Here is a 144,179-nt window from a genome sequence, read left to right on the forward strand (position 1 = left end):
TCGAAGCATGGCAGGCTGGTCAGACGTGCCATCGACTCACCCATCATGTCTATGTAGTGCTAGCAGCTCCCCCACACACCGACGAACATGGGCACGCTCACGCTCTCATGTTCAAAGATGAGACCACTACCCGTTGGAGCTAGCCGTTTGGAATCCGAATGTTGGGGCTCATGATTAGACCGTTTGGAAATCTTCTATTTATACCGCACTAGAATAGCATCGGTCGTGTCCATTTTAGCACACCCCAAGCCTTCTTCCTCCTTGGCTCCCCACAAATAGATTACCAAAGCACAGAAGTGTGGTCACAACCCCACAGATGAGGCCACTATGTAACAAAGGGTCACCTAGACAAATACATACCATCAAGAAACAACACTAAATTTTTGAATTTTCATACATTGGGCGGGTTGCTACATGTGTTCTTCATGTGTCCTCTTAACCCGTATTTTGAGCAGCGAGGAGATTTCTTGGGTGCGTTTGGCACATCCCCTCTGGTAGTGCATGTTGTGCTCTTGTGTCCCTTAACTATGCATATAGGACAAAATCTACTCCTCTTTGAAGGTTGTTGTTAGGGAATATTTCTCCCTAAGTGGTTTTGGTAATTGATGACAATGCTTGTGCGTACTAACACTACAAAAAAACACTTCCATGATGATACATGTTGTTACAGTACGTAGGTTGCTTTTTTGTCATGCATCCGTGATGGTTTTATGACAGAATCAATATAGTCATACATGTTGTAAGTGCATCTAGTGCCACCCCTAGTTGGTTTTGGAGTATTGACGACAAACGTGGTTGAAGGACTAATGTGTTTGTGAGAATTGCAGGATAACACATGTAGTAGTCCCTCATTGATTCGGTTTACCTACCAAAGATGACCCCTAAAAATGTATGAAGACATTGAATACGATGGTGGTTCATGAAGACATTCATGTTGAAGATAATGACTCATGAAGACATTCATTTAAAGACAATGGGAGTGCGAAGACATAGTATCTTTCGTATTTTCATTTCTCCTTTTCTTGAGTCATAGGAACCACCGAACTGTTAAGTGGGGTCCAAGTGAACAAAGTCAGAGAAACTGATGTGATGCTCAATCCATGTGACGCCCCCGATTCGACCATACACTAATCATACACGCAAATGTGTACGATCAAGATCAAGGACTCACGGGAAGATATCACAACACAACTCTAGACATAAAATGAAATAATACAAGCTTCATATTACAAGCCAAGGCCTCGAGGGCTCGAATACAAGCTCGATACACAAGAGTCAGCGGAAGCAACAATACCTGAGTACAGACATTAGTTAAACAACACTGCCTTAAGAAGGCAAACACAAAAGCAACAACGATCGAAGAGGCAAGGCCTCCTGCCTGGGACCTCCTAACTACTCTTGGTCGTCGGTGGTCTTCACATAGTAGTATCCGTCGGCGGTGGCATCTAGCTCAATGGATCCACCATCTGGTTGCATCAACCGGAAAGAAGAAAGAAGGGGGGAAAGGGGTAGCAAAGCAACCGTGAGTACTCATCCAAAGTACTCGCAAGCATCTGATCTATACTAAGTATGCACTGGTATCAAATGGAAGGTTTGTATCTGTGGACTGAACTGCGGAATGCCAGAATATAGGGGAAGGCCTAGCCTATCGAAGAATAGCACCTTCAAGCAGCTCCAAGCATCTTGCAGCATGTAGAAGAGTAAAGAATAGTAGTTTATATTTAACAAGCATATTGTAACATTAATGCCCAGAGATCCTTCCTCGACTCCCTGCGAGAAAGCAATCCCGGAGCCACATATCTCAAGTATCCATTTGTAGTTGTATAAGATCAGGATATAAGTCTGAACGTCCGTTACCATGGACACAACTATTAATAGATAATCTTGCCTGCAGGGGTGCACCACGTTTTCCAACACGCACGATCACTCTGGCCGGACACACCTTTCTGGGGTCAATGCCCGGCCTCGGAAGATCAACACGTCGCAGCCCTACCTAGGCTCAGCAGAGAGGTCCCCGCCGATCTACCTCCTAAGCACTCCGAGGTCTGGACCCATCGCCCGTTGCACTCCGTGTCGTTGCGAGCAGGGCGGACCAGGCTCCACCACTACAGGATGGTACCGGCCCAGCCGTGCCGCACTGCTGAACTGGACGTCTGACAAAGCTTCGGCTGATAATGCGACGTCGAGGCCCATAACTATTCTCACGTGGTGGTTGGTGCGTAAAGGCCAGAGGCCAACTCAGAACAAATACCCAAACCATAGTGTATTATTAGCTTGCGGAGACGAGCGGAGACTCACGATCGAAAGTGACCCTGTCGCCCCGTCTCATGGACTTACGGCAAGGGCCTAGAATGCCCGACCGTGCCACGTCATGTTCTTGCGGGTGCTCTCCGAGCCCGCCCGACTTTCACCAAGGTCTCAAGTAAAGTCAAGGTAACCGTGTGTCCAAACATCAAGAGGAAAACCCGAGGAATCTCCCCTGGTGGATTCCACTCAATGTAATCATCAAGGTGAATGTAAGAGGGACCACCCTCGAGGTTCACACTTGAGGTGTTGAACGACATAGCCGTATCGGGAATGGTGAAAGAGGAAATCATCCTCAATGACCACGACCGAATAGCTACACTACAGAATTATCATCAGGAGTGCATTATGAGGAATCACCCTCGACGCTCGATAGTAGCTCTGCAGAGTCGAGCAACTAAAGGGGCGTGATGTGATGTGAGGAGTCGGGCTCTGGTCGATCAAGGCGTCGATCGTCAATGATGAAGCAGGGGCAACAAGGACAAGGTGGGGGTCACTGATGGATCACTAACCAACCTATACTAAGCAGTTTAGGATAAGCAGGTAAGGTACAACAGCAGGTTATAAAAGCAGGCTATGCATCAGAATAGGAGCAATCAATAACAGTAGCAAAATCTAATGCAAGCATGAGAGTATAGAATGAGCGGTATCAGGATGATCAAACGGGGGGCTTGCCTGGTTGCTCAGGCGAGAAGGAGGGGTCGTCGTCGACGTAGTTGATCACAGGGGCATCAGCAGTGGTCTCGAGGTCTACCGGAGAAGAAGAGGGGGAAGAAACAGTAAATACACGCAAACATAAGCATAACAAGACAATAAGAGGTGCTAGAGGTGTTCTAACGCAGCGCTAGGTGATACTGGCGAAGGAGGATAACATCCGGGAAAGTTTTCCCCGTTCCGAACGTCTGTCAAACAAATGAACCGAAGGAAAAAAATCAATGTTTGCTATGCTAGAGACGCGTGGCAGACGAACGGACTATGTATTCAGATTCGTCTCGTCGTTCTAAGCAACTTTCATGTACAAAATTTTTCAATCTGAGTTACAGATTATTTTTTATGATTTTTCGAAGTTTAAATGATATTCTGAAATTATTATTAATTCGAAAATAATAATTAAAACACTATGGGTACCCCGCCCTGTGTACACAGATTGTACATAGAGGCTGAAAGTGGGTTCGGGGGTCCTAGTTGACCCAGTCAATAGTCCAATCAACAGTCAACTGTTTGATTGTTGACTGGTCAAACTACAGTTGGGGCCCAGGTGTCATTGGCACACACTTTTAATTAGCATATTATTTATTTTAACCTGCTGGTTTAATCTAACATTGGGTCCCACATGTAATAGACTGTCATTTTATTTTAGACGATTATTTTAGCACTTGAGGGCCACATGTAATAGACTCAAAGTGTGTGTGTGTGTGGGGGGGTGGCTAGTACTAAAGAGGGATTAGTCCCTAATTGATTTTGGGCCGGCCACAACCAGCCGTGAGGTTGTGCACACACACGCACATAGCATGGCCATGGCCATGGCCATTTGTAGCGGCTAGAGCAGCAGCTAAGGGCATCTCTAGCCGCGCCCCCAAGAAGGCCTCCCCAGGCGATTTTTTTGCGCCGGCGCCGAAAAAACGTCCCAGTCGCGCCCCCAGGACGCCGAAAATCGCCGGTTCGGGCCTTTTTTCCGGCCGGCGGTCACAGGCCGAACCCGGCGCGCTGGGGAGCCGTTGGGGGCTCCGGCGCTAGTGAAAAGCGCACCTGGCCCACACCGACAGGGGAAAAGTCAAGTTTTTCTTCCCCGACTCGCCTCGCACCCCCCGCGCCCTCGGCCACCACTAGCTGTATCCCGGCGACGGTCGCCGGCCTACTCCGCCTAGATAGCCATTCCCCGCCTGAAAATAGCAGCGCTTTGCCGCGGCAACCCCTCTCCGCAGCACTAGGCGGTGCCGGCCGCCGTTTCCGGCCGCGGAGGAGCGGTTTAACGGCGGGTACACGCCCACGAGCGCAAGGTGTTCGGCGTTTTGGCTGACTCGTCGATGGACTCCGATGAGGAGGAAGAGCTCGCCGCGCTGCTGGAGGAGGAAGCTGCGGCCGACGTCCAGGAAGAAGAGCATCTGATGGTGCTCGCCGCCCTCGCCCAGCTGCTGGCGAGCAATGAAAAGCCGCGTCGAGGTGGCTCGATGCCGGGGCGGGTGAAAGCAAAGAAGCGGCATCGTCTGCAAGGCTACTGCATGCTCTACTCCGACTACTTCGCCGATGCTCCACTTCATGGCGAGAGAACATTTCGGCGCCGTTATCGGATGAGCCGAAAGCTCTTCCTCAGGATTGTGAATTCCATCCGGGAGTTCGACAACTACTTCAAGTGCAAGATGGATTGCACTGGCGCTCTTGGATTCACCTCCATCCAGAAGTGCACGACAGCGATGAGGATGCTTGCATATGGAGCTCCCAGTGATTCACTCGACGACTATGGGCGCATGGCCGAGTCCACCAGCATAGAGTGTTTCTACAAGTTCTGTCGGGCAGTGGTGGCAGTGTTTGGGCCACAATACTTGAGAGCACCCAATGCGGAAGACACTGCTCAGATCCTAGCCCAGAATGTAGCAAGAGGATTTCCTCGGATGCTTGGAAGCATCGACTGCATGCATTGGAAATGGAAGAACTGCCCATTTGGTTGGCAGGGGATATACAAAGGTGCCAAAGGCGGTTGCAGTGTGGTGCTTGAGGCGGTAGCCACACAGGACCTTTGGATTTGGCACTCCTTCTTTGGTATGCCAGGAACTCACAATGACATCAACGTGTTGCAGTGCTCTCCTGTTTTTGCCAAGCTCGTTGAGGGCCATTCTCCTCCGGTGAACTTCGAGATCAATGGGACCAATACAACAAGGGGTACTATCTAGCTGACGGCATCTATCCGAGATGGTCGACATTTGTGAAGACGATCTCAAACCCTGTGCCAGGAGGCAAGAACGCCTGGTTTGCGAAGGTTCAGGAGGCTTGCAGGAAGGATGTCGAGCGGGCATTTGGTGTGCTCCAATCTCGATTCGCTGTTGTTCGGTACCCCGCTCAGACATGGTCGAAAGATCAAATGTGGGAGATCATGACTTGCTGTGTCATCTTGCACAACATGATCATCGAGAGCGAGCAAGAAGACCCAGTGTTTGACACTGAACCATACTACAGGCAGGGTCCTCTAGCCAAAGTTGATCACCAGCTACCGGCAACTTGGACTGCCTATCTCAGTATGCGTCAAGAGATCCGAGACCCACAGGTGCATCATCAACTGCAGAAAGATCTGATTGAGCACCTATGGAGGCTCAAGGGGGACGCCGCGTGATGAAATACGAGTTTTTATTTGTTGAACTATATAATTTGTATTGAACTATTTGTTGTTGTACTATTTTGTTAAAGTATTTGATTTTTCTGTGATGAAATATGTGATAAGGAATAATTATGTTGATAAATGAACGCCGAGACAGGGCGAAACCACGCCGAATATGGGCCTATTCTCGCCCATATGGGCCGTTTATTCGCCGAAATTGGGCTGCAAAGTGGGCCAATTTCGGCGCCTGGGGGCGAGCTGGGGGTGGCGACTGGGCGAAAAACCGCCCCCAGCACCGAGTGTCTCGCCGGCTTGCCCCCAGCGTTCGATTTTTGTGCGTACTGGGGGGGGCAACGGCTGGAGATGCCCTAAGTAGCGGCAGCAGGAGGTAGTAGCAGCGGCAAGCAAGCAGTTCCAGCAGCAGCAAGCAGGCGAGGGGAGGCAGCAACAACAAGAGCAATACACGGAACAGTGCAGCCGGCAGAGTAGTGGCGAGCAGAGCGGGGAGCAGCGGCAGCAGGAGCCATAGTAGCTAGGCGCGGCACGGCGCCAGCAACAGGCGACGGAGGCGGGCACGGCCAGGCTATGGGCGGGCGCGCTCGAGCGGGCAAAGGGGCACGGTGGCGCGAGCAGCGGCAAGTAGTAGTAGGTAGAAAGCAGCAACAACGCACATCAGTAATAGAGGAGCAGCAGCGTGTACATACGCGGACACTGAGCTTCTGCCATGGCGGACGAAGCTCACGGGACGGCCGCAAATGGAACGGATCGAGTCGGGGAAGAGGGGGAATCAAACAAGAAGCTCACTGTGATGCTCGTTGACGTGGTTAGAGAGCGTGGGGGTGGCCGGACGCGTCGCGCTCGTCGACAAGATGCGGCGGCCGTGGCGAAGACCACACGATGGCGAGGCAGCAGTCCATCCGAGCTCCAACCGATAGGCGAGGGCGACGAAGACAACGATGACGGAGCTCCTCGACGTCTTGGCGCGATGAATGGAGGCCGGTGGCCGCGGGATCGACGATGATGATGATGACCGTGAGCTCATCCTCTTCCAGGTCGTCGGATACGAGCGAGGGGGGGGGGATTTGGGGACTCGGGTTACCAGGGAGAGACGGGGGCTCGGGGAGGCTCTTATCCTCGTGTGGTGGCCGGGGATGGCCGCCACGACAACTGCCCAGCCGGTGGATGGCCGCCACGCCCTCCCCTGCCTCCTGTAGCGTGAGGTGGGGGATGGTGGAGGTGGGATGGGCTGTGGTGCACTGTAGCTAGCAGGCCGAAGTGCACAGTGCACTTCGGCCTTTTCCTTTTCGTTCCTTTTCTGTTTTTCATTAATTCTTTCTGCATTCTTTTATTTTCACTAGCAACTGACTTTTATTGAACATGAAACTTGGCCAAATAAATATCATGCAATATTTGGCACTGTTATAAAATGGTTGAGGGAATATTAGAATTCATTTGATTTTTGCATAAATGCAAATGGATTTAAAATGGTTGTTTTGGGCACTGTAAATAGGTTAGGGGCAATTTAATATGTCAAATAATATTGGTTCCTTCAAGAAAATTAGTTGGCGAATTTCTGTAACCTAGCGAACATTTTTGTTTTGTCGTTTGAAGAAATAATTATTTGACTTTATTTTAATTTGAATTTGAACTGAGATTTGGATCAAGCGAGGATTAGCAACAATAATAGTGGTGACGTGATACGTCTCCGTCGTATCTATAATTTTTGATTGTTCCATGCCAATATTCTACAACTTTCATATATACTTTTGGCAACTTTTTATACTATTTTTTGGGACTAACATATTGATCCAGTGCCCAGTGCTAGTTCTTGTCTGTTGCATGTTTTATGTTTCATAGAAACCCCATATCAAACGGAGTCCAAATGGGATAAAAACGGACGGAGAATTATTTTGGAATATTGGTGATTTTTGGGAGGAAGAATCAACGCAAAATGGTGCCCGAGGTGGCCACGAGAGTGGCCCACGCCACCACTCCAGGTGGGCGCGCCCCCCCACTCTCGTGGGCCACCCGTAAGGCGGTTGATGCCCTTCTTTGGCCGCAAGAAAGCTAATTTTTGGAAAACGATTTGGGCAAAGGTTTCAATCCAATTGGAGTTACGGATCTCCAGATATAAAGGAAACGGTGCCAGGGCAGAATTCCAGAACGCAAAAACAAAGAGATAGTGTCAGGACCAGATTTTCGAGATATCAATTTCCCAGAAAATGGTTCTTGTGCTCACCAGCCCCAGGATTACTGTTAGCTGATGAGGCACCAACTTGATACAGAAATTCGAAGCAAAATACAAAATATGTAGTACAAGACCATTCTGGCCTATGAGTACAAGAAATGGTTTCTAGTGGTTGATGGCGGAAGCGGTTTGTGGTTCATCAGTGTCTATGGGACTCCATTTCCCACAGGAACAACTAACCTGGATAACTCCTATCTTCGCGAGGCGGCTATCACCATTGCTTAGGTTCCGGGGCTGTCATCGCAACGCTCCTCTTCAAGCAAGAAATCTGGCCAAGACAATAGCCAGGGACAAGCCAGTGAGTACTTTGAATGTACTCGCAAACATTATGAACAAGGGTAATATAACAAATGATAATCATCTTCCGAATTATTCTATGATCACAACGTCAGTTACAAAATATAATCCATGATGCACGTAAGCAAGTTATTCATATACAACATGAATAGGCAATGTTGGAGTAGAAATAGAATGCACCGATCGGGTGTCTGAAGCAAAGCCTCGAAAGGACAGTAACATAAAGCATGCCTTAGTCGGGCGTCTGAGCGACACCACATAAATGGCTGATAAGTGAAATAAGTAACAAACATGCCACAGTCGGGCGTCTGTGCGACACCACATAAAGGGCTTATAAAGTAAATAAATAACAAGCATGCCACAGTCGGGTGTCTGAGCGACACCACATAAAGGGCTTATAAGTGAAATAAGTAATGAACATGCCATAGTCGGGCGTCTGTGCGACACCACATAAAGGGCTTATAAAGTGAAATAACAAGTATGCCACAGTCGGGCGTCTCAGCGACACCACATAAAGGGCTTATAAGAGGATAGTCACTGTGAATATCCAGGAGGTAGAACCGTCCCAGGGATACTCAATAATTCAAATAATGTAAATGGTCAGTCCATAATAATAGTAATCATAATCATCAAGAGTCACAAGTCATGATCCATGTTCTGGTTTAGCAGTTTTTCCTCTAAAGACCGACACTAAGACTGACACTTGACCCATCCCAGACTGTAGTCCTTAACCATGGACACGGCTATTCGAATAGGTATAACCTCTGTAGAGGGTGTACTCTTTACCCACGAGTAATGGATTCCTTTAGTCCATCGGGACTAATTCCATTTACGGTCTTTTAATTGAAAACACACCTGACCCGCACACACCATCTTAACATACCGGTGTCTGGAATCACCCATGACACCTGTTAAGTAAAACTCTAAGTGGTGCCCCCCTCGATTAGCATGGGATCAAATTTATACCGCGTGCTACTAAGGGTTGCCCCCCTCTTGGTCCCAACCGGAAACACCCATGCCCCCAGACCAAGTGGCATGCCTACCGGATGCAGCTGGTATCTTCCACCTTGGCCTCTATGTACGGTGTGTGCCAAGAAAGGGGTTGACAACTTAGTGAACTGTACCCTACCTGCGGCAGGGACAAGTGGTAGTACGAAACAAGTATGGGGGTTACTGGAACAAGACTCGATCTATGGTCGACTCAGGAGGTGTAAGTATTCCCTGCATGATTAGCATAGCAAATATATTTCAACCAACAGATAGAATCACCACTCATCATACCTCATCATGCCATACCGGACACAATCGCCTCGACGAGGAACTAGAGACAAGCTCATGTCTACCCAAGACAGAGACTTTCCCGGCTTCCTTCCGGTAGGCATGAAAGGCATACGAGGATGATTACTATCACAAGCATATCCATTTCCAACAGCAAAGAATCTTCATTATGCACTCATGCGTATGATCGTATCATCACATAAAATAACGAATGCTCCATGTCAAGGTGCTATTGTAAACGTATCAAACAACACACACAAATATTATGCCAGGGTTCAGAATGCTTGCCTTCAAGTTGTGGAGAGGTAGGGTGCATTCCAAAACTTTTGAAAGTTTTCTTCTCTCTCCAACAATCCTATTTTGAGAAAATTCAAATTAACACATAGTTTCAAAACAGTACAAAAAGTTGTCTGAATTTTTTTCAAATAAATATGTAAATAAACTAGAGAAAATTTGAGAAACAACAGAAAAAGAATCAAATCATTTGGACTTATATTTAAAAAGTTATAGCTAGTCAAAGTTTAGTCAAAATCCTGTTTTTAAAATAAACTGAAAAAGAAAAAACGTTTCGAATAAAAATACGGAGGCGGCGCACTTCTGGGTTTACGCTTTCACTTAATCCAGCATGGACCGGCTCGTGAGTCACTGACAGTGGGTCCCTTGGGCCCACTGGTCAGGTTTGCCCAGTCGCCCGCCTCCTTTCTCTTCTTCCCGAGCAGAGGCGGGGCTCCGGCGATCAACGCCGGCGAACGGCGGCTCCCCACTGGGTTCCGAGGGCAGGGATGGATCCGCGAGTCCAGGGCGGTCCTCTCAGTGGTCGAACGGCTGGCGGGGACGAAGGGAGTCGCTGGCGGCGAGCTCCGCGGAGGAGGTGGCTTCGGGAGGATTTGGGGGTTTGGGCTACGGTGGTTCCCGGTCGAGGCTGAGGCATTGGGTGGCTCCGCATGGTCGAGGGGAGTCGGACGGTGGCGTTGGAAGGGCAGGGGAGGCTCTACTTGCAACGCACGGCACCGAAGGGCGGCGGCGGCCGAACTGGCCGGAGACGGGGAAGACGGCCTCCCTCCGCCGACTACTGGCTATGGGGGGTACTAGGGGGGTGGTAGGAGGTCGCCTGAGGGCCTGGACGAGCTCGGGGGCTCCTCTTATAGGCGGCCGAGGTCGGTTCCCGCGGCCGTGGAGTAGAACGCCGGGGAACCGCCGTTCTGTATCCAGGGGGTGTGTGGCGTTGGCTAGCGGAGTCTGGCAGGGAGAAGGGATGAGCTTGAGCTGTTCCAGGGACAGCTGGCGCCCTGCTGTGGCTCGGGCGGCGCCATCCATGGCAAAGGCTGTCGGAGCGGCGGTGGCGGCTTGTGGTGGTGGCGCTGTAGGGCGTCAGGAGGGGGCCAGGGCGGCTCTGCGACGAGGGAGGGGTCGGGTGCGTTGGCTGCGAGCGGAAAGGGATCAGAATGGGCGCGGGGAGGCGGCAAGAAGACACAGCGATTCGGGCGCACGCACGTGCAAAACGCGCGCTCTGGCCGCGCCCAGAGTACACACGCTAGGTGCTCGACAAAATGCCAGTGCGTGCTAGAGGGCTTGGATGAGGCTGGGGGTTAACAGGTCTAGGTTAGAGTTTGCAAGGAGATTAGTGGACATGGTGGTTTGGTCAAGGGATCAAGTCCACAATGCAAATTAAAAACCAAGCCAAAACTGGCCATGCACACAAGGTGTTTGACAGAATGCTATGGTCATCTAGGCATCTCTTGGGGTGGCCAAAAACTCCAGATCATAGTCTCTTTGGATGATAAAGAGGGTGGCAAGGTTATCTTGGCAAAACCAGAAACTTGTTAGTGCAAAATTTTGAGAAAACCAAAACTGGACAGAAAATAAAGGCTATCATTGCATGGACCAAAAATACTCCAATGGGTCCACTCTCCTGGACTTAATGGTTTGGTAGAGTGGTCTATAAGCAGGAAAAGGAATCATGGGTAAAAGGGCAAGTTAAAATATGTATGCAGTAGAAAATGCCAAACTGGACCAGAGAGCAAAAGAGGATGATTTGCTCAAATTTTTCAAAGAACACCAGTGTGTTTTTGCATAAAGTTGAATTGTATACTCCAACTGCCATCCCCTAATTTTTGTGGAAGTTTTAAAGGAATATTTAAATAGGTTGTAATGCAAAAGTGCAAACTGGACCAGATTTGAAAACTTGGGGTAGAGCTCAAAATCTCCAAATGACTAAAAGATATTTTTGCATAAAAGTGATTTAGGAACATCAAATGTCATCCCCAAATTTTGGTGTTATTTTAAAGAAGAATTTGAAATGGTTGCAGTGCAAAAGAGGCTCCAAAACTTATGAGAAATCATTTTTAAAAGAATAAAGCTCAGGAAAAACAATTATGCAAATAAATCCACTGATAAAAGAAATGTTTTCTTGAGGGGGTATACAAGTCCAACAACATTTGAAGAGTTTTTACTTGGGGTGGAAACTCCACAATACAGGAGAAAAGAGTGGTTCTGAATCAAAGAAAAAAAATCCAGAAAATAAAAATTTAATTTACCAAGGCAAAATTTTAATCCATAAATCATGGTTAAATTTTTTGGGTGTTACAACACTACCCCCCTTAAGAAAAATCTCGTCCTCGAGATTTCTAAGGGTTGTTTAGAAAATATTACTCCTATTAGCTGAAACCAAACAGTTTACTCATAGCACAAACTTAGGGTACAACGCATGAGTTGCAACACATAAAAAAATGCTGGGACAATAAACATAGTAGTGATGTCTATAATGAAAATGGTAAATGGACAGGGTCCTGAGAAAACGTCTCTGGTACTGGGGCACACTCCTCTTCTATCGGGGGAAGCGGATTGACTAGTCGGTGAATGTGTGTCTCCTGGTTGGGCCTCAGTGGTCTACCGATGGCGATCTGAGGATTTAAATCAGCGAGGCTCTGGAGATAACCCATTACTTGCTGGGTTAAACACTCTTGAGAGATAACATACTGGGCAAGGTTGGCCAGTACTGGGTCTCTCTCAATTCGTCCACCGGGAAAAGATGCTACTTCTCCGGGTGCTGCACGACTCGGGAAGTAATAATACCCTCGTTCGCTGGCATAGGGCACCGCAAATCAAAGGCGAGCAAGCGCTTCATACGCAGCAGCTTCTATGCCCATATGCGGAGTCGGCATAGATTTCCCCACGAAGGAGGCTTCCGTTGGGTCTTGGTTTGGGTTTGCGTGAGGGATGTGCACCACTGCCCAATATTTCGAGGTGGATGGAGTGATCCTCGATTCGAGCAACTCGTACTGGGGTGGTTGGATAGAACTCATGGTACTGCAGGTAAAGCCCCACAATATTTTAACAAAACTACCTGGGGTGGCATCTGGGGTTCTCAGATAAATACTAGGGCTCGTCATGGCAAAGGAATGGCTGTGAGAGTTGTGCACAAGGTGAGGGGTACTTGGCAAGGTCACGAGGCGGCCTTTTATATAGCATCTGGGCTGGGTCATTGATCGTGGTGAGGGGCAACTAGTTTGTCGGTTCTGCTATGTGGGATCGGGGTCAATGCCACCGATACACATATCTTGCAAAAGTGACGTATTACCGTGGGTGTCGTTGGGGTTGGTTTTTGGTAGCTACGCCCGGAATTAAAAATGCAATCGTACACCAACATACTTATGCATGGCTACTATTTAAAATAGGGGCGCACAAGCAAATAGCATTTAATTATGGCGATACAGGATCACACAATTACAGGGCGTGGACATACTAAGACTCGGTACTACTCGAGTGACTTAGTCTACCTCGTTTATATCTAAGCGGGCGTGCCTTGTGGACGTCGAGGCTTCTCCACGGGTTTCACCGTCAGGGTTAGCTGGAGGGGGTTGAGGAACTGCAGGGTCGGGGTAGCGATGATGACCATCGCGGGGGTTGTTGGCCACAATCTCGTTGGAGCGTGTTCCCAAAAGTCGACGAAGCACTTCTAGGGACACCGAAGTATTTTGGTCGATGGCTGGGGGAAACCTCAAGGACTCAATCGGTTGTCCGAGCAGCATGACTGGGTTGTCGGCTTTGGGCTCATCTTCTCCTCTTGCCAGGGCTCGGCGAACTAGTTCTCCACGAGCTGCAATCAGATCAAGGGTGATTTGATCGAACAGTCCCTCTAGTGCACTTACATAGCGCACCAGATGCAACAATTCAGGATCTGTCTCGTGATCTCCGTTGGCAACCTGGGTTGGCCTACCATACCCGTCACGGCTAGGGTAGTAATAGAACGAGCGACAGTTAACTCTGGGCGACAAGTGCCGGAGTTGAACTGTAGCCTCTCGAGTAGCTAGTTGGATGGCTTGTGGCTCAAAGGAAGTTTTCCTTCCAGTGAACCTGTAGGGGCATTCTGGCGATAGACCCCTACCATAGACGTGCACGGTGGCCCAGAATTGATGGCTCTCACCGCTCACGGGTCCTTGGTACATAACATATTCTGGGGGTTCTTCTAATGCAAAGGCACGGCGGGTGAGGTTTGCTAGCACGGTCACAAAACCTCCAAGGTTGGTTGCTGTGGTCTCATTGTGCACAATGGGACCAGGCATTATAGCTTGGTTTGGGGTAGAGGCTGTGTTGTGCTGTGTTGAGGCTAGCGCACCTTTTTATAGAAAAAGGGGACGGAGTCTTCCTTCGCACGCTTGCGAAAGATACTACTTAGGTGTCGGTCACTGATAAGTGATCGGCAGGCTAGGCTGATTGGTTAGGCACCGACTACCAAAAGGTGTCGGGTCACTGTGTGTCTATCTTACATGAGAAGCTTGGCTGGGGTTAGGTTAAGGTCTGGTAGGTTGGTTAGCCTAGGTTTTTCGACATGGCTAAGATAGGATTAGCCAATGGTCAGCCTGGATCTGATACCAAGGTTGTCAGCACCGAATTTTTGAGATATCAATTTCCCAGAAAATGGCCCTTGGGCTCACCACCCCCAGGATTAATGTTAGCTGATGAGGCACCAACTTGATACAGAAATTCCAAGCAAAATACAAAATATGTAGTACAAGACCATTCTGGCCTATGAGTACAACAAATGGTTTCTAGTGGTTGATGGCGGAATCGGTTTGTGGTTCATCAGTGTCTATGGGACTCCATTTCCCACAGGAACAGCTGACCTAGATAACTCCTATCTTCGCGAGGCGGCTATCACCATTGCTTAGGTTTCGGGGCTGTCATCGCAACGCTCCTCTCCAAGAAAGAAATCTAGCAAAGACAAAAGCCAGGGACAAGCCAGTGAGTACTTTGAATGTACTCGCAAACATTATGAACACGGGTATAATATAACAAATGATAATCATGCTCCGAATTATTCTATGATCACAACATCAGTCACAAAATATAATCCAAGTTGCACGTAAGCAAGTTATTCATATACAACAGGAATAGGCAATACTGGGGTAGAAATAGAATGCATCGATTGGGTGTCTAAAGCGACGCCTCGAAAGGACAATAACATAAAGCATGCCTCAGTCGGGCGTCCGAGCGACACCACATAAAGGGCTTACAAGTGAAATAAGTAACAAACATGCCACAGTCGGGCGTCTGTGCGACACCACATAAAGGGCTTATAAAGTAAATAAATAACAAGCATGCCACAGTCGGGTGTCTGAGCGACACCACATAAAGGGCTTATAAGTGAAATAAGTAACAAACATGCCACAGTCGGGCGTCTGTGCGACACCACATAAAGGGCTTATAAAGTAAATAAATAACAAGCATGCCACAGTTGGGTGTCTGAGCGAGACCACATAAAGGGCTTATAAGTGAAATAAGTAATGAACATGCCACAGTCGGGCGTCTGTGCGACACCACATAAAGGGCTTATAAAGTAAAATATAACAAGTATGCCACAGTCGGGCGTCTCAGCGACACCACATAAAGGGCTTATAAGAGGATAGTCACAGTGAATATCCAGGAGGTAGAACCGTCCCAGGGATACTCAATAACTCAAATAATGTAAATGGTCAGTCCATAATAATAGTAATCATAATCATCAAGAGTCACAAGTCATGATCCATGTTCTGGTTTAGCAGTTTTTCCTCCAAAGACCGACACTAAGACCGACACTTGACCAATCCCAGACTGTAGTCCTTAACCATGGACACGGCTATTCGAATAGGTATAACCTCTGCAGAGGGTGTACTCTTTTCCCACGAGTAATGGATTCCTTTAGTCCATCGGGACTAATTCCGTTTACGGTCTTTTAATTGAAAACACACCTGACCCGCACACACCAGCTTAACTTACCAGTGTCTGGAATCACCCACGACACCTGTTAAGCAAAACTCTAAGTGGGGAGGCTAGAACCTCGATTAGCATGGGATCAAATTCATACCGCGCGCTACTAAGGGGTGCCCCCCTCTCGGTCCCAACCGGAAACACCAATGCCCCCGGACCAAGTGGCATGCCTACCGGATGCAGCCGGTATCTTCCACCTTGGCCTCTCTGTATGGTGTGTGCCAAGAAAGGGGTTGAAAACTTACTGAACTATACCCTACCTGCGGTAGTGACAAATGGTAGTACGAAACAAGTATGGGGGTTACTGGAACAAGACTCGATCTATGGTCGACTCAGGAGGTTTAAGTATTCCCTGCATGATTAGCATAGTAAATATATTTCAACAAACAAACAGAATCACCACTCATCATACCTCATCATGCCATACCGGACACAATCATCTCGACGAGGAACTAGAGACAAGCTCGTGTCTACCCAAGACAGAGACTTTCCCGGCTTCCTTCCGGTAGGCATGAAAGGAATACGAGGATGATTACTATCACAAGCATATCCATTTCCAACAGCAAAGAATCTTCATTATGCACTCATGCGTATGATCGTATCATCACATAAAATAACGAATGCTCCATGTCAAGGTGGTGTTGTAACCGTATCAACCAACACACAAAAATATTATGCCAGGGTTCAAAATGCTTGCCTTCAAGTTGTGGAGAGGCAGGGTGCATTCCAAAACTTTTGAAAGTTTTCTTCTCTCTCCAACAATCCTATTTTGAGAAAATTCAAATTAACACATAGTTTCAAAACAGTACAAAAAAGTTGTCTGAATTTTTTTCAAATAAATATGAAAGTAAACTAGACAAAATTTGAGAAACAACAGAAAAAGAATCAAATCATTTGGACTTATATTTAAAAAGTTATAGCCAGTCAAAGTTTAGTCAAAATCCTGTTTTTGAAATAAACTGAAAAAGAAAAAAATGTTTCGAATAAAAATACGGAGGAGGCGTACTTCTGGGTTTACGCTTTCACTTAATCCAGCTTGGACCGGCTCGTGGGTCACTGACAGTGGGTCCCTTGGGCCCACTGGTAAGTTTGACCAGTCGCCCGCCTCCTTTCTCTTCTGCTCGAGCAGAGGCGGGGCTCCGGTGATCAACGCCGGCGAACGGCGGCTCCCCACTGGGTTCCGAGGGCAGGGATGGATCCGCCAGTCCAGGGCGGTCCTCCCAGTGGTCGAACGGCTGGCGGGGACGAAGGGAGTCGCCGGCGGCGAGCTCCTTGGCGGAGGTGGCTTCGGGAGGATTTGGGGGTTTGGGCTACAATGGTTCCCGGTCGAGGCTGAGGCGTTGGGTGGCCGCACGGTCGAGGGGAGTCGGATGGTGGCATTGGAAGGGCAGGGGAGGCTCTACTTGCGACGCACGGCACCAGAGGGCGGCGACGGCCGAACTGGCCGGAGACGGGGAAGACGGCCTCCCTCCGCCGACTACTAGCTGTGGGGGGTACTAGGGGGATGGTAGGAGGTCGCCTGAGGGCCTGGACGAGCTCGGGGGCTCCTTTTATAGGTGGCCAAGGTCGGTTCTCGCGGCCGTGGATAAGAACGCCGGCGAACCGCCGTTCTGTAGCCAGGGGGTGCGTGGCGTTGGCTGGCGGGGTTTGGCAGGCGAAGGGATGAGCTTGAGCTGTTCCAGGGGCAGCTGGCGCGCGGCTGTGGCTCGGGCGGCGCCGTCCATGGCAAAGGCTGTCGGAGCGTTGGTAGCAGCTTGCGGTGGTGGCGCTGTAGGGAGCCATGAGGGGGCCAGGGCGGCTCTACGACGAGGGAGGGGTTGGGCGCGTTGGCTGTGAGCGGAAAGGGATCAGAACGGGCGCGGGGAGGTGGAAACGAGACGCGGCGACTCGGGCGCACGCACGTGCAAAACGCGCGCTCTGGCCGCGCCCAGAGCACGCACGCTAGGTGCTCGACAAAATGCCAGCGCGTGCTAGAGGGCTTGGATGAGGCTGGGGGTCAACAGGTCTAGGTTAGAGTTTGTAAGGAGATTAGTGGACATGGTGGTTTGGTCAGGGGATCAAGTCCACAATGCAAACTAAAAACCAAGCCAAAACTGGCCATGCACACAAGGTGTTTGACAGAATGCTATGGTCATCTAGGCATCTCTTGGGGTGGCCAAAAACTCCAGATCATAGTCTCTTTGGATGATAAAGAGGGTGGCAAGGTTAGATTGGCAAAACCAGAAACTTGTTAGTGCAAAATTTTGAGAAAACCAAAACTGGACAGAAAATAAAGGCTATCATTGCATGGACCAAAAATACTCCAATGGGTCCACTCTCCTGGACTTAAGGGTTTGGTAGAGTGGTCTATAAGCAGGAAAAGGAATCATGGGTAAAAGGGCAAGTTAAAATATGGTTGCAGTAGAAAATGCCAAACTGGAGCAGAGAGCAAAAGAGGATGATTTCCTCAAATTTTTCAAAGAACACCAGTGGGTTTTTGCATAAAGTTGAATTGTACTCCTACTGACATCCCCTAATTGTGGTGGAAGTTTTAAAGGAATATTTAAATAGGTTGTAGTGCAAAAGTGCAAACTGGACCAGATTTGAAAACTTGGGGTAGAGCTCAAAATCTCCAAATGACTAAAAGATATTTTTGTACAAAAGTGATTTAGGAACATCGCATGTCATCCCCAAATTTTGGTGTGATTTTTAAAGAAGAATTTGAAATGGTTGCAGTGCAAAAGAGGCTCCAAAACTTATGAGAAATCATTTTTAAAAGAATAAAGCTCAGGAAAAACAATTATGCAAATAAATCCACTGATAAAAGAAATGTTTTCTTGAGGGGGTATACAAGCCCAACAACATTTGAATAGTTTTTACTTGGGGTGGAAACTACACAATACAGGAGAAAAGAGCAGTTCTGAATCAAAGAAAAAAAATCCAGAAAATAAAATTTTAATTTACCAAGGCAATATTTTAATCAATAAATCATGGTTAAATTTTTTTTGGTGTTACAGATAGATCCAATCTCGGAGGGGCTGTCTCCCCTCCCAAGCTATGCGAGCCAAGGACCAGAGGGGAAACCCTTCTCCCATCTAGGGAGGAGGTCAAGGAAGAAGAAGAAGGGGGGCTCTCTCCCCCTTGCTTCCGGTGGCACCAGAACGCCGCCGGGGGCCATCATCATCACCGCGATCTTCACCAACAACTTCACCGCCTTCATCACCAACTCTTCCCCCCTCTATGCAGCGGTGTAACCCTTCTCTTACCCGCTGTAATCTCTACTTAAACATGGTGCTCAACGCTATATATTATTTCCCAATGATGTATGGCTATCTTATGATGTTTGACTAGATCCGTTTTGTCCTATGGGTTAATTTATGATCGTGATTGGTTTGAGTTGCATGTTTTATTATTGGTGTTGTCCTATGGTGCCCTTCGTGTCACGCAAGCATGAGGGATTCCCGCTGTAGGGTGTTGCAATGCGTTCATGATTCGCTTATAGTGGGTTGCGTGAGTGACTGAAACACAAACCCAAGTAAGGGGATTGTTGCGTATGGGATAAAAAGGGGACTTGATACTTTAATGCTATGGTTGGGTTTTACCTTAATGAATCTTTAGAAGTTGCGGACGCTTGCTAGAGTTCCAATCATAAGTGCATATGATCCAAGTAGAGAAAGTATGTTAGCTTATGCCTCTCCCTCAAATAAAATTGCAATAGTGATTACCGGTCTAGTTATCGATTGCCTTGGACAAATAACTTTCTCGTAACAAAAAGCTCTCTACTAATATTTATTTTATTGCATCTTTATCTAAACAGCCCCTAGTTTTTATTTACGAGTTCTTTATTATCTTGCAAACCTATCCAACAACACCTACAAAGTACTTCTAGTTTTATACTTGTTCTAGGTAAAGCGAACGTCAAGCGTGCGTAGAGTCGTATCAGTGGCCAATAGGACTTGAGAGAGTATTTGTTCTACCTTTAGCTCCTCGTTGGGTTCGACACTCTTACTTATCGAAAGAGGCTACCACTATCCCCAACACTTGTGGGTTATCAAGACCTTTTTCTGGCGCCGTTGTCGGGGAGTCATAGCGTGGGGTGAATATTCTCGTGTGTGCTTGTTTGCTTTATCACTAAGTAAGTTTTATTTGTTGTTCTTAGTTGTTCTCTATCATTAGTTATGGAGATGGAACACGAAATACCAAAAAAATTAGGCTTGTTCGGTGTACTTGCTTCTCATGGAGATGGGGAACCTCCTAAAACCCTTGATGATCGTTATGTGAAAGATATTATGTACTACTTTAATAATACTGAGAAAACCCCATTCAACTATGTTATGGGAGTAACGTTGGATCAACGTGAATACTTTAGGGATTATCGCTTGACACAAAAAGGGAAATTATTATGGGATCAAATTTCCATGTTGCGTTGGTATGCTCGTAAACTATGCGTGATACATGATTATACTTGTTGCTAGGCTCCACACCTTCCCTTTTCATGCAAATTCAATGATAATGAAACCTTAGCTTCTTATGCTAATGATAGATATGATTACTATGATGTGGAACAAATAGAAGAATTTGTTGCTTTTATGGGTGCTTATGAGATTGAATCTATGTTTAAAGCGTTTGGCAATTTTGAGGATTCAGTTTATAGACCAGAAAATTTTGCTATACTTAGATATTGCTATGAAAATTATGAATACAATTACAATATTAATGCATTTATTGAGAAAGTCTCCGCTGTCCAAGAAAAGACTAATATTTTGCAGGAAGCTATGGAAGAAGAAATTGATGAAATTGTGAGCTCATTGGATGAAAAAGATGACGAGGAGAGCGAAGAACAAAAGGAGGAAGAACGGATTGATCACCCGTGCCCACCTTCTAATGAGAGTAACTCTTCAACTCATACATTGTTTAATTCCCCTTCGTGCTTATCGAAGGATGATTGCTATGATCCCTTGAATTTGTTTGAAATATCCCTTGTTGATGATGCTTGCTATGCTTGTGGCCAAGATGCCAATATAAATTATGCTTATGGAGATGAACTTGCTATAGTTCCTTATGTTAAACATGAAATTGTTGCTATTGCACCCACGCATGATAGTCCTATTATCTTTTTGAATTCTCCCGACTACACTATAGCGGAGAAGTTTGCGCTTAGTAAGGATTATAATTATGGGTTGCCTTTTACCATTGCATATGATGATTTTGATGAATGTAATATGCATGTGCTTGCTGCCCCTACTTGCAATTATTATGAGAGAGGAACTACATCTTCGCCTCTTTATGTTTCCAACATGATAGAATTGCAAGAAACTGCTTATACTATGCATTGGCCTTTACTATGTGTGCATGAATTGTTCTTTTATGACATGCCGATGCATAGGAAGAGGGTTAGACTTCGTCATTACATGATATATGTTACTTGGGTCTTTTACATTTGTGTCCCTAACTCGAACCCACTACTCAGATTTGCCCCTAATTTCAAAGTGTGCTCAAATTTGCCCCTCTGCCGTTAAGTGTCCTTATAGAAATACCCTTCCGTCCCGTTACCGTCCAGTCAAAGCCATTTGACCGCTATCTGACCGCTTCTTTGACATTTTTGTCCCTGTCTCCTTGTGTCACTTACGGGTGGGGCCCATTCTCAAAAAATAAAACAAAAAACCCTTTCTCTCACCCCTCTCTCACATACACACTTACCGGTGGACCCAACTAGAAAAAATAAAAAAATAAAAAGGGAAAAGGACAAGCTACTTCTCTCTCTCTCTGACGTCTCTCTCCCTTCCCAACGACAGGCCGATGGCCACTCTCTCTCCCTCAACTCCGGCGAGGGTGTTGAATGTCCGCCGCTGCCGTTGCTGGTCTTCCTTGACGCCACAACCCTCTTGCCCTCATTCTCTCTTTGTTGCTCGCCCATTTTCTCTCCCCCCTCCTCTAGCCCTCTCCCGCAAGCCCACCGGAGGCCGCTCTGTCGTCGTCGTCAGTCCAGCACATGGGCAACGGAAACCCCAGGAGTCGCTAGCTGGCCAGGATGCTCATATGGCATGACATCTCTGCCCCAGCCGACGAATTTGACCAGAGAAGTCCTGTACCGAGCGCCAGGACGCATCTGCCCCGCCTCCGGCCACAGATTGCCGCCGTCGATTTGATGCCGTTGAAGCACGCCGACGGATCCTAGCCGCTCCCTGGGCGTCATGGTGTACAGCAGAGGCCCGGGGCATCCTCCATAGCAATCCCCATAACCTGGGGTTGTCTTCCCCGCGAGCTCTGTGCTCTTCCATGGCCGCCATGGTTAAAGTCCTCGCTTCGGTCTTCCCCGAGCCATAGCAGTGTCGTCATCGTGCTCCTAGTGAGCTCGTTAATGTCATGGAGCTTCCCCTCTCCCCCTCGCATGGTAGCCCCCCCCCCCCACGTGCTCCATCCAAAGCCGCCGCGGGAATGGTCGCCGCCGTCCGCTCCGGCCACCATATGGTCCGAAGAAACCATCCCTGGATGCGGTAGATCCAGGGCTATCGCCTGCTTCCCTCGTCCAGCCTCCTCGCGGCCTCTCGGCGTGCCACCGCCGCAGCAAGTAGTCGCGGTCGGTCACTGTTGGCCTAATCAACAATTAATTGAAACAAAATATGCAGAAAATATTAATAATCCAATAAAAGTGGGCCTAATATCAAGTTTGAATAGTCCTTTTCTAGATTGGCCCCACATGTAAGTTATCAATGAGAGAGAGGGGGTGTGAGAAAGTGTTTTTTCATTTTATTTTTTGAGAGTGGGACCCACCAGTAAGTGGCACATGGACACAAGGGTAAAAATGTCAAAGAAACGGCTGGTTAGCGGTCAAACAACCTTGACTGGACGGTAACGGCTCGGAGGGGCATTTCTCTAAGGGCACATAATGGCGGAGGGGCATTTTTGAGCAGGCTTTCGAATTAGGGGTATATCTGATTAGGTGGTTCGAGTTAGGGACAGAAATGCAAATGGCCCATGTTAATTTGTGCTCACTACTAAATTACAAATTATTGTTAATTAAAATTGGCTTTGATATAGCTTGGGATCCGGGTGGATCCATTACTTTAGCACTAAATGCCTAGCTTAATGGCTTTAAAGAAAGCGCTGCCAGGGACACAACCCGGAAGTTTTAGAGAGTCATTTATTTCTGTTGAGTGCTTTCATATAGTTTAAAAACAAAAAAATAAAGAGGGGAACTCAAAACTTTTCAAAAAGGAAAGTGAAAGTGAGAAAGACAAGCATTGTTGAAGTGGGAGCTAGCCCTGAACTTTGTTCATGCTCACAGAAACTTTGTGAATCTTGATTACCGAAACTTTTCAACAAAAATAATTATCCCCTTGTATAATTCCATTGTATTATAAAAATAATGTGCCAATGTTTGCCTTTAGGATGTTTACAATGCTTGTTGGTTTGTACGGTGCAGGACAGAAACTTTGGCTGTAGTGCACGATTTTACATTTTTAGCTGTAACGTCAATTGGTTCTGATTCCTTTTGCACTGTCTTGCTATACAAATGTTTTATTTTTCCTAATTTTGGTAGAATTTGTGGGGTACCATAAGTATGGTGTATGTTTAGATTGCTACAGACTGTTCTGTTTTTGACAGATTCTGTTTTTGATGCATAGTTTACTTGTTTTAATGAATCTATCAATTTATATTAGTGGATTAAGCCATGGAAAAGTTATATTACAGTAGACACAATGCAAAAACAAAATTTGAATTGGTTTGCAACAATACTTAGAGTGGTGATTTGCTTTATTATACTAACGGATCTTACCGATTTTTCTGTTGAAGTTTTGTGTGGATGAAGTGTCTAAACGAGGAGGTCTCGATATGAGGAAAAGGAAGAGAGGCAAGAGCTCAAGCCTGGGGATGCCCGAGGCACCCCAAGTAAATATTCAAGGAGACTCAAGCGTCTAAGCTTGGGGATGCCCCGGAAGGCATCCCCCCTTTCTTCAACAAGTATCGGTATGTTTTCGTATTCGTTTCATTCGTGCATTATGTGCAAGTCTTGGAGCATCTTTTGCATTTAGTTTTCATTTTTATTTTATGCACCTTTCTGGTATGAGATAGTCCTTGGTTGATTTATAGAATGCTCATTGCACTTCACTTATATCTTTTGAGTATGGCTTTATAGAATGCTTCATGTGCTTCACTTATATTATTTGAAGTTTGGATTGCCTGTTTCCCTTTACATAGAAAACTGCCATTTGTAGAATGCTCTTTTGCTTCACTTATACTTGTTAGAGCGTGGGCATATCTTTTGTAGAAAGAATTAAACTCTCTTGCTTCACTTATATCTATCTAGAGAGATGACAGGAATTGGTCATTCACATGGTTAGTCATAAAATCCTACATAAACTTGTGGATCACTGAATATGATATGTTTGATTCCTTGCACTAGTTTTGCGATATAAAGATGGTGATATTAGAGTCATGCTAGTGGGTGGTTGTTGGATTAGTATAAATACTTGTGTTGAGGTTTGTGATTCCCATAGCATGCACGTATGGTGAACCGCTTTGTGATGAAGTTGGAGCACAATTTTATTTATTGATTGTCTTCCTTATGAGTGGCAGTCGGGGACGAGCGATGGTATTTTCCTACCAATCTATCCGCCTAGGAGCATGCGCGTAGTACTTTGTTTTCAATGGCTTGTAGATTTTTGCAATAAGTATATGAGTTCTTTATGACTAATGTTGAGTCCATGGATTATACACACTCTCACCCTTCCATCATTGCTAGCCTCTTCGGTACCGTGCATTGCCATTTCTCACCTCGAGAGTTGGTGCAAACTTCCCCGGTGCATCCAAACCCCATGATATGATACACTCTGTCACACATAAGCCTCCTTATATCTTCCTCAAAACAGCCACCATACCTACCTATCATGGCATTTCCATAGCCATTCCGAGATATATTGCCATGCAACTTCCATCATCATCATATACATGACTTGAGCATTCATTGTCATATTGCCTTGCATGATCGTAAGATAGCTAGCATGATGTTTTCATGGCTTGTCCGTTTTTTTGTCATTGCTACGCTAGATCATTGCACATCCCGGTACACCACCGGAGGCATTCATATAGAGTCATATCTTTGTTCTAGATATTGAGTTGTAAGTAAATAAAAGTGTGATGATTAACATTATTAGAGCTTGTCCCAGTGAGGAAAGGATGATGGAGACTATGATTCCCCCACAAGTCGGAATGAGACTCCGGACTTTATGAAAAATAAAAGAGGCCAAAGAAGCCGAAATAAAAAAAGAGGCCAAAAGAAGCCCACCAAGGAAAAGAGAAAAGAAAAAAAAGAAAAAAAAATGGAAAATAAAAAAATGAGAGAAAAAGAGAGAAGGGGCAATGCTACTATCCTTTTACCACACTTGTGCTTCAAAGTAGCACCATGTTTTTCATAGAGAGAGTCTCCTATGCTTTCACTTCCATATACTAGTGGGAAATTTCATTAAAGAACTTGGCTTGTATATTCCGATGATGGGCTTCCTCAAATGCCCGAGGTCTTCATGAGCAAGCAAGTTGGATGCACACCCACTTAGTTTTCAGTTTGAGCTTTCATACACTTATAGCTCTAGTGCATCCGTTGCATGGAAATCCCTACTCCTCGCATTTACATCAATTGATGGGCACCTCCATAGCTTGTTGATTAGCCGCGTCGATGTGAGACTTTCTCCCTTTTTGTCTTCTCCACATAAACCTCCACCATCATATTCTATTCCACCTATAGTGCTACATCCATGGCTCACGCTCATGTATTTTGTGAAAGTTGAAAAAGTTTGAGATTACTAAAGTATGAAACAATTGCTTGGCTTGTCATCGGGGTTGTGCATGATTAAATACTTTGTTTGATGAAGATAGAGCAACAGCCAGACTATATGATTTTGTAGGGATAACTTTCTTTGGCCATGTTGTTTTGAAAAGACATGATTGCTTTATTGGTACGCTCGAAGTATTATTGTTTTTATGTCAAATGATAGACTATTGCCTTGAATCACTCGTGTCTTAATATTCATGCCATGATTAGACATATGATCAAGATTATGCTAGGTAGCATTCCACATCAAAAATTATCTTTTTATCATTTACCTACTCGAGGACGAGAAGGAATTAAGCTTGGGGATGCTGAAACGTCTCTGTCGTATCTATAATTTTTGATTGTTCCATGCCAATATTCAACAACTTTCATATATACTTTTGGCAACTTTTTATACTATTTTTTGGGACTAACATTTTGATCCAGTGCCCAGTGCCAATTCCTGTCTGTTGCATGTTTTATGTTTCGCAGAAACCCCATATCAAACAGAGTCCAAACGGGATAAAAATGGATAGAGAATTATTTTGGAACATTTGTGATTTTTGGGAGGAAGGATCAACGCGAAATAGTGCCCGAGGTGGCCACGAGAGTGGCCCATGCCACCACTCCAGGTGGGCGCGCCCCCACTCTCGTGGGCCACCCGTAAGGCGGTTGATGCCCTTCTTTGGCCGTAAGAAAGCTGATTTTTGGAAAACAATCTGGGCAAAGGTTTCAATCCAATCGGAGTTATGGATCTCCAGATATAAAGGAAACAGTGCCAGGGCAGAATTCCAGAACGCAGAAACAGAGAGATAGATCCAATCTCGGAGGGGCTCTCGCCCCTCCCAAACCATGTGAGACAAGGACCAGGGCGCGCCCCCATGTCTCGTGGGCCCCTCGGGCGGCCACCGACCTACTTCTTCCTCCTATATATACCCATGTACCCCAAAAACATCCAGGGAGCCAACGAAAAACAATTTCCACCGCCGTAACCTTCTATATCTGCAAGATCCCATCTTGGAGCCTTCTCCGACGCTCTGCCGGAGGGGGAATCGACCACGGAGAGCTTCTACATAAACACCATAGCCCCTCCGATTAGTTGTGAGTAATTTACCACAGACCTTCGGGTCCATAGTTATTAGCTAGATGGCTTCTTCTCTCTTTTTTGGATCTCAATACCATGTTCTCCCCCTCTCTTGTGGAGATCTATTCAATGTAACTCTTTTTGCGGTGTGTTTGTCGAGATCCGATGAATTGTGGGTTTATGATCAAGTTTATCTATGAGAAATATTTGAATCTCCTCTGAATTATTTTATGTATGATTGAGTTATCTTTGCAAGTCTCTTTGAATTATCAGTTTGGTTTGACCTGCTAGATTGATCTTTCTTGCCATGGGAGAAGTACTTAGCTTTGGGTTCAATCTTGCGGTGTCCTTACCTAGTGACAGCAGAGGTTGCAAGGCACGTATTGTATTGTTGCCATCAAGGATAAAAAGATGGAGTTTATATCATATTGCTTGAGTTCATCCCTCCACATCATGTCATCTTTCTTAATGTGTTACTCTGCTCCTACGTACTTAATACTCTAGATGCATGCTGGATAGCGGTCGAAGTGTGGAGTAATAGTAGTAGATGCAGGCATGAGTCGGTCTACTTGTCGCGGACGTGATGCCTATATACATGATCGTGCCTAGATAATCTCATAATTATTCACTTTTCTATCAATTGCTCGACAGTAATTTGTTCACCCACCGTAATACTTATGCTATCTTGAGAGAAGCCACTAGTGAAACCTATGGCCCCCAGGTCTATCTTTTATCGTATAAGCTTTCAATCTACTTTTATTTGCATCTTTACTTTTCCAATCTATATTATAAAATACCAAAAATATATTTATCTTCTCATACTATCTCTATCAGATCTCACTTTCGCAGTGGCCGTGAAGGGATTGACAACCCCTTTATTGCGTTGGTTGTGAGTTCTTTGTTTGTTTGTGTAGGTGCGTGGGACTTTTGAGGAGCCTCCTACTGGATTGATACCTTGGTTCTCAAAAACTGAGGGAAATACTTACGCTACTATTGCTGCATCACCCTTTCCTCTTCAAGGAAAACCAACGCAAGCTCAAGACGTAGCAAGAAGGATTTCTGGCGCCGTTGCTGGGGAGGTCTTCGCTCAAGTCAAGATATACCAAGTACCCATCACAAACTCATCTCCCTCGCATTTACATTATTTGCCGTTTGCCTCTCGTTTTCCTCTCCCCCACTTCACCCTTGCCGTTTTATTTGCCCTCTCTTTCTCAATCTTCTTCTCTCTCTTTTCCATTTGCCTTCCTGTTGCAATGGGCGAATCAAAAAGAACTAAGGGTCCTTTCCAGGGTTCTAGTACCTTGGATAGCCCCTCTGAGGGAGTCCTGGACTAGGGGGTGTCCGGATAGCCGGACTATCATCATCGGCCGGACTCCAAGACTATGAAGATACAAGATTGAAGACTTCGTCCCGTGTCCGGATGGGACTTTCCTTGGCGTGGAAGGCAAGCTTGGCAATACGGATATGTAGATCTCCTACCATTGTAACCGACTCTGTGTAACCCTAGCCCTCTCCGGTGTCTATATAAACCGGAGGGTTTTAGTCCGTAGGACGAACAACCATTACAACAATCATACCATAGGCTCGCTTCTAGGGTTTAGCCTCCTTGATCTCGTGGTAGATCCACTCTTGTACTACCCATATCATCAATATTAATCAAGCAGGAGTAGGGTTTTACATCCATCGAGAGGGCCCGAACCTGGGTAAAAACATCGTGTCCCTTGTCTCCTGTTACCATCCGCCTAGATGCACAGTTCGGGACCCCCTACCCGAGATCCGCCGGTTTTGACACTGACATTGGTGCTTTCATTGAGAGTTCCTCTGTGTCGTCACCGATAGGCTCGATGGCTCCTTCGATCATCAACAACAACGACGCAGTCCAGGGTGAGACTTTTCTCCCCGGACAGATCTTCATATTTGGCGGCTTTGCACTGCGGGCCAATTCGCTTGGCCATCTGGAGCAGATCGAAAGCTACGCCCCTGGCCATCAGGTCAGATTTGGAAGCCTAAACTTCACGGCTGACATCCGCGGAGACTTGATCTTCGACGGATTCGAGCCACAGCCGAGCGCGCCGCACTGTAACGATGGGCATGATTTAGCTCTGCTACCGGACAGTGCCCTAGAGGCCGCACATGAGTCCGCTCCGACCCTTAGTTCGGAGCCGACCGTGCAGATCGAGGACGGGTGGCTAGACACCGCCTCGGGGGCTGCAACTTCTACGGCGATGGAGCCGAATACTGACCTTGTCCCTTGTAAAGCTCGTGACTCCGAGGTACCGGACTCCTTGCCGGACTCCGAACCTTCTGCGCCCCTGCCAATCGAACCCGATTGGGCGCCGATCATGGAGTTCACCGCCGCGGACATCTTTCAGCACTCACCCTTTGGCGACATCCTGAATTCGCTAAAGTATCTCTTGTTGTCAGGAGAGCCCTGGCCGAACTGCGGTCAGTACGGTTGGGATGCGGACGACGAAGAAATTCAAAGCCCACCCACCACCCACTTTGTAGCCACTATCGACGATCTAACCGACATGCTAGACCACGACTCCGAAGACATTGACGGTATGGACAACGATGCCGGAGACGACCAAGAACCAGTGCCTACCGGGCACTGGAAAGCCACCTCAACTCATGATATATATATATATATATATATGGTGGACACCCCAAAAGGGAGCGATAACGAGGAACAACGAGACGCGGCGAAGGATAATTCCCCCGAAAAACAACCAAAACGGCGACGCAAGCACCGCCCCAAGTCCTGCCTCGATAAAAACAACACCCATAATGACCCAGCTGTAGAGCAGGGCGAACCAGTGGACGACAAACATGCAACCAAGCAACCATCCGAACAGGATGAGTCGGACAATCAACCCATCCTCGGCGTAAACAATAGTCTAGACGATCTCACGCCGGACACACCACCGGAGCATAAGAGCCTTCACAAAAGGCTTGTCACCACTGCAAGAAGTTTGAAGAAGCAGAAACGGAAGCTCAAAATAGCGGAAGACATACTCAGAATGAGGTGGAGCAAAGTACTCAAGACCGCGGACAAATACGGCAATAGCCACCAAGCAAAGAGCTACCCGAAGCGCAAGCTGCTGCCCGAATTCGACGAGGAGGCCGTAGAGCCCCCACAATCAAAAAGCAAAGAGGCGGCCTGGCCGGATAGACGACCAGATGACAGGCCAAGAGCGGCAAGCGGCGCCGCACACAAACCGGCACATTACACACGTAAAGATCCTCGCAAAAAGGATGGCCCGGTCAGGTCCATTTATGGGCCAAAGAAGAGGGCCCCAGGAAGCAACACAACACGCCGAGTGTTCGAAGATAACGGCACACCTAAATACAGGGGCGCCGCACACCCACTGTGTTTCACCGACGAGGTGCTGGATCATGAATTTCCAGCGGGATTCAAGCCCGTAAACATAGAGGCATACGACGGAACAACAGACCCCGGAGTCTGGATTGAGGATTACATCCTACACATACACATGGCTAGAGGAGACGATCTCCACGCCATAAAATATCTACCCCTCAAGCTCAAAGGGCCAGCTCGGCATTGGCTCAAGAGCCTCCCAGAAAATACCATTGGAAGTTGGGAAGAGCTCGAGGACGTGTTTAGAGCAAATTTTCAGGGGACTTATGTCCGCCCTCCGGATGCAGATGATTTAAGTCACATAACTCAACAGCCCGGAGAGTCAGCGCGCAAATTCTGGAACAGGTTCCTCACCAAAAAGAACCAAATAGTCGACTGTCCGGACGCCGAAGCCCTAGCAGCTTTTAAACATAACGTCTGAGACGAATGGCTCGCCAGACACCTCGGCTAGGAAAAGCCAAGAACAATGGCCGCGCTAACGAGCCTCTTGACCCGCTTTTGCGCGGGGGAAGATAGCTGGCTGGCAAGATGCAGCACCAGCGACCCGAGTACATCCGAGATCAGAGATGGAAATGGAAAATCACGGCGCAGAAAGGATCAGCGCCAAAACAAAGAAAATGGCCCAAAGAACATGGCAGTCAGCGCCGGATTCAAAATCTCGCGGCCGAACAACAAAACACTGCCTCTTAAGGACAACAGTGACAAGCTATCCAACCTCAACAAAATTTTGGATCGAATATGTCAAATCAACAGTACCCCTAGGAAGCCTGCAAACCACACCCACCGAAATTGTTGGGTCTTCAAGCAGTCCGGCCGACTCAACGCCGAACACAAGGGGCTCGACATGCCAAGCGAGGACGATGACGAACCCCACCAGCAGAGCACCGGAACACAGAAGACTTTCCCGCAAGAAGTCAAAACAGTAAAATCACGCCATGTAACAACACGGAACAATAGTGCGGCACCCGCTAAAATACGCGTCGCACGGTCCACCCCAGCGGAATCCCGAGATTGGATGTCAAAACCAATTACTTTCGACCACCTGGATTATTCCAGAAGCATTGGAAACACAGGATGGACTGCTCTGATATTGGATCCTATAATCGACGGACTACAATTTACACAAGTCCTAATGGATGGCGGCAGCGATTTAAACCTGCTATATCCGGACACACTAAAATTCGCCATAGCCGCACTTCCTTCAAAGGAGTGACGCCAGACCCTTACGCCAAGTGCACGGGCTCCTTACTACTAGAAGTTGTGTTCGGATCACCCGACAACTTCCGTCGCGAAAAGCTAATCTTCCATGTCGCCCCATTCAAAAGTAGCCATCAAGCACTATTCGGACGTGAAGCTTTCGCCCGCTTTAATGCAATACCGCACTACGCGTCTCTTACACTTAAAATGCCCGGTCCGCGCGGCATCATCTCATTAAAAGGTCGTTCAAGACCCCGGACACGGCTAGGCGAGTCTGGCATGAATAAACTAGGGGCTCCCTAGCCGCATACCCCTTCACAAGGGGTTGTGCGTATGAATAGTAAAGAGCCAATAAAAGCTCAACTTTATTCATTCAGTCATACTTTGTTTTCATTACATTTTTTGCACGATTTCTTTTCAAACTAAGTTCCTCTCTTTTACAGATGAACAACGTGCTACACCCGTCCAGGATACAGCACAACGGAGACACAGGCGCAGACGTGCAGCAGGCACCCGTCGCGAGGATTCTTTTCAGATTAAGACCCTGCGTAAACCTTTCTTACTGTCTCTTGTTGATTCACATCCCCCGGTTTTCCACCATAACCGATGAGGAGGCTGGCATTTTGGCATCGGCCGCGTCAGAAATTTTCGCCCGTACCTGGACACTAGGGGCTTAGGGCATTGTTCTGCCCGTTATCATAAAGACCGAATACCTTAGGGAGTGTTCGGCGTCTCGAGTTAGGCCTTATATGCATCAGCTCCCAATCATGTCTTTGGTCAAATGTTGGGTTTGCCCGGTTCCTGTGTTTTGCTGCCTTACATTCCGTATCACCGGCTAACGCGGCACCAGGAGAACTACTGCGATTGTGCCCCGGTTCGGCCGGGCGAGCACCTCAGTAGAGAAAGCCGAAAACTGACTATCATGATACAGCGAGAGACTGGTCAACCACTCGATCGACTACCGGAATGTCCAGAATTCATCCGCTTTGACGAAGGACCGTTTCCCGGTCAGGCACATACGCGCCCCGAATTAGGAGAGCGCGGTGCCCCTAGGGGCTATATCGTAGCCCCACCTTCGAACTCCTATGGCTAAGTGAAAGTGATAAAGCATTACAGTCCGGTTGCCTTGTTTGCTATGCTACCACCTCCTTCACAGGACCAAGACGTTGGATTAAGTGTGAAAATGCGCTATTTTGCAAACCCCCCCGCACCATGTGCATGGGGGCTGAAGCCGAAGACTGGCATCTTTCAGGTTATACACAAGTATACATTAACGGCCGCACAAGAGATATTTCAATACTTGAACGCACAAGTATAAAAAGCACTTATATTATGAATATCGTTTTACAAATCATAAAGATCATTTGAACTTGACATTTTTTGAGCACTGCGACTCTATTGCACGAGCACCCCGAAGAACTTCCCCAAAATAGTGCTCGGCGGGTAATCGGCTCTCGTCCGAACCCCGGGTTGCAACATCGGTGGCATCCATCTCCGTCCAGTATGTCTTCACACGGGCGAGGGCCATCCGTGCACCCTCTATGCAGGCCGACCGCTTCATCGCCTTGATATGCGGCACCGCCCCAAGGAATTGCTGCAATAAGCCAAAATAACTCTTCAGCTTGGGCCTATCCGGCCAGATATGAGCCACTACATCCGTCATGGCAAATCCGGATAATCTATTCAGCTCAGCCCACTCAGCCAACCGATCGGTCAACGGAAGTGAACGCTCCGGACTATGGAAAGGAGACCAAAAAAGCTCTTCCGTCTCGTGATCCTTTTGACTTCGGAAGTGCACAACAACATCTGCCACACTCGCCGCTAAATCCATATAAGGATCCTCCAGACCCCACAGCTGGCCAAGCTGAGCATACTTCGGATCTGTGAACTTCCTGCGCAGCAGAAAGGGCTTGCCAGCCGCAATGTCTCCAACCTGACGCAGCTCCTCCTTTATAGCCCTCATTGCAGAACGGGCATCCCTGGCTTCGGCGGTGGCCTTCTTCAGGTTTTCTTGCTCCGCTCGGCGTTCTTTTTCAAGAACCTCATAGCGGTCGGTTACATCTTTCAGCTTCACGGCCATTTCGGCCATCTCCTCCCTGCTTCGGAAGTGAGCAGCCCTTTCGACTTCTAGCTCTTCGGCCGCCTTGGAGGCAGCCGCATTCTTCCTTCTGGACTGCTCCTTGGCTCGAGTAATCTCTGCTCGAAGGTCCTCCACAGCAGCGGCACCATCTGCATTAAGCATACATATTGTAAGGAGTGAGCATCAGCTCCCTAACTAGGTGACCACGGAGAAACAACCTACCTTGTGACTCGTCAAGTCATTTATTGACCAGTGCGATGTCCGCATCCGCAACGTCGAGTTGCCGCTTTAGTTCAGTAACTCCATCAGTCCGGCTGGCCACCGGACTATCCGCCACCTGCATAGGAAGGGCGAGAATTAATACATGAGATTATGATCCTCGGCACGCTGTCGCTTTCGACAACATACCGAGTCTCAGGGGCTACTATCTATACAGGGCGCGCTTTATGTGTAAAACTGTCAAAAGGTATGTCATTTTTACGTACCTCAAACCCCTCCAGCAAACTTCTGATAGCATCATGCAACCCGCCCTCTGCGGATGAAATTTCTTTCAATCACCGTACTCATCAATGTACGGTGATCTTCTGAGATAGACGCCTTCTCAAGCAGATCCTTCAACTCCCCCGGCCGTACACCAGTTGGCGCCGAACTCTCCGGCCCTGCCGGACTCGGGGATACCCTCCGTGACGACACCTCAGGGTCGTCCGCCCTGCCTGAAGGTGCGGCAGATGGAGGCATCTCTCTCTCCATCATCTCCGGACGAAGGTCCCCCGAAGACGAGCTCAGCTGAGAAGGACGGAGATCCGAACTACAAGGTAAAAACTTCGGTTATCCTCAGAAGCAAAAATAGGGATGTCCCTTATTACAAAACTCCCCTTTTCTACTTACGGCTCGCTGGAGGGCTGATCCCTTGGGGGAGATGGTGCGGCCGGGGCTTCCCCAGGCGCAGGACCCTCCGGTGAAGATCTCTTCCCCCGCTTTGAGGCCTTGGCCTCTGGGTTTTCGGAAGCGGTCCTCTTCTCCCCTTGGAAGGAGGGATTCTCGATCCCCCCTTTCTCGAAAGCCTCCTTGGTAGAGGCGGTAGTTTCTCTGTTTTCCCCTTCGCCTTCCCCTGAAGGCGCAACCTCCAGCATCTTGACCAACATGGGATCCGGCGCGGTCTCCGGGAGGGGGGCCGGACACCGTATCAGTTTTGCTTGCGCTATCCACTCCTGTTCAGAGGACAATTGGTTAAAAGGCAAATCCAAGATATGCAAACGAACGGTATGTCCAGACACAGAGCTACTTACTTGAGTATCTGGGCGATTGCATCTTAGGCTGGCGTCCTCGGTCAATTCCGGACACACCTCTCGTGATCCGAAGAACAATTTGTACATCTCCATGGGTGTCGTACCCATGAAGTGTTGGAGAGCTCGTGGTCCCTCCGGATTGAATTCCCACAGGCGGAGAGGGCGACGTTTGCAGGGCAGGAGACGCCTAATCAGCATAACCTGCGTCACCACGACCAGATCGATCTCCCTCTCCTGGAGGTCTCGAATCCAGCCCTGCAATAGGGTACGTCCTTTGATGGCCCCCAGTTGAGCCCTTGGTTGACCCATGACATCAGCCGTTGTGGAGGGCCCGAGCGAAAGATGGGCGATGGCTTCTGCCTGCTGCCCCTGGGAGCGGTAATATAGAACCACTCATGTTGCCACAAGCCGAGCTCCTCCTGGAAAGAGCCCTCGGGCCATGGAGCATCGGCCCTCTTGCTTACAACTGCCCCGCCGCACTCTGCTTGATGCCCCTCGATCATCTTCGGCTCCACATTGAAGGTTTTGAGCCACAAACCGAAGTGAGGGGTAGTGCGGAGGAAGGCTTCACAGACGACAATGAATGATGAGATGTGGAGGATGGAATCCGGAGCCAAGTCGTGGAATTCCAACCCGTAGTAAAACATGAGCCCTCTCACAAAAGGATCCATCGGGAAGCCTAAACCCCGACGGAGGTGGGACACAAACACGACGCTCTCGCCGGGCTCGGGAGTAGGAATGACTTGCCCTTTGGCAGGCAACCTATGCGAAGTCTGGTAGGTCAGGTACCTGGCTTCTCTCAGCTTTAGCACATCCTCTTCCGTGACGGAGCAGGGCATCCACCGGCCCTGTAGGTCGGAGCCGGACATTGTTGAAGGTCTGAGGCGCTCGAATCTGGGGCTCTGGGTGTTGGAACTCAGGGCGACGGGCAGATTCGATTGAGGATTGAAGAAAGGAAATGAGCCTTGGTCCCATTATAAAGAGGGAGAATACCAAGAGCCGTCCCCGTGACCGTTTGGGACTCACCTTCGATAGAGGAGGCGTGGCAACGAGCACGGTTGGGTTACCCACGTCCGTATTGATGGGAATCCCGGAATAAGGGGAACACGATCTCTGCTTCGACAAGACGTGCCAAGGAAACCGCTTCGCTAAACGCGCTGAGGTGGTATAATAAAAACGATTCAAGTAAAGGCTTGGTAGTGGCGTGACATCACGCCACAAAATACGTCAGCAGATTGAACTTGTGTACATATTATTCTCTCTATGGTGGTATGTGGAACTTATTTTACAGAGCCGGACACTATCCTGGTGTTCACAATCTTCTATGAATTATTCGGAGGAAGAACCCGCCTTGCAATGCCGAAGACAATATGCGCGCCGAACTCGTCGTCATTGAAGCCTGGTTCAGGGGCTACTGAGGGAGTCCTGGACTAGGGGGTGTCCGCATAGCCGTACTATCATCATCGGCCGGACTCCAAGACTATGAAGGCACAAGATTGAAGACTTCGTCCCGTGTCCGGATGGGACTTTCCTTGGTGTGGAAGGCAAGCTTGGCAATACGGATATGTAGATCTCCTACCATTGTAACCGACTCTGTGTAACCCTAACCCTCTCCGGTGTCTATATAAACCGGAGGGTTTTAGTCCGTAGGACGAACAACCATTACAACAATCATACCATAGGCTTGCTTCTAGGGTTTAGCCTCCTTGATCTCGTGGTAGATCCACTCTTGTACTACCCATATCATCAATATTAATCAAGCAGGAGTAGGGTTTTACCTCCATCGAGAGGGCCCGAACCTGGGTAAAAACATCGTGTCCCTTGTCTCCTGTTACCATCCGCCTAGACGCATAGTTCGGGACCCCCTACCCGAGATCCACCGGTTTTGACACCGACACCCTCTATCCTCTCTAAGCTCATAAATAAAGATGCTATGGAAAGACCCACCAGGGTCACCAATGAGAGCTTAAACAATTTTGATGAAGATGACTCCGGAATTTTTCGTTATTTACTTGATGAGTCTTTAAAAGATGCTTGGGATAGGTTATTAAGGATTCGGGCTAGCTATGTACCACAATATCAAATTGAGGTTTACTTAAAAAGTTTCTATGTTCGCTTACCCGCTTCTTTCAGGCAAGTTCTAGATTCTATTTTTGAAGAAGGTTTTCTTGAAGGGGATGCTATAGATACCAATGAAAGAATGAAAACTATATTTGGGTACCCCATGAATGATAAGGTTGAATCTACCACCCTCTTATGCTTTTATCAAAATGAAATTATCAAAGAGATGAAGTCTAGTTTAGATGCAAATTTCCGTAACGTGCTTAATATTACTTCCTCCATTAATGGCAATGTGCTTTCCCAAAATAGAAGGATGAATGCCATAGAAAGGAAATTTGCTCTTTTCTTTCCAAGTGCCAAGGATGGCACTACTTAGATCTATCTTCGCTTTTATGCCTAGCTAGGGGCGTTAAATGATAGCGCTAGTTGGGAGGCAATTTTATTTGTGTTTTTTGTTTTTGTTTCTGTTTAGTAATAAATTTTGCTTCTACCTCCTGTTTAGATGTGTTTTCATGTTTTAATTAGTGTTTGTGCCAAGTAGAACCTATAGGATAACCTATGGTGATAGTTGATTTGATTCTGCTGAAAAACAGAGACTTTGCACGCACGAAATTAGTTTTGTTAAATCACAGAAACGTTCTTTTGCGTTGATTCTTTTTGCTGCTGATCAATAGACAAATTTCCCAGGACTTCCTCATTTGGTAGGATTTTTAGAGTTCCAGAAGTTTGCATTAGTTACAGATTGCTACAGACTTTTCTGTTTTTGACAGATTCTGTTTTTCGTGTGTTGTTTTCTTATTTTGATGCATCTATGGCTAGTATTGAGTGGTATGAACCATAGAGAACTTTTAATACAGTAGGTTTAAAACCAATACAAATAAAGAATGAGTTCATTACAGTACCTTATGTGGTGGTTTTGCTTTCTTTCACTAACGGAGCTTATAAAATTCCCTGTTGAGTTTTGTGTTGTGAAGTTTTCAAGTTTTGGGTAAAGATTTGATGGACTATGGAATAAGGAGTGGCAAGAGCCTAAGCTTGGTGATGCCCAAGGAACCCCAAGATATTCAAGAATAGCCAAAAGCCTAAGCTTGGGGATGCCCCCGGAAGGCATCCCCTCTTTCGTCTTCGTTCATTGGTAACTTTACTTGGAGCTATATTTTTATTCGCCACATGATATGTGTTTTGCTTGGAGCGTCGTGTATGATATTAGTTTTTGCTTTTTAGTTTTCCACAATCATCCTTGCTGTACACACCTTTTGGGAGAAGCCCACTTGATTAGAATTTATTAGAATACTCTATGTGCTTCACTTATATCTTTTGAGCTAGATAGTTTTTGCTCTAGTGCTTCACTTATATCTTTTAGAGCACGGCGGTGGCTTAATTTTGTAGAAATTGCTAGTCTCTCATTTTTCACTTATATTATTTTGAGAGTCTTTTAAAACAGCATGGTATTTTCTATGGTTATACAATTGGTCCTAGAATGGTAGGCATCCAAGTTGGGTATAATAAAAACTATCATAGGAAGTGAATTGGATGCTATGTCCAATTTGATACTTGATAATTGTTTTGAGATATGGAGGTAGTGATATTAAAGTCATGCTAGTTGGGTGATTATGAATTTAAAGAATGCTTTTGTTGAAGTTAGCAAGTCCTGTAGCATGCACGTATGGTTAAAGTTGTGTAACAAATTTGAAACATGAAGTGTACTTGGATTGTGCATCCTTATGAGTGGCGGTCGGGGACGAGCGATGGTCTTTTCCTACCAATCTATCCCTCTAGGAGCATGCGCGTAGTACTTGGTTTTTGATGACTTCTAAATTTTTGCAATAAGTATATGAGTTCTTTTGAGTAATGTTGAGTCCATGGATTATACGCACTTTTATCTTTCCACCATTGCTAGCCTCTTCGATACCGAGCATTGCCCTTTCTCACCTTGAGAGTTGGTGTAGACTTCGCCGGTGCATCCAAACCCCGTGATACGATATGCTCTATCACACATAAACCTCCTTATATCTTCCTCAAAACAGCCACCATACCTACCTATTATGGCATTTCCATAGCCATTCCGAGATATATTGCCATGCAACTTTCACCGTTTCGTTTATCATCATGACATGCGTTACTTTTGTCATATTGCCATTGCATGATCATGTAGTTGACATCGTATTTGTGGCAAAGCCACCATGCATAATTTTTCATACATGTCACTCTTGATTCATTGCACCATCCCGGCGGAGGCATTCATATAGAGTCATATCTTGTTCTAGTTTCGAGTTGTAATTCATGTGTTGTAATCAATAAAAGTGTGATGATCATCATTATTAGAGCATTGCCCCCCAAAAAAAAGGAAAAAAGAAAAAAAGAATAAAGACCAAAGGAAAAAAAAGAAAGGCCAGAGGGAAAAAAGAAAAAAAGAAAAAAGAAGAAAAAGAGAGAAAAAAAGAAAATAAATAAATAAGGGCAATGTTACTATCTCTTTTTGCACACTTGTGCTTCAAAGTAGCACCATGTCCTTCATGTAGTGAGTCTCATATATTGTGCTTCAAAGTAGCACCATGTTCTTCATATAGTGAGTCTCATATGTTGTCACTTTCATATACTAGTGGGAATTTTTCATTATAGAACTTGGCTTGTATATTCCTACAATGGGCTTCCTCAAATGCCCTAGGTATTCGTGAGCAAGCAAGTTGGATGCACACCCACTAGTTTTCTTTTGTTGAGCTTTCATTCAATTATAGCTCTAGTGCATTTGTTGCATGGCAATCCCTACTCCTCACGTTGACATCAATTGATGGGCATCTCCATAGCCCGTTGATTATCCTCATCAATGTGAGACTTTCTCCTTTTTTGTCCTCCACACAATCCCCATCATCATATTCTATTCCACCCATAGTGCTATATCCATGGCTCACGCTCATGTATTGCATGAAGGTTGAAAAAGTTTGAGATTATTTAAGTACGAAACAATTGATTAGCTTGTCATCAGGAGTGTAGATTTTGGGAACATCTTTGTGTGACGAAAAATGAAGCATAGCCTAACTATATGATTTTGTAGGGATACACTTTATTTATCCATGTTATTTTGAGAATACATGATTGCTTTGATTAGTATGTTTGAAGTGTTACTATTTCTTATGTCAATATGAACTTTTATTTTAAATCATTTGGATCTGAACATTCATGCCACAATAAATAAAATTACATTGAAAATTATGCTAGGCAACATTCCACATCAAAAATTCTGTTTTTATCATTTACCTACTCGAGGAAGAGCAGGAATTAAGCTTGGGGATGCTTGATACTTATCCAACGTATCTATAATTTTTTTTGTTCCATGCTATTATATTACCCCTTTTGGATGTTTATGGGCTTTATTTTACACATTTATATCATTTTTGGGACTAACCTACTAACCGGAGGCCCAACCCGTATTGCTGTTTTTTTTGCCTATTTCAGTATTTCGAAGAAAAAGGAATATCAAACGGAGTCCAAACGGAATGAAACCTTCGGGAGCGTGATTTTTGGAACAAACGTGATCCAGAGGACTTGGAGTGCAAGCCAAGAAGCAGCCGAGGCGGCCACGAGATAGGAGGGCGCGCCCACCCCTACAGGGCGCGTCCCCTGTCTCGTGGGCCCCTCGGGCGGCCACCGACCTACTTCTTCCTCCTATATATACCCACGTACCCCAAAAACATCCAGGGAGCCAACGAAAAACAATTTCCACCGCCGTAACCTTCTGTATCCGCGAGATCCCATCTTGGAGCCTTCTCCGGCGCTTCGCTGGAGGGGGAATCGACCACGGAGGGCTTCTACATCAATACCATAGCCCCTCCGATGAGTTGTGAGTAGCTTACCATAGACCTTCGGGTCCATAGTTATTAGCTAGATGGCTTCTTCTCTCTTTTTGGATCTCAATACCATGTTCTCCCCCTCTCTTGTGGAGATCTATTCGATGTAACTCTTTTTGCGGTGTGTTTGTCGAGACCCGATGAATTATGGGTTTATGATCAAGTTTATCTATGAGAAATATTTGAATCTCCTCTGAATTATTTTATGTATGATTGAGTTATCTTTGCAAGTCTCTTCGAATTATCAGTTTGGTTTGGCCTACTAGATTGATCTTTCTGCCATGGGAGAAGTGCTTAGCTTTGGGTTCAATCTCGCAGTGTCCTTACTCAGTGACTGCAGGGGTTGCAAGGCATGTATTGTATTGTTGCCATCGAGGATAAAAAGATGGGGTTTATATCATATTGCTTGAGTTTATCCCTCTACATCATGTCATCTTTCTTAATGCGTTACTCTGTTCTTATGAACTTAATACTGTAGATGCATGCTGGATAGCGGTCGATGTGTGGAGTAATAGTAGTATATGCAGGTAGGAGTCGGTCTACTTGTCGCGGACGTGATGCCTATATACATGATCATGCCTAGATAATCTCATAATTATTCGCTTTTCTATCAATTGCTCGACAGTAATTTGTTCACCCACCGTAATACTTATGCTATCTTGAGAGAAGCCACTAGTGAAACCTATGGCCCCCGGGTCTATCTTTTATCATATAAGCTTTCAATCTACTTTTATTTGCATCTTTACTTTTCCAATCTATATTATAAAATACCAAAAATATATTTATCTTATCATACTATCTCTATCAGATCTCACTTTCGCAGTGGTCGTGAAGGGATTGACAACCCCTTTATTGCGTTGGTTGCGAGTTCTTTGTTTGTTTGTGTAGGTGCGTGGGACTTTTGAGGAGCCTCCTACTGTATTGATACCTTGGTTCTCAAAAACTGAGGGAAATACTTACGCTACTATTGCTGCATCACCCTTTCCTCTTCAAGGAAAACCAACGCAAGCTCAAGATGTAGCACCTGCTACCTATAAATAGCGCACCCCCTCCACCATAAATTGGTGGCTCCTCAGAGTTAGTACACGACCTCTGTCGTTTGAGAGTAACCCACCTCCGAAGCTTTTGAGAGAGAATCCTTACAAGGACAAAATCCAAAACACCCAAGCCCAAAAAGTGTTGGCATCACTGAAGTCTTTCTGTCTGCGTGATCTAAAGACTTATCACACTTGAGGATGTGTATCCTCCAGCCGGTTAGGCGTCGCATTCTGAGGATCCAAGAGTCATTGTGGATCGCCAGTGAACGAAGTCTGTGAAGGTTTGGAAGTCTACCTTGAAGACCTACCAGGGTGATTGGGCGAGGACTAAGTGTCCTTAGCTCAAGAGGAATAAGGTGAAGACGCGGTCGTCTAAGTTCAATCTCAGCCTCCCTAACCAGACGTAAAGTTGTCACAGCAACTGGAACTGGTCTACCAAATCCTTGTCTTTGTCAAGCAACTGGTTCTATCACTTCACCCTTACTTATTGTTTAGCTTCATGAAGTCATTGCTTGTGTGCCTTGTTTGACTTCACTGTGTGAAGACATACTATCTGATTGCATAATTGGCTTCATATTGTCTTCCTATCACTACAAAAAAATGCACTTCCATGATGATACGTGTTTGTCACAGTAGGTCGTGTTTTTTGTCATGCATGTACATCCATGACGATTTTATGACAGAATCAAGATAGTCATACCTGTGCTGTCATAGAAGTGTTCCATGATATTACCAAAATTATCATCACGGAAGTGTCCACTTCCATGACGATAAATCATGCGTCACAGAAGTGCTTTCGTCAAGGGTGACCGACACGTGGCATCCACCGTAACGGAACGCTGTTAAGCTATCGGGTCGGGTTTTGGATCCGATAACCCGTTAACAGCCCCGACCAATGGGGATTTTCCACGTGTAAAATCATCATTGGCTGGAGGAAACACGTGTCGGCTCATCGTTGGGACAGATGTCATCCACTCATTGGACAGAAGGCACCTATGATATGTCGACATGTGGCGCGGCCCAACAGAGGCCCATTCCTGTGAAAAGGCCGGCTTGTTTGACTTGGTCAAAAGGTGGCGGGCCGGCCCATGGAAAGCCTGTTAACGGCATGTTCGCATATAGCCCATTTACAGCTTGCTAACCCAAGGCCCGTTACGCCCTATCCGAATTAGGCCCAGTAGCGTCATCTCGGCCATCCAATATGATTCCAGCCCGTTTTCACTTCTGGCCCATGTATGGCCCATGACGTCTTTTTGGCCCATATGAGGCCCTTTGTAACTCTTGGCCCATTAACGGCCTATGGTGAAACTGGCCCGTAATGAACAGTGTATCACTTTACACCCATTAACAACCTGTGGTGAAACTGACCCGTAATGAACAGTGTATCACTTTATACCCATTAACGGCCCGTTATTCCGTTGGGCCGTTTCTAGCCCATGTTATCTTTTGGCCTTCTATGAGCCCATTAATTCTTGGGCTCATTTCCAACATTCGTTTACTTGCGGCCCGTTACTGTCATTTTCTGCTTGTGGGCCAAATTCAGCCCGTGGTTACAGTCGGCCCGTTTGTGGTCCATTAATTCGTTGGGCCGTTTTCATAGCATCATCAAATACGGACTATTAACGATGCCCCGTTATGGTGGGCCCATGAACGGACGATTCCAACTCTAGCCCGTTTACTGCCATAGTGCGGTCTGTTATTGGCCCATATTTGGCCAATCGATCATAGGGCCAGTATAAGGCCCATTGATGATACGGCCCATAGAAGGCCCATTGTTTCTACGGCCCGTAGAAGGCCAACTGTTTCTATGGCTCGTAGAAGGCCCACTGTTTCTACGGCCCGTAGGAGGCCCAGTGTCACTACAGTAAATATTAGCTCATGGTTATTGTGGCCTAGTTTTAAAAAATAGGTTATTGCAACCACTAGCAAACCGCGGAAAAAGAACTGCACTGACTACAAGCAAACAAATAAACAAGACAACAAGGAAATAAATAAGCAAGCAACTTATGCTAGGCTATCACAGCTATTACACATATTACATCCACTGGGCATCAAAGTTCGCCACCAGTGCAAATATAGGGAACAAAGCAGCATATAAACGCCACAGCAAAACAAGTCTAGAACTGAAACCACTTCAGAAGAGCTCAAGAAACAATATCCTGGGTACCCATAATGCTGGCAAGATGCTTAGCAAGCTTATTAACTTTCTCTTGTTTGGCGCTTAAATCCTCCAGCGCTTGTTGTTTCACAAGAAAGCACGCATCTGAATTCTACAGAGACTTCCTCAGTCCTTCGGCTTCTTGCCGCAACACAGCTGACTAATGCCTTTCAGCTTGTAGCTGAGACTGAAGAAGCCAAAGTGATTCAGGCAGCAAGTTTGAAGAGCTTGTGCCAGCGGTACTGGCCAGTAACTCGAACACTACATCAACGCAGGACTGTGGGGTTTTCTCACTGTCTACAAGATCGTTTTTATCACCTTTCTTGGAGACCAACAGGGTTGTCTCACTATCTTGAACCTTATCTGCATTACTTTCTCTACAATTGCATAGTGGGGTGTGTCGGATGTTGGGTTCCGGCAGCCCCTTAAGGTTCGAACACTGGGGTGCGCACGAAGATCTCTCCCCTACCGATCTGCGTCCGATCGCCTCACGGGATCTAAGCTGGAAACGATGAACAACACAAGGGACGTGAGATTTATACTGGTTCGGGCCACCGTTGTGGTGTAATACCCTACTCCAGTGTGTGGTGTGGTGGATTGCCTCAGGGGCTGATGATGAACAGTACAAAGGGAGAACAACCTTGCGAGAGGTGTTCTTGAGCTAGTGCGATGAACTGCTTGGGTGAGTTCGATCACCTCTCTCTCTCTCTCGGCTTCCCCAAATTCTGGATCCGATCCCCCTCTACTGTGGTGGCTAGGCCTATTTATAGAGGCCCCGGGCCTCTTCCCAAATATTGAGCGGGAAGGGTGCCAACAACAGCCATTTTGAAGGGGAACATATAGTACAAGTTATCCTGACTAAAGTTGGTCTTCGGCTGCCAAAGGCACTGGCGATGACGCCGTCTTGGGCTCCACGGTGACCTCCATCCTACTGCTCCGCTGGTTTTTGTCTCGTTGCACTGAAATGGCAACCTTTGCCTGATGCCTCGGTACTCCACGTCTGTGCTTGCCCCCTTTGCACCAAAGAGGAAAGAAGGACACTGCACAGGCCGGTGCTCGCCTAGCGCCCGCCTGGTCTCGATTGTCATGGCTTGCATCATGAGCACCTCGCGAGGTACACCGCATTGATCTCTCCGCCTCCTCGCGAGCCTGCCTGGCGAGGCCTTCCCTGAGGATGCCTTGCGTCGTTCGCCCCGCGAGGCTTGGCCCCTCGCGAGGGTCTTGAGTCTTGTGCCGATGAAGATAGGCCGTACTGGGCCACCACTCGAGCCACGCCGCAGGCCGCAGGCAGGAAAGTCTGGGGACTCCCGTTCCCAGAACACCGACAGTAGCCCCCGGGCCCAAGGCGCGCTCGGACTTGGCTTAGCGGAGAAGCGAAGGGGCAAGTGCGGAGCGCCGCGGCCCCCATCAGCCTGCAGCCTTGGGCGCCGCGTGGCGGTTGATTGGACGTGGGCATCTCCGCTTCCCCACGCTACCTCGGCAACCGCTCGACTTGACAAGTCCCTACATGCAAAAATGGGTCATGATTACCTGATATCGTGGTGGCCGACGGTTGGCCTCCTCTGGACTATAAGTACGGACGGGGGAGAGCCCCCGTAGTCCATCCCTTCCTGCTACTCCCTTTCTTCTTCTTCCTCGCCCTTGCTCCACCTTACGCAGATGGCGCTGATCCGCCGGTTTTCCGCGGAAGAGAAGGGAAAGGCCCCCCGAGAGGGTCCTGACCCGCTCCTGCCGAAGAAGCGACCTATCCCCGGCCGCCGCAACATGGTCGCTTGGCAGGGGTTGTCGCGGCCCTGGTACGAGTGGCCGCCACCTGGGTTTCCGCTGCCCTTGTACGCCCGACTCGAGGGCCCTGGAGAAGAAGATGCCGAGCAACACCGACGACGCCGATGGTGGCGCCGGCGAGTCACAGCGGTGCGCATTGTCAACCCTGGCGTCCACGCCGAGGGTTTTTCCCGCGAGTTCGTGCTTCACGCCACCATGCCTCCACGATCTTGGATTCGCCTTCCTCCCTCCTTCGCCTTCGAGATGCCGCCGAGTGGGTCTCTGGAGCTCTGGCTGCAGCACGCTGGTTGCAGCACCCTTGCAACCAGAGCGGAGGTTGCGGTCGTTGCTCCGGGCAAGGTCTTCATGACTCGGGGCTGGGGCGAGATCGCCCGGGTCTGCCGGACAAGAGGTGCCCTCATAATTCATCTTCAATATGACGGCGCCTCCTTGATGTTCTTCAAGGTCTTCGACGCGGAAGGCCGCCGGCTGGAGTGCTGCCCCGAGAAAGGCGGCCGGTGTACCGGTGTGGCAAGGGCCAGGCCAGCCAGCTGCCTCCCCAGCAGCTCCTTAGGCAGCAGCAGAGGAGCTAGAGGGTCCAGCGACTCCGCCGAGCTTCATGCGGCTCTGGAGACGAGCGACGACAGCTACGAGCCCCCGAGCTCGCATCGTGCTCGGAGCAGGGCAGCCACGTCAGGCTGTCGGCGCCACTGATCTGGATGGGGTTGGCGCAGGTGCCTAATGTCCCGTAGTTAACGCTCCTTAGGATTAGCACCTTTCGTTCCCTGCCATGTCTTTTGTGAATTGTATATCCTTATCATGAATCGTTGCGAGATGCGTGTTTTGCCCCGGCTCAGCTTCCCCTTTCTTTCCTCACGAGGGCTTGGTGCTCTACGCTGACAGGTCCCGGTACCCAGGCAGGCTTCAGCCGTCGCTGGTATGCCAGGTTGCGATGCCGTGGTCAAGGCCAGGAGGTGAGCGGCCCAAGGCCTAGTAAGATCCCCCGAGTCTCGATGCTCGGGAGGTCCCCTTTAGCGCTCAAGGAGCCTCCGCCGGGCGAGAAAGGCAGGCGACGTTGCCGTGACAGAGCTGCAATAGGCGTGGGTTTGGTGTTGAGTCATTTTAGCTTTTGCGTGACTTATCTCGTAGGTTTGGCGTAGTTCTTCGGCGAGGTGCCGGGCCTGTGTGCCGGCAGCTGGGGAGTTGCTGGGTCAGGCCCTCGTGAGCTTCTCCCCTCTTCCCCGTACTTTCCTTCATGCTCTACGTCCTCAGGTCCCGGCCCTCGAGCGAGCTGAGCCGCTGCTGGTATGACAGGTCGCGATGCCGTGGGTCAAGGCCAGGGGGTGAGGGCTGGAGAGCCAGTAAGATCCCATGAGTCGTGATGCTCAGGAGCCCCCCTTTTAACGTGCAAGCGGATCGTGTGGGAGAGAGGGAGAGAGAGCTCGCGACGCCCCCCGCGCTACTCCTGAAGCGGATCCTGCACACCAATCATGAGGGAAAACAAGGTCTGCCGTTACGGTTGCCAGCCAGCCATTGGTTGCTCCGAGGGAGTGATTGGGGCACTGAGGGCCTGGCGAGGTGACGCTATGCGGGGCTGCCACGGCCAGAGCTCTGCCGCTCAGATTTTTCGGTGTTGCAGGGACGGGCCCATGCGCAAGCGCCGTGCCAGAGCGAGCAGCTCCAAATGTAGGTGTCAATTTGAGCAGGCGATTATCTCAAGCAGGTTAATCACGAAGGAGCAAATCAACTTAGATAGAAGCGGAGCAAGCAAACGCCATCGGGTCAGGCCCGAGCGGCTTGGGGATGATGCAGCCCGAGGGGCGCCCCCGACAAGATAAGCAGAAGATATAAGCAAAACGGGTACATGCCACAGGGACGGACCCACGCGACCTAGGAATGATGCAGCCCTAAGGGCGCTCCCAGCTGAAACGGAAACTGAAAAGAAGTCACCTGACACTGTTGCAGAGCGATTGTTGGTGCAGCTGGCGGTGCGGGGCGAAGAGGCCAATCCTCACGAGCCCTCGGGACTCCGAGCCTTGGGAGGCTCAGGAGGTCTGGGCGGCCCGTTGAGGTCCATCTCCCTCTCCTCCAGGAACGCGCGATGCTTGGCCACCCGAGCTTCCAGAATGCTCCTCATTAGGCGCTGGTGGGCCATAGCCGCGTTCGGCAAGCCGAAGGGCATGCGAACGAAGCTGTGCGGTGGTCCCGCGCAATGCCCCACACGCGAAGGCTAGAAGCACTCCTAAGAAGCGACTCGATTGAGCCCTGGGTAGTCAATGCAGACGCGCAGCCCACCATCCTCGCCTGGATGGGGAGCCACTCCGGGTAGACGGCAGTTGCTGCGCATGACTCTCAATTCCTCCACATCCTGAGCGGCCTTGGTGATGAACTCGTGAGAGTTGGGTCCTTTTTTCCTTACAGCTTCCTAAGGGAAGCATGCTGTGAAGCACGCCTCCAAGTGGTGGCCAAGCGCCTCCCTCATGGCCTTGGCAAAGTCGGTGGCTCCCCATGAGAGAGCCCCCGAGCCGTGCCCGAGGAGGGCATCGGGCGCGCTTTCCTATGCGATGGAGGGTGGCGCCCCTTGGACGGGCGCATGTCCAGACGCGGCGCCTCCGGAGGTGCCTGCCTCCTGAGGCCTTGAGCCAGGTGATGCCTTCTTCTTCTTGGGAGCTGCTCCAGGGAGGTTTCCACTCTTGCTGTCCGGGTCCTTGATTGACGCAGCCTGGAAGGCGCGCTCGAGGGAGCACACCGCATCCTTCTCTCCACAGGGGACCATGATGACCCCACCGCTTCCTGGCATCTTGAGGACATTGTAGCCATGGTGAGTCACTGCCATGAACTTGGCCAGGGCTGGGTACCCAAGGATGGCATTGTATGGCAGGCGAATGTGAGCGACGTCGAAGTCAATGAGCTCGGTGTGGTAGTTGTTGCGCTGCCCAAAGGTGACAGGAAGGCGGACCTGCCCTATCGGGACAGTGGAACCATCAGTGACTCCTGAGAAAGGCTTGGTTAGCTGAAGCTGATCATATGGCACTTGGAGATTGTTGAATGTCTCGACGGACAGAACGTTGAGTCCTGCTCCGCCATCAATGAGGGTCCTAGTGACTTGCACATTGTTGATGACTGGGGAACAAAGCATTGGGAGGACACTGGCCGTTGCCGCGCACTTGAGCTGATCCACTAAGCTGAACGTGATGGCGCTCGCAGACCACCTGAGAGGGCGCGTGGCCTCAAGCTTGGGGAGGACTGCATTTACCTTGCGAGCAAACTGCTTGAAGATGCGCTGTGAGGCTGGGGCCTGAGCGCCGCCCAGGATGCAAGCGATTGCACGTGGCTCCTGGAAGCCCCCAGCCCCCTCGTCCCGATGATGGTCTTCATTTCTTCTTGGTGGTGGTGGCAGAGGAGGAAGGCCTGCGTTGCTCTGCGGGCGATCTTCACGAGGCTGATCTCTCCAAGCTACCTCGCGAGGCTGGTCCTGCCAGCGGTCCTCGCAAGGTCGGTCACGCCACCTTTGGCAAGGGCAACAGTCGTCCCATCGTCCTCCACCTCTTGCTCCGCCTCGGCCGTAGCCCTGATCGTTGCGCTCGGGACGTCGACCGACACGGCCGTCTCGCACGGCCCTGAGCTCTTGGCACTCGTTGGTGTTGTGGGTGTGGAGATCGTGGTACACACAGTATCGGCTGCCCTTGGACGACTTTGGCTGGTCCTTGCCACATTTTGTGTCTGGCTCCGCTGCGAGTACAGATACTCCCTTACGCTTCACATCCTTGTCCTTGGCTTTATTCTCTTCTGGGTCCGCTGCTGGGAGCTCGAGAAGGGAGAGGCGCCCTTCCTCAGCCCTTGCGCACTTGGTCGCTAGGTTGAACAACTCCAGAGACGTGCACATATCTTCATGGATTTCCAGCTCCTCCTTCATCTTGACGTCGCGTACGCCACAGAGAACGCCGAAATGATGGCCTCCTTAGTCACCCTGGGAATCTCGAGGCAAGCGTTGTTGAAGCGCTGGATGTACTTCTGCGAGGTCTCTCCAAGCTGCTGCTTGATGCGGCGCAGGTCACCCACGGCCGGCGGACGGCCGCCAGTGCCCTGGAAGTTGGCGATGAAGCAGGTGCGCATCTCGTCCCAGGAGGAGATCGTGCCAGGAGCCAGGTTCAGGAGCCAGGTGTAGGCACCGTCCTTGAGTGCCATGGGAAACCAGTTCGCCATGACCTTTTCGTCCCCGTTGGCGGCTTCGATGCCCAGCTTGTAGAGCAGTAGGAACTCCGCGGGGTCTGCAGTGCCGTCATAGCGAGGAGGCAGGTCAGGCTTGAACTTGCCTAGCCAGGCGACACCGCGTAGCTCGAGGGTGAAGGCGCGGCAGCCTGCGGTGGCCACCGGAGCCCTTTGCTGGTGCTGGGCTTGCTCCTAGAAATTCCCACGCGCTGCCCCTTGGAGCAGCGCGGGGTCTTGACGTGGTGGCCCAGGGATTCGGTCATGGCGCACCGGTGCCGGGAGCACGCGAGCACCTTCTTGGGGGCGAGGGATTTCTTGGCAGCTCCTTTCTTGTCGCGCAGGCTCCGGACGCGGTGGGTCTCATCCTGGGGCCGCGCGCCTTGGAGCCAGGGCGCCTTCTTGGGTAGGAGGTGGCGGAGGCACCTCTTGATCTGCGCCTCCTGCACAGGATGGAGGGCGAGGCAGCGGGAGGGACGACATAGGAGAGCCCCCTGCGGCGCTGACGAGCTCGGTGATGCGGGCGAGCCAGTCCTCGTAGAGGTCATCGATGGGACGGTAGTGCAGGAGCTCGCGCGCCAGGAGCAGCACGGCGTGCGCATCCGTGGGGGCGCGACGGGCGTGGGACGATGAACCGGCTGGAGTCAACGACGGGGTGGCGGTGCGGCCTTCTCGCCGCACCGAAGGATGCAGAGATGAGGCCTGCTGCTCGTTCCCCGCCGGGCCGGTGGCGGCGTTGGCGGCAGGCGACGGGGAACGATGGGGGCGCCCGCCGACGGACGCCGTTTGGGCGACGTGGGCGGCGAGAGCAGCCCGACGCTCGGCGCGAGCTCGGCAAGCGTCAGCCATGGACACGACGGAAGATCAAACGCGAACAGTGGAAGAAAGATTCCGGCGCACCCCTACCTGGCGCGCCAAATGTCGGATGTTGGGTTCCGGCAGACCCTTAAGGTTCAAACACTGGGGTGCGCACGAAGATCTCTACGCTACCGATCTGCATCCAATCGCCTCGCGGGATCTAAGCTAGAAACGATGAACAACACAAGGGACGCGAGATTTATACTGGTTCGGACCACCGTTGTGGTGTAATACCCTACTCCAGTGTGTGGTGTGGTGGATTGCCTCAGGGGCTGATGATGAACAGTACAAAGGGAGAACAACCTCGCGAGAGGTGTTCTTGAGCTGGTGCGATGAACTGCTTGGGTGAGTTCGATCGCCTCTCCCTCTCTCTCGGCTTCCCCCAAAGTCTGGATCCGATCCCCCTCTACTGTGGTGGCTAGGCCTATTTATAGAGGCCCTAGGCCTCTTCCCAAATATTGAGCGGGAAGGGCACCAACAATAGCCATTTTTAAGGGGAACATATAGTACAAGTTATCCTGACTAAAGTTGGTCTTCGACTACCAAAGGCAATGGCGATGACGCCGTCTTGGGCTCCACGGTGACCTCCATCCTGCCGCTCCGCTGGTCTTGGTCTCGTTGCACTAAAATGGCAACCTTTGCCTGATGCCTCGGTACTCCACGTTTGTGCTTGCCCCCTTTGCACCAAAGAGGAAACAAGGACACTGCGCATGCCGGCGCCCGCCTGGTCTCGATCGTCATGGCTTGCGTCACGAGCACCTCGCGAGGTACCCCGCCTTGATCTCTTCGCCTCCTCGCGAGCCTGCTTGGCGAGGCTCTCCCTGAGGATGCCTTGCATCATTCGCCCCGCGAGGCTTGGCCCCTCGCGAGGGTCTTGAGTCTTGTGCTGATGAAGATGGGTCGTATTAGGCCACCACTCGAGCCACGCCGCAGGCCGCAGGCAGGCAAGTCTGGGGACCCCCGTTCCTAGAACACCGACAGGGTGCTCTTCTCCAATATTCTGATTGCATACTACAAGAGAAACAAGCAGACACATCACAGGTTTAGCTTGTAGTATACGAAACTCATTTTGGTAAACCGGTTTAGTAATAAGGTGGACAGGATAACAGCATGAAACAAACATATATCTATGTTCTATGGTCACTGTATTGTCCATATAATTCTAGTTTATGTTGCCTAATCAAGATAGAGACACAGTTCAACTCATATATTTCTAAGACACAGCAGCATAGACAGAATATAAGTGTGAGAAACTACACAGCATTGGCAGCACTTGTAATGTGCATCACATGAGAACATAATTGTTTATACAACTTAAACTGAAATCAATATAGAGTAAGAAGTTAGAACAGCAATCCAGTTAAAGAAATAGGTTTAAAACATACCTGTTGCGCCATTGGAGTTTCAATTGGATGCTTCAAATTCAAAAGTAGTTGGTATGAGTAAATACAGTGATGCAACAGCAAAGGAGTATGGACCATAGCTACGGAATCTGACCTGAGAATAGTTGCTCTTCTGCTTTAAACATGGAGTTTGGGTTAGCTGTGGTGGTCTTCGTGCTTTCGGCACTGCAGTAGCTTTACAAACTGCTCGTGTGGGGGTACTCTTTGGTGGACATGGTGCTTTGTCAACTAGAAGTGGGTTACTATCCGCTGGGGTTGCGGTTAGGTGGGTTGTAGCTGGTTCTCTGCCCAACGGTGTAAGTGTGCAATCTGGAAGAGTCTCGATTATGTGTGGTGGGGCTAGTTTGTGGGCCAGTACAACCATGGTTCTATCTGCATCGACGGGTAGCACTGTCTTTTGTGAAGAACGGCTTTTTGCTCCCTTATATACTGCCATCACCCCCTCCAATTCAAATGGCTGATAAACAAGAAATGAAATTGAACGTATAGACATTGTTTGATAGACAGATGTGGTAATTCACATATATGTTGTCTAACCAAACAGGACAGCATGACACAATTTCACATATATGATGCCTAACTAAACAGGATAGCTTGACACAGTTTCAGATATATGATGGATAACTTAACAGGATATAATGGCATAATTCAACATATGATGAGTACCTAAACAGGATGACATGACAAAACTATATGATGTCTTTCTAAAATAGGTTGGGTTGAAATAATTCACATACATGTTGTCTAAGTATATAGGATGGCATGATATAATTGACATAATTGATTCACATACTAAGCAGCTGGCACTCGCATGTATGATCTCTAAACTAAGCAGATGGAATTCAATATTGTCCATATGATGTCTAAACTAAGCAATGCAAGACACCATATGCATCATATGAGAAATATAAACATTACAACTTGGAGCATACACCTCAGGTGGGATATAGGACTGGTCATCTGTCTCTGAATCCTCCTCTGAGGAGCTCCCTGTAACCATCGAGATATATGCTTCAACAGGTACCATTGCCTGCTCTGAAGATCTTGTTTTCACTCTAGATTTTTCCATAACCGGCTCAAATGGCTGATACACATGAAGAGTAGTTCAATATACACAGATTGTCGACAAATGGAATACGTAATGAAAAAAAAGATGGCATGGGATAATTCACATATACGATGCCTGACTCCATGGCGGTGCATAATTCACATATATGATAATTGGCTGAAAAACATGGCATTGCATAATTCACATATCTGATATAGAAAGCAAACAAGAGGCATTCACGCAAAGCATGTCTAATCTAAGCAGATGGCATGGCAATGCAAGACACCATATGCATGATATGAGCAATATAACCCAGCCAAGTTAGAGCATGCACCTCGGGGGGGGGGGGATACGACTGGTCATCTGTCTCTGAATCCTCCTTTGAGGAGCTATCTGTAACCAGCAAGAAATCTGCATCGACAGGTAGCACTGACTGCTCAGAAGACCTTGTTTTCACTCCAGATTTTCCCATGACCGACTCAAATGGCTCAAGCACAGGAAGAGTAGATGAATGTATGGAAAAAATATGGCATGATACAATTCACATATATGATGACTGGCTAAATAGGATGGCATTGCATGATTCACGTATATGATGTCTGGCTAAAGAAGATGGCATTGCATAATTCCCATATACTCCCTACATTCATAAATTTTTGTATTTTTAGAGATTTCAAATGGACTACCACATACGGATGTATATAGACATATTTTAGAGTGTAGATTCACTCATTTTGTTCCGTATGTAGTCACTTGTTGAAATCTCTAAAAAAGACAAATATTTAGGAAAGGTGGGAGTATGATATAGAAACCAAACAGGTGGCATTCACACAAAGCAAATCTAAACTAAGCTGATGACATATAAGTAAGGACTGCAAGGTGCCATATGCATGATATGACCAACATCAGCATGCCAGGTTAGAGCAAACACCTCAGGTGGTAAACAGGCGTGGTTGGCTCCTTCTGAATCCCCATCTGAACAGTTATCTTCCTCTGGAATACAATCTGGAAATGCAGGAGGGGGGGCCCCACTTCTCCCACCATGGAGCAGCGTCTGCATGACATTATATTGCCACACAACGGTCTTCTCTTTTTCTCTACATGTTCAGTACGATTGTGTACAATATCTGACATGCATAATAAAAAATAGTTAGATTTTGTAAGGCCTAAGGGGTGCATGCAAAAATCAAGACTGATGGTAGCAAACGAGTGGATGGACCCAAAACTAATGATAGCAGGTAGATTATAGCTTCAGTTTAAAAAGATAGACAATGGATCATCTATTGTTTGTTGCCCACCCAACATGAACCACATAGAAGACCCCAGATGAACCAAATAGTAGACAGATAGGGGTTGTTTGGTTTGAGACTAAGTTTGCCACAGCTTGCCACATCTAAGGTTAGGCAAGTTTGACCAACTTAGGTGTGTGTTTGGTTCAAGCCACATTTTAGGCAAGCCACACTATGGTCCTACATCACATACACACAAAAAGTGTGGCAAGATTCCCTTAGGCCTGCCAACTTGTGGCTCTCATTTTGAAGAACTAACCTTAGGCAAGTTTGGCAACATTGTATGGTAAAGTGTGGCACTCCTAAGCCTAGAACCAAACAACCCCATACTATTCGTTGCTGGCTCGATATGAGACCCATGAGTATTTCAAAACTCAAGTTTGAACGATAAAGTAGCAGGTAATAATAACCGATGTATAACGTAAGCAAACATGAAAGACTGCGACCTCTCTTCTGGAACTGTATAGTCCTCAGGTTCATCTGCTCAGTCGATGATGGTAATGCAGTTGGCGTGGCTGCCGGCAACGGGGAAGATGATCTAAGGCGGTGAAAGAAAGTCTACAGGGGAGATCTCTACTGTAGTGAACGCTTCTGTCGATGGTGCACCTTAGGTGGGGTGGATGATGGCACGGCAGGAGCAGGACATAACACATAGAGTTTTCTTTGACGCCTATCTGAAAATGAAGTAAATCTGTAAGGGCTCCTTAGAATTGGAGGATTCTATAAACGCAGGGACAGGAAAAACACAAGAATAGGATAGGAATGCACATGCAAAACAGAGCATTTGGAAACATAGGATTTCAGTCAACCTGGGTGTTTGGTTCACATTAATTGGAAGAACACAGGAATGGAGAAACGTGGTCAAATTAAAGTCAAACCACGTGAAAATGAAAAAAAATAAGAATCTTATTATACCAGTAATGCAATTAGTTTTGTTCTTCATGCATATTAATTTGAAAAGGACGTCCAAGTGAATAAAATTCCTACATTTTTTCTTCGAAAGAGACACCAAAGGAAAAAAATCCTCCTGTTTTGCTTTGCTCCACTCCTTCTAACAGATTTGCACGAATAGTAGTTCCATAGCAAAGGATCCTTGAGGAATTGACATGAATGCAGAGTAACAAAGTGATGCGACGAGTGTACAACCTCTTTGGCATAGCCTTGTGGACCTCAGCATCATTGGGTTGGACGTGGAGGATGGTGATGATGCTGGTGTGACTGTCGGAGGCGGGGAAGAAGATCCGAGGCCTCTGGAAACGGCGCCCAGGGTACTGCTCCGCTGTGATGGACGACTCCGTCGTTGGAGCAGCTCCGGTGAGGTGTATGGCGACGAGGCTGAAGCAGGACAAGACATACAACGTTAATCTGAAGTGGGACCCTAATATCATCTGCAATAGATGATGTAAAATACATCACCAAAAAGTGCTAGATGTAAAACGCATCAGCCGCGCCACGACCGCTCTAACAGATGCTGTAAGTACTGTTCACTCTGAACTTAACTGAAGAAAATGAACTTTACAGTCGAAACTGAATTTTACTGTCGAAACTGATTGAACTAGTAGGAGATCATTGCAATAGATGTTTAGGGCGTTCGAGCACTAGCAGTGATCTAAATCAGCAGACGCTCGAGCAGGGAACACACTAGCAGAGAGCAAGTCATGCAGTAGCACCGCGAGCGAGTGCTAAAGCAACAACTCCTGTAGCTTCCGGAGGTCGTGCAGCAGCAGCAGCAGCACGAAAGCAAGAGCAGTGCAGCAGCGCGACCGACATCAAGAACAGAGCCGCAACGCGAGCGAGAGCCGGAGCAGCTGCAGCTAGTGCCGTTGTGGAAGTCACCGCCGAGGAAGCAACGACATGGGGGAGAGACACCATGGATGATGTGGCCGGCGATGGCACCGTTGATGGAGACCCGCCATGTCTGCTCGGTATCGAGCACCGGTAGCCCCGTGAGATTGAATAAAAGATAAAATGCAGCAGTGAGTGCAGAACCTCCTTGGTGGCGCCTGAGGGAGTCCTAGACTAGGGGGTGTCCGAACAGCCGGACTATCATCGTCCGCCGGACTCCAAGACTACGAAGATACAAGATTGAAGACTCCGTCCCGTGTCCGGATGGGACTTTCCTTGGCGTGGAAGGCAAGCTTGGCAATACAGATATGTAGATCTCCTACCATTGTAACCGACTCTGTGTAACCCTAGCCCTCTCCGGTGTCTATATAAACCGGAGGGCTTTAGTCCGTAGGATATAACCTCCATTACAACAATCATACCATAGGCTAGCTTCTAGGGTTTAGCCTCTTTGATCTCGTGGTAGATCCACTCTTGTAATACACATCATCAATATTAATCAAGCAGGACGTAGGGTTTTACCTCCACCAAGAGGGCCCGAACCTGGGTAAAACATCGTGTCCCTTGTCTCCTGTTACCATCCGCCTAGACGCATAGTTCGGGACCCCCTACCCGAGATCCACCGATTTTGACACCGACATTGGTGCTTTCATTGAGAGTTCCTCTGTGCCGTCGCCGATAGGAAGGATGCCTCCTCCCATCTTCAAAGACGGTATTTTTGCCAAAGGAGCTTTGGCCGCCGGCCAAACTATACGTCTAGGTGGTTTTCTTATGACTACCTGTCCGGCCACCGCTTCAACAATGACTTCTCAAGTCGTCAGAAGCAATCTTCATGTCAGCTCGGAATTTACCGAGCGGCTGGATCCAATAGAGCTCTCATCTGTCAACGAACTCTTGGATCGCATCGCCGCCCTGGGAGTCGCTACAGACTACAATCAGATTGGGCTTAAAACTGATCTGAGAGAGATTAACTCTCCCCAGGTCACCCACCACGTTGCAGTGGTAGAGGAACAATGCGGCGACTCTTCTCCTGTATTGAAAACTATCCATGTCCGGGCTCCCGAAACCTCCATGCCGGATTCCCGCGGAGGGACGGACTTCGATCGAGCACTGAACTTAAAGTCAGGCATCGTTCTGGACTCGTTGGAAAACGTCCAGCAATCCAAGCTTCCAAATTTGGAAACTTCCCGTCCTTCGAGCCTCGAGACGGGTAGGGTTCCGGACTTAATTCCACCCACTCACCCAGACATATGCGATCTATCTCTAATACGGCAAGAACCTACTGAAACAGTACATCACTACTGGGCCAGATTCCTCCTGTTATGGACAGGATAAAGGACTGCCGAGAGGAAAACGCAATATCAATCTTCTGCAATAACTGCACGGACAAGGGAATACTAAACGCCATTGATCGTGCAAAATTACGCGCTTCACCCAATCTGGCCATCCATTGTACGAAAATACTTGTGCGATGGAGAGTTTCCGGAAAACCGAAAATCAATTTTGGGATAATCCGGCCTCAAACCCAGTCCGCAGTAAAAGGGCGCCTTACACTCAGGCCCCAGATGCAAAAACGAAAAAACAAAAACCCAATAAGGGAAACGGAACCGTACTGGAGGATGGCTCAATGGACCCTGTAAGCTTCATAGTACAGAGGGAGCCGTCCCAACACATAGCCTTCGACCATGTTGGATATTACGGCAGGTGGCCAAAAGTGGCGACGAGCTTCTAGCTCCGGGAAACCACTCCAACAATACCAGCACGGTATCAACAGTCTTCGAGACTTTCGCATCAAATAATATGCGGAAAATGAACAATCCGCGAACTCGCCGAAGTCTACAAGTAGCAACAAGCAAATCCATGGAGCGACATAGCTATTACCTTCAATGCCAGCGACGAGCCAACATTCCAACAACCAGAGCCCCAGCCGCACTGGTACTTAGTCCCAATAGTGGACGGCTTTCGACTGACAAAGGTCCTCATGGATGGCAGCAGCGGACTAAACCTCATTTATGAGGAAACTCTGCGAAAAATGGAAATCGATTGGAGCCGTATTGAGCGAAGCAGCACAACCTTTAGAGGAATAATCCCTAGCCGGGAAGCGCGCTGCGCCGGAAAAATCACACTCGATGTCGTGTTCGGCTCTCCGGACAATTACAGATCCGAAGAAGTCACGTTCCAGGTGGCCTCGTTAGCAGTGGGTATCACGCCATATGAGGACGAGAGGCATTCACAATTTTTCAAGCCGTACCCCATTACGGGTACATGAAGCTCAAAATGCCTGGGCCCGGGGGAATAATCACTCTCGTTAGTGATCCAGACATAGCACTCCACGCCGAAGACAAGACAACCGCATTAGCCCTGGAGGCCCTATTTGAAGCCCTAGCGGCAGAAGAACTCACCGCGCTGCGCTCTACGGTGAACAGGGATGACGTGATACTCGATAAGAGATCCAAGTTTACCTCCTTTAAACCAGCGGACGAAATAATAAAATTCCAGATCCACCCAACGGACCCAACAAAGACGGCCTCCATCGGGGCACAATTGAACCCTGATGTAGATGCCGCACTGCGAGAATTCCTTCAGGAAAATTGGGACTTTTTCGCCTGGCACCCCTCGGATATGCCCGGAATCCCACGCAGATTGGCAGAACACAGCCTAAACATCCTGAAAGGATTCAAGCCAGTCAAACAGGCTCTTCGACGATTTTCCAAACCCAAAAGATAGGCAATGGGAGAAGATCTAGCCAAACTACTGGAAGCCGGATTCATCAGAGATATCAAACATCCGGATTGGCTAGCAAATCTGGTAATGGTACCAAAGAAGGACAAATTCTAGCGCCTATGTGTCGATTTTAAAGACCTCAACAAGGCCTGCCCAAAGGATCCCTTCCCCCTCCCCCGCATCGACCAGATAATCGATGCTACTGTAGGACACGATTCATTGTGCTTCCTTGACGCATACTCCGGATACCATCAAATTAAGATGGCAGAAGCATACCAAGCTGCAACGGCATTCATCACTCCATATGGACCATTCTGCTTCAACATGATGCCCTTTGGACTTAAAAACGCCGGCGCAACATATCATCGCGTGATTCAAACATGTCTGGCCACCCAGATCGACAAAACAGTAGAGGCATACGTAGACGACGTAGTCGTCAAAACCAAACACATCAAAACTCTAGTAGACGACTTGAGGCTCACATTCGACAACCTCAGAGCATATGACATCAAGCTGAATCCGGAAAAATGCGTTTTCGGCGTACCAGCCAGAAAGCTACTGGGCTTCATTGTATCCGGTAGAGGAATTGAGGCAAACCCAGCCAAAATACGAGCTCTGTCACAGCTAGATATCCCAAAAGACCTCAAGCAAATACAAAAATTGACTGGATGCGTGGCGGCTCTAAGCCGCTTTATCTCCCGTCTAGGAGAAAAGGCGTTGCCCCTCTGTCGCCTCCTCAGGCGCACCAAACACTTCGAGTGGACGGATGCTGCCACTGCCGGACTCGAAGAAATAAAGGCCATATTGGCAACAAATCCGGTCCTGGCTGCGCCCAACCTGGGCGAACCAATGTTGTTATACATCGCAGCAACGCATCAAGTTGTAAGCGCGGTACTCGTCGTCGAACGAGAGACAGAAGGGCATAAATTCCCTCTTCAAAAACCAGTGTATTATGTATCCACTGTGTTAACCCCCTGCAAGTCCCGTTACCCACACTATCAGAAGATAGCGTATGCGGTGTTCATGGCATCCCGGAAGCTCCGACACTACTTTCAAGAGTGTTTGATAACAGTGGCCTCCGAAGTACCACTCAATGACATCATAAATAACCGCGACGCAACAGGCAGAATTGCAAAATGGGCCATTGAGCTCTTACCATTCGATATAACTTACAAACATCGGCGAGCTATAAAGTCACAAGTTTTGGCTGACTTTGTCGCTGAATGGACCGAAGCCGAACTCCCTAAAGAGTACGGCGCATACTCCAATTGGATTATGCACTTCGACGGCTCTAAAATGTTGGCAGGACTGGGGGCTGGCTGTCACATCCCTAGCTGCTGGTAGTGCTCTAGGCTAGCTTCATGTGTGCATCATGTTTAAATTATTGAAACCTGAACTGAGGAATTTTGGAAGCCTCAAAAACTTAAATAAAAGAGGGGCAAAAACCCTAGAAATCTCATTCATTGCTCCAAAGTGCTCTTCTTAAATGTTTGATAATTTTTGGTAAGGGTTCTGGTCCCAACCAAAATATTGAACATTTTTAAGGAATTATTTTTGGGACTTTGGATTTAATTCATTAGCTATTTGAATTTGAATTATATTCATATAATTAGAATATAATTTCAAATATCCCTGAATTATTTTATGAGCTTTTGGAAAAGTCCATCTAGCAAAATAAAATATTCAGAGGAGCTTTGGCATTGTTTGAATTATTATTTTAATTCAAAACAGTGGCAAAAGAATTAAATAAAAGAAAAACAGAACAGAAATAAATAGAAAGGGAGAGAAGGCCACCTGGGCCACTTACCTGGCGCCACTTACCTGGCCCAGCTCCATCTGGCCGGCCCAGCCCACCACTTCCCCCCCCCCTGTCGCCTTCCTCCTCGCGCCAGTAGGCGCAGGCGCGTGGCCGGAGCGCGCGGGCACACGCCCAGGCCACCTCCTGCCTCTCTGCCTGTTTCCCCGTCGCCCTGAGGATGCCACGCACCCCCTGGACCGCTCTCACTCTCCCCTATTCCTTCTTCTCTCTTCTCTGGCTCTCTCACTCGCGCGACCGAGGACCGCCGTCGCCGCCGCTCGTCGCAGTCGTAGCCACCACCGTCGTTCCACCCCACCAGAGTGACCAAAGGCTCCGCCTCGACGCCCCCGACCTCTCCATGGAGCTACGCAACGCCGGGAGCCCTGCATCGCCGCCCACGCCGTCTTCCCCATCTCCGGCCGCCCGAGATCGCCGTCGTTGATTCGTCGTCATCAAGCCATCCCCGAGCCCACTAGTCTGCTCTGCGAGTTCACCGTGAGCACCGGAATCTTTCCCCTCTCTCCCCTGCCTCGTTTGCACCGCGTAGCTATCAAATCCGCCGGAGCCGCGAGCTTACCACCGCCGGCGATGTCGCCGCCGCCGCGCTAGTCGCTGGAGCTCGTGTCCGAGCACTCCATCGTGCTCAGCACGCTCCCAGTAGCACATATCACCCCACCACCGTCCTCCCCGTGCACCCTAACGCAATCCCGTGCACAACCGAACTCCGGCCACCGCCTTTGAGCTCGTGGCCGTCTACTCCGGCCACCCCCGGCCCGGCTACTGCCACCATCCGACGCGCTGCAACACCAGCTACCCGTAGAGATCAACCGCGGCTCAAACCGCTGTCTGTACGCGAAACCCGAGCAACTCCGGCGTGTTGCCGCCCCGGGTTTGGTCGCCGCCGGCTGAACTCCGGTGACGCCGACGTGGCGCACTTACTTAGTCACTAATGACCCTGCTAACAGCCCTATCTCTCACTGACATATGGGCCCCACGCCCTTAACTAACCACGGTTAACCCCTGTTTAGTTTAAGTTAACCACAGTGGCCCCACGCGTCGGAGTTGACCTAGCTGATGTGGCCGTTGACCGGTCCCACCTGTCAGTGAGTGAAACAGCCCTGTGTCACTGACGTGTGGCCCCCACACGTCAGGTTTGACCAGCAGCAGCGTCTGCTGACTTGCTGACGTCATGCCGACGTCATGCTGACGCAGTAAAGTATTTCTGGAATTAAATAAATTAGGAAATGATTTATAATTCCAGAAAATTGTATAAACTTCAATAAATCATAGAAAATTAACCGTAACTCCAAATTAAATAATTTATATATGAAAAATTATCAGAAAAATTCAAGGAATCCATCTGTACCATTTTCATGCATGTTAGAACAACTTATAGCTGCTGTTTAGCACAAATCATATAAAGGGCATTTATTTAATCACATATGGAGTTTGAATTTGAATTTTATATTCAAACCAACTTCATTTAATCTGTTGCTAGTTGCATTAGCTCAAAACACATTCATATTGCCATGTCATGAGCATGCATCATATTGTGCATTGCATTGATTGTGTTCCTTTCTGTGTTGCCGGTATTTGTCCCCTCTCGATAGACGTGATACCGATGATGTGATCGTTGACACTGATGAAGACTCAATGTTATCTTCAGAAGTGCCAGGCAAGCAAAACCCCCTTGTTCATTCCGATACAATCCTACTCTCTCGCTCCTGCTCTTTTTACTGCATTAGGACAACATCGATTCATCTGTTACTTGCTGCGGTAGCTGAACCCCTTTATCCTTTGCATGACCTGTCATTCCACAGTAAATAGATGAAACCCACTAGCATGAGTAGGAGTTGTTTGAGCCCTGTTGTGCCTACTCATTCATGTTTGTTGTCATGCCTGCTACTGCTTAGAGTTGAGTCAGGTCTGATTCATCGGGGATGAATCAGAGGTGTGTGAACATGTCCTACTGTGTGTGAGCTAAGTGTGTGAATACGATTTGGTAAAGGTAGCGGTGAGAGGCCATGTAGGAGTACATGGTGGGTTGTCTCATTGCAGCCGTCCTCAGGAACTGAGTTCTGTGTTTGTGATCCATGATTCAGCTACTACCACGCATTGGGCCCGAAACCAATGGACCCTCTCGGCTTCTTAATCACCCTTGTCCTCTGTCCAGGAGTTGCAAGTAGTTTCTGGTGTTTGTAGTATGCTGGAGGCCGTGGGCAGCGCTGACCGTAGGGGTGGGCTGTGATGCGGTAGGCACGTGGCACGGTGTACCGGGCGCCCGTTTGGTGTCTCGGGAACCCTGTTCACATCGTTTGGGGCTGTGAGCGAAACTCCGGCCGGATCTCCTCATGGATGGAACCCGAATAGGCGATAAACCTGGACTAGAGACTTGAGTGTTTGGGCAGGCCGTGGCCGACACCCACGTTGGGCTTCCGCTTGAAGGTTGCCGAGTACATGTCGTGTAAACGGCGGTAAGTGGTGAGAGCGTGTGTGAAGAAGTACACCCCTGCAGGGTTAACATCATCTATTCGAATAGCCGTGTCCGCGGTAAAGGACTTCTGGGTTGCTTATATCAGTTCATAGACAAGTGAAAGTGGATACTCTAAAATACGCAAGATAAGCGTGAGTGCTATGGATGGCGTTCTCGTAGGGAGACGGAAGCGGATCCATAGTGGTGTATTGATATGGTGAATATGTGGACTCGTGTGCGCCACCTCATAAGAGTCGCTTGCAGTAGTAGTTTAGGATAGCCACCGAGTCAAAGCTGGCTTGCTGCAGTTAAACCCCACCATCCCCTTGTTGAAAATGATGCATATGTAGTTAGTTCTGATGTAAGTCTTGCTGGGTACATTTGTACTCACGTTTGCCTATTTTATGTTTTGCAGAGAGACTTCAGTCTCGCTAGTAGTTCCGCGTGGACTTCGACGTTTAGCTTGATACCTCAGCTACGATCTTGTGCCCTCGGCAGGATCTGATAGATAGTCAGGCTTCTCAGCCTTTTTCATTTATAGATGTCTGTACTCAGACATGATAGCTTCCGCTTGTGCTTTGACTTGTATGCTCTGAGTGTTGGGTCATGAGACCCATGTTTGTAATATCTCGCTCCTCGGAGCCTATTGAATAAACTACTTGAGTCGTAGAGTCATTTTGTGATGCCATGTTGTATTGCACATATCGAGCATATTGTGTGTATGTTATTGAAATGCTTGGTATGTGTGGGATCTGACCATCTAGTTGTTTATCTTTAGTAGCCTCTCTTACCGGGAAATGTCTCCTAGTGTTTCCACTGAGCCATGGTAGCTTGCTACTGCTCCGGAACACTTAGGCTGGCCGGCATGTGTCCTTCTTCGTTCCTGTGTCTGTCCCTTCGGGGAAATGTCACGCGATGAATACCGGAGTCCTGTTAGCCCGCTACAGCCCGGTTCACCGGAGTCCTGCTAGCCCAGTGCTACAGCCTGGATTCACTCGCTGATGACCGACACGTTCGATGCTGGGTCATGGATGCCTGTCCCTGTAAGTCTGTGCCACTTTGGGTTTACGACTAGCCATGTCAGCCCGGGCTCCTTATCATATGGGTGCTAGCGACACTATCATATACGTGTGCCAAAAGACGCAAACGGTCCCGGGCAAAGGTAAGGCGACACCCGTGGGAATACCGTGCGTGAGGCCGCAAAGTGATATGAGGTGTTACATGCTAGACCTATGTGGCATCGAGTCGGGGTCCTGACAGCGTTGGTATCAGAGCTTGACTGCCTGTAGGATTACCAAGCCAAACTGGTCGAAGTTGAGTCTAGAAATTCTTTAGTTATATAAGGGAATTGATTGTGGGATGGAACGTAAGGCTCTTTTTACTCCTTATACCTCATGGCCTTCTGATCTGAGTCATCATCTTCTCTTCTACGGGGATTAAGAACTAGGCTATCTCTTCTTTCTATTAGGATCACGTGTTACTAATCAGTGGACTTATAAGATTGTTGGATTTAAGTCTCAGTTCAGTTCCTACTACTTCCGTATGTTAATTGTTGATCTCGAAACCTTGATATTGTGCTTCTGAGTGGTTATGCCACCATTTTTGTGAATGTCTCAAGTCTTTTCTGAGCATTTACAGCCGTTATGCTGTCCGAGTCATCCCAGGTTTCTAAATAGTCTGAAGCATTTGCAAAATCCCTTCCTTCCGTTCCGATGTTCCTTTGGGCCAGATTAACCACACTAATCGGTGAGTTGAGGTACTTTGTTACCTCGGCGTATATGTTGGAGATATTATTATGACCCTGGGTGTCTTAGGGGATCATCTAGTAATTTAGCCATGATTGTGTTCCCAGTGTGATGATTCTGGCCATCAGTCTCGAAAGCATCCCGTGATGCTACTTAGTAGTAGGTATTCTACTCCTTGAGCTTTGAACCCGAGATTCACTCTACTTACTTCATGTTGATAGTGTTTGCTAGTTCCTTCAGGATATTAGTAACTTTGCGATAGTCCTCGAGGTCCGTGGTATTTCCTTCTTCCAAATACTATGAACCGCTTATGGCAGATGTTTATTGGATCAAAAGATCACAATTAGAGTACTCTTGAGGAGTTCTCCATTCATAAATCGTGACTCTGCCAGTTCTACCTTTCTGCATGGGTTATCCGGAAGAAACATGTTGAACTTGGTTCGACATACTAATCTATGCGTCCACAACTCAGAAAATTATATGATCCTTTGAGTTGATCTCTTTAGTTGCATTCTGACCCTCGTCTATCAATTGATAGTCAAGAGTATGCGTGCGTTCGTTTATCGATGCCTAATACTCTTGTGGTCCGTCAAGCCATTCTATCGCAGAATGACTAGGAGAAACAAACTCCAGTACCTCTTCCATATCCAGGATTGGGTCAAAGAAGTTGTGCTCCGCAGATCAAATTGCTAATCCAGCCTTTGATCCTGTTCTACCCTGAAGTATTACCATCTTTATATCGGGATTGTTATAGGAATTGCACACCATCCTATGAACTCTTGGTACAGTGATACTTCTTGCCATCATTGTTCATTCCTCGGTTCCGTGTTGTTGCAGCCGGAGTGCCGACAAGTGAATCATGATGTGTGAACTCAATACTCCTAGCAACCCCATTGCTTGGTAGTTAATGGACAATAATCTTATTCTTAGTATGTTGGTTATTGAATCACCATTCTAAGATTGATCGTGCTACCTAGTCCTTATTTCCTGGTGCACTCTTTGATTGATGAGTTAGGATTTTGTCAAGTCCTCGCTCATTTGATCATATCATCTTGCCCTGAAAAGCAAGATTGTTCTCGAGCTTAGTAACATATCGGTGGTTCGTGATTTCCGAAGATCTTCTCGGAAGTATTACCAGATTGTCACCTGACTGCTATGTTGAGCTCGTGATCAAGTTGGTTTCTTGTGAACCACCTTCTCTCCAAGAATCGGTGTTAGATATCCCTGAGCTAGTTGGTTAAGCTAAACGACAACTTGGAGGGTTGGAAGATAAAAGCTTGCCTGACTTAGTTCGTTCCAAAGGGATATTCTTGTGTAGTGTGTGTTGAAGAAAGATGATATCTTCATCGATTGGTCCCTGTGATCAGTTGCTGGATCTATTGTCTTATCAATCCTTTGATTTGAGTGTGGGCTATCATCCAATCAGACCAGAACCAACGATATTCGTAATGTTGTCTTACTCGTGGTTGATCCCTCGAGCATACACCATTATATCTTTTGGGTCTGACCAATGCTATCACTTGTTCACTTAACTATGGAATTCCTTTTAAAAGGGAACCCAGATGAATTGTTGTTGTGCCCATTGACAACATCCTTGTCTTCTCCATAATTTTGTTGAACATCAAGCTAGTGTTGGAAACTTGTGTAAGCATTTGCTCATGCTAGCTCATGAAGCATATGTTCGGATGTAAGAAGTGACTTCCTCTAGTTCATGTGCATTTGATGCAAGTTGCCGCCGTGGACTCGAGAAAGTCAATGTTGCTTCCTCTGGAATCATCGCAAGTCAGTCATGCACACGTGCGAAGTATTCTGTGGTCTGGAGACTTGCAACCTTCATTCCATATGTGTATCCTAGCACACCAAGCCACTGATTGATTTGTTCAAGGAGAAGGAGTATCTTCATAAGAGCTAATCCGGACTTATGAAAGAACTTCGATATCCTCGTTGATGGTTCCCCCTCCTGAACTCGGTAGTGTTTTATTATAAGACTACTTTGTGGTCATGCTTGTCTTGGACAACGTGTTCACATGTTTGTAGCAGAACCAGCTCATGTTTTGGAGCTTGCTATCGTAGTTCATCTTCCGAGAATCTCGCAACGTCATCTCGTCGATTTGTGTTGCAAACTTTCGTTTTTCTTCCTAGACTCGATGAGTCTGGAATATCCTGACACCAACCAGATCTGAATCTCAGGCAGATATGATGGTTTGGAACATTTCCCAAGAACTATAATATTGGTCTCGCGATAACCGATAAAGTGGATGTCATGGCCAACACACCCAGCCGGAAGACCTATTATTGTAGTATCTTGATTGAAGAAGTTGGCCACCTCCCCATAGGGATTTCGTAGGATTTACTCCCTAGTTGCCCCTATGGATTTCTGTGTTCCGAAGTCCGACCTTTTTACTTGATGTTCTAGATATCAAACCATATCTATGAATGGGATACGCTAGCACATCAAGGAGAACATTAGAAGCGGAGTGCTAAATGTCTCTCGGTCGATCATCCAGATTTTGTTCCTTGGCTTCGCTAAGGTGTAATCTGAGAAGGTGTTATCTTCCTTTGCATCTGCATCATCCATCATCATTCATCGTGGTAGCAAGTTGTGTTGCCAGGATCCTTGACACGGATGTTGGTAAAACCTTGATGATTATGGAATTGCTCAAGTTCTTGAGAGCACGCACAAGCGCTACGTGTTACCATCGGCTCTAACTGGGATTCCTCTCAGTTTCCTCGGCAATGCTATAACCACTCCAACAGTGAATTCACTCTTTATTGTTGGGTTCTTCCCCAGTTACCAGAATCATTCCCAGCAATTGCATTTTGTTCCCAGCTTGCACCACCAATGTGCCATTCTACCATGGGTCTCTTCCATTTCCGGTGATAAGCAAATTCATCCATTACGTTGTCTTCAACAAGGTAATCCACATCATCCAAGTCCGAGTATGCCATTCTACCGACCCCCTCCAAACGATCGTTGTGAACTGCCTTAGGCTGGTATAAAGAGTTTCAATGATCTTTGAATCAAAAGTAATTCTTTTTGCCACTTAAGGGGATGTATCTTCGAGTCACCTTCCCTAAGGTGTATCGTTATGGTATCATGGCAATTCAACTCCTCGCTACGTTGACAACCGATTACCACCTTAAGCGTGAAGTTGTTGTCTACCTAGTGAACTCTCGTCATCTGTCTCACTCCATTTCTTCAGATCTGTGCTTCGTCTCCCAGCTCAAGAGATGTTGCTATGTCTCATTCTGTGAGTTGTTCGATCTTCGAGAAGATCGACCCTTCTAGAGTCTCCTTCTTCCCTCCATGTCATGTGACAGGATTTCTCAGAGCAAGACCTCGAGTCAAAGATGGTGAATGAATCAACGTTCAACTGAAGTGCACCCTGGATCGTGAAGATTATACTAGTTGCGTTTACCCTTCACCTTACCCTACGCTTGAATCTCGAGACGAGATTCTTGTTTAGTGGGGGTGAGTTGTCACATCCCTAGCTGCTGGTAGTGCTCTAGGCTAGCTTCATGTGTGCATCATGTTTAAATTATTGAAACCTGAACTGAGGAATTTTGGAAGCCTCAAAAACTTAAATAAAAGAGGGGCAAAAACCCTAGAAATCTCATTCATTGCTCCAAAGTGCTCTTCTTAAATGTTTGATAATTTTTGGTAAGGGTTCTGGTCCCAACCAAAATATTGAACATTTTTAAGGAATTATTTTTGGGACTTTGGATTTAATTCATTAGCTATTTGAATTTGAATTATATTCATATAATTAGAATATAATTTCAAATATCCCTGAATTATTTTATGAGCTTTTGGAAAAGTCCATCTAGCAAAATAAAATATTCAGAGGAGCTTTGGCATTGTTTGAATTATTATTTTAATTCAAAACAGTGGCAAAAGAATTAAATAAAAGAAAAACAGAACAGAAATAAATAGAAAGGGAGAGAAGGCCACCTGGGCCACTTACCTGGCGCCACTTACCTGGCCCAGCTCCATCTGGCCGGCCCAGCCCACCACTTCCCCCCCCCCTGTCGCCTTCCTCCTCGCGCCAGTAGGCGCAGGCGCGTGGCCGGAGCGCGCGGGCACACGCCCAGGCCACCTCCTGCCTCTCTGCCTGTTTCCCCGTCGCCCTGAGGATGCCACGCACCCCCTGGACCGATCTCACTCTCCCCTATTCCTTCTTCTCTCTTCTCTGGCTCTCTCACTCGCGCGACCGAGGACCGCCGTCGCCGCCGCTCGTTGCAGTCGTAGCCACCACCGTCGTTCCACCCCACCAGAGTGACCAAAGGCTCCGCCTCGACGCCCCCGACCTCTCCATGGAGCTACGCAACGCCGGGAGCCCTGCATCGCCGCCCACGCCGTCTTCCCCATCTTCGGCCGCCCGAGATCGCCGTCGTTGATTCGTCGTCATCAAGCCATCCCCGAGCCCACTAGTCTGCTCTGCGAGTTCACCGTGAGCACCGGAATCTTTCCCCTCTCTCCCCTGCCTCATTTGCACCGCGTAGCTATCAAATCCGCCGGAGCCGCGAGCTTACCACCGCCGGCGATGTCGCCGCCGCCGCGCTAGTCGCTGGAGCTCGTGTCCGAGCACTCCATCGTGCTCAGCACGCTCCCAGTAGCACATATCACCCCACCACCGTCCTCCCCGTGCACCCTAACGCAATCCCGTGCACAACCGAACTCCAGCCACCGCCTTTGAGCTCGTGGCCGTCTACTCCGGCCACCCCCGGCCCGGCTACTGCCACCATCCGACGCGCTGCAACACCAGCTACCCGTAGAGATCAACCGCGGCTCAAACCGCTGTCTGTACGCGAAACCCGAGCAACTCCGGCGTGTTGCCGCCCCGGGTTTGGTCGCCGCCGGCTGAACTCCGGTGACGCCGACGTGGCGCACTTACTTAGTCACTAATGACCCTGCTAACAGCCCTATCTCTCACTGACATATGGGCCCCACGCCCTTAACTAACCACGGTTAACCCCTGTTTAGTTTAAGTTAACCACAGTGGCCCCACGCGTCGGAGTTGACCTAGCCGATGTGGCCGTTGACCGGTCCCACCTGTCAGTGAGTGAAACAGCCCTATGTCACTGACGTGTGGCCCCCACACGTCAGGTTTGACCAGCAGCAGCGTCTGCTGACTTGCTGACGTCATGCCGACGTCATGCTGACGCAGTAAAGTATTTCTGGAATTAAATAAATTAGGAAATGATTTATAATTCCAGAAAATTGTATAAACTTCAATAAATCATAGAAAATTAACCATAACTCCAAATTAAATAATTTATATATGAAAAATTATCAGAAAAATTCAAGGAATCCATCTGTACCATTTTCATGCATGTTAGAACAACTTATAGCTGCTGTTTAGCACAAATCATATAAAGGGCATTTATTTAATCACATATGGAGTTTGAATTTGAATTTTATATTCAAACCAACTTCATTTAATCTGTTGCTAGTTGCATTAGCTCAAAACACATTCATATTGCCATGTCATGAGCATGCATCATATTGTGCATTGCATTGATTGTGTTCCTTTCTGTGTTGCCGGTATTTGTCCCCTCTCGATAGACGTGATACCGATGATGTGATCGTTGACACTGATGAAGACTCAATGTTATCTTCAGAAGTGCCAGGCAAGCAAAACCCCCTTGTTCATTCCGATACAATCCTACTCTCTCGCTCCTGCTCTTTTTTACTGCATTAGGACAACATCGATTCATCTGTTACTTGCTGCTGTAGCTGAACCCCTTTATCCTTTGCATGACCTGTCATTCCACAGTAAATAGATGAAACCCACTAGCATGAGTAGGAGTTGTTTGAGCCCTGTTGTGCCTACTCATTCATGTTTGTTGTCATGCCTGCTACTGCTTAGAGTTGAGTCAGGTCTGATTCATCGGGGATGAATCAGAGGTGTGTGAACATGTCCTACTGTGTGTGAGCTAAGTGTGTGAATACGATTTGGTAAAGGTAGCGGTGAGAGGCCATGTAGGAGTACATGGTGGGTTGTCTCATTGCAGCCGTCCTCAGGAACTGAGTTCTGTGTTTGTGATCCATGATTCAGCTACTACCACGCATTGGGCCCGAAACCAATGGACCCTCTCGGCTTCTTAATCACCCTTGTCCTCTGTCCAGGAGTTGCAAGTAGTTTCTGGTGTTTGTAGTATGCTGGAGGCCGTGGGCAGCGCTGACCGTAGGGGTGGGCTGTGATGCGGTAGGCACGTGGCACGGTGTACCGGGCGCCCGTTTGGTGTCTCGGGAACCCTGTTCACATCGTTTGGGGCTGTGAGCGAAACTCCGGCCGGATCTCCTCATGGATGGAACCCGAATAGGCAATAAACCTGGACTAGAGACTTGAGTGTTTGGGCAGGCCGTGGCCGACACCCACGTTGGGCTTCCGCTTGAAGGTTGCCGAGTACATGTCGTGTAAACGGCGGTAAGTGGTGAGAGCGTGTGTGAAGAAGTACACCCCTGCAGGGTTAACATCATCTATTCGAATAGCCATGTCCGCGGTAAAGGACTTCTGGGTTGCTTATATCAGTTCATAGACAAGTGAAAGTGGATACTCTAAAATACGCAAGATAAGCGTGAGTGCTATGGATGGCGTTCTCGTAGGGAGACGGAAGCGGATCCATAGTGGTGTATTGATATGGTGAATATGTGGACTCGTGTGCGCCACCTCATAAGAGTCGCTTGCAGTAGTAGTTTAGGATAGCCACCGAGTCAAAGCTGGCTTGCTGCAGTTAAACCCCACCATCCCCTTGTTGAAAATGATGCATATGTAGTTAGTTCTGATGTAAGTCTTGCTGGGTACATTTGTACTCACGTTTGCCTATTTTATGTTTTGCAGAGAGACTTCAGTCTCGCTAGTAGTTCCGCGTGGACTTCGACGTTTAGCTTGATACCTCAGCTACGATCTTGTGCCCTCGGCAGGATCTGATAGATAGTCAGGCTTCTCAGCCTTTTTCATTTATAGATGTCTGTACTCAGACATGATAGCTTCCGCTTGTGCTTTGACTTGTATGCTCTGAGTGTTGGGTCATGAGACCCATGTTTGTAATATCTCGCTCCTCGGAGCCTATTGAATAAACTACTTGAGTCGTAGAGTCATTTTGTGATGCCATGTTGTATTGCACATATCGAGCATATTGTGTGTATGTTATTGAAATGCTTGGTATGTGTGGGATCTGACCATCTAGTTGTTTATCTTTAGTAGCCTCTCTTACCGGGAAATGTCTCCTAGTGTTTCCACTGAGCCATGGTAGCTTGCTACTGCTCCGGAACACTTAGGCTGGCCGGCATGTGTCCTTCTTCGTTCCTGTGTCTGTCCCTTCGGGGAAATGTCACGCGATGAATACCGGAGTCCTGTTAGCCCACTACAGCCCGGTTCACCGGAGTCCTGCTAGCCCAGTGCTACAGCCTGGATTCACTCGCTGATGACCGACACGTTCGATGCTGGGCCATGGATGCCTGTCCCTGTAAGTCTGTGCCACTTTGGGTTTACGACTAGCCATGTCAGCCCGGGCTCCTTATCATATGGGTGCTAGCGACACTATCATATACGTGTGCCAAAAGACGCAAACGGTCCCGGGCAAAGGTAAGGCGACACCCGTGGGAATACCGTGCGTGAGGCCGCAAAGTGATATGAGGTGTTACATGCTAGACCTATGTGGCATCGAGTCGGGGTCCTGACACTGGCGTCGTATTGACGTCCCCGACCGGGGACACAGTCCAATACGTACTTCAAATAATGTACACGGACTCCAACAACACAGCCGAATACGAGGCCCTTTTACACGGTCTCCGGATGGCAATCTCCATGTGCATTCAACGCCTAGAGGTGCGCGGGGATTCAAACCTTGCAATATCCCAAATAAATGGAGATTTTGACGCCAAGGATCCGAAAATGGCAGCATATCGCAATGCTGTCTTAAAAATGTCAGCTCGGTTTGAAGGACTCGAATTCCATCACGTAGCCTGAGATAATAACCAAGCGGCCGACGTACTGGCACACATCGGCGCAAAACGTGACGCTGTCCCTCCAAACATCTTCCTGGAACGGCTCTTCAAGCCATCAGTACTATGGGAAGAGGAGTCCGGAAACGACAAACCGGAAATAACTGTGCCAACCGGCGATCCAACCGATGACACAACACCTTCAGCCCACGACATTATGGTAGTAATCGCCCCATGGACAGAACCATTCCTAGCCTACTTGCTTAGGCAGGAACTTTCCGAAGACCAAAATGAGGCCCGCTGCATAGTTCGGCGATCTAAATCCTACAAGGTCCATGAGGGAGAACTTTATAAGAAAAGCACAACCGGAGTCCTTCAAAGGTGTATCTCCGAAGAGGAAGGGCAAAACCTCCTGGCTGAAATTCATGCCGGACTAGGTGGATACCACGCCGCAGCTCGGGCCCTCGTAGGAAAGGCATTCCATACATGATTTTATTGGCCGACGGCTCGGGCAGATGCTCATGACTTAGTCCAAAGATGCGTCGGTTGTCAGCTCTTTGCTAATCAGAGCCATATGCCACCCACCGCCCTCAAAACTATACCCATTACCTAGACGTTCGCGGTCTGGGGGCTTGACATGGTTGGACCCCTTAAAGGGGGAACCCACAAGCAAAGGTACCTATTGGTCATGGTGGACAAGTTCACCAAATGGATAGAGGCCAAACCAGTTAAAACGGCAGAGTCCGGACCAGTGATAGACTTTATATCCGGGGTAGTACATCGTTACGGTGTCCCCCACAGCATCATCACCGATAACGGCACGAACTTCACGGCCGACGAGGTTAAGTCATGGTGCAAAAACATGGGCATTAAGCTCGATTATGCTTCAGTCTATCATCCTCAAACCAACGGTCAAGTGGAACGAGCAAATGGTCTCATAATGAGCGGCATTAAACCCAAACTAGTGCGGTCACTTACGAAATCTGACACGCATTGGGTAGAGGAGCTCGACTCCGTGCTCTGGGGGCTGCGGACAACGCCCAACCGTACTACCGGATTCACACCATTTTTTATGGTATACGGTGCAGAGGCAGTTCTGCCCTGTGACATTATTCATGACTCACCTCGAGTGCGCATGTATGAAGAAAGAGAGGCCGAGCTGGATCGGCAGGACAGCTTGGACGCATTGGAGGAAGAACACGACGTCACCAAGGCTTGTTCCGCATTCTATCAGCAGCAGGCTCGAAGATATCAAAGTAGAGAAGTACGGGCCAAGACTTATAACGTTGGCGAACTAGTTCTACGCCTACCAGACAAGAAAAAAGACAAGCTCAAGCCCAAATGGGAGGGCCCCTTCATTATCGATCAAGTCCTGACCAGCGGGGCGTACCGTCTACAAAATGCGTCGAACAACCGACTCGAGCCGAACCCATGGAACGCAGCCCGCCTCCAAAGATTCTATGCCTAGCGCCGGACTAAGAGTTCGTCCCCTTCCCCCATCCAAATTTTTACACTTTGGCTGTCTTTTGTTTCTCTTTCTTCTCTTAACCCTTTTACTAAAAAGCCCTTAAGGGCCTACTTGCGCATTGTTCGCATACACTTGATGTGCCATCCGCACTCATTATACCTGGGGGCTTCTTTTTCAGAAGCTCAAACTATAAGGGCTTCATGCCCAGCACATGTGTCAAGCTTCCACATGTACCTTTTACTCACCAGTATATGCATCGATATGACTTAAGTTTTGGCCAAGCTAGGTTGCCTGGCTCCTGTGGTTACCCCTACATTCCCAATTGTTCGGCTAGGAGGTAAAGGGAGCACCTCTGCGATTGTTACTGCCGGGTCAGCCGGATGTGTACCTCAGACTGGGTGAAGCCGAAAGCTAGCGTTCTTAAGGGAATATTCGGTCGGTGACTCGAAAGATGATTTTTTTACCTACTTATTTATCTGCCCCCAGATGTTTTTATGCTTTTTTTGCAGTCCGGACATGCACTTTAGGGCATGCCTCCTAGGGACAGGAACCCTTAACGGAACTATTCTCCCTGGAAGATGTTTCTTACTAACCATGTAATATAACATAACTAGTTGGGCACTTGTCTGGTAAAGCACTAATGACCCCTACGCCTGGTCTCCATGCATACCCCGGTTGTTTCTTAACCAAGAAGGTATTCGGATACACTCCAGACTCTAGGGTCCCGAGGTTGAAGCGAAAAGGTCGACAAAGACAAATGATCTACAATCCGGCTAGAAGGCATTTCACATGTCATTTTAAAAATACATTGTCAAATCTACTGACTGTATTCCTCCTCAATCCCGTCTAACAGGCTGTCTAATTTACAGTCCCGTTGGGAAAATTTAGCGGCCAACTCTACTTGGCCATATACTAAACTCACAGGGATCTCCTTCCCATCGGGCCCCACAGGTCCGACCTCGGCCATGTGGTTGGGCTCCGCCTTCTTGTAACGCGTCTTCACCATGGCCCAAGCCTCCCTGGCACCTTGGCGGCAGGCAGAAATCTTCCACAAACAGAAGCGCTGCCGCACTCCCTGCAGCTTCTCCGCAAGCTCCCCAAGGCCTTCGGGTAGGGAGAGGGCTGGCCATAAAGCCTGGACGGCTGCTCATTGCCTGCCGAACTCGTTCGAGCAGCTGCAATAGCTCTTGAAGTTGATCACCCGTTGAAACGATCATCTCCTCCGCAGGGAGACCTGTGAGTATACCTACAAGACATATTTTGTCAATTGACTTCCTCGCCGAACTCTTCTTTTCAAAGGAGTTCGCTTAAGCACTTACTATAGATGCCGCGACGAAGCCGCTGATTCTCCTTAACGGAGCCAGACAGCTCGGCCCGAACACCTTTCAGCTCTTCCCCGAGCTTGGCGTGGGCATCCTGGAGCTTGTTCCTCTCTTGCTGCACCCTATTCAGCACCCTCTCGCCGGCCTTCAGCTGGCGCAGTAATTCTTGCCTGTCCGGATCTTGTCCGGCGGCACCTGCAATGTCATTATTAGACTTGCGCGCACGCCGCATGGCGCTTATATTGATCAATAAAAATGTGTTACCAGGAGGGGTCTCTGTGCTTCCTCCTGCGGCAGCAAGTGCGGCCTCAAGTTGGGTCTTGCACTCTTGCAGCTCCTGAGACAGTTGGGTATTCTTCTCGGTAAGATCCTACGTTTCAAATGATCCTTAAATCAGTTAACATAACTACTTTAAGTCTCGGGGGCTACTGGCATATATAACTGTTAAATTCTCTTACCCGTATGTCTTTTACATATTGCTCCATGGCTCTGGTAAAACCATCTTGAACAGCACGGAGGTGCGCGTCACCCGCGTTAAAGGCATTCAGCGCCTTAGGGGAGAAGCACGCGTCACGAAATACTGTCCGGCGGCGCCTGTGGTTCATGGCGCTCTCCACCTCAGACTTGGTGGCGGACAGTCTGTCGGTATCCTCCGTTGGAGGAGTATCCGACTTGCGCCTTGCGCTCGCCTCCCCCTCCAGACCAGGTGCTGGAGCTTGGCTGGTAGAGGCTGGGTTGGCAACCTCTACGCCCATAGTCCGGCGGGCACTTTTTCTCCTACAAAAGTCATGAGCACTCAAACGCTTCCTAGGAACATTGCTCCGAGTAGCGAATTGTGAGCTATACCTTTGCGCTAACGTTTCAGTCCGCGCCGCGCTCCTCTTCCGCCTGCTGGTCCGGACTGGCCTTTGTTGGTCAGCCGCCGCAGGCTCGGCTTCCCGCCCTGAAGGCGCCTCCTGCACAACGCCATCGTATACGGTGGTCAGAAATAGACAAAGAAGGAATAACGGTGTCAGGACTTCGGTCACAATCACCTGGGAAGCCGGATATAGTCCGGGGTAGTCAGCCGTAATGGCGACTAAAGCATTATCCATGCTGAGCTGGTGGAACACCCCGTCGATTAGCTCCACCTTTATGTCTGGATCCTCTTCGGAGGCCGGATCCCGGGATCTCTCCGGATCCTCGGGTTGCGGGGCTGGACTTATCATGTCCTCCACAGTCCGGTGCAATTGCTGCGCCGAAGACACAATATGAGAAGCTTAAACTTCGAAAGCACGGGTCGGACCCTTAAAGTGTTCGCTTACCCAGCGCCGGGGGTTATTCATGGAGAACCCATTTAAAGGGTTCGTCTGAAGGAAGTCCTCCTTCTTCCCCTTGTACAGGCCGGACAGGATCTGCACCAGATCCTCGGTCGAATTCGGTCCTTTGCGGCCATGACGGGTGGCATCGTCTTCCCCGTTGAAATCCCACATGGGGTGGCCCCTGTACTGCAGCGGCCGCACCCCCCGCGTAATGCATGTTGCCATGACTCCAATCATGGTCAACCCGGAGTGGGCCAATAATCTTATTCGGCCCATCAGATAATGGACGCTCTTGTCTTCCTCCAGTTGGGGGCTCCATGGGCGCCAGCTAAGGCGTTTCTTCAAGGGAGCAGTGCTGAACTCCGGGAGGCCGACCCGAACAGGGTCCGGCAGCGGAGCGTCCTCTATGTAAAACCATTCTGAAGGCCAGTCTTCGGATGCCTTCTTAGGGGTTCCGGATGGATATCCGGTCCCGGCAATGCGCCATATTTCGGCGCCGCCCACTTTATATATGGACCCTCGTGAGAGCGGGGTACGAGGCAGAACAACCTCTTCCACAGTGCAAAATGGGGCTCGATGCCCAGAAATAGCTCACAAAGAGCTACATAACCCGCGATATGCAGGATGGAGGCGGGCGTAAGGTGATGGAGCTGGAGTCCATAGAACTCCAGGAGCCCGCGGAGGAACGGATGTATAGGAAACCCGAGTCCCCTTATCAAATAAGGGACGAAGCATACCCGCTCCCCTTTGTTGGGACTTGGGGTAGCCTCCGCCTGCTTCCCACCATGGTAGGTGGCCAGCCCGGCCCGAACCGGAACCATGAAGGCTGGAGGGAGGTATCCCCCTGCTTGGAGCTTCACCAGCTCGTTGTGTGGAATAGAGCATCTCCTCCAATCTCCTGGCAGAGGGCTGGGAGCGCGAGAAGAGGAGCCGCGTCGACGATCCATGATGGAATTGATTCTTGGTCAGAGGCGCTCCGATGAGTATTCGTGGAGAGAGGATGGTGCGATTTGGATCTGGATTCTCGCCTTTCTTATAGGCAGATTATTTGCACAGCCAAGGGGTAAAACATAAAAGATACCCTGGCTTTTCGCATTCGTGCGACGCGTGGAAGAAGGCCATTATTGGGCGTGGGAGCCAAGAAGCGCAACATTAATGAGGAAGCCGGACACTGTTCAGCAGGTACATGGAACTTGAAGGAGAACCCACCTTGCAACGCCGAAGACTACATACGCGCTGGACTTATCGTCATTGAAGCCTGGTTCGGGGGCTAATGAGGGAGTCCTGGACTAGGGGGTGTCCGGACAGCTGGACTATCATCGTCCGCCGGAGTCCAAGACTACGAAGATACAAGATTGAAGACTCCGTCCCGTGTCCGGATGGGACTTTCCTTGGCGTGGAAGGCAAGCTTGGCAATACGGATATGTAGATATCCTACCATTGTAACCGACTATGTGTAACCCTAGCCCTCTCCGGTGTCTATATAAACCGGAGGGCTTTAGTCCGTAGGACATAACCTCCATTACAACAATCATACCATAGGCTAGCTTCTAGGGTTTAGCCTCTTTGATCTCGTGGTAGATCCACTCTTGTAATACACATCATCAATATTAATCAAGCAGGACGTAGGGTTTTACCTCCATCAAGAGGGCCTGAACCTGGGTAAAACATCGTGTCCCTTGTCTCCTGTTACCATCCGCCTAGACGCACAGTTCGGGACCCCCTACCCGAGATTTGCCGGTTTTGACACCGACAGCGCCGAGTTGGCGTCGGCATCATCGGAGGAATTGGTGAGGGTGCTGCGGTTCCAATGGGGTAGGTCAAGACGGTGTTGTGGGGATCGTGGTGGCACGATAGACGAGGCGAACATCGGGGCAGCTCCTTGGAGGTGGAGGACGGGGCGACTGATCCGGCGGGACGACCAGATCGACAACGGATCCTCATCCGGTGCGGTGGATGAGGGACGACAAGCTGTTGCGGTGGACGACGTAGTCGGGGAAGAGTCTCTGGCTAGGCGGCGGTCGGGAGGCCGACGGAGGAGCGTGGGGTTTCATGGGTTTTGGCGGCCTCGGTGTACAAATGGGGGGGGCAAAGGGGGAGGGGAGCCAAGCTTAGGGACACGCTTGTCCAAAATGTAGGGTAAGTTACTAGCGTACCCCCACCGGTTTTGACACCGTGACGTGGAGCTTCCTTTCCGGCTGAGGGGTAGAAGGGGGATTTCGCGTGTCTGGGCTGCGGGACCGATTTCGGATGAGGAGGGAGTTCTCACGTGCGTAGAAATTTCGGGATAACAAGTGATGTCTACTACACAACCTTCTTCTTGTAGATGTTGTTGGCCCTGCAAGTGCACAGGTTTGTAGGACAGTAGCAAATTTCCCTCAAGTGGATGACCTAAGGTTTATCAATCCGTGGGAGGCGTAGGATGAAGATGGTCTCTCTCAAACAACCCTGCAACCAAATAACAAAGAGTCTCTTGTGTCCCCAACACACCCAATACAATGGTAAATTGTATAGGTGCACTAGTTCGGTGAAGAGATGGTGATACAAGTGCAATATGGATGGTAGATATAGGTTTTTGTAATCTGAAAATATAAAAACAGCAAGGTAACTAATGATAAAAGTGAGCGTAAACGGTATTGCAATGATAGGAAACAAGGCCTAGGGTTCATACTTTCACTAGTGCAAGTTCTCTCAACAATAATAACATAGATAGATAATATAACAAGCCCTCAACATGCAACAAAGAGTCACTCCAAAGCCACTAATAGCGGAGAACAAACGTAGAGATTATGGTAGGGTACGAAACCACCTCAAAGTTATTCTTTCGGATCAATCTATAAAAGAGTTCGTACTAGAATAACACCTTAAGACACAAATCAACCAAAACCCTAATGTCACCTAGATACTCCATTGTCACCTCAAGTATTCGTGGGCATGATTATACGATATGCATCACACAATCTCAGATTCATCCAACCAACACAAAGTACTTCAAAGAGTTCCCCAAAGTTTCTATCGGAGAGTCAAGAACGTGTGCCAACCCCTATGCATAGGTTCCCAATGTCACGAAACCCGCAAGTTGATCACCAAAACATACATCAAGTGGCACATGATATCCCATTGTCACCACAGATAATCACGGCAAGACATACATCAAGTGTTCTCATAAAAGACTCAATCCAATAAGATAACTTCAAAAGGGGAAACTCAATTCATCACAAGAGAGTAGAGGGGGAGAAACATCATAAGATCCAACTACAATAGCAAAGCTCGGGATACATCAAGATCGTGCCATAGAGGAAATACGAGAGAGAACACGAGAGAGAGAGAGATCAAACACATAGCTACTGGTACATACCCTCAGCCTCGAGGGTGAACTACTCCCTCCTCGTCATGGATAGCGCCGGGATGATGAAGATGGCCACCGGTGATGGGATCCCCCCTCCGGCAGGGTGCCGGGAAGGGTTCCCGAGAGGTTTTTGGTGACTACAGAGGCTTGCAGCAGCGGAACTCCTGATCTATCTTCTGTTCTGGAAGTATTAGGGTACGTAGGTATATATGGGTGAAATAAGTACGTCGGTGGACCGAAGGGGGGCCACGAGGCGGGGGGCGCGCCCCCCACCCTCGTGGGCACCTCCCTTCTTCCCTAACGTGCACTCCAAGTCCATCGGGTGGCTTTTCGTCCAAAAATAACTTCTCCAGTTGATTTCGTTCCGTTTTGACTCCATCTGATATTCCTTTTCCTCGAAACACTGAAATAGGCATAAAACAGCAAATCTGGGCTGGGCCTCCGGTTAATAGGTTAGTCCCAAAAATAATATAAAAGTGGAAAATAAAGCCCAATATTGCCCAAAACAGTAGGTAAAGTAGCATGGAGCAATCAAAAATTATAGATACATTGGAGACGTATCAAGCATCCCCAAGCTTAATTCCTGCTCGTCCTCGAGTAGGTAAATGATAAAAAAGAACTTTTGATGTGGAATGCTAGTTGGCATAATTTCAATGTAATTCTTCTTACTTGTGATAAGAATATTCAGATCCGACAGATTCAAGACAAAAGTTCATATTGACATAAAAATAATAATACTTCAAGCATACTAATAAAGCAATCATGTCTTCTCAAAATAACATGGCCAAAGAAAGTTATCCCTACAAAATCATATAGTCTGTCTATGCTCCATCTTCCCCACAGAAAATATTTAAATCATGCACAACCCCGATGACAAGCCAAGCAATTGTTTCATACTTTAACATTTTCAAAACTTTTTCAATCTTCACGCAATACATGAGCGTGAGCCATGGATATAACACTATATGTGGAATAGAATGGTGGTTGTGGAGAAGACAAAAAGAGGGAAGATAGTCTCACATCAACTAGGCATATCAACGGGCTATGGAGATGCCCATCAATAGATATCAATGTGAGTGAGTAGGGATTGCCATGCAACGGATGCACTAGAGCTATAAGTATATGAAAGCTCTACAAAAGAAACTAAGTGGGTGTGCATCCAACTCGCTTGCTCATGAAGACCTAGGGCATTTGAGGAAGCCCATCATTGGAATATACAAGCCAAGTTCTATAATGAAAAATTCCCACTAGTATATGAAAGTGACAAAATGAGAGACTCTCTATCATGAAGATCTTGGTGCTACTTTGAAGCACAAGTGTGGTAAAAGGATAGTAACATTGTCCCTTCTCTCTTTTTCTCTCATTTTTTTATTTGGGCCTTTCTCTTTTTTTATGGCCTCTTTTTTTTCCGTCCGGAGTCTCATCCCTACTTGTGGGGGAATCATAGTCTCCATCATCCTTTCCTCACATGGGACAATGCTCTAATAATGATGATCATCACACTTTTATTTTTCTTACAACTCAACAATTACAACTCGATACTTAGAACAAGTATGACTCTATATGAATGCCTCTGGCGGTGTACCGGGATATGCAATGAATCATGAGTGACATGTATGAAAGAATTATGAACGGTGGCTTTGCCAAAAATACGATGTCAACTACATGATCATGCCAGCAATATGACAATGATGGAGCGTGTCATGATAAACGGAACGGTGGAAAGTTGCATGGCAATATATCTCGGAATGGCTATGGAAATGCCATGATAGGTAGGTATGGTGGCTGTTTGGAGGAAGATATATGGTGGGTGTATGACACCGGCGAAAAGTGCGCGGTATTAGAGAGGCTAGCAATGGTGGAAGGATGGGAAAAAGTGTGTATAATCCATGGACTCAACATTAGTCATAAAGAACTCATATACTTGTTGCAAAAATCTAGAAGTTATTAAAGCAAAGTATTACGCGCATGCTCCTAGGGGGATAGATTGGTAGGAAAAGACCATCGCTCGTCCCCGACCGCCACTCATAAGGAAGACAATCAATAAATAAATCATGCTCCGAGTTCATCACATAACGGTTCACCATACGTGCATGCTACGGGAATCACAAACTTCAACACAAGTATTCTTTAAATTCACAACTACTCAACTAGCATGACTCTAATATCACCATCTTCATATCTCAAAACAATTATCAAGCATCAAACTTTTCTTAGTATTCAACGCACTCATAAGAATTCTTACAAATCTTTTATGCTTAGCATATTAGGATTTTAAGCAAATTACCATGCTATTTAAGACTCTCAAAATAATACAAGTGAAGCATGAGAGTTCATCTCTTTCTTCAAAATAAAACTACCACCATGCTCTAAAAGGTATAAGTGATGCACTAGAGCAAATGACAAACTACTCCGAAAGATATAAGTGAAGGTCAATGAGTAGCTAAATAATTATGTAACTATGCAAAGACTCTCTCTCATTTAATAATTTCAGATCTTGATACTTTATTCAAACAGCAAGCAAACCTAAATAAAACTACATTGCAAGGATAGCACAACTCATGTGAAGAAGCAAAAACTTAGGCTCAACCGATACTAACTGATAGTTGTTGAAGAAGAAAGGTGGGATGCCTATCGGGGCATCCCCAAGCTTAGATGCTTGAGACTTATTGAAATATTATCTTGGGGTTCCTTGGGCATCCCCAAGCTTGAACTTTTGTGTCTCCTTAATTCCTCTCATATCATGGTTTCTCTTTTTATCAAAAGCTTCATTCACAACAAACTCAACAAGAACTCGTGAGATATGTTAGTATAAACCAATGCAAAACCTTATCATTTTCTACTGTAACAAATCACTAAAATTATTATTAAACATTGAATACTAAATGCCTCTGCATATTTAATACTCCTATCTTCAAATAGAATCATTAAACAAGCAAACATATGCAAACAATGCAACCATAACAGCAATCTGTCAAAACAGTACAGTCTGTAAAGAATGCAAGATTTATCATACTTCCCTAACTCCAAAAATTATGAACTAAAATTACCACTGTAATAAATTTATCATAGCTCATTATGCAGAAAGATTCAACATTATATCACTCTCTGACTTTTCTAGGGAATTTTTGCAACAGCGGTAAACTTTCTGTTTTCAAACAGCAACATGTATACTAGCAAAATAAGCATGGCAAAGGCTATCCTTGACTTTTTTTATTGAAAATAAAGATGAAAAACATTATTCTAACAAACAGCAAGCAAAAACTAACAAAAGGAAATGACGCTCCAAGCAAAACACATATCATGTGGTGAATAAAAATATAGCTCCAAGTAAAGTTACCGATGGTATGAAGACGAAAGAGGGGATGTCTTCCGGGGCATCCCCAAGCTTGGGCTTTTTGTTGTCCTTGAATATTAACTTGGGGTGCCTTGGGCAACCCCAAGCTTAGGCTCTTTCCACTCCTTATTCCATAGTCCATCGAATCTTTACCCAAAACTTGAAAACTTCACAACACAAAACTCAACAGAAAACTCGTAAGCTCCGTTAGTATAAGAAAATAAAACCACCACTTAGGTACTGTAATGAACTCATTATTTATTTATATTGGTGTAATATCTACTGTACTCCAACTTATATATGGTTCATACACTAAGATACTACTCATAGATTCATCAAAATAAGCAAACAACCCATAGAAAACAGAATCTGTCAAAAACAGAATAGTCTGTAGTAATCTGTATCAGACATATACTTCTAGAACTCCAAAAATTCTACCAAATTAGGAAGTCCTAAGAACTTTGTGTAACAATCCAGAGCAAAGAGAATCAGATCAAGATCACGTTTCTGTAAATTAACAAAACTAATTTACTGGGTGCAAAAGTTTCTGATTTTCAGCAGGATCAACACAACTATCACCGTAAGCTATCCTAAAGGTCTTACTTGGCACTTTATTGAAACAAAATCTATAAAACATGATTACTACAGTAGCATAATCATGTGGACACACAAAAACAGTAAGGATAAATATTGGATTGTCCCCCAACAAGCGCTTTTCTTTAATGCCTTTCTAGCTAGGCATGATGATGACAATGATGCTCACATAAAAGATAAGAATTGAAACATAACGAGAGCATCATGAAGCATATGACTAGCACATTTAAGTATAACCCACTTACTATGCATAGGGATTTTGTGAGCAAACAACTTATGGGAACAATAATCAGCTAGCATAGGAAGGTAAAACAAGCATAGCTTCAAAATTTTCAACACATAGAGAGGAAACTTGACATTATTGCAATTCCTACAAGCATATATTCCTCCCTCATAATAATTTTCAGTAGCATCATGAATGAATTCAACAATATAACCAGCACCTGAAGCATTCTTTTCATGATCTACTTGCATAGAAAATTTACTACTCTCCACGTAAGTAAAATTCTTCTCATGAATAGTAGTGGGAGCAAACTCAACAAAATAACTATCATATGATTGAAAATTAAGATCAAGATGACAAGTTTCATGGTTATTATTATTCTTTAAAGCATACGTGTCATCACAATAATCATCATCGATAGGAGGCATGCTTTCATCATAGTAAATTTGCTCATCAAAGTTTGGGGGACAAAAAATATTATCTTCATCAAACATAGCTTCCCCAAGCTTGTGGCTTTGCATATCATTAGCGTCATGGATATTAAAGGAATTCATACTAACAACATTGCAATCATGCTCATCATTCACATATTTCATGCCAAGCATTCTATGTAATATCTTCTTCTAGCACTTTGGCACAATTTTCCTTTCCATCATACTCACAAAACATATTAAAAAGGTGAAGCCTATGAGACAAACTCAATTCCATTTTTTTTGTAATTTTCTTTTATAGACTAACTAGTGCTAAAACAAGAAACAAAAAGATTCGATTGCAAGATCTAAAGATATACCTTCAAGCACTCACCTCCCCGGCAACGGTGCCAGAAAAGAGCTTAGTTGACGGGGTGTGAGTGAGTGCCCTTTACCTAGCCTCCCCGGAAACAGCGCCAGAAAAGAGCTTGATGTCTACTACACAACCTTCTTCTTTTAGACGTTTTTGGGCCTGCAAGTGCACAGGTTTGTAGGACAGTAGCAAATTTCCCTCAAGTGGATGACCTAAGGTTTATCAATCCGTGGGAGGCGTGGGATGAAGATGGTCTCTCTCAGAAAACCCTGCAACCAAATAACAAAGAGTCTCTTGTGTCCCCAACACACCCAATACAATGGTAAATTGTATAGGTGCACTAGTTCGGCGAAGAGATGGTGATACAAGTGCAATACGGATGGTAGATATAGCTTTTTGTAATCTGAAAATATAAAAACAGCAAGGTAACTAATGACAAAGGTGAGCGTAAAAGGTATTGCAATGATAGGAAACAAGGCCTAGGGTTCATACTTTCACTAGTGCAAGTTCTCTCAACAATAGTAACATGGATAGATAATATAACAAGCCCTCAACATGCAACAAAGAGTCACTCCAAAGCCACTAATAGCGGAGAACAAATGTAGAGATTATGGTAGGGTACGAAACCACCTCAAAGTTATTCTTTCGGATCAATCTATAAAAGAGTTCGTACTAGAATAACACCTTAAGACACAAATCAACCAAAACCCTAATGTCACCTAGATACTCCATTGTCACCTCAAGTATCCGTGGGCATGATTATACGATATGCATCACACAATCTCAGATTCATACAACCAACACAAAGTACTTCAAAGAGTGGCCCAAAGTTTCTATCGGAGAGTCAAGAACGTGTGGCAACCCCTATGCATAGGTTCCCAATGTCACGAAACCCGCAAGTTGATCACCAAAACATACATCAAGTGGCACATGATATCCCATTGTCACCACAGATAATCACGGCAAGACATACATCAAGTGTTCTCATAAAAGACTCAATCCGATAAGATAATTTCAAAAGGGGAAACTCAATTCAACACAAGAGAGTAGAGGGGGAGAAACATCATAAGATCCAACTACAATAGCAAAGCTCGGGATACATCAAGATCGTGCCATAAAGGAAACACGAGAGAGAACACAAGAGAGAGAGAGAGATCAAACACATAGCTACTGGTACATACCCTCAGCCCCGAGGGTGAACTTCTCCCTATTCGTCATGGATAGCGCCGGGATGATGAAGATGGCCAGTGGTGATGGGATCCCCCCTCCGCCAGGGTGCCGGGAAGGGTTCCCGAGAGGTTTTTGGTGGCTACAGAGGCTTGCGGCAGCGGAACTCCCGATCTATCTTCTGTTCTGGAAGTTTTAGGGTACGTAGGTATATATGGGTGAAAGAAGTACGTCGGTGGACCGAAGAGGGGGCCACGAGGCAGGGGGCGCGCCCCCCACCCTCGTGGGCACCTCCCTTCTTCCCTAACGTGCACTCCAAGTCCATCAGGTGGCTTTCTGTCCGAAAATAACTTCTCCAGTTGATTTCGTTCCGTTTTGACTCCGTCTGATATTCCTTTTCCTTGAAACACTAAAATAGGCATAAAACATCAAATCTGGGCTGGGCCTCCGGTTAATAGGTTAGTCCCAAAAATAATATATGGAAAATAAAGCCCAATATTGCCCAAAACAGTAGATAAAGTAGCATGGAGCAATCAAAAATTATAGATACGTTGGAGACGTATCAACAAGGCGCGGCGCGGGTTGAAGAGGCGGGAGTTTCAAAGCAGGTGAAACAAAAGATACTCGAGCTTGAAAATTTCGGGATAACAAGGTGTGGATTCCTTGTTCGGCAGAACAAACTTAACGTGTAAAAAAACAATTCATACAAGACACAAGAGAGTCATGTCCCCTTTTACTATATTGCTATAGATGCCATTGAAAAAACTACAAGAAAAAAGTAAAAAAAATAGGAGAACAAGATTACCCTGCACAGTACCAAATCGATTCGCACTTCCCTCAACAACAACAAAAAACAAATCAACTCCCACCAAAAGAAAGAGTAATGTCCCTTTTTATATGATTACAAATGCCAGGATCTCGAATTTCAATTTTTGAATCCACGTTATGTTGAATTCAAATATATCATTAGGTGACCTTGCGGTTTATAATTCATGTAGTCATACATTTTGATCTTCCATCATATATGAACATTTTACTCCACCATGTGAACATATATATTGTTGTCTACCATATGGACTAAATTTGAATCAATTTTTCTTATTTGAATATGATTGTTGTCAAGTTATACAATAATTTAAATATTATCTTGATAACAAAAAACATGCATATAGCAGTAATCATATTTCACTATGAACTACATGTACCATATGCTCTCCAATTCAAATATTTGTATCCATTTTATGTTGAATTCAAATCATAGTACATTATTTGTCTAGGTAGCGAGATGTTCGGGATAATCTAAACCCTGTTTTCATATGTATAATTTTTGGCTGAATTGGGACAAGTTTTGGTATAAGCTTCTTGCAAAACCGGAGATTCTCTCAACAAGCCTCGTGGTTCCGAGAAGGAACATGTCACCTTTGTGTGCGAAACGATATACGCTGCCTCCCCCCTGATTTTCTTTACAGAGTCAACATAGAACTTGTCGGCGTTTTGGGAACGGGGGTCCCCAGACTTGCCTGCCTGCGGCCTGCGCCGTGGCTCAAGTGGGGGCCTAGTGCAGCCCAACTTCATCAGCTCAAGCTCAAGACCCTCGCGGGGCGGATGATAGGAAACTTCCTCAGGAGCAGCCTCATCAGGCAGGCTTGCGAGGAGGCGGAGAGATCAAGGCAGGGTACCTCGCGGGATGCCCATGACGCAATCCGTGACGATCAAGACCAGGCAGGCGCCAGGCGGGCGCCGGCCTGTGCGGTGTCCTTGTTTTCCCTTCGGTGCAAAGGGGGCAAGCACAGGCCAAGGCATCAGGCAAAGGTTACCATTTTGGTGCAACAAGACAAAGACCAGCAGAACGGCAAGACGGAGGTCATCGTGGAGCCCAGGATGGCGTCATCGTCAGAGCCTTTGGTAGCCGAAGACCAACTTTAGTCAGGATAAGTGTACTAGATATTCCCCTTCAAAATGGCCAATTGTTGGCGCCCTTCCCGCTCATTATTTGGGAAGAGGCCCAGGGCCTCCCTCTATAAATAGGGCTAGCCACCACAGAGTAGGGGCATCTAGGATCCTGATCGCGCATAGACTAGAGAGAGGCGACTGAACTCACCCAAGCAGTTCATCGCACCAGCTCAAGAACAGCCCTCGCGAGGCTGTTCTCCCTTTGTATTGTTCATCATCAGCCCCTAAGGCAATCCACCACACCACAAACTGGAGTAGGGTATTACACCACAATGGTGGCCTGAACCAGTATAGATCTCGTGTCCCTTGTGTGTTCTTCTTTCTAGCCTAGATCCTTTGCGAGACTTCGAGACGTGAGCTGGTAGGGGAAAGATCTTCGTGCGCACCCCAGAGTTCGAACCTCAAGGGTCTGCCGGAACCCGAAATCTGACAGTTGGCGCGCCAGGTAGGGGTGCGCCGGAATCTTTCTTCCGCTGGTCGCGTGTGATCCTCCGTCGTGCCCATGTCTGACGCTCGCCGAGCCCGGGCCGAGCATCGGGCTACTCTCGCCACTCGAGTCACCCAGACGGCTCCTGTCGGCGGACGCCCCCATCGTTCCCCGTCGCGTGTCGCCAATGTCGCCACTGGCCCGGTGGGGAACGAGCAGCAGGCCTCGTCCCTGCATCCTTCGGTGCGGCGGGAAGTTCGCACCGCCACCCCGTCGCTGACTCCAGCCGGTTCGTCATCCCACGCCCATCGCGCCCCCACGGACGTGCACGCTGCGCTGCTCCTGGCGCGTGAGCTCCTGCACAACCGTCCCGTCAACGACCTCTACGAGGACTGGCTCGCCCACATCACCGAGCTCGTCAGCACTATAGGGGGCTCTCCTTTGCCATCCCTCTCGCTGCCTCGCCCTCCGTCCTGCGCGGGAGGCGAGGATCAGGAGGTGCCTCCGCTGCCTCCTCCCCAAGAAGGTGCCCTGACTCCAAGGCGCGTGGCCCTAGGATGAGACCCTCCGCGTCTGGCGCCTGCGCGACAAGAAAGGAGCTGCCAGGAAATCCCTCGTCCCCAAGAAGGTGCCCGCATGCTCCCAGCACCGGTGCGCCATGACCGCATCCCTGCGCCACCACGTCAAGACCCCATGCTGCTCCAGGCGGTGGTGCGCGGGAATCCCCAGGATCAAGCCCCGCACCAGCAAAGGGCTCCGGTGGCCACCGCAGGCTGCCGCGCCTTCACTGTCGAGCTGCGTAGCATCGCATGGCCTGGCAAGTTCAAGCCGGACCTTCCTCCTCACTATGACGGTACTGCCGACGCTGCGGAGTTCCTGCAGCTCTACGAGCTGGGCATCGAAGCCGCCAATGGGGATGAAAAAGTCATGGCGAATTGGTTTCGCATGGTGCTCAAGGACGGTGCCCGCACCTGGCTCCTGAACCTGGCTCCTGGCAAGATCTCCTCCTGGGACGAGATGCACACCCGCTTCATCGCCAACTTCCAAGGCACTCATGACCGGCCCCCAGCCATGAGTGACCTGCGCTGCATCAAGCAACAGCCAGGAGAGACCCTGCAGAAGTACTTCCAGCGCTTCAACAACGCCCGCCTCAAGATCCCCAGGGTGACTGAGGAAGCCATCATCTTAGCCTTCTCTGATGGCGTGCGTGACATCAAGATGAAAGAGGAGCTAGCAATCAATGAAGACCTGTGCACATCCCTAGAGCTGTTCAACTTGGCGACCAAGTGCGCCAGGGCTGAGGAAGGGCGCCTCTCCCTCCTCGAGCTTCCGGTTGCTGATCTAGAAGAGAAGAAGCCCAAGGTCAAGGACGTGAAGCGTAAGGGGGCTGCTGTGCTCGCAGCAGAGCCAGACACCAAGTGAGGCAGGGATCAGCCTGAGTCATCCAAGGGCAGCCGGTACTGTGTGTACCACGATCCACACCCACAACACCAACGAATGCCAAGAGCTCAGGGCTGTGTGAGATGGGCGTATCGGCCGATGCCCCAAGCGCAATGGCCGAGGCTATGGCCGAGGAGGAGGAAGAGTTGGATGACGATGGGAAGACCATGGCCCTCGCCAAGGGTGGCGTGACCGACCTCGCGAGGACCGTTGGCAGGACCAGCCTCGCAAGGGAGGTTGGAGGGATCAGCCTCGTGAGGACCGCCCTCAAGGCCCCAGCCTCTCAGCGCATCTTCAAGAAGTTTGCTTGCAAGGTGAATGCAGTCCTCCCCAAGCTTGAGGCCACACGCCCCCTCAGGTGGTCTGTGTGCGCTATCACGTTCAGCTCAGCGGATCAGCTCAAGTGCGCAGCAACGGCCGGAGTCCTCCCAATGCTTTGCTCCCCAGTCATTAGCAATGTGCAAGTCACCAGGACCCTCATCTTTGGCGGAGCGGGACTCAATGTCCTGTCCGTCGAGACATTCAACAATCTCCAAGTGCCATATGATCAGCTTCGGCCAACCAAGCCTTTCTCAGGAGTTACTGATGGTTCCACTGTTCCGATAGGGTAGGTTCGCCTTCCAGTCACCTTTGGGCAGCGCAACAACTACCGCACCAAGCTCATTGACTTTAACGTTGCCCACATTCGCTTGCCATACAATGCCATCTTCGGGTACCCAGCCCTAGCCAAGTTCATGGCAGTGACTCACCACGGCTACAATGTCCTCAAGATGCCAGGAAGCGGTGGAGTCATCACAATACCCTATGAGGAAAGGGATGTAGTGTGTTCTCTTGAGCGTGCCTTCCAAGCCGCGACAATCGAAGACCCAGATCACAGGAGCAGGAGACTTCCCGAGGCGGTCCCTAAGAAGAAGAAGGCTTCACCTGGGCCAAACCCTCATGAGGCAGGCACCTCCGGAGGCGTTGCGTCAGGATCCGTGCCCGTTCAAGGGGCGCCACCCTCTATCGCATAGGAAGGCGCGCCCGGCGCCCTCCTCGGGCAGGGCTCGGGGGCTCTTTCTTGGAGAGCCACCGACTTTGCCAAGCTCACGAGGGAGGCGCTCGGGCACCACTTGGAGGCATGCTTCAAGGCACGTTTACCTCAGGAAGGTATGAGGCAAGGAGGGCCAAATCCTCAGGAGTTCATCGCGAGGAACAATCAGGAGCTACAGGAGTCAAGAGTCATGCGCGGCAGCCGCCGCCTACCCGCCGCAGCCCCCCATCCAGGCGAGGATGGCGGGCTGCGCGTCTGCATCGACGTACTAGGGCTCAACCGAGCCGCATCTCAGGAGCGCCTCTGGCCTTCGCGTGTGGGGCGTTGTGAGGGCCCACCTCACAGCTACGTTCGCATGCCTTTCGGCCTGCCGAATGCGGTCGCCACTCATCAGCGCCTGCTGAGGAGCATTCTGGAGGCTCAGGAGGTCGGGCATTGCACGGTCCTGGCGGAGATGGAGATGGTCCTCGAAGATCCACCCATGCCCCCAGAGCCTCCCGAGGCTCCAGGTCCCGAGAGCTCGTGAGGGTCGGCTTCCTCACCGCGCGTCGTCCGCTACTTCAGCATCACTTCATCTCCAACGGTATCAGGTGACATCTTTAAAAGTTCCATTTTCGACTGGGAGCGCCCGCAGGGCTGCATCATTCCCAGGTCGCGTGGGTCCGTCCATGCGGCATGTATCCGTTTTGCTTTTGCTCTTTACCTACTTTGTTGGGGGCGCCCCTCGGGCTGCATTATCCCCAAGCTGCTTTGCTTTTCCCGCATCTATCTAAATGGATTTGCTCCTCCGCGCTTAACCTGATTCTCATGGTTAGTGAGGGAGTCCTGGACTAGGGGGTGTCCGGATAGACGAACTATCATCGTTGGCCGGACTCCAAGACTATGAAGATACAAGATTGAAGACTTCGTCCCGTGTCCGGATGGGAATTTCCTTGGCGTGGAAGGCAAGCTTGACAATACGGATATGTAGATCTCCTACCATTGTAACCGACTCTGTGTAACCCTAGCCCTCTCCGATGTCTATATAAACCGAAGGGTTTTAGTCCATAGGGCAGAACAACAATCATACCATAGGCTAGCTTCTAGGGTTTAGCCTCCTTGATCTCGTGGTAGATCCACTCTTGTACTACCCATATCATCAATATCAATCAAGCAGGAGTAGGGTTTTACCTCCACCGAGAGGGCCCGAACCTGGGTAAAAACATCGTGTCCCTTGTCTCCTGTTACCATCCGCCTAGACGCACAGTTCGGGACCCCCTACCCGAGATCCGCCGGTTTTGACACCGACGTTGGTGCTTTCATTGAGAGTTCCTCTGTGTCGTCACCTATAGGCCCGATGGCTCCTTCGATCATCAACCACGACGCGGTCCAGGGTGAGACTTTCCTCCCGGGACAGATCTTCGTATTCGACGGCTTTGCACTGCGGGCCAATTCGCTTGGCCATCTGGAGCAGATTGAAACCTACGCCCCTGGCCATCAGGTTAGATTTGGAAGTTTGAACTTCACGGCTGACATCCGCGGAGACTTGATCTTTGATGGATTCGAGCCATAGCCGAGCGTGCCGCATTGTCACGATGGGCATGATTTAGCTATGCGGCCGAACAGTGCCCTGGAGGCCGCAGACGAGTCTGCTCCGACCCTTAATTCGGAGCCGACTGTGCCGATCGAGGATGGGTGGCTAGACACCGCCTCGGGGGCTGCTACCTCTACGGTGATGGAGCCGAATACTGACCCTGTCCCTTGTAAAGCTCGTGACTCCGAGGTGCCGGATTCCTCGCCAGACTCTGAACCTCCCGCGCCCCTGCCAATCGAATCTGATTGGGCGCCGATCATGGAGTTCACCGCTGCGGACATCTTTCAGCACTCGCCTTTTGGCGACATCCTGAATTTGCTAAAGTATCTCTCATTATCAGGAGAGCCCTGGCTGGACTACGGTCAGGACAATTGGGATGCGGACGACGAAGAAATTCAAAACCCACCCACCACCCACTTTTTATCCACTGTCGACGACCTAACCGACATGCTAGACTTCGACTCCGAAGACATCGACAGTATGGACGACGATGCCGGAGACGACCAAGAACCAGCGCCCACGGGGCACTGGAAAGCCACCTCGTCATACGACATATACATGGTGGATATCCCAAAGGATGGGAATGGCGAGGGAACAGCGGAGGAAGACTCCTCCAAGAAACAGCCTAAGCGCCGGCGTCAGCGGCGCCGCTCTAAATCCCGCCACAACAAGAATGGAGATTCCGGCACCGGAGATAATAACACCCCAGACAGTGCCGAAGACAACCCACTCCAGCAAGATTCAGCACAGGAGGACGGAGAAGCCAGCCCCCACGAGAGAGCGGCAGGCGAAGAGGTAGAGGACGATAATTACATGCCTCCCTCTAGAGACGAGGCAAGCCTCGACGACGACGAATTCGTCGTGCCTGAGGATCCCATCGAACAAGAGCGTTTTAAACGCAGACTTATGGCCATGGCAAACAACCTCAAGAAAAAGCAGCAACAGCTTAGAGCTGACCAAGTTCTGCTAGCCGACAGATGGACTGAAGTCCTTGTGGCCGAAGAGTACGAACTCGAACGCCCCTCCAAAAGTTATCCCAAACGCAAGCTGCTCCCCCGATTAGAGGAGGAAGCATACAAACCTACATCACCAGTGCACAATACGGCTGACCGGCCACCTCGTGGCTGCGATAGAGAGGCCTCTAGGCCCTGCACTAAAGCCGTACCCCAGCATCGCTCGAAAAGCAAAAAGCCACGGGGGAATGCGCCGGACTTGCGAGATATATTGGAGGATAAGGCAAGACAATCAAGATTGATCTACGGATCGCGTGGGCGCCCCACGATACGCGATGACAACCGTCGCGCCGGATACAGCAAGTCCGGACGGGCCGAACACAGTAGACAAAGCTCGTTTGAGCTACGTCGTGATATAGCCCAATATAGAGGCGCCGCACACGCACTATGCTTCACAGATGAAGTAATGGATCATCAAATCCCCGAAGGGTTTAAACCCGTGAATATTGAATCCTATGACGGCACAACAGACCCCGCGGTTTGGATCAAAGACTATCTCCTTCACATCCACATGGCCCGCGGTGATGATCTCCACGCCATCAAATACCTCCCACTCAAGCTTAAAGGACCAGCTCGGCATTGGCTTAACAGCTTGCCAGTAGAATCAATTGGGTGTTGGGAGGATCTGGAAGCTGCATTCCTTGATAACTTCCAGGGCACATATGTGCGACCACCAGACACTGATGACCTAAGCCACATAATTCAACAGCCAGACGAATCGGCCAGACAATTCTGGACACGGTTCTTAACCAAGAAAAATCAAATCGTCGACTGTCCAGATGTGGAGGCCCTCGCAGCCTTCAAACATAACATCCGAGACGAGTGGCTTGCCCGGCACCTAGGATAGGAAAAGCCGAAATCCATGGCAGCCCTCACATCACTGATGACCCGCTTCTGCGCGGGAGAGGACAGCTGGCTAGCCGGTAGCAACAACCTCAGCAAAAATTCTGGCAGTCCGGATACCAAGGACCGCAATGGCAGGTCGCGTCGCAACAAACACAAATGCCGCATTAATGACGACAATACTGAGGATACGACAGTCAATGCCGGATTCAGAGGCTCCAAACCCGGTCAGCGGAAAAAGCCATTCAAAAGAACTACTTCGGGTCCGTCCAATTTGGACCGAATACTCGACCGCTCGTTCCAGATACACGGCACCCCCGAAAAGCCAGCTAATCACACCAACAGGGATTGTTGGGTATTCAAGCAGGCAGGCAAGTTAATTGCTGAAAACAATGGCAAGGGGCTGCATAGCGATGACGAGGAAGAGACCCGGCCGCCAAACAATAGAGGACATAAGGGTTTCCCCCCACAAGTGCGGACGGTGAACATGATATACGCAACCCACATACCCAAAAGGGAGCGGAAGCGTGCACTCAGGGACGTATAGGCGATGGAGCCAGTCGCCCCAAAGTTCAACCCATGGTCCTCCTGCCCGATCACTTTTGATCAAAGGGACCACCCCACCAACATCCGCCACGGCGGATTCACCGCATTGGTTCTAGACCCAATCGTCGATGGATTTCACCTCACTAGAGTCCTGATGGACGGCGGCAGCAGCCTGAACCTGCTTTATCAGGATACAGTGCGCAAGATGGGCATAGACCCCTCAAGGATTAAACCCACAAAGACGACCTTCAAAGGCGTCATACCAGGTGTAGAGGCCAATTGTACAGGCTCAGTTACACTGGAAGTGGTCATCGGATCCCCGGATAACTTCCGAAGCGAGGAGTTAATCTTCGACATAGTTCCGTTCCGCAGCGGCTATCATGCTCTGCTCGGACGGACCGCGTTTGCAAAGCTCAACACGGTGCCGCACTACGCATACCTCACTCTCAAGATGCCAGGCCCTCGAGGAGTCATCACGGTCAACGGAAACACTGAACGCTCTCTCCGAACGGAGGAACATACAACGGCTCTCGCGGCAGAAGTACAGAGCAGCCTCTTAAGGCAATTCTTTGAGTCCAGCCGTTAAGCGACCGGACACTGCTAAACGCGCCCGGAGTAACCTACAGCAAGACCACCTGGCACGTTCCGAGCACGCGTAGCAATGCGGCCCCAAGCCCAGCCCTTGCAAAATTGCAAGACCGGTACTTCGCGTACATCATTACGCTCTGGAGATACCATGGGCATAGGGGGAGGGGCACGACCACGACAGGCCCAGAGTGCGGCTCAACCACACCAGGGGCTCCCAAGTGTGTCATCCTTTTTCTTTCCTTTTTTTATTATTATTTTATCCACAGGACTCCATTTACCAGAGGCCCTGTCCGGCAGTAGACCTGCCGAACTCACGATGCAACAGCCAGGGAAGGAGAAAGGCTACGAGAGTATCCAGGTGGTCTCCATTATGAGCATTAAATCTATTTTATACACCATTCCGCAGCCTACCCCTGGAGGGGGACATGTTTAATAGTCCCACCCCTTGCTTATCGCACTATTTGTATCATTCTGCATTCATGGCAGTATTTCTTGAATAAACAATGCATCACTTTTTGCCTATAATTGCATTCCTTTCTTATACATATGTTCATTTATGACATGTTGCATCCGTACACTTTGGTACGGCTAAATACACCAGGGGCTTAAGTTCCCCACATTATGGTGTGATAAGTCTGAACACTTTCACAAGTGCGGCACCCCGAACTTATAGCATTATATGCATCGGCTCCGAATCATGTCTTGGGTGAATAGTTGGGTTTGCCCGGCTCCCATGTTTTGGTACCTTATGTTCTGTTATATCAGCTAAGGTAGCGCTGGGAGAACCACTGCGGTTGTGCCCCAGTTGAGCAGGGCGAGCACCTCAGTGGAGAAAGCTAAAACTGACCGTCATGATGAGGCGAGAGCTGGTCGCTGTTCGAGAGGTTTTTTTGAGTCCTTAAAGACTTATGCCGCTTAGAGCGAGGAACCGGCTTTGTCCGGCCCAGGCGTGGATAGCGCCCCGAATTCGGTCTTCCGAACACTAGGGGCTTCGCCAAAATTTAAAATTATAGAATTCTATAGCTAAGTGAGAGTGTTCAAGCATTATAAGTCCGGTTGCCTCATTCGTTGTGTTGAGCGCCTCCCTAGATGGACCCAAAAATGGGAACAAGAGCGCTCAAGTTTATCCCGAACACCCCAGCACTCATGGCATGGGGGCTGAAGCCGACGACTTGCCATCTCTCAGATTTGATAAACGGCCGCACAGAAGGTAATATTTTAAATTAACAAGCATTGCTTAGCGCATATGAACAAAGTTTTCAGCGCACAGGATAACAAAATATGAGTCTACTCAAATATTACATCTTTGGAGCACTCATCCGCAATAATGCGGGCACCCTTCAGGACACCCTTATAATACATCTCGGGCGTGCGATACTCCTTGCCCGGCGGTGGCGCGTCCGTCACAAGCTTCTCAGCGTCCATCTTGCCCCAGTGCACCTTAGCACGGGCAAGGGCCCGACGGGCACCTTCAATGCAGGTGGAGTGCTTGATGACCTCAACCCATGGACAAGCGTCCACCAGCCGCCACACCAGGCCGAAGTAGCTCCCAGGCATGGCCTCTTTGGGCCACAGCCGAACTATGAGGCCCTTCATGGCCTGTTCGGCCACCTTGTGGAGCTCGACCAGCTGCTTCAGCTGGTCGCTAAGGGGCACCGGATGTCCCGCCTCAGCATACTGAGACCAGAACACCTTCTCGGTCGAGCTCCCCTCCTCGGCTCTGTAGAAAGCAGCAGCATCAGATACGCTACGGGGCAGATCTGCGAACGCTCCTGGAGAGCTCCGAATTCGGGTAAGTAATAGGTAATTCACATTTACATGCTTGCTTTGCATGAAGAATGCCTTACCCGTCGCTATCTTCTTCAATGCCTCAATTTCCTGGAGGGCCTTGTGGGCTTCGGCCTTAGCGGCTTTGGCACTCTCAAGAGCCGACGCAAGCTCGGACTCTCGAGTCTTCGAGTCACGCTCCAAACTCTCGTGTTTCTCCACGAGAGCCCGGAGCTCTTGCTGTACCTCCGCCACCCGCACCTCCTGCTTCTCTCGCCCAGCGCATTCCACGGCCGCATTGCGTTCGGCCGCGGACACTGCCTCCTTCAGGGTCACCACCTCGTTCGTAGCCTCTGGAGTACCCACGTTATCCTTGTCATTCCTCTTGCAACCAAATCCTTTTCTGTAAGGTACAACTTTAATAAGGTGCTACTCACCTTCCTTGTCCTCGAGCTGCTTCTTGGCACGGCCGAGCTCGTTCTCGGATCGCTCGAGGCTTTGATTCAAAGCATTGACCTCCGCAGTCAGTGCGGCAGAGGTCAGTAGTGCAGCCTGCATTCCCATATTGACATATTTTTAAGACTCCTGCTTATATCTTTTTAGATCCTCAGTTCGACTTTTCTTTCCGAACACCGAACCGAGCATCAGGGGCTACTGCCTATGCGGTACTATTTTACATATATTAAAATTCTTACCTCAAAGCCCATTAGAAGGCTGCTGCAGGCTTTGGTCAGCCCGCTTTTGGCGAGCTGAACCTTCTGAATCACCGCACTCATAATAGTGCGGTGTTCCTCTTTGATGGAAGCGCCGTTGAGCGCCTCCAGCAAATTATCCGGCGCCTCCGGTTGGACGGAGGCCGCTGGCGTCACAGTCTTGCCCTTCTTACGAAGGGGCCGCCCGCCGGACTCCGGAACCACTACAGGTTCCAGTGCGGAGTCCGGTACGAAGTCCGGGAGGTTGCCCTATGGCACCTCTGGGGCCTCCTCCTCCGGGTGGGTCCCTCTCTGGGATCCCACCTCAGCATCGTCGGCGTCACGGGGGGTGGAGGCGGTCGGAAGTGAAGTACTATCCACATCCGACGTACCCAAGGACCCGCTCAACGAAGCGGGAAGATCGTCCTTGGGTGGACTACAGGGTTGTATGTGGCATTAGAAAGACACCATGTGGCAAAAAGAAAAATTATGAAGTTATTCAGGAGTCCGGATACTTACGATCTCGCCAGGGGCTTGGCCCTTGAGGGCTACTCCTCGTCGCCGTCGCCGACGTTGGCGGAATAGTCCGGGGGAAGGGTCCTTCCCTTCTTGGACCCTTCGGCCTCCCTCGTTGGGGAGGCATTCCTCTTCTTCTCTCCCCCCACTGTGGGAGAGGCCTCTTTCTTCTCCTCCTCGTCCTCGTGGGAGGAGTCCGCCTCGGAGTCATTGGACGATGAATCCGATACCACCTGACGCCGGGAACTCCTTCGGGTTCCCGTGGCCTTCTTCTTGGCCTTCTTCTCCGGCACTACGTAAAGTGCCAGGACCAGCAGCCCTATTAGACGGGCATCCGCTGGGTCTTCTGGAAGGGGAGCCGGACAGTTAACCTATCCGGGCGTCGCTTGCCAGGCCTGGTAAAGGTGTTGGGAGTTTAGATCCCGCATAAAGTCAAACTATGAAAAGAAAGTGTCCCATAAAGCATGACATGGCCTACCTCGCCAGCCGGACGCTGCGAGCTGAATCCGCAATCTTCGGTAGCGGATGCGGGAGCTTCGGCGCCCTTGAACAGCACCCTCCAGGCATCTTCGTACGTAGTGTCAAAGAGCCCGATCAAGGTCCGGTGTTGTGCCGGATCAAACTCCCACAAATTGAAGTCCCGCTGCTGGCAGGGGAGAATCTGGCGGACGAGCATGACCTGGATCACGTTGACAAGCTTGAGCTTCTTGTTCACCAGGGTTTGAGACAGGACTGGAGTCCGGTCAGCTCTTCCGAACTACCCCACAACAGGCCATTCTCTTTCCAGGAGGTGAGCCGCATGGGGATGCCAGATCTGAATTCGGGGGCCGCTGCCCATTTAGGGTCACGCGGCTCGGTGATGTAGAACCACCCCGATTGCCACCCTTTGATGGTTTCCACGAAGGCGCCCTCGAGCCAAGTGACGTTGGGCATTTTTCCCACCATGGCGCCTCCGCACTCTGCTTGGCTGCCCTTCACAACCTTTGGCTTGACATTGAAGGTCTTTAGCCACAAGCCGAAGTGGGGCTGGATGCAGAGGAAAGCCTCGCACACGATGATAAACGCTGAGATGTTGAGGATGAAATTCGGGGCCAGATCGTGGAAATCCAGGATGTAGTAGAACATGAGCCCCCGGACAAAAGGGTGGAGTGGGAAGCCCAGTCCGCGGAGGAAATGGGGAAGGAATACCACCCTCTCATGGGGCCCGGGGGTGGGGATGAGCTGCCCCTCGTTGGGGAGCCGGTGCGTGATGTCGCTGGACAAATATCCGGCGCTGCGCATCTTCTTGATGTGCCCCTCCGTGACGGAGGAGGCCATCCACTTGCCTCCCGCTCCGGACATGGCTGGAGAAGGTTGATGTGAGATGTGCGGACATGGGCGCTGGAGCTCGAGTGTGCGGAGATGGATAAGCAAAGGAGGAAGAAGGTGTAGGTAAAAAAGGGTGGATCCTTATCCCGTTATATATGGGCGGACGAAACTATGTGTCCCCACCGGCCTGGTAAAACTCGCTTATCTGCCAAGCGCCACAATCAATGGCGCGGTTGGGTTACCCACGTCTGTATTGATGGGAATCCCGGAATAAGGGGAACACGATCTCTGCTTCGACAAGACGTGCCAAGGAAACCGCTTCGCTAAACGCGCCGAGGTGGTATAATAAAAATGATTCGAGTAAAGGCTTGGTTGTGGTGTGACGTCACGCCACAAAATACGTCAGCAGATTGACTTGTGTAAATATTATTCTCTCTACGGTGGTATGTGGAATTTATTTTACAGAGCCGGACACTATCCTGGTGTTCACAATCTTCTATGAATTATTTGGAGGACGAACCCGGCTTGCAATGCCGAAGACAATATGCGCGCCGGACTCGTCGTCATTGAAGCCTGGTTCAGGGGCTACTGAGGGAGTCCTGGACTACGGGGTGTCCGGATAGCCGAACTATCATCGTTGGCTGGACTCCAAGACTATGAAGATACAAGATTGAAGACTTCGTCCCGTGTCCGGATGGGACTTTCCTTGGCGTGGAAGGCAAGCTTGGCAATACGGATATGTAGATCTCCTACCATTGTAACCGACTCTGTGTAACCCTAGCCCTCTCCGGTGTCTATATAAACCGGAGGGTTTTAGTCCATAGGACAGAACAACAATCATACCATAGGCTAGCTTCTAGGGTTTAGCCTCCTTGATCTCGTGGTAGATCCACTCTTGTACTACCCATATCATCAATATCAATCAAGCAGGAGTAGGGTTTTACCTCCATCGAGAGGGCCCGAACCTGGGTAAACATCGTGTCCCTTGTCTCCTGTTACCATCCGCCTAGACGCACAGTTCGGGACCCCCTACCCGAGATCCGCCGGTTTTGACACCGACAGTTAGCATCTGCTGCTTATCACGGACCACTCCGCGCTCATGCAAAGCGCTTGCACGTTAAAAGGGGGGTGCTTGAGGATCGCGACTCATGGACTCTTACTTGCTCTCCACCCCTCACCCCCTGGCCTTGACCCACGGCATCACGACCTGTCATACCAGCGGTGGCTAAGCTCGCTCGAGGGCCGGGGCCTGAGGACGTAGAGCATTTGCATTCTAACCACCTTGCAGGGACACACCATTGATAAAGGCCCAGAGCCAGGCGCAACCCGCCTCGAGGTAGGGCCTCGTGAGTCCCGCGCTGGCTCACGGGTGCCCAGATACACCTCTCCTAGCCCTAGCATGCCGGCCACGTGTCAGGGCGGGTCTGTACACGCCCCGGGGGCTCCTCTCAAAGGGGAGCCCCCCTCCCACGTACTAGTGGAAGCACCATGCTCCGTGCTGGCTGACGACACTGCCGAGCAGCGGCTATGCCCGTACACATACGGAAGCACTATGCTCCGCGCTGGTGATAAACAACTGAGGGCGGCCCACGGCCGTACCAACCTCAGGGAGCCCAGAGCTCAGTGTCTAGCACCATCGCAACGCCTCCCCTCGGGAGTGCTGCGCGAGGGGGCTGGACACGGGGGCTACGCCCGGGCCACGCCCGAGCGCATGCCACCCAGCCAGGTCCCTCGGACCTGGTCGTCACGCGCCCCTCCCCGAGCGGAGCCAAGGTACGAAAACTCGTTTGCACGTCAAGGGGGACTCCTGATCATCGTGACTCAGGAGCCTAACTGGTCACGTAGCCCCTCTCTCCTTGGTCCCGTCCTGGTTTCCGGTCGGGGCTAACGGCGGCTAAGGTATGCGCGGGGCCGGGCCCTACCAACGTAGAACAGCGAATCCACTCCTATGCCTCCCTTCCCTACTTGCTGTTTGCGCGTCAAGGGGGACTCCTAAGCATCGTGACTCATAAGCCTAACTTGCCATGTACCCCTCACTCCATAGTCCCATCCTAGTTTCCGGGCGGGGCAAACGACGGCTAAGGTATGCGCGGGGTCAGGCCGACGTAGAACACAAGCAAATAGGAGGGGAAAATGCAAATTCCAGGGAATTCGAAAGCAAATATTAAAAGCCATATATTGTTTCACAATGCTAAACACAAGTTTAAACGCCTCCACGAGGCATGGTGCATGTTGCAGGGATTAAAACAGGACAGAAGCCGCGAAGGGGTCACTTTCCAGTGGCGCCGCCGCCTGTGGTGGAGTCACGCTGGGCGGCTCCGCCTCCTGAGGCCGCGGAGCTGGCGGCAGCGCGCCTGGGCAAGGTGCTGAAGGCGCGGAACCTCCCCAGCAAAGCCTCGGCTCGGGCTTTCACGGCCTCAGCAGCAGCAGCGGCAAGGTCGCCGCTCACGGGTTCCAGCAGGCTGTCGAGGTCGACGTTGGGGTCGCGAAGGTAGACGTGGCTGAGGACACGCATCAGCGCTGCAGAAGACAGGGCACGTGCCTCGGCCTCGGCCGTAGGACCAAGGCCGTCCGCAACATCTTCAAGTGCACGGACCAGGAAGGGAAGCAGCTCGGCAGGACCATCCTCTACACCAGCCAACGGCTTCTCCAAGCCGCCCTCATAGAGCGTCTTTAGCGCGGTGCAAGCTTTCTCCTCCAGCTTCGCGAAGGCCACTCGATCCTCGGCCAGGACCTTCGCCTTGCCGTCTAGCTCGGTCCTCTCCGCCTTCAATGACTACTCTAGCGTCTCCAACCGGCCACGACGATCATCGAGCTCGGCGTCCCGGTCCCTGACGGCAGCCTCCCGAGCCTCCATCTCCTTCTCCTTCTCCTGGCGGCCGCAGACCTCCTTGGCGAGCTCGTCACGCAGGCCTTGCAGCTCGGCCTCCAGCGCCTTGCAGTGGCCCCGGGCATCCGCAGCGTCGCCCTGGGCAGCATCACGAGCGGCCTTGGCCTTGCAGGCGGCTTGCTTCTCCCTATCGGAGGCCAACACAGCCTAGCTCAGCGCCGCTCGCACAGAGGCGGCAGAACGGGCCCAGCCAGAAGCTAGCTCCAGGCGCCCGACCACCAGGAGGGGGTCTGTGCTCCGAAGATCCTCCTACAGCTGGCTCAGTTCGCTGGCAGCATGGTCCAGGATGGCAGAGGGATCAGAAGAGATGGGAGCCGGTGGAACAGGTGGAGAGGACGGCAGTGTGATCACGGCTTGGGAGGAAGGATCCCCCTGGGCCTTGGACACCTCAGCGACAGCGTCAAGCGCAGGCACCTCCAGAGTCAGCGGGGCCATGGGGGCTGACTCCTCGCTAGAGTGTCCCTGCTGGGCTTGCGAGGACGACCGGGCAGGGAAGGCATGAGCCTCAATGCCTCCTTTCCCCGCAGATGAAGGCGCTGCCCCGGCAGACGAGCTCGCCTCGAGCGGGGCCGCAGAAGCCCCTTTCAACCTTTTTGTTGCAGGTGCCGGGCTGGCCAAGAGAATGCAGATGTCAAGCCTCGGCGGCAGAAACAAAGCAAAGCGCGGATCGAGCACTTACTGGTCGACGTTCGCGAACTCAAGCAGCCTCCGGCCAAACTTGAAGCCCGAGAGCCTACAACTGGGATCGGCTTTGGGAGGCCCAGAGGTAGAAGGTGCGTCGGGAGGGCCGAAGCTGGCCTCAGACCGCCCCAGGACCAGAGCAGACCCTGGGAGGACCAGCCTCGACCTGCCCTTCCTCGGGACCAAGGGAGAATCCTCCCCTCCTTGCCTGGCGCCGGCCTCGTCGTCGTCCGGCATGGAGCAGAGGCGCAGGACCCGCACCGAGGGAAGGACTCCTCTGACTCCCTGCCAGTCGCCTCAGAGTCAGACTCTTCTTCCTCCTCCTCTTCTTCCTCCTCACTCCCGCTGGAGTCGTTGGAGGACACGTTCACCGTCGCCAGCGCCGCCAGATCCCCGGGAGGTTCTGCGGGCACCAGCCCCTCACAGTTGAAGATGGGAATGGAGTTCACCACCTGCTCCCAATCGCCGCGAAGGAACAGGGGGACGGGAGCGCCCTCCGGCCTCGCCGCGTCTCCCCCAACCAAGGAGTGGAGAGCCGCAACCAGATCGTCATCGGCTAGGGCCTCAGCGCTCAGGCAAAGGGCAGCGTCCGCTTCCCCAAGCCTCCACAATGGGAGCGAGTGCTCCCGGAGTGGAGCCACCCGGTGCTCCAAGAACTCCCTCAGGAGTGTGGCCCCAGTCAGCTTCACCGCCCCCAAGTTGCCTGGCCTCAGGTCCGCATTCATCCTCTTCAGCACCGCCCTCGCGCGGGGGTCGACAAGCTCCGCGCGAGACCATGCATCAACGGCCTTGGGCTGCCCCGTAGGCAGCACCAGTCGGGGGTGGAGGCGCCCGACATCCACCATGACCCACTTGCTCCTGAAGCCTTTGATCCTCTTCCCAGGCTTCGAGATGGCATTGGAGTTGGAGTATGCGATAAAGCTCGCGCATGCGGTGATGTGGGCGCAAGAAACCCAGAGGTAAAAGTAATGGCGCAGCAAGGCCACTGAGGGATTTACCCCAACATGAGCCTCACAATAGTAGGCGAAAATCGCCAGGAGAAGAACAGAGTTGGGGTGGAGGTGCAGAGCTTGCAAGTTGTATTGGCGAAGAACAACAAAGAAGAACTCGGAGAAAGGAGGCACCAGACCGGCGATGATGGCGCTCACAAAGAGCGGGTAGAAGGTGCTCCCCTTGGCTTCAGGCTAGTCGGAGCCGGCCTTGAGCACAGTCGCTCCCTCGTTGCCCTGCGCCACCGTCATCAGGCGCGTGAGGGCGAGATTCTTCTCCGACACATTCGGGGGATCCAGAGCCGGCGAGTACCAGGCCTCAGACGGGGTCTTACGAGGCGCCATGGCTTGCCGGATGGAAGGGATTGAGACAGATCTAGAGGATTTCGGAAGCAAGAAGGAGAAGAGCGAGAAAGGTGATCTGGAGCGAGGCAAATGAGAAGGAAGCAGGTAAGTCTGGCTCGGACACCCCTTTTGTCAGATGTGCGGTTGCCGAGGCGTCGTGGGGAAGCGGAGACGCCCACGTCCTATCAATCGCCACGCAGCGCCCAAGGCCGCAAGCTGTTGGGGCCCGTGGCGCTTCGCACTTGCCCCTTCGCTTCTCTGCTAAGCCAAGTCCAGGCGCGTCTTGGGCCCGGTGGCTACTGTTGGCGTTCTGGGAACGGGGGTCCCCAGACTTGCCTGCCTGCAGCCTGTGGCGTGGCTCAAGTGGGGGCCTAGTGCAGCCTAGCTTCATCAGCTCAAGCTCAAGACCCTCGCGAGGGGCCAAGCCTCGCGGGGCGGACAACAGGAAGCTTCCTCAGGAGCAGCCTCATCAGGCAGGCTCCCGAGGAGGCGGAGAGATCAAGGCAGGGTACCTCGCGAGGTGCCCATGACGCAAGCCATGACAATCGAGACCAGGCGTGCGTCGTCCTATGCGGTGTCCTTGTTTCCCCTTCGGTGCAAAGGGGGCAAGCACGGGCCAAGGCATCAGGCAAAGGTTACCATTTCGGTGCAACAAGACCAAGACCAGCAGAACAGCAAGATGGAGGTCATCATGGAGCCCAGGACGGCGTCATCGTCAGAGCCTTTGGCAGCCGAAGACCAACTTTAGTCAGGATAAGTGTACTAGATGTTCCCCTTCAAAATGGCCAATTGTTGGCACCCTTCCTGCTCATTATTTGGGAAGAGGCCCAGGGCCTCCCTCTATAAATAGGGCTAGCCACCATAGAGTAGGGGCATATAGGATCCAGATCACGCATAGACTAGAGAGAGGCGACTGAACTCACCCAAGCAGTTCATCGCACCAGCTCAAGAACAGCCCTCGTGAGGCTGTTCTCCCTTTTTATTGTTCACCATCAGCCCCTGAGGCAATCCACCACACCACACACTGGAGTAGGGTATTACACCACAATGGTGGCCTAAACCAGTATAAATCTCGTGTCCCTTGTGTGTTATTCTTTCTAGCCTAGATCCTTTGCGAGACATCGTGACGTGAGCTGGTAGGGGAAAGATCTTCGTGCGCACCCAAGAGTTTGAACCTCAAGGGTCTGCCGGAACCCGAAATCCGACAGAACTATATGAGTGCCCTGTTAAATTTTGGAATTATTTCGGGTTCGTTTGGCCTTTTTATACATTAATTGAGTTTCTGGACTTTTAATGTGCATAATCTAAATATGAACTGTATGCACATGCTCCGGTGCACCAAAGTTGGTTGAAAAATCACATGTGTGTCCTTGGTTGAATTTCTAGGTCCCATGGAAGAAATGAGAATGAAATTCAAACATCTGGGCGTCGTGACTCGGCCGAGAACATCGAGAAACTTAGATTTTAAATTCATGTAAATCCAAAACTCATCTGGAAATCATGAAACTTGGCATGGTGTCATGTCATGGCACTAACATGTTGTGGTAAAAAATTGGTCCGATTTCGAAGCTCGTGGTTCTAAGAGGAAACGTGCCACCTTTGAGTGTGAAATGATATATGCTGCCCCCCTGAGTTTCTTAACAAAGGCAACATAGAAGTACATGAGTGCCCTGTTAAATTTTGGAATTATTCCGGGTTCGTTTGTCGTTTTTTATACATTAATTGAGTTTTTGGTCATTTAATGTGCATAAGTTAAATTTGAACTACAAGCACATGCTCTCGTGCACCAAAGTTGGTTGAAAAATCACATTTGTGTCCTTGGGTGAATTTCTAGGTCCCATGCAAGAAATGAGAATAACATTTAAACATCTGGGCATCGTGGCTCGGCGAGAACATTGAGAAACTTGGTTTTAAAATTCTTGTAAATCCAAAACACGTCTGAAAGTCATGAAACTTGGCATGGGTGTCATGTCATGGTACTACCATGCTGTGGTAAAAAAAATTGGCCGAATAGGAACAGATTTTGGTATAAGCTTCTTGCAAACCGAAGCTTCTCTCAAGAAGGCTCCTGGTTCTGAGAGGGAACGTGCCACCTTTGAGTGCGAAATGATATACGCTGTCCCCCTTGAGTTTATTTACAAAGGCAACATAGAACTACATGAGTGCCCTATTAAATTTTGGAATTGTTCCGGCGTCGTTTGGCCTTATTTACACATTAATTGAGTTTTTGGTCATTTAATGTGCATAATTCAAATTTGAACTACAAGCACATGCTCCCGTGCACCAAAGTTGGTTGAAAAATCACATTTGTGTCCTTGGGTGAATTTCTAGGTCCCATGCAAAAAATGAGAATAAAATTCAAACATCTGGGCATCATGGCTCGGTCGAGAACATTGAGAAACTTGGTTTTAATATCATGAAACTTGGCATGGTGTCATGTCATGGTAGTACCATGCTGTCGTAAAAAAAATGGCCGAATAGGAACAAATTTTGGTATAAGCTTCTTGCAAATTGGAGCTTCTCTCAAGAAGGCTCGTGGTTATGGGAGGGAACGTGTCACCTTTGTGTGCATAATTCAAATTTGAAATACAAGCACATGTTCCATTCCACCAAAGTTGGTTAAAAAATCACATGTGTGTCCTCTGGTAAATTTCTAGGTTCCATGCAAGAAATGGGAATGAAATTAAAAATTCTGGGCGTCGTGGCTGGGCTGGAAACATTGAGAAACTTAGTTTTTTAATTCCTGTAAATCCAAAACACGCATGAAAATAATGAAACTTGGCTTGGTGCCATGAAATGGCACCAACATGCTGTGGTAATTTTGCAGTCCGATTTGCGAAGGCGCACACATTAACAATCAACAAAGTCATTTTGGAACAAGTGTTGTCACGTTACAATCGGAAACACAAGTATTATTGAAACCGTTGGTGTTCTATTTACTACCATTTACGTGCTGCCACGCGTCCCCATTTTTTATTAGCTAGGAGGCGCCATGCAGGGTAGCTATTTGAGTACGAGAGGCGTGCGATCAGACCCCTGCATGTGCTTATCGGAAGGAGAGCCCTTTGACCTCCATCTGCCGTCCACCTCTCTCCCAAGGTCTCCATTAATGGTGCCCGAGCCTTGATGACCCACAAGTATAGGGGATCTATCATAGTCCTTTCGATAATTAAGAGTGTCGAACCCAACGAGGAGCATAAGGAAATGATAAGCAGTTTTCAGCAAGGTATTCTCTGCAAGTACTGAAATAAGTGGTAACAGATAGTTTTGTGATAAGATAAATTGTAATGAGCAACAAGTAACAAAAGTAAATAAATTGCAGCAAGGTGGCCCAATCCTTTTTGTAGCAAAGGACAAGCCTGGACAAACTCTTATAATAGGAAAATCGCTCCCGAGGACACATGGGAATATCGTCAAGCTAGTTTTCATCACGCTCATATGATTCGCGTTCGGTACTTTGATAATTTGATATGTGGGTGGACCGGTGCTTGGGTACTTCTCTTACTTGGACAAGCACCCCACTTATGATTAACCTCTATTGCAAGCATCCGCAACTACAACAAAAGTATTAAGGTAAATCTAACCATAGCATGAAACATATGGATCCAAATCAGCCCCTTACGAAGCAACGCATAAACTAGGGTTTAAGCTTCTGTCACTCTAGCAACCCATCATCTACTTATTACTTCCCAATGCCTTCCTCTAGGCCCAAATAATGGTGAAGTGTTATGTAGTCAACGTTCACATAACACCACTAGAGGTTAGACAACATACATCTTATCAAAATATCAAATGAATACCAAATTCACATGACTACTAATAGCAAGACTTCTCCCTTGTCCTCAGGAACAAACGTAACTACTCACAAAGCATATTCATGTTCATAATCAGAGGGGTAATAATGTGCATATAGGATCTGAACATATGATCTTCCACCAAATAAACCAACTAGCATCAACTACAAGGAGTAATCAACACTACTAGCAACCTACTAGCACTAATCCCGGACTTGGAGACAAGAATTGGATACAAGAGATGAACTAGGGTTTGGAGATGAGATGGTGCTGGTGAACATGGTGATGGAGATTGCCCTCTCCCGATGAGAGGAGCGTTGGTGATGACGATGGTGATGATTTCCCCCTCCCGGAGGGAAGTGTCCCCGACAGAACAGCGCTGCCGGAGCCCTAGATTGGTTCCGCCAAGGTTCCGACACGTGGCGGCGGAGTCTCGTCCCGAAAGGTTCTCCTCTATTTTTTTCTCATCGAAAGACTTCATATGGGAGAAGATGGATGTAGGAGGGCCACCAGGGGGCCCACAAGGTAGGGGGCGCGCCCCCCACCCTCATGAGCAGGGTGTGGGCCCCCTGGCCTTCATCTTTGGCGACGATTTTTCTTCATTTATTTTAAGGTATTCCGTGGAGTTTCAGGACTTTTGGAGTTGCGCAGAATAGTCCTTCAATATTTGCTCCTTTTCCAGCGTAGAATTCCAGCTGCCGGCATTCTCCCTCTTCATGTAAACCTTGTAAAATAAGAGAGAATAGCCATAAGTATTGTGACATAATGTGAAATACCAACCCATAATGCAATAAATATTGACATAAAAGCATGATGCAAAATGGACGTATCAACTCCCCCAAGCTTAGACTCGCTTGTCCTCAAGCGAAAAGCCGATAACAATAAATATGTCCTTATGTTTAGAGGTAGAGGCGTCGATAAAAATAAAATACTTATGTTCAAGTGATGATCTTTTCACAAAGCCAAAATATGAATCATAAACCTTATTGGGCACCAACAATTATAATCTCAGTCATTGAAGCAATTGCAATTTATCATAACATCGGAAAGAGTCTATGTCAGAGCTTAAAAGCAAGTCCACATACTCAATTATCACTTAGTCCTTCACAATTGCTAACACTCATGCAATACTTGTGGTTACGGAGTTTTAATCAGACACAGAGAAAGATAGGGGCTTATAATTTTCCCCACAACTTTTTACCTCAAGGTTAATGTCAACAATAATAATTCACGCTCCCCCACATCCAATTAGATATATATATATATATATATATATATATATATATATCATGTTCTTTCCAACATGCTGAGCTTGCCAAAGGATAAAATGAAAAAGGAAGGGTGAAGATCACCGTGACTCTTGCATAAGGTAGAGGATAATAATAAAAGATAGGCCCTTCGCAGAGGGAAGCAGAGGTTGTCATGCGCGTTTAGGGTTGATGCACAAAATCTTAATGCAAAAGAACATCACTTTATATTGCCCCTTGCATGTGAACCTTTATTATGCAGTCCGTCGCTTTTATTGCGTCCACAACAAGTTCGTACAAAGCTTATTTCTCTACACTAATAAATCATGCATATTTAGAGAGCAATTTTTATTGCTTGCACCGATGACAACTTACTTGAAGGATCTTACTCAATCCATAGGTAGATATGGTGGACTCTCATGGAAAAACTGGTTTAAGGGTATTTGGAAGCACAAGTAGTATTTCGAGTTAGTGCTAAGAATTGGCTAGCATGATGGGGAAAGGCAAACTCAACACGGTAGAGGAACCATGACAACATACTTTATCTCAGATGTAAGAAAACATAACTCATTATGTTGTCTTCCTTGTCCAACCTCAACTCTTTAGCATGTCATATTTTAATGAGTGCTCCCAATCATAAAAGATGTCAATGATAATATATCTATATGTGAAACCTCTCTTTCCTTATTACTTCCTATTAATTGCAACGATGACCAAAGCTATATTTGCCAACTCCCAACAACTTTTAATCATCATACTTTTTCTATGTGAAGTCATTACTTTCAATAAGATCAAAATGAACTCTTTGATTCTTTTTATTCTTTTTCTTCTAATCACCCAAGATCATGGCAAAATACTCAAGCCCTTGACTCAACACTAATCTTTATTATATAGCTCACGGACTTGATTACAAAGAAGGATCATAAAGCAAAACTCAAAACTAGATCATGCCATGACTTTATTCCACTAAATCAAGATACTACTAATAGGATCGAACTAAGAAAAACGGTAAAGATAGGAGTTGTGATGGTGATACGATACCAGGGCACCTCCCCCAAGCTTGGCAGTTGCCAAGGGGAGTGCCCATGCCCATGTGATTATATCTCCTTCCTTGTTGGCGGTGGGGGCGTTGATGATGATGCAAGCTTGTCGTCCACCTTCCATGGCATAGGCTCACCATCATAGAAGGATGATCGAGTCTCCGGAATCCTCAAATCTGCAGCCAAACTCATCCTTTTGAATCTATATTCATACTCACAGTTTTGGTTTTGCAGATCATAGATTTGGGCTTGGAGGTGCTCGATCTTCTCATGTAGCTTATAGATGGCTTCCTCGGTCTTCTTGGCATCCGGCTCATAGTTGTTGGTGAACTCCGTGAGCATCTTGTGGGTAGCGTTGATTCCATGCTCCACCATCCCCTGGCACTTGAAAACTTGTTGCTCCATTGCTTCGAGCCTCAACTCCACGCTCCCGGTTCCCTTTGGTCCCTCAACATCGCGGATGTGCGCAACCCATCACGCATCTCAATGGTTTGAGGGTGTCGCAGCACCTCTGTGAGGTAAGGGTTGATAACCTTCTTGAAGAACTTGTCCTTGGAAGCACTTGGGGTCGTCATGATGATCTAGACCTGTCAGAAAATAGCTCGAAACAAGAATAGGGGAGATTTGCGTGATACAAGAGTCAAAACCTTCGGGAGTATATATAATGAATTTTTACCGACAGAAATACGTATTGTGCAAGGAAATGGAGTCTAGAGGGCACACGAGGTGCTCACGAGGTAGGGGGGCACGCCCAGGGGGGTAGGGCATGCCCTCCACCCTCGTGGAGGCCTCGTGTCCTCCCCGGACTGCTACTTATTTTTCTATTTTTCTAAATATTCCAAAACGGAGAAATATTGCCTTAAAAATTGTTTTGGAGTCGGTTTACTTACCGTACGACATACCTATTCCTTTTTGGAGTCTGGAACATTCTGGAAAGTGTCCCTTATGTATTCCTCCGGGGTTACGGTTTCAATAATATTAGTTTCAACATTTATAGGGTTACCTGAGATATAGTGTTTGATCCTTTGACCGTTTACCACCTTCGGATTCGTGCCTACGAAGTTGTTGATTTTTATGGCACCGGAACGATAGACCTCCTCGATAACGGAGGGACCTTCCCATTTGGAGAGAAGTTTTCCTGCAAAAAATCCTAAACGAGAGTTGTATAGCAATACATAATCACCTACATTAAACTCACGCTTTTGTATCCTTTTGTCATGCCATCTTTTAACTTTTTCTTTAAACAACTTGGCATTTTCATAAGCTTGGGTTCTCCATTCATCAAGTGAGCTAATATCAAATAACCTCTTCTCACCGGCAAGTTTGAAATCATAGTTGAGCTCTTTAATAGCCCAATATGCCTTATGTTCTAGTTCGAGAGGTAAATTACATGCTTTTCCATAAACCATTTTATACGGAGACATACCCATAGGATTTTTGTACGTAGTTCTATGGGCCCATAATGCATCATTCAGTTTCTTGGACCAATTCTTTCTAGACCTATTGACAGTCTTTTGCAAAATTAATTTGAGCTCTCTTTTGCTCAATTCTACCTGACCACTAGACTGCGGGTGATATGGATATGCAATTCTATGATTAACGTCGTATTTAGCAAGCATCTTACGGAAAGCACCATGAATAAAGTGTCAACCACCATCAGTCATTAAGTATCTAGGGACTCCAAACCTCGGAAAAATAACTTCCTTAAGCATTTTAATAGAAGTGTTATGATCAGCACTACTAGTTGGAATAACTTCTACCCACTTAGTAACGTAATCAACAACAACTAAAATATGAGTGTAACCATTAGAGGCAGGAAAAGGTCCCATATAATCAAAGCCCCAAACATCAAATGGTTCAATAACAAGTGAATAATTCATAGGCATTTCTTGACATCTACTGATATTACCAATTCTTTGACATTCATCGCAAGATAAAACAAACTTACGGGCATCCTTGAAGAGAGTAGGCCAATAAAAACCGGATTGCAATACCTTATGTGCAGTTCTATCTCCAGCGTGGTGTCCTCCATAAGCCTCGGAGTGACACTTGTGTAGGATCTGTTCCTGTTCATGCTCAGGTACACAACGTCTAATAACACCATCTACTCCTTCTTTATAAAGATGTGGGTCATCCCAAAAGTAATGCCGCAAGTCATAAAAAACTTTTTCTTTTGTTGGTATGTGAAGCTAGGCGGTATAAATTTAGCAACAATATAATTAGCATAATCAGCATACCATGGAGTGCTACGAGAAGTACTTATGACATTTAATTGCTCATCAGGAAAGCTATCATCAATAGGTAGTGGGTCATCAAGAACATTCTCTAGCCTAGACAAGTTGTCTACAACGGGGTTGTCAGCTCCTTTTCTATCAACAATATGTAAATCAAATTCTTGAAGCAAGAGAACCCATCTAGTGAGTCTAGGTTTTGCATCTTTCTTTTCCATAAGATATTTAATAGCAGCATGATCTGTATGAATAGTTACTCTAGAATCAACAATATAGGGTCTGAATTTATCACAAGCAAATACAACCGCTAAAAGTTCCTTTTCGGTAGTAGCATAATTTCTTTGAGCATTGTCTAGAGTCTTACTAGCATAATGGATAACATTCAATTTCTTATCAACTCTTTGCCCTAGAACAGCACCTACAGCATAATCACTAGCATCACACATAATTTCAAAGGGTAAATTCCAATCAGGTGGCTGAACAACATGTGCAGAGACTAATGCTTTCTTAAGTATTTCAAATGCTTCTACACAATCATCATCAAAGACAAATGGTACATCTTTTTGTAATAAATTAGTCAGAGGCCGAGAGATTTTTGAGAAGTCCTTGATGAACCTCCTATAAAATCCGGCGTGACCAAGGAAACTTCTTATACCTTTGATGTCCTTGGGACATGGCATCTTTTCAATAACATCAACCTTGGCTTTATCAACTTCAATACCTCTTTCAGAAACTTTGTGCCCCAAGACGATACCTTCATTCACCATAAAGTGGCACTTTTCCCCATTCAAGACAAGATTAGTTTCTTCACATCTCTGCAAAAGTCGAGCAAGATTGCTCAAGCAATCATCAAAAGAGGAACCATAGACGGAAAAGTTGTCCATGAAAACCTCACAAATTTTCTCACAAAAGTCAGAGAATATAGCCATCATGCATCTTTGAAAGGTAGCAGGTGCATTACATAAACCAAAAGGCACACGTCCATAAGCAAAAGTAACAAAAGGGCATGTAAAAGTAGTCTTTGATTGATCTTTAGCCGACACGGGTATTTGAGAGAAACTAGAATAACCATCTACAAAGCAATAGTGTGTATGTTTGCATAATCTTTCTAGCATTTGATCAATAAAAGGTAAGTTGTAATGATCTTTCTTAGTAGCCTTATTTAATTTGCGGAAATCAATTACCATCCTATAACCTGTGATAATTCTTTGCGGAATCAATTCATCTTTATCATTAGGGACAACAGTAATACCTCCCTTCTTAGGGACACAATGGACAGGACTTACCCACTGACTATCAGCAACGGGATAAATTATACCTGCCTCCAGAAGCTTGAGTATTTCTTTTCTTACCACTTCTTTTATTTTAGGATTCAAACGTCGTTGAGGATCACGAACCGGTTTGGCATCCGCTTCCAAATTTATTCTATGTTGACATAGAGTGGGACTGATGCCCTTAAGATCATCCAGAGTATATCCAATAGCGGCACGGTGCTTTTTCAGAGTTTTCAATAATCTTTCTTCTTCGTGCTCTGAAAGGTTAGCACTAATAATGACAGGATATATTTTCTTTTCATCAAGATAAGCATATTTAAGATTATCAGGCAACGGTTTAAGCTCAAACACGGGATCACTCTTGGGTGGAGGAGGTGTTGGGGAACGTAGTAATTTCAAAAAAATTCCTACGCACACACAAGATCATGGTGATGCATAGCAACGAGAGGGGAGAGTGTTGTCCACATACCCTCGTAGACCGTAAGCGAAAGTGTTATGACAACGCGGTTGATGTAGTCGTACATTTTCACGATCTGACCGATCCAAGTACTGAATGTACGGCACCTCCGAGTTCAGCACACGTTCAGCTTGATGATGATCCCCGGACTCCGATCCAGCAGGGTGTCGGGGATGAGTTCCATTAGCACGACGGTGTGGTGACGATGATGATGTTCTACTGACGCAGGGCTTCGCCTAAGCACCGCAACGATATGACCGAGGTGGAATATGGTGGAGGGGGGCACCGCACACGGCTAAGGAACGATCATGAAGATCAACTTGTGTGTCTCTGGGGTGCCCCGTGCCCCCGTATATAAAGGAGCAACGGAGGAGGAGGCCGGCCCTAGGAGGGGGCGCACCAAGTGTGGAGTCCTACTAGGACTCCCTAGTCCTAGTAGGATTCCCCCTCCCATATGGAATAGGAAAAGAGGAAGGGAAAAGGAGAAGGAAGGAAGGGGCGCCCCCCTTCCCTAGTCCAATTCCGACCAGACCAAGGGGAGGGGTGCGGCCACCCTTGAGGCCCTTTTCCTTCTTTCCCGTATGGCCCAATAAGGCCCATTACGTATTCCCGTAACTCTCCGGTACTCCGAAAAATACCCGAATCACTCGGAACCTTTCCGATGTCCGAATATAGTTGTCCAATATATCGATCTTTACGTATCGAACATTTCGAGACTCCTCGTCATGTCCCCGATCTCATACGGGACTCTGAACTCCTTCAGTACATCAAAACTCATAAACTCATAATAAAACTGTCATCAAAACCTTAAGCGTGCGGACCCTACGGGTTCGAGAACTATGTAGACATGACCGAGACACGTCTCCGGTCAATAACCAATAGCGGAACCTAGATGCTCATATTGGCTCCCACATATTCTATGAAGATCTTTATCGGTCAGACCGCATAACAACATATGTTGTTCCCTTTGTCATCGGTATGTTACTTGCCCGAGATTTGATCGTCGGTATCTCAATACCTAGTTCAATCTCGTTACTGGAAAGTCTCTTTACTCGTTCCGTAATACATCATCCCACAACTAACTCATTAGTTGCAATGCTTGCAAGGCTTAAGTGATGTGCATTACCGAGAGGGCCCAGAGATACCTCTCCGACAATCGGAGTGACAAATCCTAATCTCAAAATACGCCAACCCAACATGTACCTTTGGAGACACCTATAGAGCTCCTTTATAATCATCCAGTTACGTTGTGACGTTTGGTAGCACACAAAGTGTTCCTCCGGTAAACGGGAGTTGCATAATCTCATAGTCATAGGAACCTGTATAAGTCATGAAGAAATCAATAGCAACATACTAAACGATCAAGTGCTAAGCTAACGGAATGGGTCAAGTCAATCACATCATTCTCCTAATGATGTGATCCTGTTAATCAAACGACAACTCATGTCTATGGCTAGGAAACTTAACCATCTTTGATTCATGAGCTAGTCAAGTAGAGGCATACTAGTGACATTATGTTTGTCTATGTATTCACACATGTATTTTGTTTCCGGTTAATACAATTATAGCATGAATAATAAACATTTATCATGAAATAAGGAAATAAATAATAACTTTATTATTGCCTCTAGGGCATATTTTCTTCAGTCTCCCACTTGCACTAGAGTCAATAATCTAGTTCACATCGCCATGTGATTTAACACCAATATTCATATCTGTATATGATTAACACCCATAGTTCACATCTTCATGTGACCAACACCCAAAGGGTTTACTAGAGTCAATAATCTAGTTCACATCGCTATGTGATTAACACCCAAAGAGTAATAAGGTGTGATCATGTTTTGCTCGTGAGAGAATCTTAGTCAACGGGTCTGTCATATTCAGAGCCATATGTATTTTGCAAATATTCTATGTCTACAATGCTCTGCACGGAGCTACTCTAGCTAATTGCTCCCACTTTCAATATATATCCAGATTAAGACTTAGAGTCATCTGAATCAGTATCAAAACTTGTATCAACGTAACCCTTTACGACGAACCTTTTGCCACCTCCATAATTGAGAAACATATCCTTATTCCACTAAGGATAACCCTGACCAATGTCCAGTGATCTACTTCTAGATCACTATTGTAATCCCTTGCCAAACCAGGGCAGAGTATACAATAGGTCTGGTCCATAGCATGGCATACTTTTATAGAACCTATGACTGATGCATAGGGAATGACTTTTATTCTCTTTCTATTTTCTGTCGTGGTCGGGATTTGAGTCTTACTCAATTTCATACCTTTGCAACACAGGCAAGAACTCTTTCTTTGACTGTTCCATTTTGAACTACTTCAAAATCTTGTCAAGGTATGTACTCATCGAAAATCTTATCAAGTGTCTTGATCTATCTCAATAGATCTTGATGCTCAATATGTAAGTAGCTTTACCGAGGTCTTTCTTTGAAAAAAAAACTCCTTTCAGACACTCCTTTATGCTTTGCAGAATAATTCTACATTATTTCCGATCAACAATATGTCATACATATATACTTATCAGAAATGTTGTAGTGCTCCCACTCACTTTCTTGTAAATACAGGCTTCACTGCAAGTCTGTATAAAACTATATGCTTTGATCAACTTATCAAAGCGTATATTCCAACTCCGAGATGCTTGCACCAGTCCATAGATGGATTGCTGGAGCTTGCACATTTTGTTAGCACCTTTAGGATTGACAAAACCTTCTGGTTGCATCATATACAACTCTTCTTTAAGAAAACTATTAAGGAATGCAGTTTTGACATCCATTTGCCAGATTTCATAAAATGTGGCAATTGCTAACATGATTCGGACAGACTTAAGCATCGATACGAGTGAGAAAATATCATTATATTCAACACCTTGAACTTGTCGAAAAACCTTTTTGCGACAAGTCGAGCTTTGTAGATAGTAACACTACTATCAACGTCCGTCTTCCTCTTTAAGATTCATTTACTTTCTATGGCTTGCCGATCAACGGGCAAGTCCACCAAAGTCCACACTTTGTTCTCATACATGGATCCCATCTCAGATTTCATGGCCTCCAGCCATTTCGCGGAATCTGGGCTCATCATCGCTTCCTCATAGTTTGTAGGTTTATCATGGTCTAGTAGCATGACTTTCAGAACAGGATTACCGTACCACTTTGGTGCGGACCGTACTCTGGAAGACCTACGAGGTTCTGTAGTAACTTGATCTGAAGTTTCATGATCATCATCATTAGCTTCCTCACTAATTGGTGTAGGAATCACTGGAACTGATTTCAGTGATGAACTATTTTCCAATTCGGGAGAAGGTACAGTTACCTCATCAAGTTCTACTTTCCTCCCACTCACTTCTTTCGAGAGAAACTCCTTCTCTTGAAAGGATCCATTTTTAGCAACGAATATCTTGCCTTCGGATCTGTGATAGAAGGTGTACCCAATAGTTTCCTTTGGGTATTCTATGAAGACGCACTTCTCCGATTTGGGTTCGAGCTTATTAGGTTGAAAACCTGTTTCATATAAGCATCGCAACTCCAAACTTTAAGAAACGACAGCTTAGGTTTACTGCTAAACCATGGTTCATACGGTGTCGTCTCAACGGATTTAGATGGTGCCCTTTTAATGTGAATGCAGCTGTCTCTAATGCATAACCCCAAAATGATAATGATAAATCAGTAAGAGACATCATAGATCGCACCATATCCAATAAAGTGCGGTAACGACGTTTGGACACACCACAACGTTGTGGTGTTCCAGGTGGCGTGAGCTGTGAAACTATTCCACATTGTTATAATTGAAGACCAAACTCGTAACTCAAATATTCGTCTTCGCGATCAGATCGCAGAAATTTTATTTTCTTGTTACGATGATTTTTCCACTTCACTGTGAAATTCTTTGAACCTTTCAACTATTTCAGACTTATGTTTCATCAAGTAGATATACCCATATCTTCTCAAATCATCTTGTGAAGGTCAGAAAATAACGATACTTGCCACGAGCATCAACACTCATTGGATCGCATACATCGGTATGTATTATTTCCAATAAGTCAGTAGCTTGTTCCATTGTTCCGTAGAACGGAGTTTTAGTCAGCTTGCCCAAAAGGCATGGTTCGCAAGCATCAAATGATTCATAACCAAGTGATTCCAAAAATCCATCTTTATGGAGTTTCTTCATGCGCTTTACACCGATATGACCCAAACGGCAGTGCCACAAATAAGTTGCACTATCATTATTAACTTTGCATCTTTTGGCATCAATATTATGAATATGTGTATCACTACGATCGAGATCCAACAAACTATGTTCATTGCGTGTATGACCATCGAAGGTCTTATTCACGTAAACAGAATAACAATTATTCTCTAACTTTAAATGAATAACCGTATCTCAATAACCACGATCAAATCATGTTCATGCTCAACGCAAACGCCAAATAACATTTATTTAGGTTTAACACTAATCCCGAAAGTATAGGGAGTGTGCGATGATGATCATATCAATCTTGGAACTACTTCCAACACCCATCGTCACTTCCCCTTCAACTAGTCTCTGTTTATTCGGTAACTCCTGTTTCGAGTTACTAATCTTAGCAACCGAACAAGTATCAAATACTCAGGGGCTACTATAAACACTAGTAAGGCACACATCAATAACCTGTATATCAAATATACCCTTGTTCACTTTGCCATCCTTCTTATCCACCAAATATTCAGGGCATTTCCGCTTCCAGTGACCATTTCCTTTGCAGTGTAAGCACTCATTTTCAGGCTTTGGTCCAGCTTTGGTCTTCTTCACGGGAGTGACAACTTGTTTGCCATTCTACTTGAAGTTTCCCTTTCTTTCCCTTTGCCCTTTTCTTGAAACTAGTGGTGTTGTCAATCATCAACACTTGATGCTCTTTCTTGATTTCTACCTTCGTCGATTTCAACATCACGAAGAGCTCGGGAATCATTTTCGTCATCCTTTGCATACTATAGTTCATCACGAAGTTCTACTAACTTGGTGATGGTGACTAGAGAACTCTGTCAATCACTATCTTATCTGGAAGATTAACTCCCACTTGATTCAAGCGATTGAAGTACCCAGACAATCTCGGCACATGCTCACTAGTTGAGCAATTCTCCTCCATATTTTAGCTATAGAACTTGTTGGAGACTTCATATCTCTCAACTCGGGTATTTGCTGGAAATATTAACTTCAACTCCTGGAACATCTCATATGGTCCATGACGTTCAAAACGTCTTTGAAGTCCCGATTCTAAGCCGTTAAGCATGGTGCACTAAACTATCAGGTAGTCATCATATTGAGCTCATAACGTCTGCATCTGCTCCCGTAATAGGTCTGTCACCTAGCAGTGCATTATGGGCTTAATTCTTCTGTGCAGCAATGAGGATAAACCTCAGATCACGGATCCAATCCGCATCATTGCTACTAACATTTTTGAACATAGTTTTTCTCTAGGAACATATCAAAATTAACATATGAAAGCAACAACGCAAGCTATTGATCTACAACATAATTTGCAAAATACTACCAGGACTAAGTTCATGATAAATTTAAGTTCATTTAATCATATTACTAAAGAACTCCCACTTAAATAGACATCCCTCTAATCCTCTAAGTGATCACGTGATCCAAATCAACTAAACCATGTCCGATCATCACGTGAGATGGAGTAGTTTTCAATGGTGAACATCACTATGTTGATCATATCTACTATATGATTCATGCTCGACCTTTCGGTCTCCGTGTTCCGATGCCATATCTGTATATGCTAGGTTCATCAAGTTTAACCTGAGTATTCCGTGTGTGCAACTGTTTTGCACCCGTTGTATTTGAACGTAGAGCCTATCACACCCGATCATCACATGGTGTCTCAGCACGAAGAACTTTCGCAACGGTGCATACTCAGGGAGAACACTTCTTGATAATTAGTGAGAGATCATCTTAAAATGCTACCGTCAATCAAAACAGAATAAGATGTATAACAGATAAACATCATATGCAATCAAAATATGTGACATGATATGGCCATGATCATCTTGCGCCTTTGATCTCCATCTCCAAAGTACTTTTATGATCTCTATTGTCTTTGGCACGACACCATGATCTTCATCATCTTGATCTATATCAATGTGTCATCACATGGTCGTCTCGCCAAATATTGCTCTTGCAACTATTGCTATCGCATAGCGATAAAGTAAAGCAATTATTTGGCACTTGCATCTTATGCAACAAAGAGACAACCATAGGGCTTCTGCCAGTTGCCGATAACTTCAACAAACCATGATCATCTCATATAACAACTTATATCTCATCACGTCTTGACCATATCACATCACAACATGCCCTGCAAAAACAAGTTAGACGTCCTCTACTTTGTTGTTGCAAGTTTTACGTGGCTGCTACGGGCTGAGCAAGAACCGTTCTTACCTACGCATCAAAACCACAATGATAGTTCGTCAAGTTGGTGCTGTTTTAACCTTCGCAAGGACCGGACATAGCCACACTCGGTTCAACTAAAGTTGGAGAAACTGACACCCGCTAGTCACCTGTGTGCAAAGCACGGCGGTAAAACCAGTCTCGCGTAAGCGTACGCGTAATGTCAGTCCGGGCCGCTTCATACAACAATACCGTCGAACCAAAGTATGACATGCTGGTATGCAGTATGACTTGTATCGCCCACAACTCACTTGTCTTCTACTCGTGCATATAACATCAACGCATAAAACCTAGGCTCGGATGCCACTGTTGGGGAACGTAGTAATTTCAAAAAAATTCCTACGCACACGCAAGATCATGGTGATGCATAGCAACGAGAGGGGAGAGTGTTGTCCACGTACCCTCGTAGACCGTAAGCGGAAGCATTATGACAACACGGTTGATGTAGTCGTACGTCTTCACGATCCGACCGATCCAAGTACCGAACGTACGGCACCTCCGAGTTCAGCACACATTCAGCTCGATGACGATCCCCGGACTCCGATCCAGCAGGGTATCGGGGATGAGTTCCGTCAGCACGACGGCGTGGTGATGATGATGATGTTCTACCGACGCAGGGCTTCGCCTAAGCACCGCAACGATATGACCAAGGTGGAATATGGTGAAGGGGGCACCGCACACGGCTAAGGAACGATCACGAAGATCAACTTGTGTGTCTCTGGGATGCCCCCCTGCCCCCGTATATAAAGGAGCAAGGGAGGAGGAGGCCAGCCCTAGGAGGGGGCGCACCAAGTGTGGAGTCCTACTAGGACTCCCTAGTCCTAGTAGGATTCCACCTCCCATATGGAATAGGAAAAGAGGAAGGGAAAAGGAGAAGGAAGGAAGGGGGCGCCCCCCTTCCCTAGTCCAATTCGGACCAGACCAAGGGGAGGGGTGCGGCCACCCTTGAGGCCGTTTTCCTTCTTTCCCGTATGGCCCAATAAGGCCCAATACGTATTCCTGTAACTCTCCGGTACTCCGAAAAATACCCGAATCGCTCGGAACCTTTCCGATGTCCGAATATAGTCGTCCAATATATCGATATTTACGTCTCGACCATTTTGAGACTCCTCGTCATGTCCCCGATATCATCCGGGACTCCGAACTCCTTCGGTACATCAAAACTCATAAACTCATAATAAAATTGTCATCGAAACCTTAATCGTGCAGACCCTACGGGTTCGAGAACTATGTAGACATGACCGAGACACGTTTCCGGTCAATAACCAATAGCGGAACCTGGATGCTCATATTGGCTCCCACATATTCTACGAAGATCTTTATCGGTCAGACCGCATAACAACATACGTCGTTCCCTTTGTCATCGGTATGTTACTTGCCCGAGATTCGATCGTCGGTATCTCAATACCTAGTTCAATCTCGTTACCGGCAAGTCTCTTTACTCGTTCCGTAATACATCATCCCACAACTAACTCATTAGTTGCAATGCTTGCAAGGCTTAAGTGATGTGCATTACCGAGAGGGCCCAGAGATACCTCTCCGACAATCGGGCTGACAAATCCTAATCTCGAAATACTGTAAGTGCATCTAGTGCCCCTTAGTGATTTTGGTGTATTGAAGACTTATAGGTTAAGGGACTGATGCGTTTGTGAGTGTACACAGGTCTATAAGTCTATGAGGAGTTTGATATTTACAGAGAAAGTCGACCCCTAAAAATGAAGTTCTTCGACTGAAGACTTTGATATTCTGAAGACTTTCTGAAGACTTTGAAAGTGAAGAAATTGGTGTGACCTTGAAGACTTGATATTCATTTGAGGAACATGAAGCGTGAAGACTTTTGTTTTTGTAGTTTCATTTTCTATTTCTTGAGTCATAGGAAACACCGAACTGTTAAAGGGGGTCGAGGAAATACTAAGGAAAAATTTCCATGTGATGCTCAACTCAAAATCCTATACCTACCAATCCCTTCGAGTGAAGCCATTGGAAATCTCATACAGTTCAGTCAATTTCTTCAGTGACAGAGACGCAGTTCTTCTGGTCACTGAGGACTTTGTTCTGACTGAGGAGTTAGGAATTCGCCAGTGTGAATTGCCTACACAGTGAGGAACATGATAGCCTTGAGGAATTTGAGAGTCAAATTTCCGACCGTTGCCGTGCTGCGCGCCGGCTGTCCCAAGATATCTTATCCACCTAACGGTCATATCATTGAAGGGCATTTATGTCTTATCATGTCGGGCTACTCCCTAGGCTATAAATAGCCGCCCCTACAACCACTAGTTGGTTGGCTGCTCCGAGAGAACTTGACACTTGTCATCTGAGAGCAACCCATCCTCCGAGGACTTTGAGTGAAAATCATCAAGTGAGGAAAATCCCAAAACCAAACCCGCACAAACCCAAAGTGATTGAGCATCCCTGAAGAAATTGATCCTGCGTGGATCCGGCGCTTGTTACCTTTGAAGACTGTGCTTCTTCCAGACGGTTAGGCGTCAAGGTCTAGAGCATCCAAGAGGAATTGTGGATTGCCAAGTGACCAAGTCTGTGAAGGTTTGGAAGTCACCTGAAGACTTACCACGAGTGATTGGATGAGACCTGCGTGGTCTTAGTTCAAGGAGAATACGGTGAGGACTGGGTGTCCTGAGTTGTGGCTCAGAGACTGGGTGTCCGGGACTGCGTGTCCTCGAGTTTAAATACTCAGCCGCTCCAACCAGACGTACAACTGAGATAGCAGTTGGAACTGGTCTACCAAATCATTGTCTTCACCAACTAACTGGTTCTATTTCCTCAACCCTTCCATTTCCTCATTACTGTGTTGAATGTTGTTCATATCTGTGCTTGAAGACTTTGACTAAAGACTTTCTCAAATTCCTCAGTTCAATTTCTTCAGTCTGTTTGTCTTCATCTTGTTATCCTGTGATTACGTTTTCTGTACTCTGTGCTAGTCCTCATTTCATCATGATGACCATGCTTGTGTTCTGTTATGCATACTTCTGAGTACTTATTCCGCTGCAAGTAGTTCTTCTCTAAGGAATTTCCTCACCGGCAAATTCCTCAGTGAAGAATTCATAAGAATCGCCTATTCACCCCCCCTCTAGTCGATATAACGCACTTTCAATTGGTATCAGAGCGAGGTACTCCCTTGTTCTGTGTGATTTTGGTTTAACCACCTGGAGTTTTAGTTATGTCGACCGCAGGTATGATCAAGGTCTCGGCTGGGTGTCCTACCTTTGATGGGACGGACTACCCCTACTGGAAGAACAAGATGCGAATGCATCTTGAGGCAATTGACAACGATCTCTGGTATGTTGTGGAAAATGGTGTCCCCTCTGTCACACCCTCACTGAACGCTACCGATGTGAAGAGATTCAAGCAACTTGATTCTCAAGCGAATAATATCATATGTGGCCATCTGAGTAAAGGACAGTATGGAAGAGTGAGTGCTTTGGAAACTGCTAAGCTTATCTGGGATAGGCTGTCCAAAGTGAATGAAGGAGTCTCAACTCAGCGTGACTCTCGAGTTGATGTTCTTCGGAATCTCTTCAACCGCTTCAACAGACTCGACAATGAAATTGTCCAACAAACCTTTGATCGCCTCACTGACATCTCAAATGAGCTTCAAGCCCTCGGTGCCACTGACATCACAGATCATGAAGTAGTGAAGAAACTATTGAGATCGCTTGATTCCTCATTTGATACTCTGGGACTGATGATACAAGAATGTGCTGATTACAAGTCTCTTGATCCTGCCGATATCCTCGAAAGGCTAAATACTCACGAGTTCCAGCTTGCTGAAAAGAGAGATCTCTATGGTTCAAACTATGGCAAACCACGTGCCCTGAAGGCCAAGGCTGTGTCTGACTCTGAATATGAGGATTCTGGTAGTAGCCTTGGTGATCCTGAAGAATTGAGCCAGGAGCTAGCACTGCTCGTGAAGAAATTCCAGAAGTTCTCAAGACGTGGTCGCTTTGGAAAATCCTCAAGAAGCAGTGATTCCTCATCCAGTGACTATAAGAGAAGGCTGTGCCACAAATGCAAAAAACCTGGTCACTATATCCAAGATTGTCCTCAGTGGGAAAAGGAAATGAAGAAGAACAAATACAAGGATTACAGTTCTGATGATGCAAAGAAGAAGAAGAAATCGTCAAAATCTTCGTCACCAAAATCCTCGAAGTCTTCATCTCACAAGAAGAGCAGCTCCAAGAAGGCTCGGGCATTCATTGGCAAGGAAATGGACTCTGAAGCTGAATCTGAGGAAAATGATGAAGAGGAGGCATCTGAAGAATCTGAATCTGGTGTGGCGAGTCTGGCCATTGCTACTGCTTTCGTCAGCAAGTCTATCTTCAACACTGAAGAAACTGACCTCACCAACAAGCCTGATGAAGATAATGATGGCTACGCTCCCACCTATTGCTTCATGGCAAAAAGTGCCAAGCTACTCAAATACAACTCCTCTGAATCTAGTGAAAATGAATCTGATGAGGATCTCAAGCCCAGCTACTCTAAACTTGCTAAGATTGTTGTAAAACAACAACGGGCTTTTGAAAAGGTTCAAAACATGCTAGACAAAAGTGATGATATGTTGGGTGAAGAAATGGATCACACTAAAGCCTTGACTGAAAATCTTCAGAGACTTCAGTCTAGGTTTGATAACCTTCAAAGTCATCATAACACTCTCTTATCTGATCATGAGAAACTTTCTTATGAATTTCTTCAAGAAAAGCAAGATCACGAGAAGCTTTCCTCTGAATCTCTTCAAAGAAAGGAAGATCTTGAAAAGCTAAGAGTGTGTTATGAAGATCTTCAGAAGGAGCGCAATTCATTACTAGCTCAACAAATCAGCGCTTCTCAGGAAGAATTTGTTCCTCCATGCTTAAAGTGCATTGAACATGAATCTGCTATTCTTCACCTGAATGTTCAAATGCTTCAACTGTTACAAATTCTTCATCTGCCTCTGCTATCACTAATTCCTCACCTGAGGACATTGCTAGTATCACTGACAATGCAGGGCTGAAGGAATTGTACATGACAGGCATGTACAAAAGCCTCAAAGGGCATCAAACACTTTGCGATGTGCTTAAAAAGCAGATCCTCAACAGAAACCCTAGGAAAGAGGGTATTGCCCTTGAGAGGAAACTCAATGCTGATGGAACATATTGGAAGCCTGAGCAGTACCCCAAAACCTCATGGGTTGCTGCAAAGGGACCTCCAGTTGATCCATCTAACTTATCTGGCTTTACATGTGAATCTCCTCATTCTTCTGATGAGTCATTTGACTCCAACTATAAACTGTTCAAAAATCAGAATGGTGAAGTATTTGCTAGATATGTTGGCACTAACTGCAGGAACGGTTCCCCTATGAAGAAAATCTGGGTTCCCAAAAGTTATGTTGAAAGTCTTCAGGTGAATGTCCTCATGACACCACCTGTGAAGAATAGGAACCCCAGATCAAATTCTTCATATGGACCAAACTCTTCATATGGATCCAAGTCCTCATACGGACCAAATTCTTCACATGGATCAAATTCCTCAATAGGATCAAAGTCCTCATATGATTATCATCGTGCTAACAACTCTGTGTCGCAGGGTAGAGCTAAGGGTTATGAATATGTGCATTATTCTTCAAATCATTATGTTCATAAGTCCTCGAAGAATTTCTCTGCTTATTCATATGCTTACCCTAACCCCTCTTATGTGAAACGAAATGGTTTGGCATCTTTGCCACCTTTCTCATATGGTGCTCGCAGAGTGCTGAACTCTTTGCCACCCCTCCATATGTGGGTGGTGAAGAAAAAGAACTAATCTCTTCTGCAGGGTCAGGTCTCCAGACGTGCTTTAAAGTCTGAAGAATTTGCTGGGGACCTGACAAAATGCTTGAAAGGATGTAGGCGAATCATGATGAAATGAACCTTCATTTCACACGTCCTCATACTGCTATATCTGTTTACTGCTTGATGAAATTCATCTGATGAACTTGATATCATATTCTTCACTGATGAAGCATATGAGATTGTAAGCTACACTAATTCATCTGCAGGATGATCAACCCAAAACCACTGAATGGGTCCTCAATAGTGGATGTACGAATCACATGACTGGTGACAAGAATCTATTGATGGATACTCCCTTATCACCGTCACCTCTGAAGCATATCATCTTTGCTGACAAAGGCAAAAGTCAGGTATTGGGTCTTGGTAAGGTTGCAATCTCTAAGGATAAACACATGGACAAAGTCATGCTTGTTGAGCCCTTAGGATACAATCTCATGTCAGTCTCAATGCTTTGTGATCTTGATATGGTTGTTGTCTTTGGCAAGTATCGCTGTGTTGTGATTATGGAAGCTGACAATTCTAAAGTATTCGAAGGCTTTAGGAGAGGAGATCTGTATATTGTTGATTTCTCTACAGGACCACAACCAGCCGTGTGCCTACTTGCAAAAGCTTTAGAAGGCTGGCTATGGCATCGACGACTTGGTCACGCAGGCATGAGGAATTTGAACATGCTTGCGAAGAAGAAGCACGTCATTGGCATTGAAAATGTCAAATTCCTCAAGGATCACTTATGTGGAGCCTGTGAAGCTGGAAAAATGACCAAGGCCAAGCATCCAGCGAAGACTATCATGACCACTACTCGTCCATTAGAATTGCTTCACATGGACCTCTTCGGACCTAATCATTACTCAGCAGTCACTAATGATGCATCTCTATATGGTTTTGTCATTGTTGATGATTATTCTCGATATACATGGGTACACATTGTTACTTACAAACATGAAGTGCAGGAAGTCTTCAAACAATTTTCCTCGAGGGCTTCAACCAACTTTAGTGTGAAGATCAAGCATATCAGAAGTGACAATGGAACTGAGTTCAAGAATTCTGGTCTTGATGCCTATCTTGATGAACTTGGTATTACTCATGAGTTATCTGCTCCCTATACTCCTCAGCAGAATGGCGTCGTGGAGCGCAAGAACAGAACTCTTGTTGAGATGGCTCGCACTATGCTTGATGAATACAAAACGCCTCAGCGTTTTTGGATTGATGCAATTGATACTGCTTGCCACATCATCAACAGAGTATATCTTCATAAATTCTTCAAGAAGACGGCCTATGAACTCCTCACTGACAAGAAACCCAATGTGAGTTATTTCAATGTCTTCGGTGCTAAATGTTGGATTAGAGATCCTCACCACAACTCTAAATTTGCACCGAAAGCACATGAAGGTTTTATGATTGGTTACGGAAAGGACTCGCACACCTACAGAGTCTTCAACATTGTTCTTCACAAGATTGTTGACATTCTAGATGTGGGGTTCGATGAAACTAATGGCTCGCAAAGAGAGCACCTACCTTCTGTGTTAGATGAACCAGCACTTGAGGATGCTATCAAGCTCAAGGCAACTGAGGATGTCATTCCTACTGAAGAATCTGCTGAAGAATTCATTCCTGTTCATGAAGAACGTCGAGCTGATGCACCTGAAGAACATGATGAGGAAAATGGTGCTGAAGAAAATGCTGATCAAATTCCTCAGCGACAACCAGCTCATCCTCGCGTTGCAAAAGAAGTGCAAGTGGAGAAGATCATCAATGACATTAGCGCACCAGGTCCTCTCACACGCTCAAAAGCTTCACATTTATCTAACTTTTGTGGGCACTATGCTTTTGTCTCTATCATAGAGCCCACTAAGGTAGATGAAGCATTTCTGGAGCCGGAGTGGATTCAGGCTATGCAAGAAGAATTACATCAGTTCGAGCTTAACAATGTCTGGGAATTGGTCAATCGCCCAGATCCTCGCAAGCATAATATCATTGGCACAAAGTGGATCTACCGCAACAAGCAAGATGAAAATGGCCTTGTGGTGAGGAATAAGGCACGACTAGTAGCTCAAGGCTACACACAGGTTGAAGGAATCAATTTGGATGAAACTTTTGCACCTGTTGCTAGACTTGAGGCTATTCGCATATTACTTGCTTGTGCTAACCATCATGATATCATCTTATATCAAATGGATGTGAAAAGTGCATTCCTCAATGGTAAGCTTGAGGAAGAAGTATATGTTGCTCAACCCCCAGGTTTTGAAGATCCAAAGAATCCTGGCAAAGTCTTCAGACTCAATAAGGCTCTCTATGGCCTCAAGCAAGCCCCTCGGGCGTGGTATGATACATTGAAGGAATTCTTCGTGAAGAATGGCTTCACACCCGGTTCACTTGATCCTACTCTCTTTACTAAATCTTATGATGGTGAACTGTTTGTGTGCCAAATATATGTTGATGATATTATCTTTGGCTGTACTGACCAACGTTATAGTGATGAATTTGCCTATATGATGAGTGAAGAATATCAAATGTCTATGATGGGAAAGTTGAAATTCTTCTTAGGTCTTCAAATTCGTCAGCAGCGCAATGGCATATTCATATCTCAGGAGAAATACCTCAAAGATGTATTGAGGAAATTCGGCATGCAAGATTGCAAAGGCGTCAAAATTCCTATGCCCACAAATGGCCATCTATGCACTGATGAAAATGGTATTGACTTCGATCACAAGGTATACCGCTCCATGATTGGTTCTTTATTGTACTTATGTGCATCTAGGCCAGATATAATGCTTAGTGTTTGCATGTGTGCCCGATTTCAAGTTGCACCGAAGGAATCACACCATAAGGTTGTGAAGCATATTCTTCAATATCTAGCTCACACACTGTCGGTGTCAAAACCGGCGGATCTCGGGTAGGGGGTCCCGAACTGTGCGTCTAGGCGGATGGTAACAGGAGATGAGGGACACAATGTTTTACCCAGGTTCGGGCCCTCTCGATGGAGGTAAAACCCTACGTCCTGCTTGATTAATATTGATGATATGGGTAGTACAAGAGTGGATCTACCATGAGATCAAGGAGGCTAAACCCTAAAGCTATCCTATGGTATGATTGTTGTAATGTATGTTCTGTCCTACGGACTAAAGCCCTCCGGTTTATATAGACACTGGAGGAGGCTAGGGTTACACAGAGTCGGTTACAATGGTAGGAGATCTACATATCCGTATCGTCAAGCTTGCCTTCCACGCCAAGGAAAGTCCCATCCGGACACGGGACGGAGTCTTCAATCTTGTATCTTCGTAGTCTTGGAGTCCGGCGGACGATGATAGTCCGGCTGTCCGGACACCCCCTAGTCCGGGACTCCCTCAGTAGCCCCTGAACCAGGCTTCAATGACGATATGTCCGGCGCGCATAATGTTCGGCATTGCAAGGCGGGTTCCTCCCTTGAATAATCCAGAGAAGATCATGAACACCAGGATAGTGTCCGGCTCTGCAAAATAAATTCCACATTCCACCGTAGAGAGAATAAAATGTACACCAGTCCAATCTGCTGACGTATTATGCGGCGTGGCATCACACCGCTACCAGGCTTTTACTCGAATCGTTTTTTATTATACTACCTCAGCACGTTTAGCGAAGCGGTTTCCTTGGCACGTCTTGTCGAAGCAAAGATCATGTTCCCCTTATTCCGGGATTCTCATCAATACGTGCGTGGGTAGCCCAACCGTGCCCGTCGCCACGCCTCCTCCATCGAAGGTGAATCCCGAACGGTCACGGAGACGACCCTTGGTATTTTTTCCCCTTTAAAAGAGGACCAAGGTTCGTTCTTTTTCTTCAATCTCGCATCGAATCTCTTCCTTGCTCCCAGTTCCAACACCCAGAGCCTCGGATTCGAGCGCTTCGGATTCTCAACCATGTCCGGTTCTGACCTCCAGGGCCGGTGGATGCCCTCCTCCGTCATGGAGGAGGACGTATTAAAGCTGCGTGAGGCCAAGTACCTGTCCTGCGAGATTTCACACAGGCTACCCGCCCAAGGGCAGGCCGTGCCCGCCCCCAAGCCCGGCGAGTACGTCGTCTTCGTATCCCACCTGCGTCGGGGTTTAGGCTTCCCGACGGACCCCTTCGTGAGAGGGCTCATGTTCTACTACGGGCTGGATTTTCACGATTTGGCTCCGGAGTCCATCCTCCATATCTCCGCATTCATTATCGTCTGCAAAGCCTTCCTCCGTGTCACTCCCCACTTCGTCCTATGGCTGAAGACCTTCAATGTGGAGCCGAAGATGATCGGGGGGCGTCAAGAGGAGTGCGGCGGGGTGGCCATAAGCAGAAGGGCCGATGCCCCGTGGCCCGAGGGTTGCTTCCAAGAGGAACTCGGACTATGGCAGCAGGAGTGGTTCTATATCACCGCTCCGAAGGGCAGCAAGCAGAAGCCGTCGCCTTCATTCCGCCCGGGACCTCCATGCCGACTGATGTCGTGGGTCAACCAAGGGCTCAATTGGGGGCCATCCGAAGACGTGCCCTCATTGCAGGGCCGGATTCGAGACCTCCAAGCGAAGGAGATCAATCTGGTCGTGGTGATGCACGTTATGCTAATCAGGCATCTTCTGCCCTGCAAACGCCGTCCTCTCCGTCTATGGGAGTTCAACCCGGAGGGACCTCGAATTCTCCAACACTTCATGGGTGCGACACCCGTGGAGATGTACAAGTTGTTCTTCGGACCGCAAGTAGCGTGTCCGGAATTGACCGAGGACGCATGCCTAAGCCGCAATCGCCCGGATACTCAGGTAAATAGCTCAGAGTCCGGACGTTCTGTTTATCTGCTTTCCTAGAGTCTCCTGACCCATTACTTCTTCACAGGAGTGGGTAGCGCGATCTAAGCTGATAAGGTGTCCGGCTCCCCTCCCAGAGACCTCACTGGAGCCCGTGCTGGTCAGAATGTTGGAGGTCGCGCCCGTAGAAGGGAGCGATGGGGAAAATAGAGGAGCTATTTTTTCGCCCAAAGGGGCGTCTGAGAAGGGGGGAATCAAAAACCCCTCCTTCCAGGGGGAGAAGCGGACTGCCTCGAAGATCCGGAGGCCAAAGCCCCTAAACGGGGGAAGAGATTGTCGGTGTACTAAAGTAGGGGTACCTTAGTATCCCGAACTTGTGCATGGGCAGTCGCAGCGCCCCGCGGCAAGGCTTGCCGGGCGTCCGCCAAGATCCTTCGCTATTCCTATTACTGCCATTCAAGAACAAAGTGTTAACTACGAAGACGAGGCCCCGGCAAGAGAAGCTTGCCGGGAAGGACAAGACCCCGGCAAGAGGAGCTTGCCGGGAAGGCCAACCAAGGCCCGGCGAGCAACAAGCTTGCGGGTGCGGCAAGACAGCGACCGCGGCAAGGCGCTTGCCGCGGCGAAGCCACAACTCTGCGCCCACGCTCCAGCACATCCGACGACGTGTCGCCGCAGGATCGCTCCTGGTGCACGTGGCGGGTAGCTGTGCAGCCAAGCGGTGCGAGGTGGCAAGTGAAGATGACTAGAAGGCCATCGTGGCGGTCGGTGGCGCCCCTAACGGTCGTTTCTCGCACTGTTTGGGCGACCGGACGGGCATTAAATGCCCTTGTCCCCTGCCGTCAGAATTAGGTAGGGGGCACTGTTGATAGCGGTTGTACCAACCCCCGTTTTTACTTTTTTTACCCCTCTCTCTACGCTGCCACCTGTCGGTGACCCCTTTAGACTATAAAAAGGAGGCCCATGCGCACGTAGAAGGGGTTCGACTCATTCGAACCCACAACACACCTACGCTCTCAAGAACCGAATAGAAACACAAAGCAGCAGTAGGTGTTTTATCTCTCCGAAGAGCTCCGAAGCTGGGTAAAATCCCTCGCGTACTTCGCCTCGATCTGCTCTTCATGCGCCCTCCGCTCCCTTGCCGGACCGAAAAGGGGCCCTGCCCCATAGGTGTTCGTTTCCCATGACATCTTTGGCGCGCCAAGTAGGGGGGCGTCGAGGTCGTGCGTACCTGATCCAGCGTGTGCGCGCGCTACATCAACATCTTCATCGACATGCCACCAAAGAAGAAGGCTTCGGAGGTGGCCGCTCCGTCTACGACTATCCTACCGTCACCGGAGCAAACGGGCGGTGGGGTGGACGCCGGCGGAGGAGCGGGCACCGACGGGGGGACGCACGTCGTCACCAGGTCCAAGCACAAGGCCCCGCAAACTTCAGCGTCTGTACATCCACCGCACCCCTCCCAGGAGGTGTAGGATCAACAACGCCATGGTGCTCCAAGCACCATACTCGCGTTGGAACAAGGCCAAGCTGGTGGGTCGCGGGACGCTCAAGGCCAACGTACACGTCAACACGCTGGCACGAGCGCAGTACGGTCGCCTGGACGAGATGTTGCTCCTTCTAACACTGTTAGAAGTTTGAGCATATCCCGCACCTCGCGTCGCTCGCCACCGCCACCCAAGACTCCAGAGGAAGCGCTGGCCCGAGCCCAGCTGCTTCTAGATTACCCTCCAGCGCCAGACAAGATCGATGACTGGAGGGCCACCATTCAGAGCCTCATCGGCTTCGCTAACGGCGACAAGCCCCGGCAACCGAGCACATCGAAGCCCCGGCAAGACGCCCAGGCACAAGCCGATGCTGACAAGACCACTGGGGGTGCCACCACCGTGCACTCCCCGCCCCGAAGGCCAAGATCGCCGACTCGCCGGGCCAACCTCGACACCGACTCCACCGCGTCGTCGGACCCGCGAGCTCGCCGCGATCAACGCCAAGTTCTCCAAGAACGACGACACGAAGACGCTCGTACTCGCATCGAGCGTCGAAGAGAAGCGCGGCGTCAGTCAGACCAGCGTGCCGGGCCCACTGTTGATATGCATGCGCCAGGGGAACCAGGCGACGTGCCGTACGCGGTAGGTTGCCCTGCGTTCTCCCGTAAGTTGCGGCAGGTCCAGTGGCCCAGTACCAAGAACTTCAAGCCAGACGTGCCCGAGAAGTACGATGGCAAGATACATCCATCAGAGTTCCTCAGCGCCTACACCATCGCGGTGCGGGCTGTCGGGGGGCACGACGAGAAGATCCTCGCCAACTACTTCCCGCTGGTGCTCAAGCCCAACGTCAGATCTTGGCTCATGCACTTGCCGGACAACTCCATCTCTTCGTGGGCGGACCTGTGCCATCAGTTTGTCGGCGCCTTCATAGGCGGCCACAAGCCCCTTGGCCAGGAGAGCGACCTTCATCTGCTCGCCCAGAAGGAAGGAGAACCCCTGCGCAAGTACATACAGAGATTCAGCCAGGTGCAGCACAACATCCCAGATGTCCACCCTGCCGCGGTTATCAGCGCGTTCCATCAGAACGTGCGTAACCGCAGGATGAGGGAGGAGATGGCGATGTGCAAAATCAGAGATGTCAGCGAGCTATATGCTCTGGCCGACAAGTGTGCACGTGCTGAGGACGGGAGGAAACTCCTCGGAGAGAACGCAGGAGCAGAAGGATCTGACAGTGAGGATGCCGCCCCGGCAAAGAAGAACCGGAGGCGGAACAACAGAAAGAGAAAAGCTAAGGATGTACTAGTCGTCGAGCAGTCCGGCAACGTAGGTGGCGCCGAGAAGGCCAAAGCTGGTGACTCCGACGAGGCTGTGGTGGCCGCCGACAAGCAGGACGGCTCCGGCAAGCAGTACTGCAAGATCCACCGCACAAAGGGCCATGACCTCCAGGCCTGCAAGAAGGTTGAGCAGCTCGTAGAGCTACGGAAAGCTGAATACGAGCGCCGCGACAAGGAGAAGGCCCAGGAAGGTGGCGGAGGATCCGGCAAGAAGCGTCCCGCCCGGGGAGGACGCCGCGGCAAGGCCAAGCAGCGGCAAGGAGACAGGCCTCCCCGCGGCCGCGACAAGGACGAAGATGAGGACGAAGATGAAGAGATGGATGAGGATGAGGCCGACGAGCAGGAGTTTCAGAAGGCAACGGAGGTTTTGTGCGTCGACGGTGGTGCTTCTCTGCATACCTCGCACCGCCAACTCAAACAGTGGGTGCGAGAAGTAAATGCAGCAGAACCGTCCGTTGAGTCGCGCAAGGCCCTGAAGTGGTCCAGCACGCCCATCATCTTCGACGTTGAGGATCACCCTGATCGCATAACTGCGGTCGGGTGCTTGCCGATGTTGGTTTCGCCAACAATCCGCAACCTCAAGGTCACGAAGATGCTGGTTGACGGCGGGGCCGGCCTGAATCTGATCTCTTCCGCGGTGCTCAAGAAGCTCCAGATCCCCGACAGCGAGCTCGAAGAGACCGGCACCTTTCAAGGAATCAACCCGGGAAGGAGCAAGCCGAAGGGGAAGATCACACTGCCAGTAACGTTTGGCAGCGAGCTGAATTTCAGGACAGAGAGAGTCACATTTGACGTTGCTGATTTCCCATTGACCTATAATGGGATACTTGGCCGTCCAGCGCTTGCCAAGTTCATGGCAGCCTCTCATTACGCCTACAACATGCTCAAGATGCCCGGTCCGATAAGTGTCATTTCTGTCCATGGCGACAAGAAAGATGCACTTATCTGTACCGACAAGATCTACCGGGAAGCAGCAGCCGCAGCAGAGCGCAAATCAATTGCCGCTGAAGCTCCCAGGGGGAAGAAGAAGACAAAGTCCGGCAAGAGTAGCTCTGATGCCCACTCTGGCAAGCGCACCTCTTCGGAGTGCTGCGCTACAGTCGAGGACGCACCATCGAGCTCCACTGGCAAGTGCAAGAAGGCAAAGATAGCTTCACCAGAGACCAAGAAAGTGGCCGCCAAGGAGGACGGCACTGGTGGTACTTTCACCATCAGCGCCACGCTTGACCCTAAATAGGAAAGCGCGCTCGTTGCTTTCCTATGGGCGAATGTCAATGTCTTTGCATGGCAACCATCTGACATCCCCGGTGTTCCCAGGAAAGTAATTGAGCACCACCTTGCCGTCTGCCCTCACGCGCGGCCCGTCAAGCAGAGAGTTAGGAAGCAAGCAGGGGAGCGACAAGAGTTCATTGCTGAAGAGATCAAGAAATTGGAAGCAGCAGGCCTGGTCCGAGGAGTACTCCATCCAACGTGGTTAGCCAATCCTGTAGTCGTGCGCAAAGCGAACGGGAAGTGGAGGCTTTGTATTGACTTCACTGATGTTAATAAAGCTTGTCCCAAGGATCCATTTCCCTTGCCGCGCATTGACTAGATTGTCGACTCCACGGCAGGATGTGATCTGCTTTCATTTCTTGATGCATACTCAGGATATCATCAGATCTTCATGGCAGAAGAGGATGAAGATAAAACCGCACTCATTACTCCATGTAGCACATACTGCTTTGTACGGATGCCTTTCGGACTAAAGAATGCTGCTTCAACATTTGCAAGAGTAGTCAGTCATGCTTTTGAGCCACAACTGCACAGAAATGTAGAAGCTTACATGGATGACATAGTGGTCAAGAGCAAGGACAAAGAAACTCTAACCCAAGATTTGGACGAGACTTTTGCAAATCTGCGCAAGATCAATCTCAAGTTGAATCCCGAGAAGTGCGTGTTTGGAGTTCCTTCCGGCAAGCTTCTCGGATTCTTTGTGTCCCAGAGGGGGATTGAAGCCAATCCTGACAAGATCAAGGCCATCGAGCAGATCGAAGCACCGAAGCGAGTCAAGGACGTCCGAAGGCTTGCCGGCTGTGTTGCTGCTCTCGGTAGGTTCATCTCAAAGTCTGCTGAATGCGCCCTGCCGTTTTTCAAAATTTTGAAAAAGGCAGGTCCAATGAAATGGACTCCGGAAGCGGAGGCTGCGCTGCAGGACTTGAAGAGATACCTGTCCTCCACTCCAATACTTGTCGCACCTAGGCCACAAGAGAAGTTGCTGTTGTATCTAGCGGCAACCAATCAAGTGATTAGTGCTGCGTTAGTAGCGGAGAGGGAGGCGGATGATGAGCCAGCAACCATGGCAAGCGAATCCAGCGACAAGCAGGGGGCTTCCCCGGCAAGCTCTGGTCCCGACAAGGATGGATCTGTGCAGCTGCCGGAAGAGAAACAAAAGAAGAGGGTGTAGCGCCCAGTGTATTTTGTCAGCTCCCTTCTACAGGGGGCTAGATCAAGGTATTCTGGAGTGCAGAAGTTGCTTTTCGGCCTTCTCATGGCCTCGAGGAAGCTGCGCCATTACTTTCAAGCACACGAGATCACAGTTGTCACTCGCTTTCCGTTGAAGAGGATATTGCAGAATCCAGAAGCAACAGGCAGGATTGTCGAGTGGGCACTGGAATTGTCAAGCTTTGGCCTCAAATTTGAAAGTACTTCAACTATTCAGAGCTGAGCATTGGCAGAATTCATAGCAGAATGGACGCCAACACCTGATGAAGAAACTCCGGAGACGAGCATCCCCGTCAAGGAAGCGAGCAAAGAATGGATCATGTACTTTGATGGTGCCTTCTCGCTGCAAGGCGCCGGTGCGGGCGTACTACTTGTCGCACCCACCGGAGAGCACCTCAAGTACGTGGTCCAGATGCACTTTCCGAAGGAACAAGCAACAAACAATACTGCAGAGTATGAAGGCTTGCTTGCCGGACTCGGGATCGCCGCGGACCTTGGGATCAAGAAGCTCATTGTCAGGGGTGACTCGCAGCTTGTCGTCCGTCAAGTAAACAAAGATTATCAAAGTCCGTTGATGGAAGCATACAATGATGAAGTGAGGAAGCTAGAAGAACATTTTGATGGCTTGCAGATGGAACACGTTCCAAGAGCTCAGAACGACATTGCAGACGGCCTGTCAAAATGCACCGCACTCAAGTTACCTGTGGAACCAGGAATTTTTGTGCTCAAGCTGACTCAACCTTCTGTAACACCATCAACTGGACAGAGCAAGAAGAGGAAGTTGGTTACTGGCGACTACTTTCCGGCAGAGCTCCCCGAAGCCGCCGTCAAGAAGGTCCCTAAAATCAACACAAAGAGTGCTGAGGAGCAGTCTACTCCGACAAGCTCTAGGGTTTGTTTCGTTGAAGCAGACGGTCCCGACAAGCTGTGTCCCGACACGCTTGCCGGGGAACATCACGCTCCGGCTGAATCACGGGTTCTTGCCGTGGAAGCAGATGTTCCTGCAGCAGCATTTGCGCCTTTAGTCCTTGTCGTTGAGCCACAAGCTCCGGCATGGGCACAGCAGATCGTCCATTTCCTTCAAACAGGAGAACTTCCCGAAGAGCAAGAAGAAGCTTAGAGAGTAGCCCGGCAATCAAGTATGTACCAGTTTGTCGATGACATACTGTACAGAAGAAGATTCAACGGAGTGAAATTGAAGTGCATTTCCCGGGAAGATGGACAGGAGCTGTTGGCGGAGATACATGGGGGCATATGTGGTCACCACATTGGCGCAAGAGCACTTGCCGGCAAGGCCTTCCGGCAAGGTTTCTTCTAGCCGACAACCCTCCAGGATGCAACTGCACAAGTAACCAAGTGTGAAGCATGCCAGTTCCACTCCAAGCAGATACATCAACCAGCTCAAGCTCTCCAAACAATCCCTTTATCCTGGCCATTTTCGGTCTGGGGGCTCGACATCCTCGGCCCCTTTCCCCGAGCTGTCGGGGGCTTTGAGTACTTGTACGTTGCAATCGACAAGTTCACAAAGTGGCCTGAAGTGGAAGCAGTGAGGAAGGTGACAGCACAGTCAGCAGTCAAGTTCTTCAGGTCAATTGTTTGTCGTTTCGGAGTCCCTAACAGGATCATCACCGACAATGGCACACAATTCACGAGCCGCACCTTTATGCAATATGTCCAAGATCTTGGCGCCAAGATCTGCTTCGCTTCTGTTGCTCACCCGAGAAGCAACGGCCAAGCGGAGAGGGCAAACGCTGAAGTGCTGCGCGGGCTCAAGACCAGAACTTTCGACAGGCTGCGCAAGTGCGGAAGAAATTGGATCGAGGAGCTGCCGGTGGTTCTTTGGTCGATCAGGACGATGCCAAATTGAGCCACTGGCCAGACACCTTTTGCTCTTGTCTATGGAGCAGAAGCATTTCTCCCCACAGAACTCGTATACGGATCGCCTCGAGTGCTCGCTTATGATGAGCTTGAGCAAGAGCAGCTGCGGCAAGATGACGCGCTGCTCCTCGAGGAAGATCGTCTTCAGGCTGCTGTACGAGCTGCTCGCTACCAGCAAGTTTTGCGTCGCTACCATAGCCGCAAAGTTAATGCCAAAAGCTTCGAGGAAGGCGACCTTATTCTTCGGCGCGTTCAATCCGCCAAGAATTCCAACAAGTTGATGCCGAAGTGGGAAGGCCCTTATCGGGTGAAACGAGTCACTAGGCCCGGCGTTGTCCGCCTTGAGACCGAAGATGGCTTTCCAGTGAGCAATTCCTGGAACATAGAGCATCTTCGCAAGTTTTACCCATAAGGCGCGGTTGCCGGAATCTGTTCCGGCAACCACCTTTTGTACAAGCTTTGCCGCTGTTGCATGTAACCCTTTGTACAAAGCCGGGCGCAGATCCCCTGCATAAATAAAGTTCGTATGCTCAGCACATGTTGTCAAATTTCATGCCTTTTTCTTTTTTGCATGTATTATCTGACACTTTGTGCAGCACTCGCCCCCGGTAAGCAATAACGAGCCTTAAAGCTCCATATCTTTATTTTCTCTTCTTTCTTTTGTTCAAAAAGAAGATTCCTTCGCCCACAAGTTCACCGGGGGGGAGAGGATAAAGGTGTGGACCAGGCGTCGTTCAAAAAAATACAGCCTTGCCGGGACGCAGACGACAGAAAAGCTAAGTTGCCAAAGTTTGAGCATGATCAGTTCTTAAAATTTTAAGCTATCTTCCTTGAACGACTATGCTTTGTATGGAAAACCTGTGCGCGGAGGAACCTCCTCGTAGCTAGTTGCGCCCTTACTTTGTTTCGAGTCCGCCCAACAACTTAAGTGTGCTGCAAGTAGTTGCGGCAAGGTTTCTTGCCGGAGCCGGCACCGCCAGGAGGCTGCTGATGTTCCGCACTCAGCACTTGCGGCAAGCGTTCCCGCGCCGGCAAGTTCCCTAAAAGCGTAGGGTAAAAACATACAAAGAAGGGAATCAAGTAAAGGAGATGGCATAGCAAACATTGCCCAGAATAAAGTTATATTACAAAAGTAACTTGTTGCGGCACTGACTAAATTGTTCTCATGACTTAAATAAACAGCGACAAGGAAAGGAGAAGAAGGGTGGCCGAATCCACGCGCTCGCCGTCAACCCTCCTGACCTCATTCACCTTGTCCACGATGGGTGCGACAATGGCTTTGAGTTCTTCAAGATCAGCACCCGCCGGCAGCTTCTTGAGGACGCGGGTGAGGTCGAGGCCCGGATTGCGGAAGAGTATCTTCACCAACACCTTCTCCAAGACCTTGGCGCAGATTGCGCGCGACTCGTCCGCCAGCTTCTTTGGGATCCTTTCCCGGAGTTGCTGGAGGGCCGTCACCACACCCTTGAAGAAAAGAGTAAGCTTGGCGCTGGGCTGGAGATTTTTGTCAGTGGAGTACCCGAAGCCCGCCAAGTCCAGTTCCGCCAGCTCCTCATCGATGGCTGCAGCGGTGTTGACGAGGCCCTCCGTCCAGAGCTCCACCGTAGCCTTGAAGGTGTTCTGAGTCTCGGCGGCCCTCGTGAGCAGCTCCTCGTTGCCCTTGACCTCTTTCTTCAAGTCATCCTCTCGCCTCTTGGCGGCGTCCAGCGTCTCCGTCAAGGTGGCCAGCTTCTGCTCCAGATCAGCGCTCGAGTCCTTGGCGGCGTTCAGTTCCTTGATCTTGTCGGCAAGCTGAACTTGCAGATCGCCATGAGCGAGGGCATCCTTCTCGCGTTCGCGCTGGAGTGCGGCAAGCTCCTCATCCTTCTTTTTCATGTCCGCCTCCAGCTGCGCCACCTTCACCTCTAACTCCTTCTTGGCGGCCTCAGCAACCGCGGCGGCATCCTTCGCCTCCTTGAGTGCCCCGCCAAGTGATTGCTCCCGGGCCTCGAGCTCCTCCTCGTGGCTGTCCAGATTAACCTTCTTCTGTGTCAGTTCACCTTCCCGCCTGGACAGCTCCTCGGCGGCGAGCCTCTGCTGCTCCTTGGCTTCAGCCTTTTCCAGGATGAACGCCTTCTTCGCCTCGTCAAGTTGCACCCTTTCCTCCGCAATGGATCGGAGGGCCTCCTGGTTGCGGCTCTTGAGCTCCTCCGCATGTTTCTCTATGTCAACTCCCGCCCGCGCGACAAGCGCTTCCCGGGACTCAAGCTTCGCTTGCCGGGCACGGTAGAGTGACACCAACTTTCGGAGCAACTACTCCTCCTCGGACTCGCCGCCGCTGCTGCTTGGCGCGTCAACCACCGCCAGCCCAGCAGAGGCGAGTACTTCCCCGTCAAACTCCTCTCCTTTAACCGGCGCCCTGGAGCTCAACGCCCAGGGAAGCTTGATGTATATACGCCCTCGCCGGCCTTCAAGTATGCGCCTGGCTGGGGCTCCTCGGAGCCCGGCGCTGCATCAGCGGCGGAGGGGTCGGCAGACGGTGCAGCGCCTTGCGCTCCTGCGCCCTCCGAGTCGTCAGTACGATCGCCGGACCCCTCGCCGGCTCCTGCGCCAGCAGCCTTGGCGGCCTCTTCGTCGGTGGGTTCATCAGCGCCGGCTTCTTCCTCGTCAGCGGCGGCATCTTCAGTATTGCCGCGTGTGCCTTCCTCGCCGGTGGCCTCAGTCTCCATCGGGTCTGTAAGAGGGGGATCTGAGGATAGGGAGAGGAAGGAAAAGTCAAGCAAATATCCAAAAAAGGAAGAAAGAAGATCAGAAGAAGAACCCGAAGGAAGATTTCCGACAAGGAGGGTTACCTGTGCTGGGCTCCGTGACCATGGGTTCCTCCACCAAGGGCTCACTGGTTCCGTCCCTTGCCGGTGATCTCTCCCTTGCCGGGGAATCGCCCCTTGGCGGCGTAGTCGAAGCAGACAGCACCTCCGGGGCGGTTTCTGCTTGCTCCTGATGGGCCTGTTCTGCTCCTACACAAATGAATCAACAATCAAGATATCAGCAAAAGAAGAAGTACCCATGCGCGCCCCACAACAAGAAGTGAACCAAACACTTACGCCGGGGGCTGTGCTGGGGGCTGCTGCGAGGAGAAGGAATCGGGTCCGTCAAGGTGGTCTCGGACGTGTCTTCTGCCATCACAGCAGGATCGTCCTCGATGACAACCACGGGGACCTTGGCCCTCTTCGCCGCTCTCTCGGCCAGAGTCCTGAAATAGAACAGGGATTCAGAGAGAAGCAAATCAGATACAAGACAAGCAACAACAAAGATCAAAGAAAAACAAGTACAATGAGAAGAAAGCCTTACTCCTCCTCCTCTTCTTCCTCCTCGTCGGAGCTCAGCGCAGAGAGGTCGAAGTCTGGTACCCTTTCTGCATGGCAAGGCGGAGGAGTAGGCTCCCTTGGATGTTTGCCGGGAGCTGCGGCAGGATCGGGCGTGGCAGCCCGGGAAGACCCCGCCTCAGTTGCCGGGACGGCCTGAGATGCTCCCGCGGCAACGGTACTTGCCGCGGTGGAGCGCGTCCCACGACGCTACGGCTGTTGGCCTGCCTGCCGCCCTGCTGTATCTCCAACTCGACGGAGGCGCCTCCTTGGTTGGAATTGGGGCTGCGCTGGGGGCTGCGCCTGCGGCAAGCTGCTCGAAGACGGCTGGCCGCTCGCGCCCTCGGCGGGCTCACTCGCTTCGGCCTCGGGCTCCCCCTCACCGACGAACCCTCCGGCAAGGTCCTCCCGATCGGCAAGGCTTGCCGCCTCGGCCGCCTCTGCCTCCTCCAACGTGAAGCCAAACTCGCCCGCGGCGGTGGCTGCCGCCGCCTCTTCGGCCCTGGTGGTGATGTACAGCATCTCGTCGTCGGTGGTGTTGCGGGTGAGGAGCCTTTGCTCGTCGGCATTGACTGCTAACTCCATCAAGCCATCGAAAAATTGCCGCACGACGTCGTCGGCGGGCTCCATCCAAGTTGGGCTTATCCCGTGCGAGTCGCACTCTGGCATCATTGCGCAGATGCGATCGCGCTGGGAGTTGTTGCACAATGGGATGACGCCCTGCGGCAGCCTGAACCACTCTGGATGGTTGGCGTCATGCTTGAACAGCTCCTTCAGCATCCCGTCAAGCTCCAGAACTGTGAAGTTGAAGTTGAGGCCTGGACGCAGCCTCATGATATCCGCCGGGCCGCCAAACAGCCAGGCGGGCCTCCCCCTCCTCTGCAGAGGGGCGATGCGACGACGAAGGAAATCCGCGCCAACTGCCCCTGCTGTGAGCCCGGCAAGCCTGAGCCGCAAGATTCGGGTGGTGGCGATCTTCAGCTTGACGTCGTCCAGTGACAGAGAGCTCCAATCGCCGCCGTGCACTACCCGGGTCTGGCGCAGGTTGGTGAATGGCTGCGGATTGGCGTCAGCGATCCAGCACCACTCCGCCCTCCACTCATCCCACTTGCTGCGGAGGTCGCCCCCCAGATACACCTCCTTCATGCCGATTCGTGAGGTCCAGGCGATTCCGCCAGCCAATGGCTCTCCTTTCACGGCTCGGGGGGTGAAATAGTGGCGAAAAAGAGCAACATTTGGGTGGATGCCAACGAAGTTCTCGCAGAGGTGTGCGAAAACCGCCATTGTCAGAACGGTGTTGGGGGTGAAATCAAGAAGATGAAACCCGTAGGTATTCATGGTGTCGCAGAGGAAATCAGAAAAAGGTGGGCAGAGCCCGCAATAGAAGAACACCGGAAAGAAATAGTACCCTTTTGGGCACCGCTTCGAAGTGGAAGCTTCGGTGGAGAGCACCGGCGTGCGCGGATGCGCCCGCATTTCCGTCGACCAGAAGAGGTAAAACTCCTCCCGCGGCGCCTTCGGGGTGAGCTCGGGGGCGAAAAGCACTCGCTCCTTGCGCAGCGCCTCAAGCCGCAATGCCTCGACCGACTTTGTGCTCGACTTTGAGCTCTTGCCGGTCTTCGGAGCCATGGCGGAAGCGGCGGGGGAGCGCGGAGGTGTTGAGGGCGACGGCGGCGACGGGCGGCGGAGCGCTGCTCTCTTTCGACTTGGGAAGCGGAG

The sequence above is a fragment of the Triticum aestivum genome, chromosome 3B, assembly GCF_018294505.1.
Source record: "Triticum aestivum cultivar Chinese Spring chromosome 3B, IWGSC CS RefSeq v2.1, whole genome shotgun sequence".
In the NCBI taxonomy this organism is placed as follows: domain Eukaryota; kingdom Viridiplantae; phylum Streptophyta; class Magnoliopsida; order Poales; family Poaceae; genus Triticum; species Triticum aestivum.